At 48.0% G+C, this 143,687-nt stretch overlaps 1 protein-coding gene across 1 annotated transcript; it reads left to right on the top strand.

The window, feature by feature from the left end:
* The first annotated feature begins 36,251 nt into the window (after positions 1 to 36,251).
* On the top strand, positions 36,252 to 81,699 carry TBX5 (T-box transcription factor 5). The gene is made up of 9 exons (XM_060120951.1): positions 36,252 to 36,400; positions 38,125 to 38,309; positions 39,935 to 40,029; positions 42,157 to 42,276; positions 43,109 to 43,256; positions 46,806 to 46,958; positions 54,656 to 54,747; positions 71,299 to 71,525; positions 81,075 to 81,699. Exons 2-9 carry the CDS (start codon positions 38,163 to 38,165, stop codon positions 81,650 to 81,652), a joined length of 1,560 nt encoding a protein of 519 aa, XP_059976934.1. The 5' UTR covers positions 36,252 to 36,400; positions 38,125 to 38,162; the 3' UTR covers positions 81,653 to 81,699.
* Positions 81,700 to 143,687: the final 61,988 nt, after the last annotated feature.

The raw sequence follows: 143,687 nt of genomic DNA, 5'->3' as shown, positions 1-143,687 counted from the left end.
GAGGCCGACTTGGGGGGATCCCCTCTGCGCACCCTCTCTCTGAAGAGGCTTGTCCCCGGGAATGTACTGGATACTCTACACACGTGTACACATAGACACAATCCATCAGCACACCCGCATGGGCACACGGCGCAACTATTGGCGTGGTCCCGCAGACCCCTGGCTACGCACCCACAGCCAAGCTGCGGGGCGCCAGGAAAAAAGTTCAAGTCGCCAGCCCACTGCCAGCTTAAGTGGTCTTTAGCACCCAGGCCCCTTTAGCCTCATTGTTTATCCATCTGAACGACTCCCCTTCCCGGCCCACTCCCACTCCCCCCCCCAACCTTTTCCGAGGTCGACTATAAAAATAAACTATTTTTCCTTGTTAATAAATCTCCGCCCGGCGCCCTCTTTTAAAGAACTCAAAAAAAAAAAAAAATCACTGAGCCCAGCGCGAGCGAGCAGAGAGATTAATCTCGAAGCAGGATTTATGTGGCGCGGGCATCCTCAAACAATTGGAATCATAAAGTGAAATGAGATTCGGAGGCGGGTGGGGGAGGGGGAGGGCCTCGGGAACCACAAACACGTTTGTGTAGCTAAACAATGTGGAAACTCTTAAAGACCCTTTTCTGCAGACATCTTGCAGCAACGGCGCTTCCCTGTCAGCCCGCGGGAAAGGGAGAAAGATATATTAACTGAAGACACAATCTAAAATTACTTATGGGTTTTAAACATGCGGGCAATGGGGGCGGGGGTGCTGATAAACTGTTGTCCATATTTCCTTCTCTCAGTGTATTATTTCCAAGATATTTCACCCCCCTTCACAATGTCCCCTCTCTCCCCGCCCCTTCTTTTCTCTCTCCATTCATTACGTTGACTAGTGTGCAGCGGCCGAAGCCTGGCGGGACTGGAGACCAGCCGGCAGGATCCTGGTTTGCGCCTATGTGCGGAGCGCAATTGCGCTTGTGCGTAAAGACGCGGGTGGGGAGCACGGCGCAAAAGCACAGGGGCTTAAATCGGTCACATCCGCCTCTGCGCTGACCTTTTTCAAGACCCTTTCTGCCGTTACCTCCGGACATTCTAGATTTGTAGGGGCTCTCGGAATTTCGAGCAGCATATTTAAGAGCGGCCTTGGGCAGGTTGGCAGGGGAGCCTTTCCCTTCTCTCCTGAAGAGTAATGGCGCAGGAACACACGAATGCCCAAGCAGTTATGGGTCCCAGGCCTGATCTGTAAATTTAGAGCTGGCTACAGCTCTTCCAAGTTTCCAGTCTTAGTCTGACTGGACTGCTTAGCTTAAGGTGTTCAGCTAGGGGAGAGGCGTGTGGTTGAAAGGACTTGTGTAGAATTATAGTAAGTCTGAAGAAATGGGTGGCCACGGGCTCAGCACCCTGGAGTGATGCCCCAGAGCAAAGGACTCACACAGTCATCAGAGACCTGCAGGAACCAGGCAGCCTGAGTTAATTAGCCTGTTTGAGCTCCAGTTTGCTCGTCTGTAAAATGGGGACATAACAGTACCTACCCCTAATAAATGAATATAAAGCTCGATGAAAAGAGTAGGTGGTCAATGAATGACAGATGTTTTTTGTTATGACTGAGTTTTTAACAATGACAGATGTCACTTGTTATGACTGAGTTGTGAGACCCTGGCGGGGACCACTAGGACTGCCCTGTTAGAGAGAGAGAGACATTCAGTTTCTGGGAGGGAATTATGATACACTTAAGATTGAAACCCTGATTTCTGGATTCATTCATTGATTCAATAAACATTCCATTAGTTTCAGCCTCCATTCTGGGCCCTGGGGGCCCAGCTGTGACCAGGATGGCCCTCTGTCCCATCCCACAACCCACCGATCACTAGAAGAGACCGTTGAAACCAACAGTGTCTAATTTGGTGCCGAACTCTCGCCTGCGTATTTCCTTAACGCCTTTCTGGTCACAGCTGGGGCGCTGCAGACGGAGTCCTGCTCTCATGGGGCACACAAACGTGGAAGTCACTCACACACACAAAAAGATAAAAAGAAAAACCCGCAAAAGGCGGAGATGTTCTCCTCCACCGAGGACGCCACGGTGGCCGCCGCTCAGCGCCAGCCTGGGACCCCCGGAGCGCAGCTTCACCCAGGCCGCCAGCTGCTGCTGTCGCCCTCGCGGGGCAGGCGTCCAGCAAAACATTTCTAAAAGTGTCTGGGCCCGATTCCGGAGTGTGAGGCAATCCCTCCGGCCCACGCTGCCGGAGGACCCTTTATTTAGGCGCGTTTCAGCCGGGCAGCTCTCGTCAGCGCCACTTATGTCATCTTTTCTGGGTGCGCGCGGGCAACTTTTCTCCGCTTACGCCCAGCGACCTTCTCTGAGTGGCCCCCACTTCGGCCCTGCGGAGCCAGGGATTTGCTCCCGGGGAGCGGGGGGAGGGGTTGGCCGCGGAGAAAAAGTGGCCGCCGCGACGGTGTTCTCAGTGCCTCGCGAGTGTGGCCGAGGAGGAAATTCCAGCTCAAACCGAGCATTTTAAATTAAAACAGAACGAAAAACAACTACACTTTTTTTTTTTTTTTTACTGTGGCTCGAAATCGCCGCCTAGTTACAAATTCTCCCATCTTGTGTCTCTTGAATTATCCGGGCGAAATTGCCAAGTATCCAGATGTTATCCTGAATTTTCCAAAAGTTCCTGGATTTATCAGGCGGTCAAAATCTACTCTTATGCGGAGTAGACTGTATTAACAAGAGTAAAATGTTCCATCCACCAGCTATGACTCTGAAGGATACACAGTCTCCTGAATTTCCCAGATACTTCGGGAGTGTCTTCCTTTGCCAGATTTCCCAGTGGCCCCGAGGTTGGGATGGAAGGAGAGAAAAATGGATGCGGTGTCGAGGGTGGTGAGGAGAGCTCAACTGGACCTCTCCTCAGAGCTTGTGGGTTTCAGGGTGCTTTCGTGGCCTAGGGAAGAACCTCAGCCTCACCAGGTTTCCCAAATGAATGTTCGGCCCCCTCCCCATATGCACACGCAACTCCCCCACGCTCACACAGACATAGGAAATTAAAGCGCTCCTTCTGGTCGTGCAGACATGAATCCTCTAAAATTTCCCCAAATATCCAGAAAATTAAGTGTATACGGGAGAAGGCAAACTGAGGCCAAAATTTCGAGATCATTTTCTGATTTTCTTTCATCTCCATTCTCTCAAGGAAGGTGTAGAGACACGTTTTATCGTGAAAGGCAAAAGGCAAACTCCAAACCCCTGTGTGTGTCTGCTTTACACAACTCCCTCCCAGCACTTAGCAGCCTCGAGTTCCTCAAACCCAGCCGAGGTGACTGACTGGCTAGTGGGAGAGGCATGTCAGGTTTGGGGATGATTTTGTCGACTTTTTCAGCTTCGCAAAAGACTGTCAGATCTCACCCGGAGCGGATATGGCTTTGCAGCCGAGGCGCCAATTTCTGATTCTTCCGTTTCCTGGAGGGCCCCTGCAGGGGAGAAGAGGGTTTCTTTGGCAACTCTGTCTGACACAGCCTAAGGATAGAGGCCGATTCTACACTAGCAAAGCACGAGGTTTCACCAACAATTTGGATATTTGGAACGGAAAACCCGCGGCCGGCTGGGGGGCGGGGGTGGAATAATCCGGGCGAGCTGGGTCTTGACTCCCCTCCCTGCCGTTCATCTCGAGGATGTAGATGTCTACTCGGAAGCCAGAATGTCTGAAAGCCAAGACTTTTTAGAAGTCCCCTCCTCTGGGGCTCCTTGAGGATTGGGGTTCGTTATGGTCCTCCAGTTACGGGGGGACATTTTTGAGGGCACAGGGGTGCCTTGAATTTTGCAGCTGGAAAGAGGGGATTAAACAGTGTTCGTGGTTGTCCCCCTGGTTGTATGCTGCCGCCAGCAGCATACAAAGAGGAGGGAAGGTTAGGATATGTGAAGGGGCCATCCTCTGCTCTACTCTCCCCAGGGAGACTGTGATGGTTCACCCAAGTCACAGGTGAGGCCCTAGATCACAATCGTGGTTCCAGAGACTTTACTCTCTGGGTTCATGGATCTCTGCCCCCTTAGAGAGAAGATGCTGTGTTTTTATTGCATCCCAAGGATATTCCTAGCCCCCAAATGTTAAGGATGCTCTCACTAGAATCTGTTTCCCACCAGCGGTCCCCCACCTACCTATGGACTCCAATTAAAGTGAAACTCCTTGCTATGGGGTTGGGAATGCAGTTATCAAAATTCAGGGTTTTAGAGTCCCAATACCTGAACCGTATTACTCTCTTACTTGCTGAGTGACTGTGGGCAAGCTATTTAACCTCTCTGAACTCCTTCTCATCTGTGAACCACGATAACAACGCTTCCTTCACATGGCTGTTAGGAGGAACCAGCCGAGGAAGGGGGTAGGAGGAGGGGACAGCCACACCAAGGTCAGGTCTGATGACTGAGTTCTCAGCCAGAGGGCTGCAGAGCGCAGGCTAGCAGCGCTCATCTTGGCCGGATGGTGTCAACATAGTAAGATAATGATGGGCTATTCCAGTAAAATAAATATATATTGATGGGCTATTCCAGAAACAGCAGTGTGTGGTGTGGGATGTCTTCCTACCTCAGCTGAGTGGATGGATGTCTGCTTCTCACTGCCAAGCCCTAAGCTGTGGGTTCCAATCCAAGCCCTGTCCCTTTCTAGCTGACTAACTTTGAGCAAATTCCTTCCCCTCTCTGTGCCTCGCCTGCACAGCAGAGGTGAGTCCTCCCTCTGGGGTGGTTGTGTGGATCAAATAAGTAGGTGCCTGGCACATGGCAGATTGAGAGATACGATATCACAGCACGTCGTAACAAACATGTAAGCAAGCCTAACACAATATACACATACTAATGGAAGGTAAACGCGGTATAATATCCGATATTACGATGTGTTATATTGTATTATAATCCTGGGCACACGTGTGCGCGCTGGGAGGGACGGACCGCCTTAGCCAGGACATGCTTCGCCATTGCAGTGCCTGGGGGGGGACCCTTGGGCTTGCTCTCCCACCTTTTCTCCAGCGGTTGCCAGCTGGGGTTTCACAGCGCGCGCCAGCGCTTGGCAAAACGCAAGAACTTTCGCTTTCTCCGCGTGGCGCTGCTCTGAGCCGGCTTCACCCCACCCGCGAAGGTTTTAGGAGGCTCCCGGACGTGGCGAACCCTTGGCTGGGTCCGGCCGTTCTGGGAGGTCTCCAGCAGTCCACGGGCACCAAGGAGACGGTGCGTCGGAGGAAATTCGTGCCCGAGCTCGGCGCAGTGCTATGCAAACACCCGTCGCTGCTTGGTTTGCGCCGACCTCTGGGAACAGGAAGCTTGGTGGAAGCCAAGAAAGGACCCGAAAACACCCACCGGTTCTTTCCACTCTCTGCTTTCCCGTCCACGCCGGGAGCGGGCAGAGCCCACTTGGAGATGGCACGGTCGGAAGCAAGGCTATTTTTCTTTTACGCGCTGCTTCTCGGGACGTAGCCAGTCCCGCAGATGTGCACTCTGACCAACCATCGAGAAAAGATTTGGAGGAGCCCTTTCTTTGGCCCTGTAAAGGCAACACACACCCACACAACCGTTTGCAGCGCTAGAAGCATTGGCGAGAACACCAAATCGCTTGCATGCTGAACAATTTGCCCAAAGAATTAACACCCACATGGAGGTGCTTGCGCACCCCAGATCCCAGATCGTCGGCACATGGGCACGGGATTGTTTGCACATCGATGATCGTTTGCGTATGTTGTTTGCACTTTCTGGCACGGATATTTATATTCTATCTGTAGACAGAATCACCTTTTCGCACACACAATTATTTGCACGGGCGTTAGCGCGCATACACGTCATTATATTCACGCAAATCAGGGCACACCCGCGGCCATCGCGCTTCTGCGCCGCCCTTGGCGCGCGCACACGCGCAGACCTCAGGGTGTTAAGAGGGAGGTGAGGTCGAGGTCTCTTATCTTCTCGGGAAAGGCCCAGGGTTTGGAGGAAAAAACTCTCTCGGGTCTGCGTTGGCTCTTTGTTGTCCCTGTTCTTTTTTTTTTTTTTTTTCCGGACAGAGGTCGGAAGCCAGACAGTTTCCCCGCTAGGAAAGACGGGGGTGGGGGCGGGGTGGGGGACGGGACAAAGGCCAGGCAGCGGGTCACCAGTTTTGAATAGAGGTCCAGGAACTGTTCTAGGGTTACGGGCAGGGCTGTGAGCCCCGAGTCTTCAGAGCAGCCTCCCTGGCCTCCCCGGGGCCCGAGAGCCAGGTGGAGCCGGGAGGGACCCAAGGCCTGAGCTCGGAGGGCCGGGGAGCTGTGTTTATTTTCTAGTTATTCTTGGCCGCCTTCCACGCGATTATTTGTAGCAGCGCAGGGAACTTCAGGGAGAGCTGGGGCCTGGGCGGGGGGTGGGGGGGCTGATAGAGGTGGAGGTCACTTTGCCAGGCCTCACGAGTTTTAAGGCACCGAAGCTCACGCTCGGAGGGCGAAATTACAGGCGGCATCAAAATGTGTAAATTATAGGTTTGTGTTGTAAAGAGGCCTAAGCGCGGTCGCTGGAGAAAGGCGGGTTGTGGGTTCCAAGCCCACTCCCAGTCCGGCGCCGCGCGCGCCAATGCGCCGTGGGCGTTTGCGCACTCCGTTCCCAGGCGCGGCAGCCTGGGCGCCGGGCCGCTGGAAAAGACTGTGTCCCAAACCGGGTGGCCGCAGCAGCCGGAGAGAAATAGACCAGGCCGATCTCCGGCGGCGCCCGAGGCCCTAAGGTGTCGCAGCCAGAACCGGGGGAATTGGGGCCCTGCCTCCCCCACGCACCCCGCACCCCCATCGTCACCGGAGACGCATTTTAGTCCGGCTTGCTAACTCCGTTTAATCAAAAATGGTTTTATACGCTTAGCCCTGGGCAAACGCTCATTTAAGAAGTTAGGTGTCTGTGCGGCTACAAAAGTGGAGTGCGTTGGAGACGATTTCGGCAACATTTCAGTTACGGGCTGTCTTAACTTCATTTCTCATCGCTTAGCTCTTCCTGGATCTCTTCTGTTTTCTTTTCTCCTTCATGTCTTAACTTTTTCCCCTTCTTCATCGCTTTTTCTTACGTTGCTTCCTTTCCCTTTCTCTCCCCTTCTTCCCATCCCTCCTTGTCTCTCTGTCACCATCAGGTTTTCTTTTCCTTCTATTTGTCCTCACCTTGGAGATATTTCAAGCCCCTCTTCTTTGTAATATCTTTTTCCTTATTTACACTATTTTGCATTTCCCTTTTATTCTCACCCCTTCCTCTTTTTATAGAATTACTTTTTTCCCTTCTTTCCTTTTTCCTTTCTACTTGGGTTCTCCACTTCTTGGCACTGAATGTGCAGCAATTGAACTTAAACTTTCTTGATTATAGAAAATCCGACTAAAGCGGGTCCCATTGGCCTGGAGAAAAGCAGAAAGGGGGAGACAAATAACAACCTGCAGAAGCCCTGCATTTGGTTAGCACCAGCCTCGTCAGGATTGGGTGTGTTGGAGAGGAGAAGTGGGCCGGAGGATCAGTAAGAGCTCGAAAGTTCCACAGGCAACGGGACTGTCCACTTGGGTGGGGTAGAATACCCAGTTATCAGCGGTCCACCCTGTGTGTTATCAACCACGTGTACATACCAAGGTCTGTGCATGTCTGCCGCCCATTCGATTCCCATCTTTGTCTGATCTGAGAACTCAAGAGAAAACCTTGCCAAGAGTTAGCAAGAATTTCAAGAAGAGAAACAAACCACCCACTGTTAAAATCCTTCTGAGACCACCTAGCTTCCTTCCTGGATGCCAGATTTCTGTTTCTTTTTCCCCCTGTGAGCCCAGGTCTCCCTCTTCTCAACAGCGATTCGTCCATTGTTATATTTATTAGGTAAATATAAAACCCATAAATATGCCTGAATGAAAACCTTCATGTTCCCTAACATGCTGTGCAGAGCCACCAACATTCATCTTCCAACCGTTTGACTTCTTTGGCCTGACAAAGAGGGTAGGAATTCTACACTCTCACTCCTTTTCCTAAGTGATGAGAATATTAACATCTGACCATTGTGCCCCCATAAGTAGCTTCCACCCCATCTACCTTATTAATAAGTCATTTCCTCCCAGGCCTTAAACTCAGCCTGCAATTCAGACCAGACAGGGAGAAAATGTTGACATCTCTGAGCCAGTGGCAACACCAGGGTGATCGTAGCCTCGTGCGAGGAGAGGCCCCCTGGGGACCCACGCTGGGAACTTGTGCTTCTAGGGATGGGGAGACACACACGGGTGCTCCTGTGTGGAGATCAAGGAGGTGACTTCCGGGAAAGAAATACTGGTAGCAGAATGACTATTCATTTTCCTAAGCACATACTCTTTAAGTCTGGCTTTCTGGAATGACTGGAGCAGCTGGCTGGTGAGCCCTATTTCTGAAGTCATTGATTGCCTAGCACTCACGAAGCTGGAAACCAGTAAGAAGATTGGTGAAGATGAAAATGTTTAATTAACTCGCAATGCTAATGACGATGTGGGAAACAGCCACTCTCAAACATGGATGGGGAGAGGATACATGGTTACAACCAGTATGGGGGCAATTGGGTATACCCATTAAAAATAGGAGAGCACGATCCTTTAACTCAGCCGTTTTCTTCTGAGGTCTTGGTCCTACGGATGCAGTCGTACATATGCATAATGACACACGTATAAGGACAGTCAACGCAGCACTGCTCTAATAGCAGAATTTGGTAAGCGATCTGATAGATATCAACAGGGATCTGGTTAAACTAACGATGGTAAAAGGAGCATTAAAATATTATGCAGCTAGAGAAAAGACGGAGGGCTTTCTATATGTCCCGATAAGAAAATATCTCTGAGGAGCTTCCCTGGTGGCGCAGAGGTTAAGAATCTGCCTGCCAATGCAGGGGACACGGGTTCAAGCCCTGGTCGGGGAAGATCCCACATGTCGTGGAGCAACTAAGCCCGTGTGCCACAACTACTGAGCCCGTGTGCCACAACTACTGAGCCCGCATGCACAGTGAAGCCTGTGCGCCTAGAGTTCGTGCTCCGCGACAAGAGAAGCCACCGCAATAGAAGCCCGCGCACCGCAATGAAGAGTAGCCCCCGCTCACAGCAACTAGAGAAAGCCCGCGTGCAGCAACGAAGACCCAACGCAGCCACAAAATAAATAAATAAATAAAATTTTTTAAAAAAGGTCTCTGAGATGTAAGTAAAAAATGATTAAAAGCGAAGGGCAGAATGGTTTGTAAAGGATGTTTGTCATTTGTCAGAGGAAGTACAGTTGCATGTGTGTGTACAATTGTGTGTGTTTAGGCTCTACAGAAGGGGATACAGGACCCTGTCACCCTGTCACCATAGTTACTCCCAGAGGCTAATTGCATGGCTGAGGGAGGAAAAGTTACTTCCACCGTATAGTCTTTTCTACGTTTCCGTTGTTTTGCATGTCTGTACCCACAGTGATTTTTAAATGAATTGGAAAAATAATAAAAAGTGGTTGTTGTTCACATGGTCGTTTTCCCAGTAGCCCCCATATTGCCATGTTCTGTCCTCCTTCCCCTTCCAGAATAACAGTCACCATCTGATGAACACTTGCCATGCGCAGAGGCTGGGCCAACCACTTTTAAAACATTTCATTTCATCCTCACATCCGTTCTCCCAAAGAGGCATCCTTAGCTCCATTTTACAGGTGGGTAAACTGAGGCTCTCAGAGGCAAATCTCCTGCCCAAGGTCACACACTTAGTAAGATGCTTTCTATCCCAGAGAGCCTGTTTCCTAAGCCAAATAACTGCCGTCTGATCTTCTCTTTGTCCACTTTTTTCTTTTTCCAACTCTTCCAGTTCCTGTCCCGTCCCGTGATCCGCACCCCATCTCGCACCACTCACAAGTGGATGAGTGCAAATAAAATACTAGAAAGAGAACAAATAAGTCCAGGCCAAGGCAGGTCAACTTGGTTCCAATGTAAAACCAAAGATAATTTGCTAGAATACATGGCAGCAGATGGCATTGAGAGGTGGACTTGAACATGGAGACAGAAGCAAGTCAGGCACATCCCTCAGCTCTTCACAGGAAACCTACTCGGTGATTCAGAAGGACTTGGTCCCAAGTCCTGTCCTTTTCTCCCGCTCCTACAGCCGTTCCCATAAATCCTAGCTGGTCTTCATTCCCGGAGCCAGCTCTAAGCCCTGAAAGGTAATGGGGTGTGAGAATATGGCTTCGTAAAATTGCTCGGTTAATATCTGGATGTGGGGCTAAGATTCCTGTGGGGAGTCCTTTAACTTAGGAGCTGGGGCCCTTACCAAATTTCCTCTTATCTGAGGATTGGGCTTCTGCATGTGATGCCTTTCAACTTCAAATGCATTCCTTTCCTACCAGAGCAATACCCCAGGAACATACCAGGAATCCTATTCTTTGGCAGCTGGGACTAACTCATGGCCAAGTCAGCCAATAGCTCTTGAGCACCTAGGATGTCCAAGGTGCTTACTGCACACCCAAGATATCAACACGTGTGTTAGTTTCATATATACTTGCATATTATAAAAATGCAATTTGAGCTCTTTAAAAAGTCACACAGTGAAAATATGTCTCCATCTCAGCTCCTTCCGCAGTCTTCCAGTTTCCTTCTTTCCAGGCAATCCCAGCTGTGGCTCCTATCTTGTATATTTTCTGGACATAATCTATGCATGATTAATTTCTTCTTAATTGAAGCTTTTAGAGTCAATGAATAGCCATGGCCTGCTGGGTAAGGGCCCAGGTGCCTGGGTGCACATACTGGGCTGTGACTTTTTTGTTCTGGACCTCTGGCAATTTCCTCGACTTCTCTGCCTTGGCTTTCTCATCTGTAAAATGGGGCTGATACCTGCCTTAAAGGTTTCCTATGAGGAGTAAATGTGACAAAACACGCCAAGCATCTAGGATTTTGCCTGCCACAAGGAAAACGTGCAATGAATATTAACTTTTAATATTAGAATCAATAATAAATAATCGTGCTCCATTTGCAGCGTTTCTGCCCTATTCTCCTTCACTGGGTTCCTTTCTCACGTAGGTCATAGTGTCTTAGACCATAGCTGGAAAAATAACTGAGGAATTAAGTTTCTACCATCAGAGGAACAATCTTACAATTTGCAACATTTGCAAAAGGGGAAAGGATGCTTAACTTCTCTAATCCTGGCTTCTTCTAAATAGAGAGGTGGGGTGGGGGGTATTTTACAAAGTAGAACTGGTATTTCCATTACTACGTGTGTGTGTGTGTGTGTGTGTGTGTGTGTGTGTGTGTGTGTGTGTGATACCAAAAGTTGAAGGTAATGCCTGAACCCAGAGTCTGGTCCCTTTGAATGTGGGTCAGATTCACTAAGGAGCGGAATCTGCATTAAACTTGAAAATGTTTGTGGTCATATTAAAAAGTAGAGTGGCATTTACAAATTTAAATAAATTTAAGGCTGAAACACACTATAAACTATCGACTTTTGAAATGAATTCTTCTGGATAAAAACTCATTCCCTTTCATAGGTGTGTTCCAGCGTTGTTTACTTAAATTGAATCTTATCTCTGCACCGTGTTTTTTTGTGTGGCCATTGGAAGATGGTATTTCCCCTGTATTCCTTTGGGACAACTGGCAGGTTGGCAATGGAGGGCTTTCTCAGGCCAGGGTCTGCGGTTTAGGGCGTGGCTGGAAGTCTCTGTACCTTATAGAGACAAACAGTGAATGCTGGGTTCCTCCCTGGAGATGTGTTTTGAAAATGATTTCATAGTTCTTTGCAAAGACATTGTACCGTCGGATGGTAAAAGAAGCTTTTTTTGTTTTTGGTCATCAGTCAGTAAAATTGATCCCTCCTCCCTTCCAGGAAAGAAGCCAAAAACATAAGAGGACAGCAAGATCACAAATGTGCTGAGTGTGAACTTCTTATAGCGACATAAGCAAAAACTCTGTGTGCTTTTTCTTTGCACTTGGAAAAAATTCTTTAATACATGGTGCATAGATTAATAGATCTAATTCCTGTGTACTTAACACCCAGAAAGAAAACTTCACATATTAACATGTGGTCATATTCATTTCAAATCTTTTTTTTAATAGCACAAGTAAAATATTATAAAGTTGATGTGCTTTTCCCTTTTCTGATCTCATCTCCATATTTCTTCCTCTCCTTAGAGGTAACCATGACTGTAATTTTGGTAAATACCAGCAGTCCACATTTTTATACTTCTATAAAATATGCACTTCTCCAAAAGCACTACAAAAATTTGGTTTGTACTTTTTTAATTTGCATGAATCTCATATTCTGTACATAGTTCTCCAGTTTGCTTCTGTCACTCAATGTTATATTTCTTTCTTTTTAAAAAATATTAATTTAATTGATTTATTTGGTTGTGCTGGGTCTTAGTTGTGGCCGGCAGGCTCCTTAGTTGCAGCACATGTGCTTCTTAGTTGCGGCTCGTGGGCTCCTTCGTTGTGGCATGCGAACTCTTAGTTGCGGCATGCGTGTGGGATCTAGTTCCCTGACCAGGGATCGAACCTGGGCCCCATGCATTGGGAGCGTGGAGTCTTAACGACTGCGCCACCAGGGAAGCCCCATCAATGTTATATTTCTGAGTTTTGTATTGGTAAATAGATATGACATGTAATTGCATATATTATATAAATAGATAATCTTTAGTTGCTACATAGCAATTTATTTTAGAATAATAATTGTGGCTGACACATGCATAGCACTCTTCATGTGCCAAGCACTGTTCTAGCATTTTCTATAATGAATTCACTTAATCCTCACACCTATGAGATAGCTGCTATTATTATTCTCATTATCCAGATAAGAAAACTGAGGCATACAGGGGTAAGTAACTAGCCCAAGGTCACTTCCTCTGCTGACGGATATGTAGATTTTGTCCCTTTTTTCACCACTGTAAACAGTGATACAGTGAACATCTTTGTGCCCTCTTCTTCTTGTATCCCAGTCATTTTTCTGTGCGCAAGAGTTTCTACCAACTAGGTACCCCAAAGAATTGCTGGGACTTGTACACTGCTGACTTCACGAAACATTTTCCGTGTCACATTTGCATAGGTGACCTTGGGCAGCCCTTGCTTTACTGAGCCTCAGTTTCTTCCTTTGTAAAAAGGGGACGTAAGAGCTACCTTGTAGGGACTTCCCTGGTGGTCCATTGATTAAGACTTGGCCTTCCGATGCAGGGATGGTGCAGGTTCAATCCCTGATCGGGGAGCTAAGATCCCACATGCCTCCTGGCCAAAAAACCAAAACATAAAACAGAAGCAATATTGTAACAAATTCAATAAAGGTTTTAAAAATGGTCCACATAAAAAAAAATCTTAAAAAAAAAAAGAGCTAGCTTGTAAAAGTTGAGGTGGGGATTAAAAGAGCTATACAGGTGGTAAACACTCAGTAACTAGTAGCCATGATAGTAGTAAGACTATTACTGCTGCTTTAGACTATGGCATTGTTGGCCAGACTCTAATCAAGGATACACTTTCAAAAAAAAAAAAAAAACATTTTCCAAAGTTAAATGATCTCTAGGCCCAAACTGGACAATTCTTCTTAGTTGTTATCATTTTATAAGCTTGAAAATAAGCAATAGGAATTTCTGTTAAATTTATATATCAAATAACCCAGAGTGGACAAAATGGAGCAGAGCCTTGAAATCCAGAACTGGGCCAGACGATGACTGCTGTGTGACCCTAGGCAGATCGCTTGACCTTTCTGGGTGTCTAGTTCTCCAGATCGCAAGGAAAAAATAATTTTACTTTCTAGCCTTGCAACCTAAGGCTGCTGTGAAGAAACATAGACGGATGCGTGGAGGTGATTCCTTTTGAATTATTGAAAATAAAAGATCTGATGTATAAAGATATTATTTTCTGTACCTTATATTTGGCTGGACGTCCAGAAACCATTTTTCTGTTGCATACATATCCAAAACATTTCAGAAAAAAAAAATCTTAACTTTTGAAATTGGTTTTCCTTAGGAGATAAAAGGAGCGCATTATAATGGTGTGTTAGGGAATTTTTCTCATTACTGTGCCAATTTCTGGTATGCGAAAATGTTAAGACTTTGGTTTTCTACTTAAACTAATTTAGGTAGTAAAGAGATGAGAGGCAGAGGAAAATACACAGATGCAACTCAATCTAACGGTTGTTTTGCAAACAATTGGTTACTTGATGGAATTTAATTAGTTGTTTTCACAACGTCTTGCCTGACCAAATTCATTCTTTCCTTTGCCTCTCTGCCCCACGGCCAAGATGTTATAACTCCAACTAGTTGTGTTTGAAATTTCTTCAATCAGCTGTCAGCTAAATTCGGCTTCTTTTTATATCAAGATAGCTCACTGGTAGCTTAAGTCAAACCAACTGGCTTCTCTTCAAAGTGGTTTGTCTGAGGCTTGAGGCCACCGGAAATGCTCTGGCCTTGCTCCTAGCTGAGACCCCACTGATGTCAGTTGGAGTTGGGCCATTTTCATTTGCTAATAAAGCCCCAGAATCCATGGTGAAGAACTGATGAAAGATGCTGGCTGTTGTTTGTTGCAGGGAAACAATGCAACATCTCCTCGGGGGAAGGGAAAAAATCAGAAGTAAACGTAACCAAGGGTCCAAACCTACTGTTTCAGCTAAGTCCTAATGGTACACTGGTTGGCTTAGTTTTCCAGAGATGATGTGGGGATAATAGGGTTGGAGAGAGAGCGAGAGAGAGAGAGAGAGAGAGCAAGAGAGAGAGAGAGAGAGAGAGAGAGAGAGAGAGAGAGAGAGAGAGAAAGGGAGAGAGAGAGAGAGCGCGAGAGCAAGGGAGAGGGAGAAGGAGAGAGAGAAAGAGCGAAGGAAAAAGAGAGAGATTGAAAGCAAGGTCAGTGATGAAGTAGATGTTTTTTATTTGTGTAAATAAGCTAGGAGAAGAAAGGAGACTGGGCATTACTCAAAGACAGAAAAGGGAGTTTGTATCCCCTGGTGGGGTAAGAGTTAGCATGTTGTCAGCGGTATGTGGGGTAGTTGTATCATGTCAGGCAGAACTACTTGGTTGATGTCATTATTTGGGGATTAAATACAGTTTAATGAGATGTATGGGTGTCAAGCTGACAAGGAGTGGTGTGGGGACTTGGTACTGCGTTTGTGTGTGTTTATATATTACAAAGGTCATTCCTTCCTCAAATCTGGTCCTTATTCGAACTCACCTCATGATTTTTGCCTTATCCAAGCACTCTCTATTCTATTTACTTTTTATTCACTTTTCTAGACCTGAATATCTACTTTGGGCTCATTCTGAGCCCATGAGTTCGGTGGGTTAGTCTTTTTCAAAAATAATATGCATGAAAATGAATATATAAATATTAACCTTTTTTTTTCCCTAAAGTTTATCTGGTTACACTTCAAAGCACCTTGAGAATGGCCAAAGTATGGGCCACTTGAGGGTGATGGTTAAAAACATAGGATTTAGAGGGCTTCCCTGGTGGCGCAGTGGTTGAGAGTCTGCCTGCCGATGCAGGGGACATGGGTTCATGCTCCGGTCCGGGAAGATCCCACATGCCGCGGAGCGGCTGGGCCCGTGAGCCATGGCCGCTGAGCCTGCGCGTCTGGAGCCTGTGCTCCGCAACGGGAGAGGCCACAACAGTGAGAGGCCCGCGTACCGCAAAAAACAAAAAAAACCCCCAAAAAACACATAGGATTTAGTGTCAGACCTGATTGAAATCCCAGCTCGAACATTTAGCAGCTGTAACTTCGTTCAAGTTACTTAAGCATTTTGAACCTCAGTTTTCTCATCAGTAAAATGGGGATGATCGTGTCATCTTTATGGAGTTATTGTGAGAATTAAGTAAGATGAGGCATGTAGAGTGTCTGCACGGTGCCTGGCACCTCCTTCCGTCCTCAACAGGTAAGTAAGAGTGTGTCGTGGGCTGAATTGTGTCCTTTAAAAATTCTTACGTTGAATTTCTAACCTCTGGTCCCTCAGAATGTGACTGTATTTGGAGGCAAGTCTTTTAAAGAGGTAACTAAGGTAAAATGAGGTCATACAGCTGGGTCCTAGTCCATTATGACTGGTGTCCCCACAGAAGGAGAGACTAGGACACACAAAAACACAGACAGAGGAAAAATCATGCGAAGACACAGGGAGAAGGTGGCCATCTATAAGCCAAGGAGAGGACTCAGAAGAAACCAGCCCCACCAACACCTTGATCTCAGACTTCCAGCCTCCAGAATGGTGAGGAAATCAATTTCTGCTGTTTAAGCGCCCCCCCACCCCTCAGTCTGTGGTACTTCGCTATGGCAGCCTGAGCAAACTAACATAAAGCATATAGAATATCTATTCACGGAAGTCTCTACTTTATAATCCTGGTGATTAGCCGTATACAGACATGGATTTAGGCTCTATTTAGAGCCAAGATGATGACACACAAACAACAAAAAGATAATAGTGGAAACTGGCTCGAAGTACTGCCTTCTTGTTGCTTTCTTGGCAAATTCACAGCCATGTTGTCATCCAGAAATGTTATCACACGAGAAGGGTGACTAATCCCCAGTGATTCTAACTCATCATAATTTTTAGGTAAAGATTTTTGGATTCGGTGAAATGCAGTCATTTTTAATCAGGCTGAAATGTTCTAAAGAGCTTCTGGCCCAGATTCATGGTTCAAGATGCAGTTCATGTTGTCAGATGTTTCTGATGGTTTCTCAGGCCTGAGAAATTCATGTTCATCTAAGAATCTTTTTTCAGCTACTCTCTCTTGGCAAATGTCATTAACCACACCCCCTCACTACCACATGCCCTTCCAGTCACCAACTAGACTATTTATATGATTTAATGAATTCCAAAACAGTTCCTAATTGTGATTACAGAGCAGTCTCTATACCCTTTATTCCCATGAGCGATGAACACATCTGGCAAGGTACGGCATGCAGTGTCATGCGTCATGGAAGTTTGATGGTTTGAGCTTTCTGTAAACAGTGGTCAGTGAAGGCTCATGAACGAGAGTGCTTGGGCTGACCCTTCCAGGCCAGAATGAGATGAGAATTTGGATAGGCAGAAAAAAAGAGGAGAGGCTATTTCAAGCAGAGAGGAGAGGTTGAGAAAAATCAGATGTCATCATAGTGTAATCGTTTGTTACACGCCCATCTCCTTATTAGACCATCGTGAGGCCATTGAGAGTAGGGACTGGGTCTTGTTTGTTTTCGTACACCTGTTGCCAAGCAGAGTGCCGGCAACCTAGTGGCCGTATAACATAGCAGTAATTGTCAGGACCCGTGCAGTTCTCAACTTAGACCACTCAATGGACAGAAACACAATTCAAAGTGGCTTAAGTGAGAAAAGAAATCAAAAGGAGAGGGTTTTATTGCCTCATTAAATTGGGAAGTCTAAGGGCACGTCGGCTTCAGGCATATTTGCATCAAGGACCTCAACAATGCCTCTTCATCTTTTGGCTCTGTTTCCTTCTCTGTTGGATTCATCATCAGATAAAGTCTTTCCACATAGTAGTTACTGGATGCTCTGGGTTTATAGCCAACGAGTGCTCACTTTCTCTCTCTCTCTCTCTCTCTCCATATATATATGGATACCTTTATATACACATGTAGATATGCACACATAATTTTTAATGAACCATCTAAGTTAGAGACATTGTTCCTTTTATTCTCAATGCAACAGCAACCGTTTACTAAACACGAGGAGGTTCTCTTATGCAATCACAGCACAGTTACCAAAATCAGAAAATACGATATTGATTAAACACTATTACCAAATCCACACTTCACTTCCATCAGTTGCCCCAATAATGGTCTTCTTAGTCATCCCGTCTCCTCTGCCCCAACCAGTTCAAAATCCAACCCAGGATCATGCATTGTATTTAGTTGATATGTGCTGCTCTCTTTCAATCTGGAAGAATTTCTTAGCTTTTCTTTGTCTTTCTTGACCATGATATTTTTGAAGAGTACAGACCAGTTGTTTTGGAAAATGTCCCTCCATTTGGGTTTGTCTGACGTTTCCATTTATATTTTTGTGAACGTAATGTTTCTTTTTTTTTTCTTTCTTCCTTCCCTGCCACCATCCCTGGGACTGCGATGGTGGGAGGGAAATTATCCTTTGGATAGCGATGGCTTTCGCTAGAGATCTAATATGGCATTACCCCAAACCTTTGGCTCCTGTGAACTCCATGGAAGTGGGCTGTGAAGGAAGCCCGTCAAAGATTCCTGTGTTACTGGCTCACGATTTCTTGAGGCTCGTTGGCCAAACGTTTATGGGTGCTGGGTTTTCAAAGACCATGTGACATTTTGGAGCTACCTTAAGCCCACAGGCCATTTTAGGTCATCTTCATCTAGGTGTGTCTGCTTACAGGTTTGGGTTACTCTTAAGATTCGTTCAGGAAGGCAGCCTTCCTGTGAAAACATAAAGGTCTTTGGTTTCCTTTATTGAATCACTTACACTCAGACCATTTCCATTGCTTCGTATTCCAACTTGTCTGAATTGACTTCGTACCCTCTAATCCATTCCCATAATTGAGGTTTTCCTCACAGGCTTCCCTTACACCAATTATGGTGGAGTTCTGAAGCGATTCTTTATTAAATCACATCACTTTTATTCTCTGAGCCTCAAGTGTTCTTATCCATAAACAGGAGACAATAACAGTTTCTATTTCCTAGGTTGCTGTGAGGATTAAATTTGAGTTAAAGAAAGTGTCACATTTAGTAAAATGCCTGATACAATGCCCACACTCAAATCCTTTTCTGTAGCTCGAGCTATGTATTTGTATGTGTATCTGTGTCTCTAGTTACCTCTCCATAGGGGTAGATTCCACCCTTGACTTTGCAAGTAAAACCCCACGTGATCCTTTCCAGAATTGCACTGGAGAGAAAACCGGGGAGGATGCAATTGATACAGAGTTGTCCAAGCCCCTTATTCATTGGTGGTTGAGCAGCATGACGTTAGAATATGAGCTTCCTGAATGCAGAGATGTTTACTGAGTTTGGTCACTGTTGCAACTTCAGCAAAAAGAATAGTTCTGGGCACACGGTAGACACTACCAATATTTATTGAAACTGCAAGCCCCTCCTTGGTAGCCTTGGAGGTTGGAATAAGATGGAGTTAGAGTATTAAATGAATTCCAGGTATAGCTCAGATCTCTTCCAGCTGGTCTGGAGAAAGGGGTGGAAAAGATGCTCTCAGCCTTAGACCTCTGAAGCATTAACTAAGTGCCAATATTTGAGCTGAAGCGGGGTGTAAAGGGAAGAGCAGGGGACTAAAGCTCAGTAACTGCAGTCTCATGGGTGTTTTCATCTGATTCACCACTTAGGATTGAAATTATACTCGAGCCATTGTGCTTCTGCACCGCGCCAGCCATGCCACAGGCCTTACTTACAATCCTCAAAATCTCCCTGCAAGGTGGGTGTTCACAGTCTCAAGGCTTCAGATAAATCGTAAGGCAGAGGAACAATCTACTCAGGATTGGCTTTTTTTCCTCCTGTTAAAAGGCCTGAATGCTTTGTTGTGGGTTAAAGGAAACAAGCGTTCTCAGTTCTATACATTCTACACATGGACCACAGAGAGGAAGAAGGATGATTTTATCACATCTGGTGGCCCTCTGGCAGTGGCGTGTTAAGTGATAAACATGAATATCTTACCTAATCCTCTTAGCAATCCTAGAAGAGAGGTACAAGTGTGTCCATTTTGTAGAAGAGGAAATGAGGCTCGGAGAAGTTTAGTAACTCACCCATAGTCACCCAGGTCCACTAATGCCCTTCACAGGGGATCCAGCTACTGAGCTGCACTGGAAATGTGTTTCATGGAATCCATGGGTGGTACGTGAATGAAGCCAACTGCCCAGGGCTACTGAGATGCAAAAGCTGGGCGGTGGCTCGACCCTCTGGCCATCCAGATCCGTGCTAGCTCGACCCTCTGGCCATCCAGATCCGTGCAGACGGCAATGACTTTCAGCAAAAACGTGGGCAGAGAGATGAAAGGCCTTAGTTCAGATTTCCCAACCCTTAAGCCAGCCACCTTGACTTTAGAACCATTCTTTGAACCGTCTTCAAAATCCAGCGTGAGAGGAGCTATAGAGCAAGACCACCCCTTATTATTGCTTAATAACTTCCTGGGGGTCTCCTGGTATATTGCTTCCCCCAATGGTTTGCTTTTCCTTTTAAGGGGTGTGAAAGGGGAAATAAGGCTTTGATCTAAATAAATGGATACTAATATTCTTGGGAAAAGAGGACGTAGTCCTTGTGACCCACGTGGGCTGTGCAAACATCTTCCTTCATTGAAATGTAAGTTGTTCCAGGTCAGTGACAGAGGTCTCCTGGAAGATGGGTCAACACACATTCATTCAATGTCTTTTTATGTAAATTGAGTCGTGACTACTTGATGAACTACAGGGGCGGGGGGTGGGTGTGTGGTGGGAAAACTGGACCGCAACAGCCTGTAGCTGTGTTGTCATAAAACGGTGCCCAGATGGCTCCAGGTGTTTGAACCAACACCCTTGCTTTGGGCTGTTGAGCTGCTGAAGACACTGTGCAATCTTAGCTTCATTCACTGCCACATTGCAGACACTTCCTTGGGAACGCAGCGTGAGCCAATGTCTCACCTGGAAGTCTCCTCTTTCCAAAGAAGCGTGCCCCACCTTGCCCTAGAGATTTGAGTCAAATGAGCTGAGGCAGAAATTTGGGGTGATGTACCTTGCTTGACAAGTCTCAGCTCCAAGACTGGCCTCCAAAACTGTGAGATAATATATTTCTGTTGTTTAAGCCCCTCAGTCCGTGGTACTTGGTTACAGCAGCCCTAGGAAATTAACACAGCCCCAGAGGAGAGGGAGACAGTGAGGACGGTCCTGAGAATAAATGTAACCCAAACTCAACTGACCCTTTGCCCACGGTACCTTCTGCGGTGGCCACATCTGTGCCTCTGGTGACCGGGGAGAGTTCAGGGTGGCTCATTTCAAACCTCCCCTCACAAGAGCAAGTCAAAGGACATGCCTGATTAAGATTAGGATTTTCTTTGCTTAGAAAGACCAGCTTGGAATTTTACTAGCTCATCTGGAAGTATATGCCATACAATATGTTTGCCGGCATCCATGTACACATGGAAAGCATCATTATAAGGATCTGTTTATTTTTAGTTACAAGTTAAATATCAGATACAGATCTAGGCCGATGGTTACACCGAATTCATCACAATAGCTAACATCTACGGATCAGTCGCCTGGTAGCTTTTCGTGTATTATCTCATTCAAACCCTCCTAATAATTCTAAGAGGGGACACAATTATTATCTCTTCTTGCATGTGGGAATACTAAGTCCTAGGGATGTCAGGCGCTTGTCCTTTTGGGCAGCTCTCCCTTGGTGGAGCAAGATGGTTATCAGCGGCACTAGGCTTTCCATCCTTAAAACTCTAAGTCCGGTAGACCGAGACCTTCTTTTTTTTTCATTGAAGTATAGTTGATTTACAATGTTTCAGGTGTACAGCAAATTGATTTAGGTATACATATATAATATATATAAATTCTTTTTCGGATTCTTTTCCATTACAGGTTATTATAAGACACTGAATATATCAGTGCTATACAGACGGACATCTTCTTTTTCCAATATTTCTGGCAAAAGTCCCACAATAGCCTCTGATTGGATAGGATTTGGACACATGCTCATTGTTGAACCAATCACTATAGCTGGGGGATGGAATATGCTAATTAGCCGCCTCTTGGGTAATTGAAGAATGGGTTGCTTCCCAGGGGGTATCAGAGTGCTGTATCCAGAGGAGGAAATGGACGTTGTCTACTCTGGCCTGATAATGCATTCTACAGAAAAACCTGCTGTAGTGTTTCTCGGAAAGTGCTCACTCATCCTGCCTCACTAAACCCAGATCTATGTGTTTCAGATTAACCAGGAAATTGTTTCAATGTAGACCTGACTTTATAGGAACTCTCCCCGACTCCTTGTCTCCTCCAGTTTCCATGGTCTGAAGCCAGAAGCGCCAATCTATTTCTCATGCTTTAAATAACCAACCCTTGAAATTAAAGCCTGAGAATTTGCAGCTGGAACCTTAAAGCGTCTTTCCTTAAAAACTGGAATGTGGGGATAGTCAGGGCTGGATTTGGCACAAGACCTTGTATCAGCTACCTACTGCCATGATAGTGCTGCATAACAAATAAGCACTACCACCAGTGGCTTACAACAATAACGTTTATTTTCCCTTATGAGTCTATGGGTTAGCTGCAAATGTCTGCCAATTGGTGCTTACTCAGATGCTTGTGGTCACCTTCAGTCAATAGGTGGTTTTCCTGATCTTGGCTGGTCTTTCTTATGTATCTATGGCCTTGGCTGGGACAACTGGGCTGGCTCAGCTCTGAGTCTCATGCTCCAGCAGGCTAGCCCTGGCTTCACAGGGAGAAGACAGAGGGACAGGATAGCAGAAATGTACAAGGTGTTTAGTCATCCCATTGGCCAAAGCACGTCACAGAGGCCAAGTTCAGTGTCAGTGTGGGAAGGGGTTGCCCAAGGGCATGGGTATCAGGTGGTGGGCAATGTTTGGTCCACTACCAGAAGTGACAGGGTCAGGATTTGAACCTGTGGCAATGCCTGGGAGCTGAGCCAGCCCACACAGCCAGCTTCCTCTCCAGGCGTTTTCTACCCCAGATATTTGCTCTCTCCTCAGTTCCTGGTCACACTTTGGGTCCAGATCTGCTCTAAATATAATAGAATACAAGAAATAGAATACAAGAGTGCCCTCCTCCGTGAACCCAAGAGAGAGAAGTGGAGAGATTAGTCTAGAAAAATCAGTTTGGGAAAAGCCCAGCAAATGTTCCTTTTAAGCTGACTCTTCACTCAGCTCCCTAAATCTCCCCTCTCACCAGAAGCCCAGTTGTCCTCCTCCCTGGCCCCTGGGAGCCTCCACCCAGGGAAAAACAGGAGGTCAGGGGGCGGGCGACAGGCCAGCAAGATCAGCGAGAAACAATTTTTTTTTTTTCTGCTGGCGACGGGTCCACACCCAGGGTGCATAAATCCTTTCTTTTATTTTTATTATTATTACAGCTCAGGGTCTAGCATGGGCCATAAATGGATTTAAGAGGCTGAAAGAGTATAGAATTTAATACAGTTGGCACCATTAAAAAGTGGCATAGCAAACCCACTTGGAGAAGTGTGAACCCTCCCTCACCACCGCCCGCCCCCTTCCCCATCGCCTCTCACCTCCCTTCTGATCCCCAAAATCCTTCTGGCAAAGGTTTCCCCCCACCACCCCGGCAGAGGGGGAAGGGCAGAGGGGAACGGGGCAGACGCAAGGGCAGAGGCAAGCGGGGAGAGTGTCTGCAGCCCCAGTGGAGAGGGCATTGGGCAAATGGCCAATTAGGGACATTGGGGAGATGGGACAGAGCTTTCTAGATAAGCATGTTTTTTTATCAGCCTATAAAAATACCACTTTCACTTATCTGCTGGCTGCTTGTCCAGGCTCCTGGGAACAGATGGAAGGGGGCACAAAAGAAAGGCCCAGAGGACAGGGGAGGGACAGTCCAGGGTAGGGGGCATTTGGGGCAGGGAGAGAGGGAGCGGCTCTGAAAACCAAAAATACGCTGCAGGGACGTTTTCTTCCCTCCAAACTTACCACCATTCAGACTTCTATTCTTATTTTATTGCATGGAGCAGGGAGAGTCCTACAGTCTTGTGCGTCCTGTGCATTTTATTGATTCCGTAGATATGCTTTGTCTATGTCTCCACGTCCTTGGGTCTGAGCCCATCTGTTACAATACCTTCATATATTCTAGTCAACTGACATTTATCTAGTGCCATGTAGAAGGGACAGATGCTGTGTTGAATAAGACAGTCGCAATCTCTGTCCTAGGCAGTTTAGAGCCTATGGTGGAGGCAGATAATAAACAAGCACATAACAAAGGTGATGGAAGGAGGCAGCCACGAGGAGAGCTGGGAGCAGAGGCAGTGGCGCATGCAAAGGTCCTGGGGTGGGAACAAGGGTTGGTGCAAATGAGAAACAGAGAAGGAAGCAGATGGAACGTGGGGGCACAAAGGGGGCGGGAGATGAGGTGGAAGGGGCCGGGAGGGGACAGCTCGTGCAAGGCCTTAAAGATACAGAAAGGAATTGGTTGGTGTTTTTTGTTTTTGGTTGTGCCGTGCAGCTTGTGGGATCTTATTAATAGTTCCCCGACCAGGGATCGAACCCGAGCCTTTGGCAGTGAGCGCATGGAGTCCTAACCAGTGGACCGCCAGGAATTCCTAAAGAACCATTGACTTTTTTTTTTTTTTTTTTTTTGGCCGTGGCACGGTTTGCATGATCTTTGTTCCCTGACCAGGGATTGAACCTACACCCCCTGCAGTGGAATTGCGGAGTTAACCACTGGACCGCCAGGGAAGTCCAGGAGTTGGGATTTTATCATAAGCTCTTTGAGCTGCCCTTTGGAGGGTTGTAAGCAGGAATGAGATATGGTCTGATGACTCACTTTTGCTTATGGGCGGGTCGCTCAGGCATCCTTGGGCCAGTAGGTGGAAGGGCGGTGGTGGCAGTGGTGGGTGGCGTGTCCAGTAATCTTGCAGTGTGGTCTGCATGAGGTGCAGAGGATGGGGGCCCCAGTCCTAGCTCTGCTCCAAAAGCCTTGGGAATTGTGTCTGTTTCCTTCCCGGTCTTTAGACCTGTGAACTGTGCCTCTAGACCTCAGTTTCCCGAGATGTAAAATCAAAGAGTTGGACTAGTTATTGCTGAAGGCTCCCTTGGGTCCCACTCCCTAGATGAGCCCCGGGACCTCTGTGGGCGGTTGACAGGCAGCTAGGGAAGAGGCAGGCTGCAGGGCTGAGGGCAGAGCTGGAGAGAGGCTTCTCCCTCGCCTGCTGCAAAACCCCATGTGTCCTTCCTCCTCCTGACCTGGAGAGTTCCTGCCTGGGTGGGGGAGTTGACTCAAGGGGTTCTCTCCAGAGGAGCCCCCCGTGCCTTGGTAACGATCCCTGATCGTGTCACCCAATAACTGCCCAGCAGGGCAGGGGCAGCCCGACTCTAATGGCACCGTGTGCAGGCTGCAGGAGGGGAGAAGTGAGCATCCAGGGTAGGGGTGGACACAGTGACTGAGTGCAAACCATGGATGAATGGATGTGAATATGACTGTGTGTGTGTGTGCGTGTGCGACTCAGGGTGAAGGACTGTGATTGTGTGTGTGGCTTTCTGTGCGTGACTGTGGGCCAGTGTGGCCGCTTGTGATTGTGACTGCGTTAACGTTCACATATGTGCAGGTGTGAGCCTGCGGTGTGTGTGACCATGATTGTGTGTCTGTGTGTGTCTGACTGTGAATGTGGGCCGGTCTTTGTGTGGCGACGAGCGTGAGAGTGTGTGTGTGACTAAACGGGTGTGTGTTTGCCTGTGGGAGCTTGCATGAGACTGAGTATGGGAGGGAGTCTGTGTATTCATGTGACAGAATCAGTGTGTGTGTGTGTGTGTGTGTGTGTGTGTGTGTGTGTAACAGAACTGCTGCCCCTGTACATGCAGTGGGTGGCCGTGCACGGCTGTGTGTGCTCCAAGTAACTCCCAAGTGGCTGGGTCTGGGGTACCTTGTTGCTTGATCCCTTGGGGACAGAAGGCTAGGACAGTGGCATCAGCGAGGGGCCGGGACACAGAGCTCAGTCAGGCCAGCTCCCTCCCAGCACCGTGGGACAGAAGTGGCTGGAAACCTCACTGCTTTCCGTGCAGGGGTGATGGAAGCATGGGCTCAGCAACCCAGATGAGCACTGTGCCCCAACCTGGACCCCAGAAGGACTGGCTGCAAGTGGCTGTGGCCCTGGATGGATAGGGCTCCAGGGGCAGATCCACCCTGGAGCGAGCCCATCAGGCCCACGGCCTTGGGGGACAAGGTAAAGGCCACTTGGGAGGGGCGGGTCAGGCACCTGTTACAGGGGCAGCCAGGATGCAGCACGTGATGCCTTGAAACCAACTTCCGAGAAGGAAACATGGTTGGGACGTAGAGCCGCCTCCCCTTCCTCTGGGACTGCGGAGGGCTCTGGAGGTGTGTGCAGGGCGCACGTGCACACCTGGGTGTGGGCGAATGCTCTGGGCCAGGGGGTGGGGCGTGCTTGTGTATCAGCTGCCCCCCTCCTGAACTCTGCCTGCAGAGGAATTAACTACCCTGCCTACTGTCCAGGTGTGTGGCCAGCATATTTATTGCACCTGACACTTTCAACCTGCCAGGAGTGTGGGCCCTAAGCCCCCGGGTGGCAGGGTTGAGAGGGGACTTCATGTACAACACTGACCCTTCTACTCGCAGGCATCTTCCAGCCAATTCCCAGGAAGTGACTGTGGAATTTGTTTCCAAATATAGACTCTGGTGGCCCGGGCCGCCTGTACACGGCCCCTTTGGCCTCCTAGCTGAACAGCTGGGCTGTGACTGCCTTTCAGGAGACGCAGGCGCGCAGACCTCCGCTTGGCGCTGTTGGTAAAAATAATAATCACACAAGTGGCCCATAAAAAAGGAGGGTAGCTGAACACTGGGTTATGAGCCCAGAACACCGGTTGCCCCGTGATGATCTTTGGGTGGTGGCTACCCTGCAGGCTATACGCAGACACAAGGCATTCCACAAGGACACACGGACCAACAACAACCTGCACCATACACACTCGGGGCCCCAACACCGGGACTCACAAGTGTTTTCCCATAAGGAGATGCACAGAGAAAATATGTATGTATTTTCAGTGTTCTCTCTCAAGGAAGGACACACGACAGCACACACACACACAAACACAACAGCAGAGAGACACACAAAGTCCCTCCTCAAAGGACACACAGTCATCCAGAGAGACTTAAGGATAATGTCATGTCCTTAAGGAGGAGACACACAGCCCATCTCTCCAGGTGGGCAGTAGACTCCCCAGCTTTGTTACAAGATGGAAACTGGGCAGGAGGCCGGGGAGTGAGCTAGAGCCAGCCCTGGCCTGTGCTCACATTCAGCTGTTGTGGAGTCAGGGACCCACTCCTGGGTCCTGGGCACTCCCTAAGATGTACCAGGAGCCAGTCCTCCTTGGGGCAGCTGTTGTTGGAGGACTGGCATGGGAGAGGTCGGGGATAAAACCCCAAGAACCCAGCTGGTGTCTGTCCCCCAGGGTCCTGGAAGTGGGAGGTACGCAGGTGGTGCTGGAGATCCGGGAGACGGGGCAGCCCAATGGAGCGCGCGCATTTTGCATGGAGGAGGGAAGCATTGGTCCCCGAAGGCCATGGGGTCCGGCAGGTCCCGGGAGGAAGCTGGAGTGAGGATCACTTGCGCCTCCCTTTGGGGCGCTGTCCTGGGGTTTGCATCTCAGAGTTCCTCACTTTCTAAAGGATTCCCTCCCTTCCTAACTTGGATTTGCGGCAGCCAGTGCTGCGCCAGGAGCCGGTGTGGCAGAGGTGCGCTCCCGGGCACACGGGTAGCAGGAAGAAGGGTCTAGAAGTGGGAAGGCAAGGCAGGCGCGGCTGGGGAGGCTGCAGGACTGGTGCCAGGCACAGATTCCTCCGAATCCCAGGTATGGAGCCCCTAAGAGGTCTGGGACTTCCCTGAGACCCACGCCACTGGCGCACTCTCTCCACCCCGAGCATGGAGTGTCTGGGAACTGCAGGCGGCTCCATGCCTTCAGCAGGCTGAGCCTACAGGCCCCGCACACTCCCAAGCGGCTAGGGTCCCCTTTCAGGTTCCCCCTGAAGGCGCAAAGCCTAGGGATGGGCACAGAGCTGGGTGAATTTCCAGCAGAGGCTGTGTGACTCTCCCCACCCTCTCTGAGCTTAATTATTTGTTTCAAGAAAAGGAGCCAGGCACATCTCCTCTCCTCCTCTACCCTACCCACCCTATTTCTCTCCCTCCAGGGGACAGCGTGTACTGGCTTGAAGCTGTGATAAATACGGGCCAGGGTTTGGGAACGGAACGCTGAGGTTTGGAGAGGAGGACTCAGCATCTCCCCATCTTCTGTCCCATCCTGCCAAGTGCTGTGGATCCGGGGCTGTGTGTCCACAGGCCCTCTTTTGGGTCCCCCTGCCTCCTCGGTGAGAGTGGGGAGAGGAGATGGTGACGCGAAAAGAGATCTAAGCGTTTATCCCACGACTGAAAGAGCAACTGCTTTCACCTTCAGACTGTGCTTTTAGGTGCTTACAAAGTGCCCCTCGCACCCCTCCCGCCCGCAATCCAGGAGACCTCTTCCCATTCCTTCCCCTTCCCTGGCCTTGTCTTGTGAAAGAGGAGCTCCTGGCTTCTGGAGTCAGAGTGCCTGGGTTCAGGTCCCACCAGCATGTGACTGGCCAGGAGCCACCTTCCCATGGAGCTATTTAGAACTAGCTGAGCTGAAACCACGTTACAGGAGCTCCTGGCCATAAATGTTAGCTCTGATGGCATCTCGAAAGCTAGTGGACCTTTGAGCCTCTCTCCTTGTGGCTGTGTGGACACAAGCAGGACTCTTCCGCAGATACGAATGCAAAATGCTGGGGAGGAAAGAAATGGGAGCCTGAGTGTGCTAAGGGAACCCCTGCAGGTTGTCTTCCAGACTCAGACGGAAAAAGTGGGTAGCAACACTGCAAGGCCAGCCCAGAGTTTTTGGAGACATTGGATGCCCCCATTGGAAGTAGAGGGAGAGAAGTTTTGTCTTTCCTGACCAGCTGGGAGATGAATGAGGTCCACAGCAGAGAGTGAAACGAGGCGGGGATGGACTCAGAACAGGAATTGCTCTTTCGGCTACCTCCATTCCACCAAATCCGGCCGTCCAAGCTGGTCAGCAGCCTGGTTCTTTCTGAGGGCTTACTGCCTCCAAAATGAGAACAGAAAAGTTGTCCTGTATTGTCCATTGGCCACCCCACAGAGGGGCATTTCCCCCTGCAGGTTCAAGGAGAAAGCAATGCAGCCCCCAAGTATTATTTAATGCTCTTTATAGTATGCCACAATCCAACATTTTTCTCTCTTAAAGGAAAAGGAGTATAATTTATTTTTTCTCTCAATGAGATCTGGCAGACATTAATGTCATGAGTTTTAGCTCCTGGCTTTTCTCCTCCCACTTTGGAGACTTTTTCCAGGCAGCAGAAACTGTTGCCTGGACGGACGCGCGGGGAGCCTCAGGTGCCATAGGGGTGGGCAGTATGCGTGAAGAGAACCCCCTGGGATTCCTCAAGACCCAGGTCCCTAGCTGAGATGTGCCGGATGCGGGCTCGGATGAAAGTAACCCACCCGCTGCGTGAGCGCACGTCTCCGAGGTCATCATTCGCCATTCAAAGTGGGGGCTTTTGCTGGAGACCCGAACCTACCCAGCAGAGGTTCTACTAAATCTCGATTTTTCTCCCCCCGTTTATAAAAAGAGGGGGGTTTTTTCAATCCCTGCCGTGTTGAGCCCACTGAAGAGGCTCTGGGAAGCCAAGGGCGAAGCACGGAAGCGCCCTGCAGGCCTCAGGGCGCGCGGCAAAAGCGCGCGGCGATTGTCCTCCGGGCGCCCGGTGGTTGAGAGAGGTCGAGGGGACTCCAGGGTTGCCATGGCGACCAGGAAACCCAGGGCCCTTGTGGAAACAATTGCCGGGAACTTTTCCACCGTGAACCTCTGTGAGTTGCACCCCACGGTCAGCCTCTGTCGGTTTCACCCCAGTGTTTTCCGGGTGTGATTACGGCTGTATCGGAGGAGCAAGGCGTTTGGGGTCCCCGCTTCCGGAACCTTCTGTCGCTGTCGAGGCTGCCCCCAAAGGCCAGAAACCCAGTACAAGGAGCCCAGAGGCGACCCGCTGGGGCTCTCTCGGCCCGAGCTGAAAGGGAAGAAAAATTAGAGGTCTCGACCAAGCAATCGTTTTGGTGATAGATCCTTCCAGTTTGGGGTTTGGCCGCCCTCGTCATCCATGCCCCCACCCATCTCCTTCACCTCCTCGAGGTCATTACTAGAGTTTTCCCTCGCAGCTCCAGGCAGGGTGGCCTCCTCCATCCTCCACCCCTGCACCGGTGCAGAACTCCTTTCCGGCAAGTTTCTCCCAGAAAGAAAAGAGGGAGGGATGAGAGGTTTAGCCCTGCAGATGAATCTGCCTCTTCCCGCGTCTACAAAACAGCCTCTAAGTTTCTCTTAAAACAGACAGGCCCAAAGCCTGATCAGACCTTAGGGTTTTCCAAAATCACTGGCCTGGCTCACCCTGGCCATAGGGTGAGTGTTACCTGAATCACCGGGCTGACGGGGAGAGAGCAAGCTGAACCTTCTTAAAGGAGGTCAATATTCTCACAACTGCCATCTTCTGTGTTTTCTTTGCTGTTACGTGTTCTGCCTCTCCGCAGGTAGACGGAGAGAAACCATGTCCCTTCCCCCTTAAATAAAACGCTTTGTGAAACATCGGATCGAATTGTCTCTGGTGGGGATACCATGCTCCGTGAGACCCGGGCTGTCTGGAAAGAGGCCCGCGGGCAGCCAGAACTGGAAGAGTCCGAGTTTCGTCTCCGTTTTGAATTCTGCCCTTTGAGCAAAGCTTAACACGTGTGGATTTAATTTCCCTTTCTTTCTTGCTTTCTTCCCCCCAGCCCGCCGCCCCACCTTGCGAGGAAACAAGAAAAATAGTCTGCCGTGTCGACAGCGCGACACCGTTCCCTTTGCCAAAGAAAATTTGTCTTTCCAGAGCCCCGGAGAGCAGCAGGCTCCCAAGTTTCCACCGCACCCTCCAGCTGAGGGAGGGAGTGTCCAGACAGCCACCTCCCGCCCCCCATCCCGCCTGCATCCCAGACCTGGAGGTATTAGCCTAAATCTCTATCTTTCCAGGGTCAGAGCCCTGGAATGTAGTCTCTTCCCCACCCCCCACTCCTTTCGGGGCTGTGGGGACATTGTGACCCTGCAGACATGGTGACTAAATGAGGAGGCCTTTCTACAGGTTCTAGGCTGCGGGTACGATTGGAGTTCTCAGGCTCAGAGCAGCCTACGGAATCGGGAGGGCGGGGGGTGTGATCCAGGTTTTCTCAGCTCAAGACCCTCGCCCTTCTCTTCCACTGGGGACTTGCCAAGGTGGACGGAGCAGCAACAGGGGCTCCTTTGCCTCCAAGTGTGGTACTGCCTTCTCTGTTCTTCTGCAGATCTCCAGCGCTGAGATGCTCCAGGCTGAGCCTCTCGAATGAAGTTCCCGCCCGTAGCCATTTCTTATGTCATTAACCCGACTGGGGTGGTGGTGGCCGTGGGGGAAATCTCGTCCACCAAACTTGGGGGAGCGGAGGGAGGGGAATATTTCCAAAGCACAGGGGGCAACCTCAACATGCCTGATCAGTAAAGTAAGTAACAAAACTAATTCTTGGTGGAAATATTGGAGAATAGTGGATATTGAAATAATCATAACCGCCAGTATTCCCGGATACTTCTGGTCAAAAGGGAGGAAACCAGGAACCGAGTAAAACATGGGGAAGGAAGATACTGCAGTCCTGGAAAAAAATACAACAGAGCCATATTTAACTAGGCAGCAAGGAAAGTGACCGCCTGAGAAACGAGGGAATTTCCCACCCTCAGTCTGACCCTCTCTTCTGCAAAACGAGTTGGTCGAAGTTTGCTTTCGCCATCATTTCTACTGTTGTTATAATTCTTATTAATTTTCCCAGTCCCATCTGCACTTCTACCTACTTTTTGCCTTCGATAGAGATCCGAGTTAGGCGGGGACACATCTCGGAGAGAAACGGAAATGGGGTGAATTCTTAAGTGAGTTCTCTTTTGGGAGGAAAGAAATACGGTGGTTTGGAATGCGACTTTCTTTTTCTTTTCTTTTCTTTTCTTTTCTATTCTTTTTTTGCGGTACGCGGGCCTCTCACTGCTGTGGTCTCTCCCTTTGCGGAGCACAGGCTCCGGACACGCAGGCCCAGCGGCCATGGCTCACGGGCCCAGCCGCTCCGCGGCATGTGGGATCCTCCCGGACCGGGGCACGAACCCGCGTCCCCTGCATCGGCAGGCGGACTCTCAACCACTGCGCCACCAGGGAAGCCCCAGAATGCGACTTTCTTAAAAGTAGAAGGCAAGAGTGAAGGAAAAAGATCAACAGCGGTCGCCCTTGTTTTTATTGTTTTCGATTTTTAACATAGGAACTTCTGCTTCCCTATCCACTGCAATATTAAAATGAAGGCAGGAATTTTGCAAAATGAGGAAAATACATTTCGGGAGAAAACCGAGCGCGGGTGGGGGTGGAGATGGGGGTAGGGATGGGGGTGGCAGTTCGGGGAAAGCATCGGTCCTCCGAAAGAAGGAAGGAAGGTTGCAGATCGAAGCCTCTCTTTCAAGTTAACTGTCCAATGACTGGGGAAATAATGGAGATTCTCAAACCTAGTTGAGGTCTTCAGTTTATTCTACCAGTGGTGCGGCCTCCGGACCCTCTGGGATAGCGGGTCCGGAAGCTGAGCATACGGAATCCTTTGTGAGTCGGTCCGGGTCGTTGCGGGGCCCGCGCCAGGGATGCGAGAGAAAGGAGCGAAACGGAAAAGAGCTCGCCCCGCTCGGAGTTTCGCTTTCCCCTTCCAGTCTCGGCGGGGCCCAGGCCTCCGTTTCCGGCCCACCTCGGCCCAGAGGTCAAATAGAAACCCATCTCCAGGTTCTGGGCGAAGGATTTGGGGTTGCGCTCTCGGGCATCTGGGAACAAACGCTGCACCCAAAGGGCCTCGGAGTGGGTAAAAGATAACTATTAATAATTTGGGAAATGAAAGCGAAGCTCGGGAAAGTCACTGCGGCCTGGCCGAGAGGAGAGACACGGGTTCTGCTTGCTGGAAGCAGCAGAGTCTGCCGCCCGACTGGCCCGGGCGCCCGCGTCCGGCGGTGGAAACCACTGCCAGGTCTCCCCGCGGGCCAGACCTTAGCTCCAGAGACTGCCCGGTCGACTGCGTTCCTGCACTTTTTGTTGCTGCTCCAGCCCCAGACAGACGCGGCCTGGGGCCAAGCCGTGCTTCGGAAAGCCCGGGGGGTGGGGTGGGGCTGGGGGCACGCGCGCAACCCAGGCTCGAACCCCGAAGCTGCGGGCAAGTCCAGAGTCCGATGTCCGGCTCCTTCGGGGCCCCTAGGAGGGGAACTTACCCTTTCCAGAAGGCCGGGCGCTCGCTCGCTCGCTCCGTGCTGGGTAGGCCTAGCTCTCCTTTCAGCGCCGCCAGGGGCGTCTATGCGGTACGTTTCGCAACTGAACCTAGTGTGTTTCCAGTTGCGCGCAAAAGCTTGTGCGCATCCGCCACGCGGCTGCTTAGAAGGTATGCCCCCTGACGAGACTAATATTAATAATAATAATCGTCATTACAAAACAAAATAGAGCGCCTCGTCCCTCTGCAGGACCCGGCACTACAATTTTTCTCTGCACAAATCACCCTCCCGCACCCCGCCCCCGCCGGGCCACGCCGGGACCAGTTGCATCCCCCGACCTAGCAAAAGGAGGATTCGCAGAATGGACTTCTTCTAAGTGAGAAACGCTGCGGACGACTCTCTCTTGCTCCAAACGTCTCTGTGTCTTTTCCCCTCCGCGATTAACCCAGTAATTACTTCTATGCACGCCGGCAAGCGGGCAGTGAATTATCGCGTCCCAAACTTAATCAGCTAGAGAGGCGCCTCAATAGTCATATGCTGAGAGCTCCTCCTGGGAAAAAATTGTTTTTAAATAATGAGAAGACTCTTACCTCCTGCGAGAGACCTCGATTCCAACGTCCCCCCCCAGCCCCCGCCAACTCGGTTTTTTTCCAATCCATGGGCTGATGTGGGCTCCCACCTCCCTTCGCCAAAAGACCCCCTCCCTCTCCCTAAGCAAATCGATCTTGTCTCTATTTGTGGCTGATGTCCGCCACCCCCATTTCCCCAGAGAGCGTTGGATTTGTTTATTTCTTTATTTATTCCCGTGGCCCAGGCGTCTGAGACTTGTGGCTGCGCAGACCCGGGCGGGAGTGATAGGCGAAGACGGAGAGGACTCAACGTCCCGCCGCTGCCCCCCAGTCGAGCGTGACAGCGCGCGGGCCGGTTGCGTGACTCGTGACGTCTCCAAGTCTTATAGGTGCAGCGGCTGGTGAGATAGTCGGTATCGCCTGGTTGCCTCTTTATTTTATTGGGGTATGCCTGGTAATAAACAGTAATATTTAATTTGTCGAAGACCACAAACCAACTTCGAGCTGGGAGGTACACACTACTCTTGAAAGACGCTGGAAGAAGGCTTGGCCTAAAAGGGGTCTCTTTTGGGGGGTCCTTTCCAAACTCTTCATCTGAACACACCCCTCCCAGCGAGGCGTTACTCTCGGCATCTGCGCTGGAAAGAAGAGGTAGGATTTTTGGAGGTGAGTGTCGCCCTGGAGAGCCCTGGGGTGGGGGGTAGAGGATTCTTTTAGCACTGGCCTGCCCACGGCCCCTTGGCTTCCCTCCCCAGCTCGGCCCTGATGAATCCACTCCACTCCCAGCCTTGCTTCTTTTTTTCACCGTGGAAATAAGAATGCACTCTCTTGCTCGCGAAGAGTGTCACCTGGCAAGAATAGATTCGCCCTTGAGATTTCAAAATCCCAATTTAACTTGGTGGCCCGCAGAATCTGCACTTCACAAACTAAGTGAATCTGGGCCAGGCAATTACTTGGGGGAGTACAGATTCTCCCTCTTGGGAGGGACCTGCAGATTATTTATGGGACTTTATTTTATCCGCAAATCTCTGAGAATGTAAAGGGATTGGAGAGCTCTTTCTGGATTTCCCCTTCCTTTTTCCCAGAGATGCGGAGATGCAGGCTTTTCCTGAAGCCATGTTTGTTTTCCGTCGTTGGCCGGGGGTCGCCCCCTGAGCGAGCCCAAAGTCCTCTGAGCTGACATTTTGGAAGGGTGAGGGTGTTTTCACAAATAAATAAACTGTCTCAGCAAAAGGCTGTTTGAAAACAAACCTGGAAGGTGGAGTGAGAACTCTAGAGAATGCTTGGGTTGGTTTTCTCCCCAGTTGCCCCACTTTTAGGGTTGGACAATCCACTTAGGAATTTTGCAGCGATGCATCAGGCCTGCACTGGGATTTTAGTTCCCGGGGCCATAGAGGATGGCACTGAGGCAGCCTCAGATCTCCCTAGCGGTTCTCCTCCCTCCATCCCTCTCCCCAGACCTTGGCCTGCAGGCTTGAATCTCTAGACAGAGGCTGAGAAAAGAACAGGGTGACAGAGACATGGGTGAGAAACAACAACGGGGACCCTGACGTTTGTTCCAAGCACTAATTCTTGACTTTCCAAGCTGGGTCTGCTCAGGCTAAGACCTACTGACTGTGTTTACGCTTCTATTGACCTCTTCAACTCGACCCTCAAAATAATACATTTCAGATAGGGGGAGGGCAGGGAGAGGAGGCGAGTGGAGATGAAAACCCCAGCCAGCCCCCAGTGACTGTTTGATTATTTTAATAAAACTGGGCACGGGAGGTCTGGTGGCCCTGAGGGGGTGGGAGCGCAGGGCGATTTCTGGGCATCTTTGATCTTGGCCCCCATCCCCACGCACCTTCACCCTGCCTTCACCCCAGAGTCTCTCAGAGTCGGGGTGATGAGTGGGGATGGGGGGAGATATCAGGGCGGCTAGCGGGGGCAGGCTGGGCCAGGCGGGGTCAGGCAGTTCTCCGTCTTGAGGTCAGCGGTGGAGAGAGAACGCGGGCGAGGCTGCAGAGGAGGCTCCCAGCGCGTGTGTGCACGCCTCGTGCGTTCCTACTCCGTTCTCTGCACAGCCGCGTCACCCAGATTACTTCCCGGGCAGAAGCCGAGCGGGTTTGCGATGATTTGTGCAGGATTTTTTGCAGCCTCCGAGCCGCGCTCAGAGAAGCAGAGATGGATGGAGGTTGGAGAGCGGGTGGAGAGGAGGGGGTGATCTCGAGGTCTGGGTTTGAGAGTCGTGTTGTGATTTGAGTGTTCGGGAAATCTAATGGAAAAGGTGGTTGGGGGAGGGAGTGGGAAGGGAGAGGGAGGAGGGAGGAGGGGAGGGAGAGAGAGAGAGACAGACAGAGGCAGGCGGCGTGCAGTGGGAGCTAGTCGGATAGGCAATTTCAGTACTTTGTAAGCATCAAGGCAGCCCAACGTCACCGAGCTCAGCTGAGTCGGCTTGTATTTCTGAGAGAGAGAGAGAGAGAGAGACAGAGACAGAGAGAGAGAGAGAGGCAGAGAGACCGACTCTTACCTCGGATTCCGGAACTTTAACCCTGGAAGCTGCGCTCAGAAAGGACGTCGACCATTCCCAGGCTCCCTCTTGTCTCCCAGTTTTCCCTCCCTGTGGGTACAAGGGAGAAGCAGGGCACTGAGATTATTTTATTGGAGGTGCTCCCGGAGGCTGCTTGTTTTGCTTCCTTCGGAGCCCTTCTGGCGCCTGACGACTTGGAAGTCTTTAGGGAGCGCGAGCGCAAGCGGAGGAGGTGTGTGTTGAATTGTGGGCAGTCACTGCCGAGGCTCCCGCGGTGGGTCCTCCTTTGTAGGCAGCGGTAGCCGCTGGTCTGGGGAAGCAGTCCCCCCCCATAGACCCCGGAGCCACCATGCCCGCGCCCCCGCCTCGCCGCCGGCTTCCCTGCTAGGAGCCAGAAGGGATGCAGTGAATGCACCGGCTTCACCGAGCGAGGTAACAGTTCCGCAGATGGCCCGGGAGGCTGGGGAGGCAGGCCGCCGGCCGAGCGGCTCAGGGAGGCGCGGAACGCGGCACTCGAAGCCTGGCCTCGGATTTTGGAGGGCCCGGCTCGCGGAGATTTTGCGCGGCCCGGAGCTGCCCGGCGTGTGGAGCCGAGGAGGCGGCCGGGGCTGGGGGAGAGGCGTTGAGGTTTGCAGGACGCGCGGCCCGGTTCTGTCAAGCCGCATCTCGTTCGGCCCCGCCAGCCCCGAGCTCCCCGGGACCCCGGCCAGGGCTCGCGGTGGGATTGTCCCTGCGGCCGGCGGTGAAATGGAAGCGCACGTGGGGCACGCCAGCCCCACTTTCTTTTGTTATGAGCAGGCTTCGGGGGCTCCTATCACCGCCTCCCCCAAACCCCAAGGGCGTGGTGCAAGAGGCGGCTTGGGTGGGAGTCGGGCCTCAGAAGCTGGTCTTCTCCTCGGCACCATTTCTGGGTCTCCGGCCACTGCAGACCCAGGGTGGGATCCAGCCTTTTGCCCAAGCGACTGCTAAGATTTGGGGGAGGGGGGATGCATTTCTTGCGCCTCCTTCCCAGTCTTCCCGGCTTTTGAGGGAGGAAATCCCTACTTGGGAACGTAGAGGATGTTGGAAGGAGATCAGAGCAGGAGGCAGGCTCCTCCAGGCTTGAACCGTTCTGCAGCTGTTATTTTGTGTGTTCCAACCTCACATGCCTGTAACCCCGGGCCATTCTGCAAGTTGTGTCGGACCTCAGTGGCCGGTTCAACGCCGGAAGCCCAGGATTTATCCGGGCACCACTCTGGCGTCGCCAACCCCGAGCTTGGGCCTGCAGTTCCAGCGAGCCAGGCCCGACGGAAGCTCGGAGAAGCTCCTCTCGGCCAGGCCGCTCGACAAAATGCCCGTCTCGGGCTGGAGAGCCGAGAAAACGAGGAGAACGCGCCCCCAGCGCTGGCCTCCGGCACCCAGCCGCGCGCCGCCCTCCGAACCGCTGCGCCGCCGCTTTCCTGCCCTTTCTGTTTGGCTCCTTTCTACTTTTCATGTTGCTTACGGTTGGGGAAAAGGGGAGGACTCAATGTTAAAGGACTTTTCATTTCAAGGCCTGTGACTGATAGAAGATGAACGTGAATTCTCAAGACCTGGTTTCTGGATCTCCAGCTCTTTCCTTTCCTATGTTTTTGGTTTTTGCGAGAGGCGGGTTCTTTCAGGCATTCTGCCTGCTGCAGAAGAATATTCCTCTTGTGAGTTTTCATAAACAGGGCTCTGCTGGCCTCTTGTAATTTGATGAAGAAAAAAAACTCAGAAGGGCACCGGGTTTGTGTTTTGTTTTGTTTTTGGTTCGTACCCAATGGCTTCCAAAAATACCCAGGCCTTATCTTTATTGGCTCTCCCAGAAGTCCAGACAAATTTGACGGGCAGCTCGCTTATCGCGGGGGAGCCTGCGAAGGGGAGATGCGGGCCTCGCCTCCTCCCGCTGTGACGCGGGTCTTTCGCAAGAGGCTGTGCGTGGTCTTAAAGTAATAGTAATGATAATCATAACGGGACCTTCTGCAGCCTCCTTCAGCTGGGGACGGAGGCGCTGGTAGCTGGAAACTGCGGGTGGCAGCCTAGTCACTGCCCCCTCCTGTCACCAGAACTGTGCTTCCAACCTTCTCTTTTTCTTCCTCTGCGCCCCCGCCCCCCGTCCCCCGCCATCTGTCTTTCTCTTTCCTTCTCGTCCTCAGAGCAGGACCCCGAGCGGTCACAGGGCCCCGGGCTCACCATGGCCGACGCAGACGAGGGCTTTGGCCTGGCTCACACACCCCTGGAACCAGACTCCAAGGATCTACCCTGTGACTCAAAACCCGAGAGCGCGCTAGGGGCCCCCAGCAAGTCCCCGTCGTCCCCGCAGGCCGCCTTCACCCAGCAGGTAAGAAGGGCCTCGGGGCCCTTTGCAGGAACCAAAGCCCCTCTTTAGAGTGTTTGGGCAAGGGGGGCGGGCAGTGCCCATGATCTGCCCCTTTTCTTTTCATCCTTGCTCAATTCCACCCTTCTCTGCCGTGCCTCCCTAAATGTCATTATAGTCCCATCCACTTTATTGTGACGATTATCTTTACGGCCAGAGGATTTTTGAAATACATTGAAGTTGTTAGGGGAGCCTCAAAGATCCGGCTGTTTGGGGCCAGCGAACAATGGCCCAGATCATTTCTTTCCTGCTGCACTAGGTGTAAACTCGGCTTGAACGCCTCATTAAGGGTCGGGTCAGCGGCCGCTTCAGGCCGGCATGAGCGATGGCTTGACCCCTCTTCAGATCTTTCGTAGCCTTCGCCTCCTCCCGCCTCCTCCGCGCCACCGCGCAACCTCGCGCGCTGCACCGTTTGTCTGGCGGCCGGGGCCTGGTGGGCTGGCTCCGCGGGGCCGGCGGCGGGGAGCACGCACGGCTGGGCCGGGAGGGCGCGGGGAGCCCGGGCTCGCCTGGCTGGAAGCTGGGCCCGAGCCGAGCGTGAAGCCTCGCCTCTCGCCCTGTGCCCTTCACCCCCGGCGCCCTGGGCGCTCAAGGCGTCGTCCGCAGACCTTGATGGTTTTGGAATGGGGTGTCAGAGGGCTGGAAGCGGGGTGTCTTGACCAGAAAAGATATTTGCACACAGCTAAAACCCTTCTTTGGAATTTAGATGTCCTTCCTGGCTTTTTCATTGTCTCTCTCCTTTGCCCTTCACATCTCAGGAAGATGCGCGTATATCTGTAGTGAGACAGTGGGCACGCGTTTTCAGAAACTTAAGAGGTTTTCTTTCAGGGGAAAACAAATGTACTTGTTAGACGTTTACAAATTATTGCAAAACGAAGACTTTGTATGTAATTTTTTTGGTATGGGTTTTGTAAAATAACTTGTAGTTGAAGGTAGAAATGTTAAATCGCTTTGCCCATAATCCAAACAACTTGAAATGAACGAAGCTGGAAGTGAGGAAGGCCTAGGACGTATGTTAATAGAGACATTTGAGAATTAATTTTTGTTTGGGATTGTGGAAACCTATTATATAAATATTTAAAATTTTATATTTCACCTGTGTCTACCTATGCACTGCCATGGTGAGAATAAACACGCATATATACAGTGCACGTCTGTCTATTTTCGTGTGGACATCTGGGTGTCTACATAAGAATATCCTGGGTGGGTTTTTCAGGATTGAGGTTGGGTTTCTTTTTTTCCTTTTAGCTGCCCCTTGGCTAAAGCGGATGGGGATTGGTCCCATTTTTTTCTCAGCCCCGTCCTCCCCATGCACATACTGGAACACCCTGATGGCTGGGTTTTTTTTCCGCTAGTCTTGTGTTGGTGGCATTAGAAGGAGACAGCTCTGCACTGTGGGGTTAAGACCCGCCCGGGAGAGAGCATACACAGGGCAGGGGCTGCTCGAGAGCCCAGACAGTGCTGCAGTGGGTTGGGGGCAGTTTTCAGCCTCTGAGCCCACTGGCTCGAGGGGGAAGGAAGAGAAAGCTCTGTGTTTTGGGGGAGTTTGGGGAGGGAAGGCTCATTGACTTTTCCTCTCCTTCTTATAGGGCATGGAAGGGATCAAGGTGTTTCTCCATGAAAGAGAACTGTGGCTGAAATTCCACGAAGTGGGCACGGAAATGATCATAACCAAGGCTGGCAGGTGAGATGGTCACCTCTGTGGAGAAGGTACAGGGAACTTGTGGGAGAGACTAAGAAAGGTGTGGGAGACCAGTAAAAGGGGAGACTAGAACCAGAGAGGAAGGGGGGGAGAGACAGAGCGAGAGCGAGCGAATATGAATATATTTCATTTGACCCTATTCTGGTTAAAGAGGAGAACGGTGAATTCCTCCAGTGATCTCCCATTGTGAGGGGAAAAGCCTGAAAGATTCAGCTCAGGGACCTGGGCGTTTCTTCCACCTCGTATATAAAAAGAAGCAAGAGCTTGGGAGGCTGTGCTATCTGGATGGATTAGTAATAAGAGAAGGAGGGATGAGGTGGGAGAGCCAACGGGAGAACAGAGAGTTGCAGAGACACACAGAGATGAGACGGGGTTTGGGTTTCATGGGATCTCAGACTTGATTCCTGGCCCAGACCCTCCTTCCCACCCTCCCTGACCTTGGAGCGGTTCCAGAGTCCCACCCGATCGCCAAACTCGGAATCGTTGAATGTATTCGCTACCTCTTTCATTGTTTATAGAAAGCAGGCGAAGCCTTTGAAAGGGAACCGGGCTACGCCGGGCTCTATATACAGACACCGATAAACACGGCCGTTTCATCAAGACACTCACCCCGGAGTTCCTCTTAAAAGCTCACAGTTTTAGCTAGAAATGCGAGACTTCTGGGGGAGGGGGTAGGAGGGTCGTGCAACTCGGTATCTCGGCGTCTGAGTGCGCCCGGGTGCGGGGACAACCCCGTCACGTCCCTACCGGTGCTGGACTGGCCCTCCGCGGCCCTGAGGGCAGAAAGCCCCAGTCTGCGCACAGCAGGCGTGTGAAGCCGAGCATCCGGTAGGCCGAAGCCACCGAGTGTGTGAAAGGGGCGGGTGGAGCCGCCTCGCCAGACGCCCACCGCTTCTGCAGCCCAAGCCTCTCGCAATAAACTGACAACAGTGACATTTATTATTATTTGAAATTAAACAATGTGTGCTCCCCCGCTCGGCCCGAGCGAACAGGAGGCGCGTTCTGTTTATACCAAAGAACTCAGGTCCTCTTCCCATTCCGCCGAGGAAGGAAAGGGCGGCCGGGGCCTCCTTTTTCCCTCCCAAGCCTGAGCCAACGGGATTTAACTATAAAAGGCCTGCGAAGCCTCCGGCGCCTCCGCCTCCAGGCGCGCTCGCTCGGGCAGATAAACACCGCGAGGCGAGGCTCCAAGGCCAGAGGGAGAGGTCTCCACTCACCCACCCCTTCCCGCCATCCCTGAGCGAGCCAGGTTCCAGCAACTGGTCCTTGCGCCCCGGGCGGCCTTGGGAAGGCTTGCTTTCCGGGGCGCCCTCCTCCCGAGGCCGGATGGAGACGGGGAGTGCGCCTGTGCGCGGAGAGGGAGCCGGGCGCGGCACACGCGGGGCGGCGGAACCTCCTTCCAAGCACCAGATCCTCGCGCACGGCCCGGTTCCTTCCGAAACTAAATTTCTTTGAGGAGGGCCAAAGCGTTTGGACTCTCTAAGGAGGAGTGCCAGGCGCCTCGGAGATGCGGTGGGGGCATTTAGGGAGAAATTCCTGCGCGACACTCGTGTCAGAGGTCACGCACCGAGCTGTATCCTGGGGGCGGAGTGAAGCCGGGACGTGCCGTGGGCACCCACGCGCGGGCAGCCCCAGGGAGCACCCACTTGGGTGGCCACGTGACGCGCAGCGCTGCTCAGAGCGGCCAAAGCACCTGGCTGGGCGGAGGAAGCCAACTTTTTTCTTTTCCTTTTTTTTTTTTTTTTTTAAACAAGGCCTTTTCCTGACCCCAAATTTAGGAAGTAGGTGTCTGGTTCTGAAAAGAGTCTTTAGCAAGAGTTGAAATGAGGGGTCCCTTTCAGGGCTTCCTCGAAACCAGTCTGTAGAAGTCCTCGCCTTCTGCTTTCTACTTCCTCTTGTAGATGGTATAGTCCCAGCCTGCTTTCTCATCTCTTGGCCTTTCTCCTCCCCATAACTTGGAGGGAAACCTGGGATGGATCTTGGCAAGAGCGGAGCAGGGGCCGCGTTTCTCGTCCACGATCGATTCTTCCATTAAAATTTGTGGACGCGCTCTTCAGAATGTTTGCATTAATTCCCTCTGCCTCTGTGTCTCCTCCTCGTCTGTCCTAGGCGGATGTTTCCCAGTTACAAAGTGAAGGTGACCGGCCTTAATCCCAAAACGAAGTACATTCTTCTTATGGACATCGTTCCCGCCGACGACCACAGATACAAGTTCGCAGATAATAAATGGTAGGCACCGTAGCGGCTGGCGGGGAAGGCAGGGAGGACCGTGCAGACCAAACTTCCCTCTCCCCACTGAACCAATAAACATTGTTTTGAGCTCCTACTGTGTGCTAGAGGTTTTTGCTGCCCCTTCCGCTGCATCCTCCTGACCTCACCCTGAGAAAAAAAAGAGCAGCCATTAGCCCCCATTTTATAAACGAGAAAACTGAGGATCAGAGGAAGTAAAGTGCCGATGTCTGTTGCTGCACCGGAGGGTTGTGGATTTTTAAAAAGGGTATTGTTACCAAGCGTTGGAGCTATTTCTGGGGGCATAAACCATTAACAGTTATTTTTTATGAGTTACCTGCTTTGAACATGCCTTTTTTATGAAATTGCAAAATCAGTCCGGGGTATTTGAGTTAAACAGGCAAGAGAGGAGAGGCGCATTCCTTGGGTACGTTGCTCCCGCGGCTGCCAAGAGTGCAGAGGCTTGAAGACGAAGCCCCTTTGGAAAGCCCTCAAGGAGTGTTCCCGAGACTTTTTTGCACATCCAGGCTTCCAGTACCCGCCAGTTGTTCATGGGCAGAGAGACGCTGCGAGGCTCCCCACGGCACCCTTGGTGCTGGGGGAGGAATTAGGTGGAAGGAGAAAGAGCCGGGCGGCGGTGGTGGTGGGAGCGCTCGCCTGGACACCAGCTCCAGGCTTTCTGCGCGTCTGGCATTGCAGATGCCCAAGCAAGACCTGAGGGTCAGGCCATTTCCAGATCATTCTCGTAGTCGGCAGCCGTTGCTTTGCTCAAGAACCAGCCGGCACCACGGTGCACTAAGTCTAGGGGGGGTGGCGCCTCTCCTTGGTCTAGGTCTGTGACGGGCAAAGCGGAGCCCGCCATGCCGGGCCGCCTCTACGTGCACCCGGACTCGCCGGCCACTGGGGCGCATTGGATGCGGCAGCTCGTCTCCTTCCAGAAACTGAAGCTCACCAACAACCACCTGGACCCATTTGGGCATGTGAGTACCTCGTGCAGCTCTTCCTTGTATCTTCAGGTTCACACCTTCTCCTCCTCACCTGACTCTCCTCTCCCTCTTCTCCAGGACTGTCTCTCTCTTCTTCGTTCCTCACGCCCACCCATGCTTCTTTCTTTGCTCCATTTCACCTGCCTTGGTCTTTTACTCTCTCTCCCTTCTTGACCTGGCCTTCCTTTCTCTTCCCCTTTCTCTCCTCTTTCTCATCTCTCTTTCCTTTTCTCTTATTTCTCACACCTTCTAATTCTTCCTGGCTGTCTCCACCTCTCTCCTACCCAGACATCTCCCCTTTGCAGTCCTCCCTGTGGTCCACTAGTCCACGCTCTGGGTTTGTCTTTCCTGGGTGGCTGGCGATCGAGCCCCCTAGGTCTCCTGGCCTGGGGCTCTCACCCTGCATCCCTGCTGCCAGTACCCAACCCACCTGCCTTTGCTGAGGGACAGGGGTCATGGGGTGACTAAGGCAGCTCATTCTGGGCCTGGAATTCCTGTTCGTTCAGCCCCATCTGTGATTAGGGGTGGGGAGTAGTGTTTCAGTCCTGCAGAAAACATGGGCCCTCTAGCTCGGCAGGTACTCAGCACAGACTGCAGAGGCTGGACCACGATGGGAGCTGTATACCTTACCTACCTCCTTGCAAATCCTGCCATATTATGGGGATGTTCCGGCTGAAAGGGAGACCTGAGGCCCCCTGCTTCCTCTTTTACAGATGGGGAAACCAACCCACCAGAGGCGAACCACGGTACTCCTGCCCCTTTTAGCTCGACGCTCTTGGGTTTATCTGTTTTTTCCCCAACTTCCAGCTTTCCCCCCTCCTCCCACCATGCCCAGAGTGGGCAAACCAAGATCAGGGTCCTACACCTGGAATCTGGACTGGCCCCGAGAGAGAGGGGCCTGATGAGCTCCCTGAAACTGCAGGATCTTGAGTGTGCAGTCCCCCCACTCCAAGAGAATGGGTAGCTTCTAGTAGATTCTCTATAGGGTATCATCCTCTCTTCCCCCAAAGAAAAACAAATGAACAGAACACTGATTTGAGGGAAAATGTCCCTAAATCTCTTCATTGGAAATAATCACCGGGACAGAACGCAGTCTCCTAATTCAGAGTTTACAACCCTTAGTTGATGATTCCACCAAACAAGGAGGCCGGTTCGTCTTAGGGCATTTGATCCTCATAGCAGCCTAGAGAGGAGGGTGGAAATACACAGCCTTTGTATGGAGTGCGGGGGAGGGGAGGTTACCTGCCTGAGGTCACACAGCTTGTATTTGGGAACGGGGATTTGAGGCCAGGTCTCTCTAATTGCAGAAGTGACCTGCATCCTGCCACTTTGGAGAAGCAACACACAGGGTTCCCAGTTTGGGGACGTGAGGGGACGGGGTACAAATGCATTTGATCCGGAGGGAGGACAGTTTGTGAAGGTCCAAATGAGAAATCCGTTCTTGTGGGGCCTTAGGGCTGAAGCACTGAGTCTGTGGTGGGAAGGAGACCAGGGCCCTCCACTGATGCTCTCAATGCCACTGTACACGTGGTTGGTGTGAGGTCGGACTGTTGACCACTGGAGAAGAGAGAAGGAAGGCCTATTCCCCTTCTACGCTGTAGGAAGGGAGAGGAAAGGGGCTGGGGGGGGGTGCGTTTCTAGGCAAAATGCCGGGCCTCCTTTGCGTTTCAACCAGGGTGTTTTGCCTGCAGCGGCCAGCTCGGGGTGCATCCCAGCGCAGACGTGACCTCCACCCTGCGTGGGTGTTGGCTGGCTGACGGTGTACCTGCTGTCCCTGCGGATGCTTTAGGTTAAGCGCTGGGGAGAGAAGGGACCATTTTGTAAAGGTCCTGCGTGCATCTCCCAGGACCGCGTCCTTCTGAAGGCTGGGCCTCCGTGGCACCTTGGTCTGGGCTCCTTAACTTTCCCTCTGCGGCCCGGGTGTGCCTTTGGGGTGGACCCCCGGGGAAGGCGCGCGCACGGTCCCGAGCCCTGGGCGCCCCTGTGAGTTTCAAGTCCTTCCAGTTCCGCGGAGGAAGGCGCGGTGCTCTGAGCCGCTCCGGACTGCCCAGTTGCCACGCATTCCCACCCCAAACTCCGGACTTTGAGTCCAGAGCCGCCCTAATGAAATTAAGGGCCATTTAGATCGCCCTCGCGCTGATGTCTCCACACTGTCCCCAGCCGTCAAAGCAATTTGGCTAAGCCGGGATGGTGGCCGCGCCGGCCCGCAGGGCCCCGCTGCGTCTCTCTGTCGCCACGCCGCCCCGGCCGGCGTCGCTATCGGTCAGGGAGGCGGCCGGGCCGCGGCGGCCGGAGATTAGAGCCGCGCGGCCCGGGGTCGGGGAGCCGCGGGGTCCCGAGCTTTTCGCCCCTCCCCCGGCCTAGTCGGGTCGCGCTCCCCTCCCCCTCCTCCAGGTCGGTTTCAAGGGTTGGCCCGAGAACCCTGCCCCAGGGTCATCCAATCAAAGACACTGAGACTACCTCCGCCGCTCAGTTTGCGGTCCTGGGGTAAAAGCAGGCCAGATTTTTCAGCTCGTGAAACGCGGCAGTTCGCCCATTCGGTGGGTATAGATCAGGACGTTTTGAGAGATATTAGCGTTACCAGCTTCCCGGGAGCATCAAAAGCACGGCGCCATCAGAACAACAAACTCAGTTGTTTTTTAGTAAAGATGCGCATCTTCTCCGGAAAGTTCCGCTCCAGCAAGAGTGTGGTGACTGCACACCCCCTCCTGATATTCACAATGGTGGCTGTAAGAAGAGCTGCAACCGTGAGACCCCCCACTAGCCCCTGGGACCCCCCAAAGACATGGAGAAGATAGAAAGGAAGGAGAGAAATATTCCCCCCAAAGCAGATGCCACAGTGCTGTCTGGGGCCGGGTCTGGGGATAATTCCGGTGGCGGATCCTGAAATACTGTGAAGTTGGAGACAGGGAATCTCAAGGGCAACCAGACCCCTGTTTGATGTTAGGGGTGGGGTGGGTGCTTCCCTCCCACCCAACTCACACCCTAGAGTCTCCCCCTTCCCACCATTTTCCTCTCTTTTTCCTCTGATATTTCTTCCAGTTCTGCAAATGCTTGGTCTCTTCCTTTGCATCTCTTTGAGCCTTTTTTTCTTGGGCAGGGCTAGTTATTTATATATATGTATATATATATGTTTGTTTATTTGTTTCTGCTGTCCTTTCATTCCAAAATTTTTGCCCAGGCTTCCTCGAGGCGGGTACCAATTCCTCGCCCCAAACTTGCATCACTCCCGCTGGGGGGGACATGCCCTACGCAGGGAGTTAATTTATTAAACTAACTTTATGAAGCATTCTGATTTACTGCTGTGTGTGCTCTGGGTAGATTCCTGGAATATTACCCTGGCTCTTTCATATGGAAATTGTCATTTTTGAAATGTTTCTTTTTAATGAAATCACTGGCTTCTTTTCAAAAACAGGAGAAAAAAATGGGACCTTTTCTCCGAGAGCCTATATAAGGAACGTAATTTTGGGGTGGAGAGTGGGGCTTTATGGAAACAAAGGAGTTTGATTTTTCTTACAATCTCATTTTCTTTATTATTTTTAGATTATTCTAAATTCCATGCACAAATACCAGCCAAGATTACACATCGTGAAAGCGGACGAAAATAATGGATTTGGCTCAAAAAATACTGCGTTCTGTACCCACGTCTTTCCTGAGACGGCGTTTATTGCGGTGACTTCCTACCAGAACCACAAGGTGAGCCCGGTACCCAGGAACCGGCGGGCCTGGGGCCGCCCGCTTGTTGGCATGAATCGCAGTGGCTTTATGGGCACCTTTATTCCTCCGCACGGTGGGCACCAACTTCTGCTTCAGTGGGCCGGGGCAGGGACAGAGCTGCAGACTAAGGATCACAGCTGTTTGTACTACATTCATGCGGTTGGCACGAAAGTCACACATACACACACACACACAGCCCAGATAGAAACGAAATTATCAAACCTTAGATGACCGCGTGGTATCAATGCTCGGGACTCAAATGTAACAAGGAGGCATCTTGCTGCAGTCGTGAAGTGATCAGTGAGAAGAAAGGTCCCCGTATTGGCCGGCTCCGTGCTCTTGGGTGGGGACGTGGTGCTACCCTTCCTGGGACCACTTTTTCTGTGGGGGGTCAGTCTCCTTCCCTCCTCCACTCTGCCCTTTGGATGCATTTCAGTTCCAATAGGGGCAAGTGGCAAAGTTGCCGGAAACCTTGAGCTTGGGTTTTCCCAGATGCTTCCTTAATTGTTTCAGCGATTACTGACCCTGGACCACATACTAAAGCAAGGTTGGCATTGCTTAAAACAAAAGCAAAAACTGAGTAACCTGTGTCACCAGCTGCCTGGATCAAAGCTCTGGGGACTTAAATATGATCCTGCAAAAATACAGCTTGGCGAGGGGAGGCATGCACGCGACCAATGCATCATTTGGTGGCTGTAGTGTGGTATAGAGGCGGGATGTCGCAGGTGGATTGTGTCACTGTCAGACCTCCACGCCGTTCGAAATCCAGGCCCCGATTTGGGCCATTCAAGGCTTGACCGTGATATTGGAACAGGGAGCCCCATCACTGCTGGTTGGGGGGGAGTATCTTCTATTCTTGCCCAGGAGAAAGGGCTTGTCTTGACTCGTCATGGTTCATGTCTGTTCTTTAGAAACCTGAGTGCACGTGGATTCATTTTATTGGGGGGGGAGGGCAGGACTGAATGATTCCTAAGCCTCATTACGGAAAGATCTGGAATCAGGAAAGGCAAGATATAGGGGCTGGGGAGAGGCCGCTGCCGCTGTGGGATTGTGGACGGTTGGGAGTATTATGAAGTGACTTGGGGTTAGAGGGCTGTGGGAGGGGAAAGTAGGGGGTCCACATGGGATCAGTGAGGGCGGGCCATGTGGATGACTTACCCAGATGGACGTGGGGATGGGGGCCCCTCCCCCTCCACAGCTCCTATCCCTCCCCAACCTGCAAGGGAAAAGTGGGGTGGAGGGAAGTTATAGGGACTGTGGAGCCAGGCAGGAGAGGCCAGGGTAGGGTGAGAGATGGGCTTAGCACCCTAAAGCCTCCAGTCACCTCTTGAAGGTCATTTCATGCAGTCTGTGTGTTGGTTAATCCCCGCCCCCCGCCCCCTGCCCCCATGAAGCAAGGGCAGTAACGAAATGCTGTGGGTAATCTCCAAATTCAGATTGTCAATGACCAAGGCAAGCTGTGATGGATGGTCACTTCCAGGCCACACGGCCTGTCTGGGATCCCAGGCCTTGAGAGAAGAGCTTCCTTTCAGCAGAAAACTCACTCCCCCCCTCCCCCCACGCCACGCAATTACTTTTTACAGGGAAAGAAGGATTCTTTTTTTTTTTCTAAGTTCTTCCCACTCGTTGAACCAATAAGAGCGGAAAAGTAAGGTCAAGTGTCCTGAAAGTTCCAGCACTGTTTCAGGCTAATTTGAGATTGGCTGCTAGAAACCTGTTTCCTCCATGGCTGTTGTAAACCTATGTTTAGCTTTGTGGTGATGGCCACAGGGCGGGAAAAAAAAAAAAAAAGGAAAACATAGCAACCAGGATGCTCAGTTCCTCATATATATGTTCGCTTAGAGCCTGCTAGTCCCGACAGGGGGTCCAAAAATCTGTGGGATTTTTTTTTTTTTCTGCCAAGGAAACCCATGTTCATCCACAGAGGACAGGAAGTGATAGACACATGAAAGTGATCTGTAAAAGAAACACGTGGGTGTTCAGGTCTTTTGGGGGAAATTCCTAAGTTCTATGTAGTAAAGATCTTAGGGGTCCATCAGGAGTGGGTAGATCTGGGGGACCACGCATGCTTTCTCTGTTTATAGCTTTATTGAGGCATAACTCTCATACAGTAAACGGCACTATTTGATGTATTCGATTCGCTAAGCTTGACATATGTGTATACCCATGAAACTATCACTGTAGCCACTTAGGAACATACTCCACATCCCCTAGATTTCTATAAAAAAAAAAGTCTTCTCCAGTGAATATATTTGGTGATCTGTGTGTGTGGAGTGCCTGTCCAATGGGGTGTGTATGTGTGAGTTTTGAACACAATCTAGGAGATTGTGTATCTAAACACTCATGGGTCTCAAAACGTGGGTCTCCAAGTATGTATTTGGATATATGTATTTTGTTTTTGTTTTTTTCCCAGTTTTATTGGGGTATAATTGACATACGTACTGTTTGAGTTTCAGGTATATAGCATCATGCTTTGACTTACCTATATCATGAAATGATGACCATGGTCAGTTGAGTGATGGATATAGCTGTATTTGAGGATCACACAGGAATTACTGATTTTCTTCATTGGTTGGGCCAGGGAGCCCGGTTGTGCTGTACATATAGGTCTTTTTAGCCAGCCTGACATCCAGAAGAGGGATTTCATAGGAGAGCACTTTCAATCACTCTCCCCAATATGAGGTTTTCCCCAGTATTTAGTTATTGAATACCAAAGACACCTATTTTCTTTGTCAGGAGGAAGTCTAAAGCAATGGATTTTTCCAGTAGAATCCAGGCCCATGCAGACATTCCTCGCATGGATATGTGATGTGTGACTTAAATAAGCGGGTCAGGTTGAGTGTGGTTTGTGGACTCTGTTTTGTTACTTTATTGTCCCACCTGGACGGGATGTTGAGACTCCTGGCTTCATGGGTAGAAGCCACCTGAGCTGTTCCTCACTCTCCTGTAGGGTTAGGATGAGAATCTGCAGGCAGACTGCCTGGGTTCAAACCCATTTGACTTGGGCAAATGATTTAACTCAGTTTTCCCCGTCTGTAAAATGGGGATAAGAAGAGAATTTATTTTTTGTTTTTTTGTTATTGTCTTTGTGGGGATTAAAATGAGATAATCCGTGGAATGTGTTTTGTGCAGAACCTGGTACAGAATCAGCACAGTGTTAGTGATGACTGCATTGATCGACTACTTAGCTGATCAGTTTATTAACGGGGCAACTCCATCCAAAACACACGTGTTGGAAAACTCTTTGCCTACCCTATTTTAGAATCTGAAAGACTGAGATTTTGAAATAACTTCTTATTACTGGGGTTGAAACACAACTACAAATGTTAGTCTTTGTGGTTTAGTTGCTTCATTCCGTGGTTGCATTTTCAATCCAAGGACTCTTTGCCCAGCGTACGCTTTGGATAATTGCGCAGGGAAAGAAAAGCAGTCTATGAGATTAAATTGCCAGGACAATTTGGAAAAATACGAGCCACCCATTTTGGGTCCAAAGGGCTTAGTGCCTCGAGGCTGATTTGGAGGCAGGTACCAGGTACCAGGTGGACGCAGGTGCGTGACCGGCTTCATTTCTTACGCTGCTATCACACACCTGTATACCGCGGGGTTCCAATGACACGACATATTTCCTGAGCCCAGCTGGGATCCCAAGCTGGATTTGGGAGTTATTCCCTCAGATGGTTGACAGCTTGAAAAAGATACTTAAACGCTCGACTCTTCCCCAGCGACTGTTCACTCTGTGAAACATGTTTTTGGAAGGTTTGCGCTAGTTGTCAGCAGCTCCCAGAGCAATCCCTAGAAATATTTAGGTGTTACAAAAAGATCACGTGGGCATTTCATTTCACTGCTTTTGCGACAATGGCTTTGTATGCAAGCACGTCTCTCCCCCGATAGTAACTTACTTTGCCATTAAAAGGCATTTTCGTCCTGCTTAAATCATTGTGTATGGAGCCTGTATTTATGAGGTACGAGCCTTCTGCTTGGGACCAGGAAATGAACCCCTAAGAGAGAGACATAATTAAGACTTTTGGCCCTCGAGAGGGTTTTTTTTTTTTTTTCAAAAGTGAGAATTCACAACAATTATTCTCATTAATTTTTACAACCTCTGTCTCACTGGTTGGAGCTGGCTTTTATATTTGTTTTCCCCCCCCACCACCCATGCCCTTCCCCCGGATATCTGGTTTTATGCTGATTTTGGAGGGAGTACATTTGTATGACGAATGGAAGTCAATTTCAGTGGAGACTTTGGGTAGAACTCAGACATCCAGGTGTATCGGTTTATGTGCCCGTGAGTGACTAGCTCTGTGTTAGGAAGGGAATATCATAGACAGGGTTATAGTAAGTGAGGGGACAAGTGTGAAATAAGTATGAAATCAGATGGACATTTTTACCTGCACCTAAGCTTGCATGTTAACTTTTCTCAGGGGTAATTCTTATGTCCAATAGGCATCTACACTAAGACATAGGTAAGACCCACACACCTAAGTGTATATCTAGCAAACTGTGCGTATCCTTTGCCATCGTATTTTTGGAAGCTATGGTGATAAGAGCAAGAATTAGGTAGTAGTTAATCTGTTTGAGGTGCAAGGAATGGGTTTGAGCAGAAAATTTTTGCTGATAAAATACCAAAGCCACCCTTTTCTTTTTTTCCTCAGGGTAATTTTTTTATCCTGAGCTCTTGGTGGAACAGTGACGTCATGGAATAGGCATTAATTCAGCCCTGATGCCACACCCTCATTGTCTTACTGTCCTCAGTATATTCAGGGGCTGCCTTCTGTCACCGGGTGGGTGGGAGGTACAGAAGGCGGGATAAGGATTCCCTCCACCCCTTTTCAAAATGATCTAATTTTTACTTAACTTTTGGAGAATACCCCTCTCCCCCTTTAAAAAATGATTTATGGTCAATTGGGTTGCATTTTATTGTCATAAAACCGGAGTGAGAAAGAAATCCCCACTAGGTGATGGGCTTTTGGACTCAGAACTGGCTTGAGGAGTACACATGTTCAAGACTGTTTTCCAAAGAGATTTTTTATTTTTTATTGCAGTATCATTGATCTACAGTATTGTGCCAATCTCTCCTGTTTTCCAAAGAGATTTTACAGACGTTTCTACTCATTCTGAAGAGTTAATTCAAAATCAGAAAGTTGCAGGAATGGGTACAGTTAAAAAAAATGAAGGAGGAGGGAATGTGTATACATAGAAATACCCAGACATATTTAAAAAGTTTTACAATTGATTTTATTTTTTGGAGCAGTTTAAGGTTCATAGTAAAGTTGAGTGGAAAGTACAGAGAGTTCCTGTATACCCTCTGTCCCCCTGCATGTACAGCTTCTCCTGCTCCCAGCATCGCCCCCCAGAGTGGGACATTTATTACCGTTGTTGAACTTACATTGACACATCATCACCCAGAGTTCGTAGTTTGCGTCAGGGTTCACTCTTGGAGTTGTAGACTCTGTGAGTTGTTTTTTTGACTGTGCCATGCAGCTTGTGGGATCTTATTTCCCTGACTAGGGATGGAACCCGTGCCCCCTGCAGTGGAAGCGTGGTGCAGTGGAAGCGTGGAGTCCTAAGCACTGGATCGCCAGGGCAGTCCCTAGACCCTGTGGGTGTAGATAAATGCATAATGACACGTCTTCACCATGATGTATCCTACATCATGAATCGTTCCACTGCCCTAAAAATCCTCTGCGCTTCTCTCGTTCATCCTTCCCTTCCTCCTAACCCCTGGCAACCACTGATCTTTATGCTGTTGCCATAGTTTTGCCTTTTCCAAGATGTCATATGGTTGGAATCACATAACATTTAAAAAATGTTAATTTTGCATATATATTTTACTGTGAACACACACACATATGTAGTAATTTTATGTTCCTGGTAGAGTCTTGGAGTTAGAAGGAAACTTTATAACACCACCTCTTCCAGAAAACTGAACAGACCAGAATGCTTGCCCCCAAATGGACAAATTATGGGTGCGTTCATCGATTAAGCCTAGTTTTGCAAAGCAACTACTTGGTTTCTCAAAGTCTGTAACGATACTACTGGGGATAGAGGAGATGCTTTTGTGGGTACTTGAAGATGATGGGATCACAAAAAAAAAATGTTCTTATTCCAATTATCTTTCTATTCATTTATCAGAGAAGAGTCTTATTTCAATACCAGTTTATGATAAATACTTCTCTAAAAGTGTAGAATTTCCCCTTGCAACAAAGAGAAGGCAGGCCTTAGACTTGGAACTTTCCGGGGGTACCAGTAGAGGGAATTTTTTAAAAAAATTAATTAATTAATTTTTGGCTGCATTGGGTCTTAGTTGTGGCATGTGGGACCTTTCGTTGCAGTGCGCGGGCCCTCTAGTTGTGGTGTGCGGGCTTAGTTGCCCCGTGGCACGTGGGATCTTAGTTCCTTGACCAGCGATCGAGCTAGTTCCCCGACCAGGGATCGAACCTGTGTCCCCTGCATTGGAAGGTGGATTCTTAACCACTGGACCACCAGGGAAGTCCCAGTAGAGGGAATTTGATATACTTATTTTCTTTTTATTGACTAGCAAGTGATTCCACTTTGACGTATAGAGAAGTGATATAATTATTTTTATAATATAAATTTAAATCAAAAGTGGTTTGATTTAAATAAAATATTAAGCAGACCAGTGAACGGGGACTGTATAGATACGATAATGATGGTGCCTTGGAGTGACTGGCCTCTGAAGAATGCTGCCCTGGTTTCCATGAAGTGATTATATATATAAAAATTCAGTTCACACACAGCTTTTAGGAAATACTTCTGGCAAACTCCATAGGGTTGCACTCTTTTACCTAGACCTGCTACCGTACGCTCACGCTAACAGAATATGTGTTGATGGTTTCCGTGAAAGTTCTGGACCTTGAACCAAAGACCCTGTTCTATCACTAAGTTTTGTATAGTGCAACAAAAATTTCCAAGAAGAGGGCTCTCTCTTCCTTACCTAAGCAATGTTTTTTTTTTTTTTTGGACTTACCATGCAACATGCAGAATCTTAGTTCCCCGACCAGGGATCAAACTCCACTGCCCCCTGCAGTGGAAGCGCGGAGACTTAACCACTGGACCGCTGGGGAAGTCCCCCACCTAGACAATTAAAGAGTTTTGAAGCTGTTTGGTAGCTATCATATACGTTATAATTTTATATGTTGGTCTTTATTTAATTACACACCATTTTCCACCTGAGCTAGCAAACTGTATCTGTGAAACTATGAAATGAACGTGAAATGAGGCATAGTAGGATTTTGAGAGCAATCATCAAGACCTTCCCAATGGAGATTGCCACGCTGCAGGAAGTTGACATGGTCAATTTTCCAGGGAGCAGGGGGTGTACCAAGTGTTGAGGCCAAGATTGTGTTTGAAACACAAAATGCTACGATTTAGAAAAAAAAAAAAAGCCACTCCAGCCGGAATGATGCAGAGTAGGACTCCAGTTAATGGGCAAACTGAAACCAGGTTTTCTTCCCCTTTTCAATACAATCTGATCTAGGACATTTTCCTCCTTTCGAATGAAGTGATGGGTCCCGTTGATGTGACGGGCTTCACTTGCTTCTTTGGGTTGCCAGAAGGTTGCGTTTCCATGACGCTTATTAGCCGGGTCCCGAGGTAGTCTTATAACAATCAAGTGAAAACGGAACTCTCTCTCTCTCTCTCTCCCCTTCCTTCAGATCACCCAGTTAAAGATTGAAAATAATCCCTTTGCCAAAGGATTCCGGGGCAGCGATGACATGGAGCTGCACAGAATGTCGAGAATGCAAAGGTAAGAAAATGGTGTCCTCCGCTCCCCGCCTCTGCACTCCCCACCCCCACTAATAACACAGGTGAGTCGGCAACACCAGAAGTGCAGGCACAGAGAAATGGGGTCCTCCTTGCCATCCAGAAAACGGAGAAAGAGCCTCTTCAATCCCACTTCCTGGTAACCCTCCAGAAAGGTGGTTTCCTCTATCAGGCAACGTGGAGTGCGTAGCTTTAGGGGAGAGCATGTCCCCTAAAGGGAATGTGATGGTCTCCATCTGCCTCGGGAACAAAAGCTACAATCTTGTCCTCTTTCTCTGTTGTCTCTCTCCCTCAAGTGAAGTCCGCTCTCTCTTTCTTCCCGTAAGTCACAGCCGATGAATGATGTTCTTTTAGGCAAGAGCTCTTGATAAATGAAAGGGAAGTTAATGGCTTGAGTTCCTGGGGGTGATATACAGACAAAGTTGACACCACGTGGTGTCCCAGGCATGGGGGATTGGAAGCTGGTGATAAAAATTGCTCGGTGTTTTTACATATCCTGTGGTCATGGTCGCTGATATGATGAATAGAAGGGGCTGTGGAGAATGGGAATTTGGTCTGATTTGAAAGGATTGTACAAGCGTTGCCAATTTTGTTAAATATTCTCTCTACCTCTTGGTAGAGTTCCAAAATAACTTACCATATGGCAAGAGAATTAGAAATACATCTTGATCCCTTTGACCAAGAAAGTTTTCTTCCTCTCTTTTTGGTGGGTTTAGTATTTCAAAATAAAATGAGGTCATTTAGGAAGCTTTTCGTCATCCTTTCTGGAAGACACAAAAAGGGAGAGTTGGGCAAATGGACAGATGTAGCCATTCAAAGGAGGACAAGAGACCTAAGAAAGAGAAAGAGAGAAAGGCCGCAGCTTTGTGGTTTGAACATTGGGTTTAGAAATGCATGCCGTGGAAATTGTTTTCAGATAGCGGGCTTACCAGACCTAATTTTGCATGCTTTTAAAAAATAAATATGCCATTATCCTCAGATGGGACATGTACACCAAACTCATATGAATTCCTGCATTCATAACTGGTTTCCTTCACAGTTGTGGATTTGTAAGACGCTTTTTGTGGCGAAAATAACCAAGTTCTTAAATGATTATTTAGAAACATTTTTGGCTTTACATGTCTACATTTGGGAACTGGAGTTGGGTTTAATCTATGGCCGTTGGAAGAGTTGACAACAAATACCACGTAAAGGTGAAAGAGGCCAAACTATTTTCAGGCGTAGGCTTGGGATGCCAAGTTTTTATTTCTATGGCGTCTAAACCCCCATCCTATCCTCATGGTCGTCTGTCATCACAGCAGCTTTGCCGTTGATGGACAGTCTCATCTTGGTCCTCCTGCAGGTAGGGGTCCAGGCTGTGCAGGTAGGGACTGGTTCCAGCCTGCAACTGAATACCTTCTTCCCTCCCCCACTTCTTCCTTCCTTCCCACAAGGTCAAGAGCAGGTGGGATCATGGGTTTAAGGTGTTCAAATCGCCTCCTCAATCTTACCCAGTCACCAGGCCCTGTTGATGCTACCTTCTTATCATATCTCTCAAGTCGCCTCCTTTCTCCATCCAGGCTGCCTATTCCAGCCACCACCGACCTCGTCTGCTGCAGCCTCCTAACCTCTTTAGACCTGACGTCAGCTCTGTTCCCCTCCCGGGGGACGTGCTCCAGGCAGCTGCCAGAGACATCTTTGTACCACGCAAATCAGACACGCTTACTGCACAGCCTAGAACACTCCCAGGCCTCCTGTTGCTCTCAGTGTCAGGTCCAGACTCCTTGGTGTGGTTGACCACGCCCTTCCCATCCAGCCTTGCCACGCCCCCTAGCTTTGTTCCTCACCAGCGTCCCCTCTCCCTTTCAATCATGCTGAAGGAGCTGCTCCAAGTCTGTCTTCTTTCCATTATTTTTGGCCCTTTGAACACCACAGTTGGGCTGGCTCTGTCTTTCTCTCCTCCTTTTCCATCTCCTGCCCATCACTAAAACCTCCCTGTAGCTATTTCTTCCTCCAAGAAGCTTCCCCTGGCCACAGACTGCGTAGTCAGGGTGTGTCTATTCCCAAGAGCCCTCACTGCTTTCCTTTGTCAGGCCGGGGCCCCTGTGCTCTGGAAGCTGGTTGGGCAGATGATGGACATCAGAGGAAAGGCAGGTGGGGAGGGACAGGTGTTTGAGAGCTCACATGTCAGCGATCCTGGGGACTGTCTGTTACAGCTCTGAACAACACGGCTGGTTAGATATTTAGGCAGATGACTGTACTTTGGTCTGAACGGGCTGCCCTAACCGTCCCCTAGTTACTGCAGATTGGCTGAGGGGTCCTTTCCGGGTAGGCCCTTGGAGATGGAAGGAAGGCAAGGCGGTTGGTCCTCAGAAGTCAGTGATTGACGTGTCGGATCGAAACTCTCAGCCTCCGAGCCACGTGTGTCTTTGTGGCCGCGTTAGGAGTCGTGCTGGGGAACAGGGAGTGGACAGGGTCATGCGCCCAGTTCTCTAGAGATGGGCCCTGGGGAGGAGAGGGAGCAGAGAGGCTCTAATAGGCTTTGGAGTCAGACAAACCTGGGTTCAATCCTTGCTCTGCGTTTATCGGCATGTGACCTCAGGCAAGCAGTTTCACCCCACGGAGCCTCAGTATCCTCATCTGTAAAATGGGCATAAATAAATATAGCTTCCCCTTTCTGGGGTTCTTGCAAGAATTATGTGAGAAAATGCCTGAAGAGTGCTTGGTTCCTAGACCACGCTCCAAAAAATGATCCAAGCTGGGGAAAACTCCTCATGACTCCCAGTTTTACCCTTGTTCAGAATTTATTCTGGGCTGTGGTCCCAACTCCCAGCTCGCAGTAGGTAGTGACAAGTGGGGAAGATGGCTCTCCGGAGACGGCTGTGATAACAGCCTGGCTGGAACGGCAGGCTCACTGTTGATCTTGTAATCCTGTTTCCTGTCCCCCACACACCCGGTGACAGCTGGCTCAGGGAGCAAAGCGGGAGGAATGAAATTTCCTCTAATTCCAACAATCGGACGAAGGGAGAAGGGTGGGGTTAAGGAGGGTTGAGCCTTCACTCGCAGTGATCCCACATAAATAACGTTTGGATTAGCTTGGCCAATGTCTGGGCACTCACCGCCCTCTCCTCTCTCTTCACCCAGCAGCCTGCGTTTGGAACACGCAGAGGGTGTCTTAGTTTTCCAACATTGAGGTGCGGTTTCTAGTTACAGAAGTAGTAACTGCTTATTCTGAAAATGGGGGCGCGAAGGGAAAGCACAAAGAAGAGAATAAAATCATTCCACAAATCCTGCCTCTAGCCGGCTGATTAAAATACATGCCAAGGTTATTTTGAAAGGTTAGTCTGTGGCTTAAAAACTTCTTATCCCTAAAAACCAATATTTCCCAAATTGCAGTGCCCCCTCCCCTGGTGAGAGATGAGATGATTTTAGAGGGTGCCCACAGACACACAGTTGCATCAGGCTGATTTCATAGACAGTACTGTTTAGAATGCGACTAAGTTCGTTTTTTTTTGGCTACGCCGTGAGGCATGTAGATCTTAGTTGCCCGATCAGGGATTGAACCTGCGCCCACTAAGCGCAGAGTCTTAACCACTGGACCGCCAGCGAAGTCCCCGAGACTAAGTTCTAAGGAAGGAAGGGAAGAAGGAAAGGAAAGAGGAAGGGAGGGAGGGAGGAAGGAAGGAGGGTTAAGGCTGATTATTTAAGGAAAATGTTAACTAAATGGCAGGACAGCTGGTGGACATGGTCAAGGTGATATGCACATCGCAGACATCTGGGAGTTGCACCTAAATAAATGCTCACCTTAATGAGAAAGTGTGGGAGCTTCACTGTCAAAGGTGAACAGGAACTTCCTTGGCCTATGGGGCCGAGGCCAGGGCCCTGGGGTTGGGGAGGGCACCTTTATGGAGAGGATGGGGTCCAGGCATTGCCCCAGCAATGGGATTTGAAACTGTTGGGAGGAAGGGTTTTCTGCGTTGGATCAGGGAAGGAATGCACAGGGATCTACCTGTCTTGGGCTCTGGAGGAGGCGTCAGACTCTGAAGATCTCTGGAAGCCGGCTGGCGTGGCACTATGACAGGGAACACTGTTCCTTAGAAGCGTGGGGTTCTAGAGGTAGAAGGGATCCCGGGAGGTGGCATCTGGTCCAACCTTCTTCCTTTTGCGGAGGGGGAAACTGTGGCCCAGATACTCTTTTATTCAGTTTTTGATCTGTTGCTTGCTTCTTCAGCTAACACACATTCGTTCAGGGCTTATCTATGCCAGGTCCTGGGGATGCAAAGGTGAATCCGTGCATCGAGGGGCAGGGTCCACTGATGGAAAAGCAGGCTCTGGAGCTGGGGTCCAGGCTACCACGCTGATTAGCCCCGGGGCTCCCCTACTCCATGGGGCTTCTATCTCCTCATCTGTAAAATGGGAGATAGTTATAGAACCTACCTCCACAGCTGTTGCAAGGATGAGACGAGGTAATGTGGGTGTCCTAATTACTATTGCTACGAAACGAATTACTGCTAAATTTCACACGGACCGGCTGCGAAGCCCTGCGCTCTGAGCTGTGCTATCAGCTGTGTGTGTGTGAGACTAAATCCGGGACAGCCAGAGCTGTAGCACTTAGCTTCCGACGCCTCCGCAGCCCACTCAAGGGGAGGAGGTACAGGCAGCCTCGGTCCTTCCATGGGGAGCTCAGAGGCCATCACAGTGCTCCAAATTTCATCCGCTTGCAACCTGCTAGCCCTCAGGAATGCTCCCTCAGTGCTACTTATGGTGGAAAGACCAGGCATCGCTCGCTGTCACTGTGCATGAGGTGAAGCAGGAAGTCCCAGGGAAACACTTGGGTTTAGTTCAGGATTTGTGGGTCGGGAATTTGGGAAGGATGCCTCTGGGCGGTTGTTGCTTGCTGTCCGGTGTTGGTGGGGATGGCAGGTATCTGAAGGCCAGACAAGGCTGGACGTCCCAGATGACACACCCCACGACCAGCAATTGACTCTGCCTTTCGGCTGGGAGCCCATTTGGGTTGTCCACTGGAGTGTGTGCATGTGACCTGTCCGGCATGGTGCTCTCAGGGGAGTTAGGCTCCCTCCGTGGTGTCAGGCTGCCCCTGGAGAACCACAGGGTCTTTGCTCACTAGACCTTGGGAAGCTGTAGTGTCTTTTCTGCTGCGTTCTGTTGGTTGAACGGGACTCACTGAGATGGGCCCAGATTCCAGGAGGAAGGGTTGGGATCCTTCCTCTCGATAGAAGGAGGGTCAAGGAGTGTGCGTACATGATTTAACACTGCCCCAGTGTGCCCAGGAGTGCCTGGCACGGTCCCTGGCCTGGAGTGACCCTGGGTCATGTTAGGTGCTGAGATGGGGTCCTTCCCCTCGTGAAGCCAGAGGCCAGGTTGACTGCCAGTTAAGGTGCAGAGGCCTGGCCGTGAGCTTTGTTTCTTTCGGATGGAGAGAATGCCCCCTCCGCCCTGCCAGGCCGCCACTGGTCTTTTTGGAATGACAAGCCCCAGAATCTGAACAAGCAGCAGCAAAGTCCTTCCTTGGCCACTTCCTGCTTTAATGCCCACAGAGTGGCCGTGAGCAGCGCCTGGTCTCTGCAGCATACACAGCATTTACTGAGTATTATTGGGGGGCTAGCAGAGTGCAGCAGTGGTGGCTTCAGAGCTCTTCGTGGGAGAATTGCGGTTGCCTCTACTTCCTCAGGTTTTTACTGGACTGCCGATACCTTGGCAGGAAGTCATCTCCAGAGCTGGTGGGGTACTTGGAGTCTCTGTTCGGCTGGCCTGGATTTTGAGCCCCTCAACCAGAGAGCGGATAGAAAAGCTTAGAGCCCAGGATGTCCCAGGTAGAGCCAATAGGTTGGTTTTGTCAGCCCCAGGCCGTCGACGTCTCTCCACCGTCGTGGGAAATCCACCACTGTCCCCCACCTCTGCACTGCATGTCACCTCCTCCTCTCCTACCTTTAGGGCGGGGCTTCTTAATCAGAATCTAAGATCCCGTTGGAAAATCCGATTAGCAAGGAATGCTGAAAAACTCAAAATATATAAATAGAAAAAAATGTCAAAGAATTTCCAGGGATTCATGGGGTCCGGGACCCTTCAAAGGTTAAAATCCTTCTACTGGAGCCGTCCCTCCTTTTCCAGCCCTTCCTTCCTGATTTCAAATGAATGTTCAGCTCCCTAACCTCAGATGGCCTTTTTCAAATGAAAGGCTCAGCGCTCTTGTATCCTCATGCTTGTGGTTAAAGGTGATGGGGAAGTCCAATTAACGAGGCGTGATTTCCAAGACAGCGTCCTGGAGATGGCGTTAAATCCCCACTTCTTGCTGTACTTTTGGCTAGGCACGTGGCTTCTCTCAGGAAATTGTGAAGTTATGTAAAACAAGAGGGGGGTTATGTTTGGGAGGCCAAGCCAGCCTAACCTGTGAATGGAGGTTTGTCCCAAGGGGTCCCATCCTGAGTCCTGGTTGTCCATCATGTCCACCATCGTTTAAGGTTTCCCATTCGTCTGCAACACTGTACCCACCCCTGTCCTCCCCAGCCCCTGCCCCAGCGAACCTGCTCTTCAGGGATAGTGTCTAAGGGCAAACCACACTGAAGCCGTGTTTCTCAAACTTTTGGCAGACGTCGCATTAGCTGGGGGTGGGGAGGCTCGTGAAACATGCAGATTTCTGGGTCTCACCTCAGAGGTTCCGAATCAGTGGCTCTAGGGAAGGGGTCCGAAACTGCCCTTTAACAAGTTATCTGTGGAAGGGTCCCCTGGTCACACCTGGATAATTTGTTTTGGCCCTACAGAATGAGCAAAGACATGCAGGTAATGTGTGATCTTATTTTCTGGAAATAGAGCTCTTGTGCTGGGCTGTTTTATAAAAAAGAAGCCTTTTCTCTACTTGGTGGTCAACTTTGGCTGACTATTAGGAGTTCCTGGAGTGCGTCCCAGTGTTTCATTATGAAACATGTAAGACATATAGAAAACATGGAAGAATTGTACGGTGACCACCCATACGCCCACTGATTAGGGTCTGCAATTAGCATTTTGCTATACGTTTGCTGTATCACACATCCATCCACCAATCTGTCCACTTGTCTATCCATCCATACACCTACCAATCTATCCATTTGTCTATCCATCTATCAATTCGTACGTACATTTATTCTTCCACCAATCTATCCATTCACCAATCCATCCATCCATCCATCCATCCATATTATTTGTTTTTTGGATGCATTTCAAACTCAGTTGCAGACATGAGTACCTTCCATCCTTGTGTACTTCAGCGTGCATACCATTAACTAGGATTCAGTTTTTGTTCGTGGTTGTCTATTGCAGGTAAAATTTACATACTGCGAAATGCACAACTAAGTGCGCCGTTCACATCCTGACAAATACCCGTACCTGTGAAACCCAAGCCCGTATCCTGATATAGAACATTCCTTCACCCCAGAAAGTTCCCTCAGGCCCTTCCCCTGTTAATTCCTCCTCCGCTTTCCCACCAGAAACAGTCGATATTCTGATTTTTTTAAACTGTAGGTTAGGTTTGTCTGTGATAGAATTTTATATAAAAGGAATCATACAGTGTTTACCCTTTTGCTTAAGGCTTTTTCCTCCTGGGTAGCTTTTTAAAACTCCCAATGTCCAGGCTGCACCGCAGAGCAATGACATCAGTATTTAAAACAACATTCCCCAGGTGACTGCAGGGTGCAGCCACGTTTGAAACTCACTTCTCTGGAGAGATTTCCCTATCTCTACCCATCCCCACCTTAAGCCCTGTCTCTCACCTGTCCCATCATAGTGGTTAACGTTCTCACATTAGGAATTTGTTTTCCTAGAGACCCATTCCCTCATAGGTGTTTTTTGGTTGGTTGGTCTTTTTTTAAGGGGGAGAGGCAGACTTTTTTTTTTTTTAACATTTTTATTGGAGTATAATTGCTTTACAATGGTGTGTTAGTTTCTACTTTATAACAAAGTGAATCCGTTATACATATACATATGTTCCCATATCTCTTCCCTCTTGCGTCTCCCTCCCTCCCACCCTCCCTATCCCACCCCTCTAGGTGGTCACAAAGCACCGAGCTGATCTCCCTGTGCTATGCGGCTGCTTCCCACTAGCTATTTATTTTACGTTGGGTAGCGTATATATGTCCATGCCACTCTCTCACTTTGTCACAGCTTCCCCTTCCCCTTCCCCATATCCTCAAGTCCATGCTCTGGTAGGTCTGTGTCTTTATTCCCATCTTACCCCTAGGTTCTTCATGACCTTTTTTTTTTTTTCTCTTAGATTCCATATATATGTATTAGCAAGAGGCAGACTTTTATATTAGTCCACAGAACATTTAGTATTCCTGCAGAAGTGGCTGCTTTGGGGTGACTTTAAGGTCATCATTTCACTGACGGTCATTCTGCATATGACCAAGGGGCCCCCGTGCTTCCTTTCGGAACACAGGAGGCCTTAACACAACCCCTTGAGTACAGGGAGCAGTTTCAGAAAGGTCCCTGTCCCAGGTTAGTCCCAGTCCCTCTGCACTCTGGCTTCCAGAAGCACCGAGGCCCAGCCTCAGAAGGCATCCCTCTACCTTCTCATCCTCCCTCCAAAATCATTAAAAACAAAACAAAACTAAACTAAAACTAAAATCGGTAAAGTATTAAGCTCTTCAATTTAGTACTAGATACCTGGGAATACTATCTCATGTACTATTACTAAGAGCCTGCCACAGGTTCAGTTTGCTTTGATCTTTCATGACTGTAGCTTCACATCCAGCTTTTACCTTGGGACTCGCAACTCAACTGTGACGGGGCCTTGTCATCCCCATCTGCAAAGGGAGAAACTGAGGCAGAGGGAGATATCCTGAATCATCCACGTAACTGGTCCAGGGCTTTTCTCTCGATTCCGGAGCTGCTTCTGTAGTGTTACTCAAAACTTTTTTGTGAATCTCAGACCCCTTCAGAGTAACCGATGCAAGTATGGACCTCTCCCTAGAAAAACTGACAAGCTCTACTCATCTGATATTAGGGGTTGGGGGGGCGATTCATAGATCAGTTGAAGCCCTTGCAAGGTAAGAACTTCTGCTTCAAAACATAATTGTGTGGTTTATAAGCTCGTGTTTACTGAGCAGTGTGTCTGAAATATATGCTAAGCCTTTCCAAACGTTGTATCATTTGACCATCCTGAGAGGCGGTGAATCTGATATTCCCATTTTACAGACAAGAGACTGAGGCTCAGAGAAAGGAAGAATTTAGCCAGCCCCACAGTGGCCAAGTTGGTGGCTGGGTACCAAAGGAAGGTACACCCACACAACCTAACTTCAGAGCTGCAACTTGAAATGACCACCCTGGCATGAACTTATATATATGAGATTTAAGAGGTTGCCAACCAAAGTTGTCATAAATGGTGGGCGCTCATGGCTAGAGAGGGCAGTGTCTTTGAGTCTCTCTCCTTTTTTTTTTTTTTTGGCGCGGCATGTGGCATGCAGGATCTTAGTGCCCCCTGCAGTGGAAGCTCAGAGTCTTAACCACTGGACCGCCAGGGAAGTCCCAGTCTTTGATTTTCTTGCTGTTGCTTACATCAGACAGCCCTGGTTGAATCAATGGTAGGAAATTCCCTTTACTTCTTTGTGTCCCCATGGCCTCGCCAGCGAGTTGGAGCAGCGTCCACCGTGCTTTTCTCCAGCTCAGTGGTGTGGTGAGATCCGAGTCATAAAAGCGGTCGTGAAGCACTTTGTAGACGAGGAGGGAGCGATTCGTTATTTGCAGAGCAAAAACCCACTTGGGGTGAGCTGCCTCCTGTCCCTTGAGTGTCCACACACGTTAGATCAGAATCGCTTCCCCAAGCGTATCAGAAAGTTAATAAACCGGGAAGGCTCTCATGGGACTTTGGGGCCCCCCTTTTCATTTTAATAGCAGATTGAAGTGCTAGCGAGAGGAGGAATTTGCTCTTCGAGAACAGAGATTTCACAGTCCCCAGCCTCGCCCCAGTGCGCTGCTTTAGTCGTTTGAGAAAGGCTGCCAGAAACTGGGTAAGCATCGCCAGGGGAAAACAACAGAAACCTCCCAGCACCCCAGAACCTCTGCCACCTGCTCCCGTGAAAAGGCCAATTCAGTCGGCTGCAGGGGAAAACATTCTCGGGGCCGTTCGTTAGCAGGCTGCGATGCCGTTTGGCCTTGGATTTCAATATTCCCTTGTAACGTTTTACAACCCAGACCCGGCGACAATGGTGTCATTCATGGCATCCGCTCACGTGGAACAGAATGTGGGAGGGAGGCGGAGCTGGGGAGAAGCTGGTCTGCAGCCCTGACACCCAGAGTGAGCTGAGGGACTCAGGACCCTGGTTGGTGTCCAGACTGGGCAGAGCGCGTCTGTGTCTGCAGGAGACGGCGGAGAGCAGAGGGATTTGACATTTGGTAAAGCAGGATTGATTGACAGTTTGACCGGTAAAGGTTGATGGTGCCTGGTGTAGCCAATATCTAACTCTGGCATCACAGAGGAGGATACTCTATGTAACAGAATGGTTGTGTCATCCCAGCAGTGATGGGAAGGCAGCAATTCCCTATTATCAAGTATAAGTTGGCAAGAGCCTTGGAATAGCCATGACCTGGAGCGCAGCTCGGCTTTACCTCTTCTTAGCTGGGTGATCCGGAGCAAGTTGCTTAGCCTTTCTGAGCCTCATTTTCTCTATCTCTAAAGTAAAGCTAATCGTAGTGATGAAATGGGATTCTTGCCAGGATCAAATGAAGGAAAGCATGTAAGTCAACCAGTCCAGTAGCTGGGACATTAGGACGCACAGAGAGAACAACGTGGACGTTGAAGAGGAAGATGAGGATGAGGGTGGTGGAAAAACAGTCCCCAGTTGCTGCCCTCTTCCCAGATGCACGAGGGCTTTTCAACTTTCACTTTAATTCTCTGGTATCCTTGGTTCTTCAATGATGCTCTCAAACTGTGGAGGAAAATAGTTTATCTTCTCGTCATAGGGACGTTAGAGGCTTCTGCTGTGTTGCTACTCACTGAGTTCCTTTGATTGGTCCATTGATGAGTCCAGGAAAAACAATCCCGGGAATTCCCTGGCGGTCCAGTGGTTAGCACTCGGCGCTTTCAATGCCGAGGGCATGGGTTCGATTCCTGGTCAGGGAACTGAGATCCCGAAAGCATTGTGGCCAAAAAAAAAAAAAAAAGATGCCAGTGTTGTTTGTTGGTACCATTTTCTCCTCTTTGCCTCTGTAGCCCCATCCTGATTGAGAAGTCACTCTACTCTTCCATGCCTCAATCTTGACACCTGTCAGATGGATTTGGGGATGTTGCATTTCAGGCATCAAGAAAGATGTGCGTGATTGATGGTGGGAATGATGTTTCAAGTTCTTCAGAGAGGAACAAACTGAGAGGGACAAGTGGTTATTGGGATAATATGCCTTTCCCACTTCTGTGAGTGTTAGTAATCAAAAGCAGAATTTGGCCCTTCCAGGGAGTAATTTTGCAATTTGGCAGTGCTGGAAGGGAGAATTCCACGGAGTCCATTGATACATTCTCTTGTAAATTCCCTCAGCCAACATTTTTTAAGAGTTATTTTCTTTAATTAAAAAAATAACGGTCTCCATTAAGAATATCAAATGAAAAGAGATTCCCCCCTTCCTGTTGGCTCTCTGACAGTCCAGTACTTGAACTAAGCAAGACCTAAATAGAATTGCCAGTGAGATTTGACAACTTTTATGTTTTATTATTATTATAATTTTTCTTTCTTTTCTTCTTCTTTTTTTTTCTTTCCATTACGCAGCTTCAGCAGCCAAGGGAGAACTGTAAAGCTAATTTCATTCCTTTCAGCCTCCTGGCCCCAGGAGGAGAGCCTGAGCAGTGACGCTGCTCAGGATGGCGCCATCTTTAGTTCTGAGATGACACAGGCCACGGGAAAGCTGGGCTAGGAGACCCCTGGGTGTCGTGAGGGTGTCTGTCTCCTCATGGAAACTTGGCACATACTCCATTGTCCCCTGCCTGGTTACTCTGACGTACTTTCAGATGACAAAGGCAGGGGCCCAGGATGGAGATGGTCATCCCCCTGAGGGATGGGAGAAGTGAGAGAGGAATCTTGGGCCCCAAACACCCACACCCCCAAAAGCATATTATGTTTTAAAATGGAAAGAAGTCAGTAGGAGATTGGCCAGAAGTAATTTGGGGACAGCTGGGTTAGAAATCTGGTGGTGTCTCTTTGTAGCTCTGTGATCCTGGGCAAGTTATTTAATCTGCCTGGGCCTCAGTTTTCTAATCTGTAAAATGGGGACTAAAGCAGTACCCACTTCACAGGGTCATGGAGAGGACGAAGTGGGCAGATGCAGCATTCTTCAAAATGTGCTAGGTGTAGTGCTCTTCGTACGCAAGATGATTTCAGGTGTACCTTTTTTTTTTTTATTTTGCGGTACGCAGCCTCTCACTGTTGTGGCCTCTCCCGTTGCGGAGCACAGGCTCCAGACGCGCAGGCTCAGCGGCCATGGCTCACGGGCCTAGCTGCTCCGCGGCATGTGGCATGTGGGATCTTCCCGGACCGGGGCACGAACCCGCGTCCCCTGCATCGGCAGGCGGACTCTCAACCACTGCGCCACCAGGGAAGCCCCAGGTGTACCTTTTGATTTTAATAGGTATTTACTTTAAATTGCATGAGAGAAACTGTAACTAGTACCAAAACCCCCTCATTGCATGTATATTCCTACTCAGAGCGAGGCAAAACATATTTAGATGAAGAATTCATTTTAAAAATGGAATAAGTTAAAGTATAGTCGGTTCGTGGCAAAAATCACAGCTAAGCTCGCGATTTCCTGATACATATTTCTTCTAGAGCGGCATCCTTACTCTGTTTCAGGCCGTGGGCCTCTCTGGCAGTCTGGTGAAGCTTAGGGAGCACTTCTTAGATTAATCTGATTAAATGTGTAAAATAAGTTGCATTGATTGCCAAGGAAGCCAGTTATATTAAAATACAGTTGTCAGAATCTTTTCTAAATGGTGATATAGTCACATGCGCGCTTTACGAACGTCTTAAGTAACAGGATCTAGTGGCAGGTCAAAAACGACTGTATTTTTGTAGGTCATCGTGAGCACAAATGGTGTCTGGAGGCACATACAGCTGCAACGGGATGTGAAGCTATTTTGTTTCTGTTGATGACAGTCGCTAGGGCTGCTAACTGAACTGTGGCTTGTTGCTGACACCCAAACAGAAAGAAATACTAAATTCCAATTCAAGATTAGTGAAAACAAAGACATCATTTTGAAAATCTTAAGTTTACACCCCTAAGTTTTTCCCCAAAGTTAAGATCTCCAAGTTCAGGAGACAGACAGGCTTATGGCACTGCTCCCTCCCGAGAAATTTTATGGGCTGAAAGCACGAGTCATTTTGTAACGGCAGTCACGATAGTTTCTGCTATGTGCCAGACATTTTCTAGGGTGTATTGTTGGGTAATTTCAACAATCTTGAGAGGTAACTGACGCTCAGAGAGATTGTGTCTTGTCCAAGATCACATAGCTGTTAGATGGTACGTCTGGTATAGAACATATATTTTCCTGAATCGAACACCTTTATTCTTCCCACTATACCCTGATTCTTAGATACTCAAGTAAAAATCACAGTCCAGTGGGTTATCAGGGAAGGGAAGGTGTCCGGAGGACTCAGGGCTGACTGCTGTGGTTTCTCCAAAGTATCTACGTATTTCTCCCATTTTGCAGATGAGGAAACTGAGGCTTAGCTAGGTCACCTGCGAACTCTATGACCTTTAGCTGAGCTCTGTGCTACAGACTTGGTGGATTGGAGAACTCATTTCTGTGGGTTGCGTGAAGAAGGGACATTTCCTGAGGGGTATTGCTAGCAGCTTTGCTGGATCCGCAGATGACCGGAGATCGGATTCAAATCCTGTTCTGCCCCTCTCACTTCTAGGAACCTGTCTTGGGGGAAATGCGGGGGAAGCTTTGAGTATCTTCAACTTCATTTTCATTTTGCTTTCCAGCCAAGCAGGTCCTCCCCTGGGAATTTCAGCTCTGTTTCCATTGCGTTTTGCCAGGCGCGGTGGTGCGGTGGGTGGGGCTGGGGGGAGGATGGATGGAGAGCCTGGAGGGTCACACGTTGCTCCGGACGGCTGTATGCGCTTCCTTTATTGGTGTATTCCTCCTAAACTAGTCCCCCTGCTACACTATAATAATAATTATTATATTAATAATTCATATATTAATTCTGTTAATAATTGGTAATAGTAATGATTGTTTTCAACATGGAAGTATTCATCTAAACTTCGTAAGCGCTCACTGTAAAAAGAGCCAAGCCGTGCAGACGTACAGAAAGTAATAAGTTGATCTAAAAAGTCTCCCGGGGCTTCCCTGGTGGCGCAGTGATTGAGAGTCTGCCTGCCGATGCAGGGGACACGGGTTCGCGCCCCGGTCCTGGAAGATCCCACATGCTGTGGAGCAGCTGGGACTGTGAGCCATGGCCACTGAGCCTGTGCGTCTGGAGCCTGTGCTCCGCAACGGGAGAGGCCACAACAGTGAGAGGCCCGCGTACTGCAAAAAAATTAAAAATAAAAAAATAAAAAGTCTCCCGTAACCCCAACTTCTGGAGGGAACCTCTGGGATTCATTTCATAATCTAGACCATGTTGTTTCCCCCTTCTTTAACTTAATTCAGCTCACACAGATTTCTGAATTTGTGCGTATCCAGCCTTCCCATCCTTTTCAAGGCTGCATAATATTCCATCGTTTAGCTCTATCAAAGCTGACGCTACCATTAATGAGGACATTTAGGTTATTTCTGTTTTTTCCCTTGTTACAGACAGTGCTGCAGAGAAAATCCTCATACTTACGTCTTTGGGTACTGACCTGATGGCTTCTCGGGAAAATTCTTCGTAATGGGATTGCTCACTCCATGTTATTGTATATTATTATTATTATTATTATTGTTGTTGTTGTTGTTTTGGCCACGCCTTATGGCAAACGGGATCTCAGTTTCTTGACCAGGGATGGGACCCGTGCCCCCTGCATTGGGAGCATGGAGTTTTAACCACTGGACCACCAGGGAAGTCCCTGTATATTTTTAAAAATGGATGCTCTCAGGAATTCCCTGGTGGTCCAGTGGTTAGGACTCGGGGATTTCACCACCATGGTCCCAGGTTCAATCCCTGGTCGGGGAACTAAGATCCCACAAGCCATGTGGCGTGGCCAAAAAAAAAAAAAAAAGGGTGATATCATATTGCCTTCCAGAATAGATGGGCAAATCACCCTTCCATCAGCCTACACACTGTACTAGTTACTCTCCTGAACAAGATTTCCTTCCCCCATCCCAAACGTTGGCAGCCCCCTCCTCTTCGTGCATGTGGGAATATTATGGGTTGGGCCGTTCTCTTCTTATACACCCCGGCTGTTTCTCTCAATTCTACCTGTATCTTTGAGCTGTCCCTCCTCTCAGCTCCTTTGCAAACTCTCACTCTGATCCCTCCCCCACCCACCTGGCTTCCTTTGGGACTCTTGTGATGCTCAGCGCCTCTTTCTTCCTTTCCAGGAGAGGTTTCTGTTGAATTTCCCAAACTCTTATGTGGAAAAAAATGGTCTGAAAGCTGAAGGGAAGGGAATGTGGAGGACGGATCATATGAGTGTGAGGGAGCAGATTTTGAGCACTTTGGAGGAGGCTGTACCTATGGCGTCATAAACTGAGGCTCAGAAGGGTTGTGGCCCAGAAGCCTGTGAGTGGTGGAGGTGGGACCTGAATTTGGATCTGCCTGGTCTTAGTCTCCATGCTCTTTTCTCTATCTCCTTTGTCCTCCTTTTTCTTCTCCTTTTCCTTCCCCCTCTCCCTCTCCCTCTACTCTGCCTCCAAAACTGTGACAGTCCTGCTGATGGCTACCATCTGTTGTGCCAAACACTGTTTTAAGCCTCTCACGTGTATTAACTAATTTCCTCTCTCAATAACCCTTTGAACCTGGGGTTTTTCATTATCCCTTTTTTACAGATGGGAAAACCAAGGCACGGAGAAGTTAAGTGTTATGTCATTGGCGACAAGTACGGCAACTCAAAAGGAAAGTCTAAGGCACGAGGAGCAAACTATTCAGATTCGGGTCACCTAGGTTCTTACGTGGCCACCCCAGGTGGTCAGCTACCATTCTTTACTAATGTTGGGCAAAGGCCACAGCCCCATTTTAAAGATGGAGACCCAGAAGTTAAGTCTGAGTGAGCTCTCAGCTCTTTAGCTTTTGAATTAGGGAATTCAAAGACGTCTAGAATAGGTTGAAATATTTCAACTGCCATGTGTGTTTATTGATTGTTGAGAGGGGTCTCAACTGGGGGTGCTCATTTATCTTTCTGCATATGTATAGAACTATTCATAAATCTACTCGCCTGATGTATAAGACATGAAAAGGTGGTGACTAAATATATATGTATAGGATAGGATGCATTGGATGCACTTGAGTATAACTGGATCTATTCATTCATCAAAGATCCCTTTGCTTCTTATTCTGTGAGTTTTCTGGTAGAGTCTTTGACCCTGTGGTTCAGCCAGTGGGAGGATCTCTATCAGGCCACTGATCAGTGATACTTCACATCTTCTCTCTTTCAGTAAAGAATATCCCGTGGTTCCCAGGAGCACAGTGAGACAGAAAGTGGCCTCCAACCACAGTCCTTTCAGCAGTGAGCCTCGAGCTCTCTCCGCCTCGTCCAACTTGGGGTCCCAGTACCAGTGTGAGAATGGTGTGTCTGGCCCCTCCCAGGACCTCCTACCCCCACCCAACCCGTACCCGCTGCCCCAGGAGCATGGCCAGATTTACCACTGCACCAAGAGGAAAGGTGAGTGTGACAGCCCTGCCGTCCTGGCCACTGTCTGTACTTCTTCCTTCTTTTCCTTGAAAAAATAAGTACACATGACTACGTGTATTTATTTTTAAAATGTAAGCAATACAAAACTACAAAGAGATTGCAAGAAATTCAAACCATTCAAGTAAAGCTAAAGATTCCTTTGACGCGTCCCCCCCCTTCCTTGGGGAAAACTTATTTGAAATGTTCAGACCCATTTATTTATTTACACTTGCACACACCCACAAATACAAAGAGTTTTGCTTTTAGTTTTAACAGTTGATATCATACTGCATCTGTTTTGCAATTTGCATTGTTTTAAACTTTAGAATGCATCGTAGATACCTTTTCGTGAACTTAGAGTGGCCTCATTCTTTTTAGCTGCTGAAGAGGAAGTATTGCCCCAAAAGGATAAAGCTGAGTTTATGTTGCCACTAGTCGTCAGGGAGTGTGCTTCCAGGGAACCTCCTTGGAATTGGATGTGCCCTTTAGTTCACGTGCAGGGTTTCTCCCAAGTGGATTCTGAGCTCTTCTTTCCTTTCCAGATCAAATCAATACCGAAAAAGGCAGGGAGGGAGAGAACAAAATCACAATAGATTTTTCTCTCCTGTGCAACCCCTCTTTAAATCTACTAGGCTGCGGTCTGAGACACAACCTCGTTTCCTTTGCTAAATGAGAAATGGATGATTTTTTTTCCTAAGTTATCTGAGTCCAGAGTGGAGGTTAAGGAAGGAAATTTCTGACAGTTTTTCGAGGCAGAATCGAAATTTCTGACAGTTTTTCGAGGCAGAATTGAAGGCGTTGATGCGGGCAGTGGGACCAGAGAAACAGATTTGAGTCTCAACTCTGCCCCCAGCTTCCTGTGTGACCTCAGGCAGGCGTCCTAGCCCTGCTGTGTGTCACTTTCTCCCTTTGTAAGTGATGCTAAGTTCCCTAGAGCAGTTGGTACTTGGTAAGCTGGGTGACAGCTATGAAGGAATAAGTGGCAGGTATCCCTCCAGAAAGTGAGTCCTGGGAGGAAGTGAAGAGAAGGCTGCTTATCTAGGTGAAGGTCTGGGATAACAGACATAAGGGGAGGGGGCCATGTAGCCTCGTGCTTATGCCTGTGGTCTTCAGAGTCAGAAAAGCAAGATGAATCCTACCTTTGCCATTTTCAAATGTTTATGATTAGGTGTGAGTTACTTAGCAAACATCACTAAAAGTTACTCTAAACATCACTAAAAGTCATCTATAGGTTCGGGCCCGTGATTGGACCTGTCTCATAGACTCGGTGTGAAGATGACATGAAATCATGCTTGTCCTGTGTTCAGCACAGGGTTGACTTAATAAACCGGCCCTGTTTCGCTCCAGCAGGCCCACGGCTCCATCTTTAGAGTGGCCCTGTTGGGCCTCACAGCCCTAGCAGCCAACACGACGCCTGTCAAACCCCAGTGCCTGGTGCCTGGACCCTTTTTTTTTTTTCTCTTTTTTTTTGGGCTGTGCTCATGGCATGTGGGACCTTACTTCCCCAGCCAGGGATCGAACCCGCACCCCCTGCAGTGGAAGCACGGAGTCTTAACCACCGGACCGCCAGGGCAATCCCCCATGGGTTTTCTTTAAAAAAACAAACAAACAAAACCCAACAACTCACTAACCAGAACGAATGGAAAAGGATGCTTTTGCAGCTTTCTCTGGAACGGGGGTGCCATCAGGAAAGGATCACGGTTTGGTGATTTGACGTTTACCAAAATCACGTTTTGAAAGAGGGAAGAGCTATCATGGCTCCAAGCCTGGGGCTGGGGAGCTGACCTGGGTGAGACTGAGCTTCCCAGACTCACCTGAAGCCCACCCAAGCTCCTTGGATCTGGAAGTCCTGCGCAATATCACCCCATCAGGCCCCCTGGCCCAACTCCCAGCACGACCGCTGCCAGATGGGCTGGAGACCAGATGCCTGCAAACCTGCCTCTTCAGGCACAAGCAGGGGTTAAGAATGTCCCATGAAACGCAGGTCCCTGCACAGAGATTCTGTTTTATATTATATTTAAGGGTGCCCTGCCTAGGTTCCAGACCACAGCCTTTTCAAGAACGTTATTAAGTAGGTACTCTTATTAACCCACTTTACAAACGGGGAAACTGAGGCCCACAGAGGGAAAATTGTGAGCTCATGGTTCTTGAAGGCAGCATTTGAACCCAAGCCTGGTCTGCAGACTCTGCCTGGGCCCTGAACCACCGCCCTATCTGCCTCCGTTACCTTTGCTTATGGGCTGCGGTCTCCAAATTTCATCGTCCACCAGAGATCTGCTCTTGAGGCTGGGTCGAACACGCTGATTAAGAGCTCACCAGGTTTGAATTAAAGAGTTCTTTCGATTAAATTAATGCCAGACCAGCAGAAGAGAAGGAAGTTACAAAGAATCAGGGCGCTGTTCTGAGTTCAGTATTTCCAGCAGCATCCTTGTAAACGCACTCCTGGAGGATGCAGGGTGGAGGCTTTGAACGCAAGCCTGATGGACCCTCTTTGGGTGATGTGAGGACTTGGTTTGCGTGGGGGTGTTGTGCGGGATCCTCGAGTGAACTTGGGATCCACTTGAGGCGGCCCCTGGGGAAGCTAGAGTCAGTGACTGGTCCGTTGCAGTGTGTTCCAGCGGCTGACACTTTGCAGCAGTGTGACCGTGGGTCAGTTGCCTCAGCTTTCTCAACTAGCTTTTCTGCAGAATGGGGATGACAGTAGCCCCTACCCTGCAGGATCGTTAGCAGATGAAATGAGATGATCCAGGTAGAGCACCTAAAAGAGTGCCTGGTACCTGTAAGTCCTCTATTGAACGTGAGCTAGCCCTGCCCTTGGGAAACTCACACGGTTGCAGGCAGCTCACACATTCAATGACTCATTATAGATTTGTTTGATGACAGTGGCGGTCGAATGCTCGAATGCTATAACGGAGGTACGGACAGTGTTAACGAAAAGCCGAGTGGGGTATCGATTGGACTAGGCTAGGGCATCAGGGGAGAATTTCAGCTGAGGTCTGCGGAGAGCGGGAGTTGGATAGGAGATTGGGGTGCCGAGGGGGTGTCCAGGCGTTGAGAAGAGCACGCGTGCAGTCCCTCGGAAGATGGGGAGCCCGCTCCCACTGGGGCGGTGGATGGGAGGCCAGAGCAGGGGAAAGTGACGGGAGGGGAGGTTGCCAAGGAAGGCAGGGGCTAGCACGACGCCAGCCCTTGTGAGCCATTTTGGGGGGTTCGGATTTTAGCCTAACACCGATGGGCGGCCGTTGGAGGGGTCTGAACCCCTGAGTGGCAGGATTCAGGTTGTGCTTTGAGGCGGTCACTTTGCTGTGATAAAACTGATGCCAGGGCCCCGTTCAGAGGCTGTTGCAGGCTCTGAGGTGTGAGATGACGGTGGCTCAGGCCGGGGTGTGTGGAGAAGAGCTGGCGATGTCGGGAGAGTCAGGACCTCGTGACTGGTTGAAGATAACAAGGTGAAGAATTGCCTCTCGTTCACGGATGCGTACACTGGGGCTCAGAGAGATTGAGAAACTTGCCCAGAGTCACCCAGCTAGTGAGCCGCTCCGCCCCAAATTCATACATACTGAGGTCTGTGCACTCGGGGTGCCAGGCTCTTTTCACCTCTGCAGAAACCTCTGCCCTTCTCACCTCCCTCCACCCCTCAAAAGGGAGCTCCCAGAGACAGAGAACATTCCAGCCAAGCTCGGTCTGTCCTGCCTGCCTGCCTCGGAGACGACAAAAAGCAATTCATCATCAACCTCCATTGTAAAGTGATAAGGAATCAGCCGAGGTTTCCTTCCAGTTTGGGACTCCCGTTAAGTGATAACTCCATGGGTGGCTTCCCCCGACCCGGCCCCTGACTGCCCCACTATCTGACTTCCCCTCATTGTCTGTCTCCTTTCCAACCAGCCCAGGAGGCAGCCCCAATGAAATGTCAAAGGGCCAGGCCGGCCAGAGGGCCCCTTGTGTTTGGACCCGGCTGTCTCCAAACTATCTCTCTCGATGGTTGGAGCCAAAAAAGCTGGGAAGGTCTTTTATCAATGCCACTCAATCAAATCCAGGACCCCAGGGCCTGGGAGAGCACTTGTCTGTCTTTCTTTCCCCCTCCCACCCTGACTACCCTCCCCACAGTTAGAAACCAAAGGCAACCCAAATAAAGATTTCAGCAAAGCCATTTTCTGCGCTGGTACGGAGAGGGAATCGGAGAGAGTAAAGGGCTTTGCATCTTCTCAGTCTCCGTAGTTTGTAGAGCGATTCTACCTCCTTTTCTTTACTGGATCTTCACTGCAGTCTTTGAGCCGTGGGAGATGCCCTCCCATCCCCATTTTGCAGGGGGGAAAATAGAGGACTAAGAGCTTGGATTCCCAAGGTTATGTGGCTGGTGAGTGGCCGATCCGGGATGCGTTCATCAAGTAGATATTAACGGTACACTTACGTTGTACTGGGCACTGTGCTGTGTGCTGAAGACAAGGGGAGAGAACGATGGAAAAGGTCCCTGGTCCCAGGAAACGTGTATTCTCGCTGTGGGAGACAGAGAGTAAGCAAGTCAGTATACTTCATGGCTTCAGATAGTGGCTGAGATCTGAACTGGAGTCTTGATTCCCAATCTAGGATCTGCCCACAATACCATCCTAGTTCTTTGCACTTTAAAGTTAAGAGCTAACAGCGTGGGGACAAACACACACACAAATCCATCCATCCATCCTTAAGTGTCAAGGTTACCACCTTGTCATACTCTCTGAACACAGTGGGTTGCATGAAGTCTGAAAGGTTGGGGCCATCTAGCCGAAGGAGCACCGTTTGAGGAGTCCAAAGGCCTGAATTAGAGTCCTACTTCTGACTTGCTGAAGGTCACTCAGCTGAGGAGTGGCTACTCACTGCTCTACCTCCAGGGTCTGGCTGTGAAGACTCCACCACGGTCTTTCATCTGAATGAACTCCAGCAGCAAGGGAAATGACCCATTTGGGAATGGTGACAATATTTACTCAATGGCATCAGTGATTTGCAAGCAGCTCTGTGGGTTTTCTAGCCTGGAATCCATCCGAACACCTTCAAGTATTGGATGACCTTCACAGAGCCACCTGTCCAATCTTCCAAGGGGGAAAACAGAGTCGACCCACATTACTTGGGCAGATAAGATTTGAATACTTACTTTAGGTACGAGGAAGATAGAAACTAGACTGCACTGTTATTATCTCAATTCCTACATGAAATGTAGGTATTATCCCCACGTACAAACAAGAACTGAGACTGGAATGGTCCAATGGTTCGCCCAAGGTCACGTAGCCAGTGAGTCAGAGACGTAACTGTGCCCTGAGATCTGTGTTCTGGATTCATCATTAAAGTCACTTTATCCAGAATCGACAACATCCAGAAACACGCAAGGCACCAGGGTTTTTCACACTGCTGTGTGGTGATCCGTGGTCAGAATCACGAAGAGGTTTACTATTGTCCAAGAGACTCCTCTGGGCTCGGGACATTATATCAGTATAATTGACCACCCTTACGCAACTTTCTGAAACCAAGCCGTGGACTCATCTGATTGAGGACTTGACCCTTGACTACAGCCCATTCCCCAACCGTGGAAGAGAAATAGGACTCGTCTGGGACAGAGGTCTTTGCTGTTGATCAGTTATCAGGCTCCCAATAAAAAGATAGAAACCAAACCATCACGAAAATAAACACAGAGATTACATCCCAAGCATTTATCACGATCGATGTGAAATTTGGATCCTGGCTTTGGAATTTCTTTACAGTGAGATGAGAACCAAGAGGCACTGGAGAATGCTCACGTCCTGTTTCCATCAATAAGCCAGCATTGAGTTTTTCTTAGGACTCTGCATCAGATCTTTGGGGTATTAAGGATTGGAATGTGTAATTTTACGATTTTCCAAAATGTGCTCTGGCCTTTTTCATATTATTCTTCCTTCTTTACTTGTAACCAGTCTGGAAGGGGATCAGAAACTCGGGAATGGTTAGTTTGCCTTGTTTTTTTTTTTTTTTTTTCCTCTTGCCAGGGTACCCTGCAGCTGTACTTTCTATTATTGAAGAGGGGAACGCCCTGGTTAAATGGAAAACCCAAAGGTTATGATTCCAGCAACAATGGAAACATTCAGATTTATGGACCTTAGGGGGTGGGTGGAAGGAAGAATAGAGGGAAGGGATCAAGGGAGGAGGTGGCCAGGACAAACAAAGAAATAAGTCAAGAGAAGCAGTGTCTTTAAGACGCCCTCAAAACGCCCGGTTGAAAAGTGAAAAAATGTGGACACTTGCTCATCTGAATGTCTTCAAACATCGGGATGGTTGGCACCATGTAGCTAGAACACCTGGAAGAGTGATGACTGCATTTTTCACTTTTTTTTTAGACCGATGTTTGGGCATCCTATGGGTCCCAGATGTGTCGCAGAAAGAGTCTAGTTAAAAATAAGTTTGCTTGCTGTTAGGTGGGTACAACCTTTGTGTAGATATGTGTTATTTGGGGAGATTTTTGACTTACCTGGGGGTATCACTCAGAGAATGATGCGAGTAGAGGGGTTTGGTGGAACCCACACCTGTTGGTTTATAGTCCAGTGTGAAGCCGTAGGACTTCCTGTGGGGAGAATGACTGACTTGGAGCTTTACATCCAAGGAGCACCTGCTCTTCACACAGTGTCAGCCTCCTGCCCTTACAGGTCCTGCCCTTGTGCAGGGGAGGATGGAGAGGGGCCAAGGATGTGTGCGGAGCAGGACCACAGCTACCAGTTGACCAGCACCTGGCACTCGGTAACGGCTCAGTCAGTATCTGTTGGATGACTTGAGTGAGTGGCGTTGCGTAGTAGAAATCGAGAGAGCTTGGAGGCAAGGTGTGGTCGGCAAGGTGAAGCAGACCCAGCTTTGATTCCAGCCTCTGCTCCTTCCCAGCTTCGTGGCCTTGAGCAAGTCACTTCTCTGAGCTTCAGTTTTTGCCTCTAAGAGATGAGAACGAGAGCAGCTGCCTTGAGGAATGACTCTAGGAGATTAGAGTCAGGTCACTTAGTAGGTGCTTAATAAATCATGGCTCTTCTTTCTTTCCTTACTTAGTCCTGCGTTCTGCACACATGCCATCAACCATCACAGTGGTGACAGTTGTGGTAGTGTCCCAGTGTTTCATTTTTCTTTATACTTGCCAAACTCAGGCATATTTCTTTTCTTTTCTTTTTTTTTTTAAAATAAATTTATTTATTTTAGGCTGCGTTGGGTCTTCGTTGCTGCACACGAGCTTTCTCTAGTTGCGGCGAGCGGGGGCTACTCTTCGTTGCGGTGTGCGGGCTGCTCATTGCGGTGGCTTCTCTTGTGTGGAGCACGGGCTCTAGGCACGTGGGCTTCAGTAGTTGTGGCTCGCGGGCTCTAGAGCGCAGGCTCAGTAGTTGTGGCGCACGGGCTGAGTTGCTCTGTGGCATGTGGGATTTTCCCGGACTAGGGCTCGAACCCGTGTCCTGTGCATTGGCAGGTGGATTCTTAACCACTGCGCCACCAGGGAAGACCAGGCATGTTTCTTTCTTTCTTTTTTTTAAAAAATTTATTTATTTATTTATTTTTGGCTGCATTGGGTCTCTATTGCTGCGCGCAGGCTTTCTCTGGTTGTGGCGAGCGGGGGCTACTCTTCGTTGCAGTGCGTGGGCTTCTCGTTGCGGTGGCTTCTCTTGTTGCAGAGCACGGGCTCTAGGCACACGGGCTTCAGTAGCTGCAGCATGTGGGCTCAGTAGTTGTGGCTCATGGGCTCTAGAGCGCAGGCTCAGTAGTTGTGGCGCACAGGCTTAGTTGCTCTGCGGCATGTGGGATCTTCCCGGACCAGGGCTCGAACCCGTGTCCCCTGCATTGGCAGGTGGATTCTTAACCACTGCACCACCAGGGAAGCCCAACCAGGCATATTTCTTAACGTTATTCATTAGAAAGAGATTGGAAGTGAGGAAAGAAAAATCTCCAGTTTGGGGAGTAAAATTCCAGCCAGGGAATGAATCCATATGAGGTTTACATCTTGGTAGAAACTCCCAAGTATTGCTTCCCTTGAAGGAAACACCTGGAGGTGTGTTATTACAGACGAGGTCTGCCATGACACAGGTGGTGTTACCCTGGTAACAAGAGCTGTCCTTGGTGATGGGTATCAGGAGATTTACATGCTCGATTTTATTCCTTAGCTGCCCAGTGAGGTAAGTATTGCTAACTCTGATTCAAAGGTGATAAAAATGAGTCCCAGAGATGGCAGATGCCTTGCTAGTGTCACACCGACATTAAGTACAAGAGCCGGATTCAGACTCACGCATGTCTAAGTTTCTTAACCTGAGGTCTGCATTTTAAGGAGTCCTTGAGCGCCCTGAAGTTGTGTGTGTCACTTTGGTCTATACATACAGTTCTCAAAACTTCGTGTTTCAGTTTATTTTTCTGGGACAGAAAAGAGCCCAGCTCTTTTGTTAGTCCCCAGAGGGGTCAGTGACCCCAAAGTGGTTAAGGAAGACCCTCTTTCAGAGACAGAACTCTCTCTACTGCTCTCCACTAGGGATTAATTAGTGCTTACAGAAGGGAAGTGACTTGTTCAGCGATGAAACAGTGACACATGAATTGGTACCAACTCAACAGATCATGACTGGGTCCTTGTTCACATAAGGCATCAGGAAAGGATTTGGGGATTCATTCGGGCTCCCGTCCATTTATCCACTTTTCCATCCACTGTTCCATCCATTGCACAAGTATTTGCTGCGTGTCTTTCTGTCTAGCATGGCATGGAAGAACAGGAATTTTGTCACGAGATTCCTAGGATTCTAATCTTAGCTCCACTGTTTATCAGCCATATAAGACCTTGGGCACGTTTCCTGACCTCTGTGTGTCTCCTTTCATCTGTAAAATGAGGAGACTGAGAGAACCCACCTCATGGGGTTGTTGAGAAGATTAAACGGGTGACCTCGTGGAGAGTACTCAGAACAGTGCCAGGCAGAGTAAATGCTGTATGTGTTGTTACTGTTGATGCTGTTGTTATTATTTTTGTCACTAGGTACGTCCCAGGTTCTGGGAATACAGTGATGGGTAATCCAGACCATGTCTTGCCTTCATGAAGTTCACATGCTGGGGAGGATGGAAGATAATAATAATAATTGTTATTTATTGAGTGTTCCCTTGTACCAAGCTCTGGACTAAGTACTTAATCTATATGTTCCCATTTCATTGTCAACACTTCCCTTTCTAGAAGGTGCTGTCATGACCCTTTCCATTTTACAGATGAAGAAACTGAGCTCAATTTCCCCAGTTTACTAGAAACTATACAAAGCATCTTTTCTAATGATTGCATTAATGTTCTATTGAGGGAATATACTGAAAATTATTAAAAAAAAAAAAAGGAAACTGAGCTTGGAAAGGTCAAACTGTTTGCTTAGAACTCCGTAGCCCAAAGTCTTAGCCGTGACAGTCCATCCTCTTTTTATCAGAATGGAGGTTGGAGCCAACCATCTTCCGGACTTAATTCTTCTGTCCTTGGGCCAAATGGCTGTCTCTGCCTTGAGCTATGGGGTAGCTGATCTGGCCTCACAGGTGTCTGTCCTCCTGTCTCAGCAGATGAAGAATGTTCCACCACAGACCATCCCTATAAGAAGCCTTACATGGAGACGTCGCCCAGTGAAGAGGACCCTTTCTACCGCTCCGGCTACCCCCAGCAGCAGGGCCTGGGTGCCTCCTATAGGACAGAGTCAGCCCAGCGGCAGGCCTGCATGTATGCCAGCTCCGTGCCGCCCAGCGAGCCCGTGCCCAGCCTGGAGGACATTAGCTGCAACGCCTGGCCCAGCATGTCCTCGTACAGCAGCTGCACGGTCACCACCGTGCAGCCCATGGACAGGCTACCCTATCAGCACTTCTCTGCTCACTTCACCTCGGGGCCCCTGGTTCCCCGGCTGGCTGGCATGGCGAACCACGGCTCCCCGCAGCTCGGAGAGGGAATGTTCCAGCACCAGACCTCCATGGCCCACCAACCTGTGGTCAGGCAGTGTGGGCCTCAGACTGGCCTCCAGTCCCCCGGCAGCCTTCAAGCGTCAGAATTCCTGTACCCTCACGGCGTGCCAAGGACCCTGTCCCCGCATCAGTACCACTCGGCCGTGCACGGAGTCGGCATGGTCCCAGAGTGGAATGACAGCAGCTAAGGCGAGGCCTACTCCTTCACTGCCATTTCCAGAGGGAGGGGAGAGAGGGAGAGGGACAGTCGCAGGGAGAACCCCAAGGACGAGATGTCTCATTTCACCCCATGTTCACGTCTGCACTTGAGAACCCCCCACCCTGCCCCAACACTGATGTAATCAGTCGCTTGAAACCACAATTCAAAAAATGTGACTTTGTTTTGTCTCAAGACTTAAAAAACCGCCAAGAGGAGATGAGTCTTTGCCTCCCCCCGCCCCTCCCCCCCACCGCACTCATCAACCGGCCACATTCACACCACCTCCAGATGCCCTCCTTGATTTCTTTTCTTTCGGTCTCCAGAAAGTCCTGCCTCCTGGAGTGTTTGATCCTCATGCGTAGTTAGAGTCCTTCCCTGTCTTGGTGTTAATGTTGACGTTGTTATATAATAAATAATAATATATTTTTTTTCTTTCCATTTTCTTAACGGGACCCAGTCCCTTATTTTGGGGGAGGTCTGAGGCAAGTATGTTTCAAAATATGTATTTGTGCAGTTGCCCTCAAATACTCCTCCACCCCCAAACCTAAATCCGCAACCCTCCGCCTTGACTAAGAAATTACCTACCTCTGCCATGTGGTGTCTCCGGTTTTGTCCTCCCTTCCCCATCCTCACGAAGTCCAGTTTCGCCTGCTACCAACCAGTGGAGTCAGGGTAACACCAGACTCCATCTGGCATCCTATCTTACTCGACCCTCCCTGTGTTCCCGGCTCCGTGTTTTTCCTGCCCGCTAAAACGTGGCCTATAGCTTCCCGACTGGAAAGCTTGCTTTGAAAAACTTAAAAAGCCCCGGTTTACATGCGGGCAGAACTGTGATAAGCAAGGCGCAAGCTCTGTGCTGACAAGAGTTGTGAAAAAGCCAAAATAAATATTCGTCCTGATAAAAAAAACAAAGCCAGCCCCCAGCTTCCAAACCTCCATCACTGACGACCCAATCTGGATACAAAGGCAAAAGCCACCCTCCTAAAGAAGCAGCCAGACGTGCTCACTGAGGAACGTTCTCCAAAGACATCACACCAGCACCAAATGCAGGCCCGAACTGTGGTTACTGAAGGCAGAAAACAGAATGAAAAAAAGTGTGTAAGTAAAATGTTATTGCAGGGTTCTTCAGATGTAATAGTTTACTGGTACTATTTATTTATAAATGGGAGTTCTAATTAAGTAATAACCTGAAATGAAATCCAGCATGGGATCTGGCCCAAAGCTTTTAATTTTATGGATACTCAAAACCAAGTTTGCGTTGTTTTTGTTTTTTTTTTTTTCCTTTCAAATGTGCTTTGCTTTCTTGATTAAAAAAGTGTTGTTTTGTGTTTTTTTTTAACTGACCCTAATAAAGAGAACAGGGTAATACGTGAGACTGCGTATGTTCAAGTACGTGAGAGTGTGTGTCTGTTTGTCGCGTGAGTGTCTTTATGCGATGATGTCTTTTTACGTTGCTAAGGCGGGGGGCGGGTGAGAATTAAGTACTCGTTTCGTATATTTCTGTACCAGTTAACACCTAATAAACACCATGTGCTTAAAAAGTACAGGGACTTGAACACCCATTTTTTCTCCCCTGTTCTTTCGATGGACTGATTTGAGAGGAAATGTGGTGGAGGAAACTGCGCTCTCCGGTTGTTCTCGGGGGTATTTGGAATCCTGTACTTGAGTGTAATGGAGCTGAGTGTGTTCACCACAGGTTTAGGTCTCTGGAATGGAGATATTTGTTTTAACTGAGTTGGGGTTGGCATCGGAAAGGAAAAATCATCGGGAATCCCAGCTGATCAAAAAATGATATCGGCCATGCTAGACATGACACCTAATCCTTGGTGTTCTGAAGGATCGCCTTCTTTGAGTTAATTTACTGCGAGCAAGGGTTTCGGAGGTCCCGATATAGGCAACTTTACAGACCTTCAGTGGATATTTACTTAAAACCCACGAATTTAGGCTGTGTGAGTTTGTCCTATCTAACACGTGGAGGGCAGAACAGAGCAGCAAATTGATAAGTAAATCGGTGCTGCAGTTTCTTTCCTATTTTTATAATTTCAGCTCCCGCACCTTTCAAATGATCTAGAACCATTGAATATGTCACATCCCCTTAAAACAGGAACAACTGGCTTGTGAATTCCAAATTGTTCACTTCATCAGGTCCCTCTGGACTTTTCCTAGGCAAAGAACTCCCAGGAAGTGTGAATTAATTATACAGAAATGACAATTCAGCTTCTTTCAAGTACAATGGAGAAACTAGGTCAATGGCCTTCCTGTCCCCACAGAGAATGAATGAGGAAAGTTTCACTGGATAAGTTCTGACTGTCTAAACAGATACATACTTTGATGGGTTAAAAAAAATCTTTGAAAAAATTACCTTCTAAACTAATTTACCAACTATACAAGATAGGCAGTCTTACTTTTTCTCTTTCTGTCGTAAGAATAAGGAATTCATGTCCCCATCCCCAGCACTCAAACAATTGCCCCATAGGAAAAATCATTAAAAGCAAGTCCAGGGCTTCCCTGGTGGCGCAGTGGTTGAGAGTCCGCCTGCCGATGCAGGGGATGCGGGTTCGTGCCCCGGTCCGGGAAGATCCCACATGCCATGGAGCAGCTGGGCCCGTGAGCCATGGCCGCTGAGTCTGCACATCCGGAGCCTGTGCTCTGCAACGGGAGAGGCCACAACAGTGAGAGGCCCGCGTACCGCAAAAAAAAAAACAAAGCATGTCCACAGCAAGTTTCATAAATCAAAAAAGGGACACTGTCCTCCCATGACAGATGCAGGTTGACCTCTTTGTGCTCCACACAGTGGTAATAAAGGAGATTTTCAGGGAACTGGTAGGTTTAAGGATGTCATATCCAAAGATTCATGTGGTTTTTTCGTCGTTTAGATGTCAAAAGACACAACACAAATTACTGTATTTCTATAATATGTTTAGTGGATGTTTGCTCTGGACTGGACATGTGATAATTACTGAGGACACAGGGATAGAGGTTGTGTCCTCCTGGACCTTATGGTTTACTGAGAAAAACAGCCCTTAGGTAATCATCTGCGTAAGTAAAGGATTGCAGAGGCGGGGAGAACTATGAAAGCAGCGTTCATGATGTCAGAAAGAGATAAGACATGGAGTCCTAACCTGGGTTAGGGGAGCTGAGTCCTGAGTGATGAATAGGAATTAGCCAGGTGAAAAGTTGGGAGGGAAACATCTCAGGCAGAGGGAACAGTTTGTGCAAAGGGGCTGAGGCAGAAATGGTGATGGAGAAATGAGAAAACAGATTCATGAATGGGTAGTAATCACTGAGTCTGCATTCATTCAATTGTTCAACAAGCATGTGTTGGAGTCCCAGCCTGTGTGACAGATAGACACCCTTACTTGCTGAGGACCTACTAATGGTGTTGAGGTCTTTCCCAGTTTGTTCCCACTGCTGCATATGGCGGACTGCATTTGTGAGCCAGTAGGCTTCTTTGTATAATACCTGGGAGAGGAGTGTTACAGCATTCTTCTGGCTGCCTTGCCCAACACTGAGTACTCAAGTGCGGGACTCAAAATTATGGGGCAGAGGATCACCAGAGCCATCAGAGACTCTGATCATTAGTATTCTTGAGCTCAGAGAGGTTGGGAACACCCATAACATCACACAGCTGGTGTGTGGCAAAGCTCAGCATGGAACCTAAGTTTGTCCAAGCCTTAGCTTCCTTGGTTACTGAAAGGAGCTATTTTACCTGCTTCAAAGGGCTGTCATGAGGTTTAAATGAGAGAATATCTCTGGAAATGTCCAGTTAAGTACCTAACACAGTACGTGCTCAATAAACACTTAAAAAGAAAGACTTTGATCCATGAAATGCAAGTTACATAAAACTTTTTATTCATTGATTTAGCAAATCCGTATTTAAAAAATAATAATACAGGGAATTCCCTGGCGGTCCAGTGGTTAGGACATGGAGCGTTCCCTGCCGAGGGCCCAGGTTCAATCCCTGGTCGGGGAACTAGTATCCCACAAGCTGCCTGCCATGGCCAAAAAAAAAGAATAATACATGTTGCTAATGCGGAAATAGGAAATTTCATAAACTCCTGGCTGGAATGAAGATAGATAAACTCTTTGGGAGGAGACTTTAGCAAAACAGATGGAAAGCCTTAAAAAGGTGCCAGTCATTTAATTGGCTTTATTCTGCTTTAAGGAATTGGTCCTAAGGTCATAATCTGAGGTGTGCATAAATATTTATTTTCTGGGATGTTCATCATGATTTTTTTATCATGCTTTTTTAATCATACAAAACTGGAGACAGCCTTATTATACAATATGGAGTTGGGGTAAATAATTTAATGTCTGCCCAGACAGTGTAATATCACTTTGCCATTAAAAACCACATTTGTGGGCTTCCCTGGTGGCGCAGTGGTTGAGAGTCCGCCTGCCGATGCAGGGGACACGGGTTCGTGCCCCGGTCCGGAAAGATCCCACATGCCGTGGACCGGCTGGGCCCGTGAGCCATGGCTGCTGAGCCTGCGCGTCCGGAGCCTGTGCTCTGCAATGGGAGAGGCCACAACAGTGAGAGGCCCGCGTACCGCAAAAAAAACAAAACAAAACAAAAAACCACATTTGTGAAGACGATTTGAAAATGTCAAGATCCATTGCGAGTGAAAGAACAGGTTACAAGAAGCATGCCCACCAGCATCTCAGTTTTATTAAATACAACAGCATTCATTCATGCTCAGAGGAAAAAAAAACCCAGGATGTGTAACACAATAACAACAATGGTGGGAATTGTGAGCGTTTAAAATTTCTTTGTGTGTTTGAATATTTTCCATCTTTCTGTGATGAAGATGAATTCTCTTTATAATTAGGAATAGAATTAGTAAAATAAAATCTAGTTTATTTTTTGTTTGTTGACCAAATCGAGTTTGTGAGGAAGGTGAGGCACCGGTGTCTGCTTTGAGGATGAAAGTTTGGAGACTCCATCGGGGGTGATATTGGCCTTGGCAGTGACAGAGCTGGGTACCAGTCGGCCGCCTGCTCAGCGTGGTATGTTCTCCTTCAGAAACAAGGAGGCATCTGGATGTATCTCTGGCTCTGTTTTCTGGGATTGATTTTTGCAGGCTTGGTCCTCTTATTGGGTTAAACTATTGTCCTGGGAAAACTGTCCTTCTCTTGTTAACAAATACACACCCACACATACACCCACCCACACAAACACACAAGCATACACACACATACATACACACACACACACACACATGTATGTTGAATCAGGCAGTTGTAAGAATCTCACCTTTGTTCTCTACCTGACCCGGCTTATAAAATTCACCGTATCACTTAGTGCTTCTGTGACCTTGGGCAAGTCACTTAACCTCTTAGACCCTCCATTTAATCATCTATGAATCAACGACGATAAGAGTACTTACCCAAAAGAGTTGTTCTTGTAAGGATTCAATGAGACATGAGTGTAAAGTGCTGAGCACAGTACCTGGGGTAGAGGAAATACTCAATAACTTTTAGCTAATAAGAGTATTAATTATTATTATCATCATTGTTAGGAGTCCTTCTCCTCCGCCCCTTCTTCCTCCTCTTGCTGGGAAATCTACCCCTATGTTCTTCTATTTTTATAGTAGACTTAAGCTCACTAGGGGTCAGGAAGGCATCACCACCACCATCACCATCATCACCATCATCGCCTTCAACAATAATTAAAACAGCTTTCCCGCGCAGGCTCCACATTGAAGACTATCTAAATAGCTGGCTTTGTAAGTGGTTATCAACCCTGAATCTTCTATGGCAACAAAGAAGGAACAGAAGTTTCTACATCTTAGAAGGCTGACAAGCCAGCACCTTTTCTGACCTCAGAATGCATTCTTACACCTCTTCAAAAAGCAGTCAGGCACGGTAATCCTACCGAAGGTCCGAATTTAAGAATGCTTGGTCCCTGTTCCTGGAACTGTAAGGGCTGAGGGTGAGAGAGAGCCTGGAGAGTAGATTGAGGGTTATTCCTGACAGAATTTTAATATCAGACTGACACCCCTGCTACTGTTGATACTAGTACCAGCGATAGGAAGAGTGGCTTTCATTTATTGACCATATAGTATGTGTCAGTCCCTGTACCAAGCAGCATACCTATATGGTCCCATAACTGGGATTGTAGGGGCCAATCTGATTCCTGTTTTACAGATGAGAAAGCACCTTAGCAGAGACTTCAGGTGACACGTCCAAGGTCACTCCGCTTATGAGTGACCGTTGCGTGCTGCCAGACTCCCTTATGTGATGGTTGGATCCAAGCCACCTCTGCAGGACCTGCAGGAACAGGAGAAGATGGGCAGCTGGAGCGTACCAGGGCGTGTGTGCCTTCAGATGGCGCGTCCTTGGAGGCTTCAACCTCAGGGAAAGTAAAGGAGGTTTTGTGACTTTGTGGCTTCCTGGTCTCGGATGCCCAGCTAACCCTCTGGTTTGTGAGCAAGTTGTACTCACTTCCCCAAGCCTCAGTCTACAGCTCTGTAAAATGGGGGCAATCAGATCTGCCTCCAGGCTTGGGGTAGGGGTTAAATGAGAGAGTTTAATGTGTTTGTAGGAGAGACACACTAGGAGAGACTTCTTTCTTTAACTTTCATCACAGTTTACCCTTCTTCCTTCGTTCACTGCAGGCTTTCTCTCCTGGGATCAGGAGAGCTTTGTGAGGGCAGGAATATTCCAGTCTCGTCTGACTGTATTTTCGTTGAGAAGGGGTTCGTCGTCTATGTCCTGAGTGAATTAATGAATGACTCAACAGATGCGCATCTCGGAGGACAGCACGTCAAGGACTTCGTGGTGGTGATTCTCGTGCCTGCTTTTGCATCCTCCCTGCCCACCTCAAGTTGCCGATGCAGTGAAGGGGGACAGCTGAGTACACGCTGACAGTGTGCCACCTCAGACATCCCCTGAGATCTATAGCCGCAATCAAGGAAGCAGGACAATCGGCCACAAAGCCTCAGAGGCATGTGTGGAAAACATTTATTTTCGCTCATGAACTAAGTGAGCAACTGAGCTGTTCTGTTGAATCAGCTGAGCGGTTCTGTGGATCGTGGCCAAGTTCCGTTAGTCTTGCCTGGGCTTGTGTGCCGTGATCAGCCGATGGTCCGGCGGAGGGCAGGTTGGTCTAGGGTGTCCTTGGATGGGTGACTCGGTTCTGCTCCAAAGCCAGGAGTGTGTATGCTGTGCCTATAAGTCAGTTACGGGTCTCCCCTTAATAGTTCTATAGCCGGGCTTCAACCAGAGAGGCAGAACCAGTAAGAGATGTACAGATATGTATTAAGAACCTTATTGAAAGGAATTGGCTCGCGTTTGTGGAAGCTGGTAGGTAAGTCTGAAATCCATAGGGCAGGCCATTAGGAAGGGCAGTGTATTAGTCTGCTCAGGCTGCTGTAACTGAGTGGCTTAAATGACAGAAATTTATTTTCTCGTGCTTCTGGTGGCTGGGAAGACCAAGAACATGGTGTGCTTTGTATTATAACCCCAGCTCACTACCCAGAGAACCCCATTTAAAAAATCTTATTTATTTATTTTTAATTGAAGTAGAGTTGGTTTACAATGTTGTGTTAGTTTCAGGTGTACAGCAAAGTGATTCCATATATATAGACTATATATTCTCTCTATATAATCATATATATATATGTATATTTTTTTCATATTCTTTTCCAGAGGAACCCCATTTTTTTTAACATCTTTTCTGGAGTATAATTGCTTTACAATGGTGTGTTAGTTTCTGCTTTATAACAAAGTGAATCAGTTATACGTATACATATGTTCCCATATCTCTTCCCTCTTACATCTCCCTCCCTCCCTCCCACCCTCCCTATCCCACCCCTCTAGGTGGTCACAAAGCACTGAGCTGATCTCCCTGTGCTATGCGGCTGCTTCCTATTAGCTATCTATTTTACGTTTGGTAGTGTATATATGTCCATGCCACTCTTTCACTTCGTCCCAGCTTACCCTTCCCCCTCCCTGTGTCCTCAAGTCCATTCTCTATGTCTGTGTCTTTACTCCTGTCCTGCCCCTGGGTTCTTCAGAACCATTTTTTTTAAAACATCTTTATTGGTGTATAATTGCTTTACAATGGTGTGTTAGTTTCTGCTGTATGACAAAGTGAATCAGCTATACATATACATATATCCCCATATCTCCTCCCTCTTGTGTCTCCCTCCCACACCCCCCATCCCACCCCCTCTAGGTGGTCACAAAGCACCGAGGAGCCCCATTTTTACCCTGAGTTTTAGGGTCCTGGAAATGTGAGATATTAATACTCTACAGACCTTTAGAGAAGAGGAAAGTGAGGCGTTGGTAACTCCAAAGTGGAGGCGGTGACTTGCTGGAGGCCGGGAGGCTCCTTAATGGCGAAGACGGGGCAGCAGCCGGACGAAGCCGCATGTGTCCTGGATTCCTTGTGTGATGAGTATTTGGTGTTCTGTGACCTTCCTGCATCGGTCTTCCTTCTTTGGGAGATAGCACCCTGGTTCTTTGGGATGGTTTACATCATTCTCGTTGTGTGTGGGCCCAGCAGATGCTGTCAGGGCCCAGCCCTGTCTCCTGGGCCCATCCTCCGGGTCACCTGCAGCTTGGGTGAATGGTTCTCAGACACCAGTGACTGTCTGCTTCCTGCCTCGGGGTCTCTTTGCTTGATATCTTTCTCTGACTTTAGGTATGTGCTTGGCCAGGGAATTGAGTAATGAGGGACTGGAGTACCAACTTGTAAATATCCCAGTTTTCTGTCCCCTTGGCGGGACTCTTTTGAGTATGTTCTGCAGTCTCTTACGGGGTCCCTAGCAGGACTGAGTCCCAGTGGCTCACAGAGGTGACCTGCTCGTTACCACGCCCTTCATTGGTTTCCTTTCCTGCCTTATCTCGCTTCTCACTCCCTCACTCAAATAGACCACTGCACTCAAATCCTGTTTTTAGGGTCTGCTTGGAGAAAACTTACCCTAGGAGAGGAACACTTTAATCCAGAGCTCTCCCTGGCCTTAGACAAGAGGGTGGGAGCCCTTGACCCAAGCAAGGCTTATTGCCTCTCTCTCTCTCTCCTTCTCCCAGAAAGAGAATCTCGAGTGGAGAAATAAACAGACTGAAACTACTAGCGTACACTCAGTTTAGTCCCTAACAAAACTCTTTTTTAGTTCTTTCCACCTTGATCCCCCAGATTGTCCCTTTATTACAATTATGATTTTCCAATATTCCCTTCACCTCTGTTAGTTCCCTTTCAAAGCTGCCACCCACTCTTGTAAAGATTGATCAGGGAACACCCCTCAGAGCACGTCATTCACGTTGATAGTCTAGCCAAATGGGGCCACCTGAAGTTGTGCAGTGCACACCTGCCCAACTGTTCATGGCGGCCCTGTACCACTGATACTTTCAATACATGCTTTTCTTTAATATTGTACCATAGCGGATAAAACCTTGATATGGAAGTAGCCTCCTGTCTTCAGGTAAATGAATGTCTAAACTATGGGCATGAGATAGTTGAAACAGCATTCAGGTATTCTTCAGGCTAAAGTTTGTCTCTAAAACAAGAGTCCAGAGGAGAAAGAACCAGGTATCACAAGGGAAACTGGGGATAGAAGATTTGACTTTGCTTTCCCAATACCAACTGTATTCAGGGAGTGAGCCTTATTTCTGTTACTTTCGTGAAGTTGAAATAACCAGCCCGAAGCCCAGCTGTTGCCAGCAGCCTTTCCCAGCTCTGCCTGGTATCTACTTCCTTTCTCTGGAAAAAACATTTGTAGGAAAAGAAGGGGAGACAGAGAGAATGACAGAGAGACAGAGAGACAGACAGAGACAGAGAGAGATAAAGGAACCTGAGAAAAGTTTTTACATTACTCTAATTTCTGAAACATAAAAACTATTCTTTTAGAGTAAATCCTTTTTTTTCCCTGTGGCATTGAGGATAGAGAAATTCCTGGGAAAATAATTTGTCAAGTCGCGACTGATCAAAGATACATATGAAAGGAGCTCACCTTCTTTCCTTCCCAAGGAAAAAACCAGCCCCATCTAAGCTCAGAATGAATTGGCAATTCATTTACTGACTGTCAGATAAGTAGCACAATCTCCATCACATCTTTAACTGGGACAGGACCAGAAGGAAGCAATTCTGTGCCCACCGAATGAACAAGCTGGGGGTATGTTAGTGATTAAGGACTCCTGGCCTAGGGGGAGGCAGAGAGATATGACTCAGATTCGAAAATGCACCATAAATCTCTCTCTTTTATTCAAAATGTGTGTTTTATAGTCGTTTCCTGGCCAATTGCTGCCTTGAATAAATATATAACATATCTGGATTTAGCTTTTAGGCCCAGAGCTGGGTTTGTCTTGAGGGCCAAGTATTCTCGATATTTCCAAGAACTTAGCAAAGAGCAAATAATGAAGCTCTCCTTTCTTTCTGACTCACCAGCCACATCCTACATGGAAAATAAAAATGAGAGGTCGGTGCTAATTGGGCAGAGAGAGAGAAAGCAACACCTGGTCAGCTGGGCTAATTTCCTGTATTCTCCAAACAGGCTGCCACCTTACCCTCTCCCCCGACGCTTCTCAGCCAGGTACACCCCCAGTGAAGTTACCAGCTCCGAGCCATTGACAGCATTTCGTTAGATCGACACATACTAACTCAGACGTTTGGTCGAAAACTTTGGTTTGGAGGATTAAGGTTTATAAAAAGGTTTTTAGGAGATTTCCATTTGATTTCGTCCATTCTCTTCTTCCCTCTTGTTATCAACTTCAGTTGAGTTTGGCGTTCAAGCCCCAGCGTGCTTTACCGTCCCGATTATTGAGGGTTCATTATGTGCTAAGCATTTTATATGATTATCATGCATAGGGTCCAAACTTGCTATGGAGTGTTTTAGAAGTCAAGGCCAAAAGGGAGACCTACTCAGTTACAAGATTCCCGATATAGCCCTGGGAGGTGTGCAGGGACCATTCTTAGTCCCATTTTACAGGTGAACAAATAGAGGCTCAGAGGGGCTGTCACTCGCCCAAGTTTTCATAGCTGGACTAGACAAACGCTTCTACTTCCTCCAGCCCCGATGCCAGGCTCTTGCAGTGTACCTACTGCAAAGCCCAAATGGCACAGTCCCTGCCCTTCAAGAGATCTCAGTCGAGTGTGACATGAAATGTCTCGTGCCTAGATTCCTGAGAGTTAGCTCAGAGCCTGGCAAGAAGTGGGTGCTTAGACTTCCTGCCAAATTCCCCAATTCCCGACAGCCTGGCTGATCTAACTTGGAGAGAATGTTAATCTTGATATATATGCAGAAGTCGTTGAATACTCTCTTATTTCTCAGAGAAAGCTGCACTCGAGAATGCTCGGTGGTCAGAGGAGACATTTGAGGGAGGACAGAGCTGAATCTTGTCGAGCCTTCATGCTACAATACCACGTCAGGATCTCGGTGTGCGATGAGGTTCAAAAGGCTGAGAATGGAGGCACGTGGGGGGACTCTACCTGCGACAGCTGAGTCAGACTGCCCGGAATGGAGCCCCACCTCTGCCCCTTCTCCACCATGCCAGATCTGGTAAACCTCTTTAATTTCCTGCGCTCTGGCTTCTCTACTTGTAAAATATTGATAAGAGGATTGTTTGTGAATTAAAGCAGTGCAGGCATAAGGAAGGATCTATTGACACGGCTCTCGGCATAGAACAAACACTCAGAAAACGGCATTGATGACAGGCATTGTCTATCTCCTGCCTATTTCCATCAAGAATCTTTGACTGCAAAAATGCGTGCGATCCACAGGTGGCAAATAATAAAATAACAAGGCCAAGAGTGATGAGTATATGTCAGTGAATTCCATTTGGTCGCGTGTGATAGACTGTATTTTCCAAAAGTGGCCACCACAATAGTTTTGTCCCATGCTGTCTTCCAGGGCCTTGATGCTTCTCCCGTCAAGAGATGGAGTCTGGGCTGATGCATTTTGTTGTGCAGTGGAGGCTAACACACATTGTAAGGCAACCATACTCCAATAAAAATTAATTTAAAAAAAAAAGAGATGGAGTCTGATTCTCCCCTTGACTTTGGGCTGGACTTACTTCTGGCAATAGAATGTGATGGTGGTGGGGTAATGTTCCCCAGCACTAAGGACTGAGCTAAACACAGGCCAGGCCCAGGGTAGGCGACAGGTGATGACCCTTTCAGTTGGAAGACCTCCCAAGGCTAGGTCATAAAAGGTGATACAATTTCTGCCTAACTTGCCCCTGCACTGGGACACTCACTCTTGAAACCCAGCTGCCATGCTGTGAGGAAGCCCAAATGAGCTTATCGGGAGAGCCCACGAGGAGGAGCCCACGAGGAGAAGCCCACGTGGAGAAGAGCTGACGCCCCAAGCCTACGGCCAGCACCCAGTCCCAGACGTGCGAGCGAAGAGCCTTCAGATCATTCTGCCCTCAGCTCCCAGCATCGCGGTACCGAGACTGCCCTGTGCCATGCCCTGTCTGAATCACTGACCCACGGGATCCAGGAATGTAAGCAAAGGTTGTTTTACATCACTACGTTTTAGGATATGTCGCTTCTCAGCCTTCGGAACTGGAACATCCTGTGTAGTTAATAGAAATATATTTGGCACTGAGTTTTCGAGCTGCCAAAACGAGGAGAGAATTATAGTTAGTTACGAGAGCCCTAAGAGTTCATAAAAGACAGATACATCGAGATGTTTGCTAAACACAAGGAGGGAGATGTTCCTTGGGTTCTCAGAAAGATGATGTAGCGCTGTGTAGTTTTGTGATTTTCTTGAGGGTACCATCGTGTTAATGAAGCCCAGTAGCAGATATTACAGGACTGTCTCTCTTGGGTTCCCCGGATGTGCTACCACCCTAAATCACAGTTTGACGAAATCAAGTGGTACAGAGGCCAAAATGACAAAAATCTGGTTATTAAGGTCTCTGCAGGTCTGGCTTAATGTAGAGGGATATGTTGTAGAGATCAGTAAGCACTTGGGGTCAAGTCTTTATTGTCAGTACCCAGAGCAGAATCTGGTACCTAGGCGATAAAAGTGTTTGTTGAATGAATAGAGAACAAATCCTTCATCCAGAGGCGTTGCAGGAAATACCCTGGTTCAAGAGGTAAGACGTCAGCTTTGGAGCCGAGAGAAATCCACATTCAAATTCCCCCGACACCTCTGATTAGCGGTGTGGCCCTCGGTGAGTTACTTAATGTCTCTGAGCCTGGCTTCCTTATCTCTGAGACAGGGAGAATCATAGCCCCCATTTCACAGGGCAGTAAGAGCCGCAGCTGGTTGTTAAAGGATCATGGGGCCGGATGGCTGAGGTCCCTTTGAACAGCAGCAAAAAGCCTTTCTCTTCTGCTCACTCTCTCTTTCCTGGATTTCACACTCTCCCCCAGCCACTTGAGAAAGACAAGTTTCAGTTTCAAGTGGTTCCCCTGGGAACGGGGCCCAGGTAGGGAGCCAGTGCTGAGCTAAAAACAGGCCTGGCCTGGGGTGGGGTGACCTTCCCCCTCTGCAAGCTGTGTGTTGCTCTTCGGGGAAGCTGGCCGCCAGGGTGCCCGGTCCTAAATGCCTCACTCACGTCCTCCCCTCCCCCAGCATCGCCTGGTTAGCACTCCTCTCCAGGAGGGGCTGTAAGTACTTTAGACAACGGGCTGATAGTGTCCAGGAGATAGATGGGGCTGCCGCTTATCTTGCTTAAAGAGACACAGCTGGCTGCGTCTGTTGCTTCTCCCCTTCCTCTTCCTCCCCAGCCTGTGAATTTAATTTTCTTACACGCACACGCACACACACATGCACACACAGGCAAGCACATGCAAGCGCACATGCACACAGCCTCTGGGAATCTTCTTTCTGTTTCTTAGGACCACTTACCTTGTCTTCCTCCCTCTCGTCCATCCTTTTCATGACCTATAAAACTCAGAGAGCCACCCGGACACAGACCGTGCTCTTCAAAAGCCTGAAAAGTGTAGGCTGGAAATTTGAGGTGGGCACAGGGATGAGAGAAGTATCCTCCCCTCCCCTCAGCAGAACTTCCTTAAAAGAGAAAAGGAGGGGCTTCCCTGGTGGCGCAGTGGTTGGGAGTCCGCCTGCCGATGCAGGGGACGCGGGTTCGTGCCCTGGTCTGGGAAGATCCCACATGCCGCAGAGCGGCTGGGCCCGTGAGCCATGGCCGCTGAGCCTGCGCGTCCGGAGCCTGTGCTCCGCAACGGGAGAGGCCACAACACTGAGAGGCCCGCGTACCGCAAAAAAACCCAAAAAACAATAAAAGAGAAAAGGAGAAGGAAGGAGGGAAGGAGGGAGGAAGGAAGGAGGGAAGGAAGGAGGGAAGGAAGGAGGAAGGAAAGATACACAGAAAATAAAGAAATCGGTTCCTTCTCACCCTTATCTGATAGTCCCTTCTACTCCAGACCTCTAGGCTCATATTCTAGATTCTAGAATTGTGTTCCAAACATGATAGGATTTCGGGGCTGCAGGAGGTATTTGAAGGGAGACATGCTCAGGGTTCAAGCCCAAATTCTAAGTCCAGACTCACAGAGACAAAGGGGCAGGCTGTTGGCTGGCAGGATATTCCTGGAAAATTAGACATTGTGAATTAGTGCCGGAAATTTAGAGCCATGTGGACTCCAAGAAAAGGTATATATCCTCTGTAACCCTTCCCTTCTGGGTCTCAGCCAGGGGCGATCTGGCTCCCCGAGGGATATTTAGCAATATCTGGAGACGTTTTTGATTGGCGTGATGTCCTGGTGTCTAGGGGGTGGGGGCCAGGGATGTCACTCAATATCCTACAGTGCACAGGACAGCATCCCACCCCAACCAAGAATTACCCAGCCCAAATGTCAACCGTGCAGAGGCTGAGAAACCCTGTCCTGGAAAAATACCAGCACAGATGCGTAAGACAGGATGTACAAAGAAGCGCCCAGAAGGCTTTTTTTTTTTTTTTAAATCAGCAAAGGGCTTGGAAATAGCTTAAATATGCATGAATAGGGGACTAGCTAAATGAATCAATCTTGACTCTGGTTGCAAGTTAAAATCGCTGGAATTGTAACATTCTGATACCTAGTTCCTGCCTTTACATCTCATTCAGTTTGTCTGGGGTGGGGCCCGGGCGTTCATAATATAAAAGACTCCCCCCAACACACACACCTTGGTATTTTAACATGCAGCTAGTGTTGAATAAACTAGGTTCTCTCCACCTTCAGGAGTGCTATGCAGCAGTGAAAAAGAGTGAGGTTGATGTGTTTGCAGCTCTATGGCAACATTCCCAGACACGTCACTAAATGAAAAAAAAAAACCAGTTAGAGAATCGTAGGTTCAACGTGCTGTCCTTCAGAAAAAAACAAAACACAGCAAATCAACACACCCCACTGGAAAAGTCTACATACCAGTAATATATACACATGCAAACTAAGGCTACCTACTGTATGACGTACAGGGTATAACAAGCATCAAATGAGTTTTAGAAAGATACATACATCCTGAAATGCAGTCCGAGGTTACTTCCTGGGAGATGCTGAATGGACCAGGATGGGGGTGAGGTCCACGTGACCTGATCTGCAAGGTGAATTTTTTTCAACAAGGAGAACGTATTCATGATTGTGTAAGTAAAACTTCATTAATAATAGGAAATCAGAGGAGAGAATTGGGTTTATAGTCACTTAAGACCATCGAAATCCAGAGAGGTCCCATATTGCCAAGGGCATCGGGCCTCTCTCAGTTGTGGCCTGGGCTTATTTATGTATTTGATATCTGGAGGCAGCGGCTTCTCCCCAGCTCCCCTTCCTCTATCCCCAGCTTTGCGGCTGCCCTGAGCCTCCGCATCTGCCCCAAGCAACGGACAGCTGATTGGAGCAGAGGCTGAGAGCTGCTCATTTTATTAATAAGTGTCATGTCCAGGGAGCTTAAATTGCTGGATTTCTCTCTCTCTCTCTCTCTCTCTCTCTCTCTCTCTCTCTCTCTCTTCCTAGAAGGCACCTGTCAGCGATCAAAGCTGTTCTGCCTCTCTGGGCAAAGTGGGAAAGACCAGAGGCGGCTGGGGAGGCTGCCCTACCGCAAGGAGTGGAAGAGCTCCACCTGGATTCGAGAAGGAAGAAGGGAAGGGCTTGAAACGGCAGTGGCAGGCAGTGGGGATGACTAGGAATTTCTTGCACACCTACTAAGCGCCAGGTCCCGTGCAGAGTGATGAAGATTAAAAAAATGAAAAGGCATATAATCATCTCTGCCTTTTGGGAGATGAATAAACATTCATTTCTCTCCTTAACAAGTATTTGCTGTGCACCTACTATGTGCCAGCCTTTGCTAGGTACTGGGGATCCACATTCCCATTACTCTAATAGCAATACTTACATTACACAATACTTAATACACAATATGCCAGGCACTGGGCTCAGCTTTTAATATATGTTATCATTTAATCTTTAAGACAACCTTATGAAGCAGATTTTATTCTTATCCTTATATACGTGAAGAAAAGGAGGCACAGAGAGGTTAAGGAACTTGCTCAAGTTCACACAGCTGATATGTGGAAGAGCTGTGATCTAAATCCATGTAGCTTGGCTCTTCACTCCATTATGATTTTGGTAAGGAATGTGGACACCATCCCTGGCCCTCTTGGAGCTAAAAGACAAGTGTATGTGTGCTGGGAAGTGGGAAAGTTAGACTCAGATTAACCACCTGGAAAAAAGGTTAATTTATGTCATGGTGTGGGGACCGGAGCAAAGGCTGCTCTTAGGAAGTTTGTTCAGCTGCAATCTGAAAGGTAAGTAGGAGTTAACTAGCAAAATAGGGGGACAATTGTTCTCTAGGCAGAGGGAACAACAGCATGTGCAAAGGTCCTGAGGTGGGACCGAGCTTAATCAATTCTTGGAACAGGAAGAAAAAGTCAGTGCAGCTGGAATACAGGGGGCCTGGAGGCAGGGTAAGGAATTTGGTCTTTACTCTTCAGAACATGGAGAAACATGGCAGGATTTCCAGCAGGGGAGCTTTATGAAAAGCTCACTCTGGGTCTAGTGAGGAGGGCATGGGGCATTTCAGTACAGTAAATGAGAAGGCGGCTACAGAAGGAGGGGACCCTTCACCCATCGGGGTCTCCTGCTCCTTCCTTTCCAGCTGCCACCTCTGACTCCCCCCACCCCATTCCCCAAATACTGCTGGAATATCTACACCCACTCAGCACTCAGGTGTTCTGTTTTTGCCCTGTTTACTGATATGTGCCCACATGTGGCCTCAAATTGTTTCATGCATGGCAGCCTTGTCTCACTGGATACCCACCTTTTTTTTTTTTTTTTTTTTTTTTTTTTTGCGGTGCGCGGGCCTCTCACTGTTGTGGTCTCTCCCGTTGCAGAGCACAGGCTCCGGACGCGCAGGCTCAGCGGCCATGGCTCACGGGCCCAGCCACTCCGCGGCATGTGGGATCTTCCCGGATCGGGGCACGAACCCGTGTCCCCTGCATCGGCAGGCAGACTCCCAACCACTGCGCCACCAGGGAAGCCCTGGATACCCACCTTTGAGGCCTCTCAGGCAAACACTGTCATTCCTTGCCTTTTTTTTTTTTTGTTTTTACCCTGATCAAGGCAGCAATATGCCCATGGCAATCCCATTCTTTTTTTGCTCAAGTACTAGCTTTCCCAGCTTCCCTTGCAGCAAGAAGTGGCCATGTGATTCAGTCCTGGCCAAAAAATCATGGAGGAATCCTGTTGGGGGCGCTGCTAGGGAAAAATTTCCTTCTTTTTAAAAGGAAACACTTTGCTGTTGGCCCGTTCCTCTCTGAGTCAGACACTGGAGTGAAGTGTGATATTTGGTGCTCTGGCAGCTATCACATGACTGCGAGACAACAAGGATGAGATTGAAAGCCAACATGTTAAATATGGTGAAGAGAAAGGATTAAAAAAGTCTGTAGCTTTGATAAAATTATTGAGCAGCTACAACAGCTCTGGAAATTTTTACCTTCAGATTTCTTGTTAAGTGACATTGTAATATACAATATATTTTAATGCCGTTATGGTTTATTTGTCTGTTACTTGCAGCTGAACATATCCCGAATGACAGAGCATGATAGGAAGGATAGGAGCCTCAGAGACCGTCTCATTCAATTCTCATCTTGGACACAGGAGAAAACTAAGGTTCAGAGAGGGGGAGGGGCTGGTATAGGTCACATAGCAAATCACTGGCAGAGCTGAAGGCCAGAACTTCTGCCTCACGGGTCCAAAAGGAAACCTAAGATATCCCAGCCTGGCACTCTTGTTTGTGATTCCATGGGAAGGTCTCAGTGGATGACAGGAACACTCAGGAAATGTACGTTCTCACTCCATTTCCCATTTACAGAGACGTCAGGTACATTAGGGAAGAAGCCAGAGGTGTCTCAGGTTTCTTGCTGTCATTGACATAGGGGAAATAAAAAGTCTTTAAAACAACCATGTATATTAGCTTAAGTCTATGGGCCAGGGTTTGAGAAACATCAGATCTGGGTGTAAAGGCATCAGGCAGGCAGGAAGGAAGTGTTGTCAATCATCTATCTAACTAGACACACATTCGTCCATGCCTCCAATGAAGTTCTAAGAAAGGTTCAGCAAAGTCAGTGGGGAGTCTGTGAATGAAAGCCATTCATCAGAGGAATCCCACATCTCCCAGGAACACATCTGCCTTAGTATCTCTGCTGTGCTCAGTCCTTGGAGAAGCAGCTCAAGGGAATTGTCGCTTTGGTGCAAATCTGGTGATGGATTTCAAAGTGCAGCAGATGGAACCCTTGGTCAATTACTCTCCCTGTAGTTTGGGGGTATGTGAGGTATATTCTCATGGCTACCACAGCATCATTTCATTCAATTCTCCAATGCCCCCTCTGCAGTGGCAACCTAAACTGATTTAGTTAGAATGCATTAGGCTGTCCTAAAGAAAACCTGTCCCATAGCAGTCTCAAGGCAGGGCAGCACCGGGGTTGATTAACTCAGTGACGTCAATCCAATCAAGGATCCATTGTGGGTGCCGGCTGACTTCGGCAGTTACGGTTTCTACAATGAGTTAACAATGTCCAGGGTAAGCAGAGCAGGAGCTGCCCCTCCTGTGTCTCTTTCCTAGAAGCCCTGACACACACCTCAAATCTCACTGGTCAGAATTGGCTCAGGAGTCTCTTCCTAAAAGGATCACTGGCAAGAAGAGGATTTTCACAATAGGCTTAGTCTAAGCAGGATGCAGCCCAGGGGCTGAGATCCGCCTCCCTGGAAGCACAGGGTCCCTTGGAGGAGGATCAAATCAACAAAATCAGGGTTTCATCAACAAAGTGGAAAAGGGAACGCATGGGTATTGGATAGATGTCACAGGTTGGATTCCCAGAAGCAGGGCCTGAGGTGGGGTTTAGTGTGCAAGAAGTTTATTAGGGGGACTTCCCTGGTGGCGTAGTGATTAAGAATCCGCCTGCCAATGCAGGGGACCAGGGTTCGAGCCCTGGTCCAGGAAGATCCCACATGCCACGGAGCAACTAAGCCTGTGTGCCACAACTACTGAGCCTGTGCTCTAGAACCTGTGAGCCACAACTACTGAGCCCACGTGCCACAACTCCTGAAGCCCGTGTACCTAGAGCCTGTGATCTGCAACAAGAGAAGCCACCGCAAGGAGAAGCCTGCGCACTGCAACAAAGTGTAGCCCCCGCTCGCCGCAACTAGAGAAAGCCTGTGTGCAGCAGCAAAGACCCAATGAAGCCAAAAATAAAAATGACCCTACAGAGAACCTCGTATTAGTTATAAACTTAGCAGCTTAGAGTAGCCCACATTTCGTATCTCACCATTTCCTTGGGTCAGGAGTCCAAGCACAGCTTCACTTGTCCTCTGATTCGCGGTCTCTTGCATGGTCAAAATCAAGATGCTGGACAGGGTTGTGGTTTCATCTCAAGGCTCAACTGGGGAAGGATCCACTTCTAAGGTCACGTGGCTGTTGGCAGAATTCGGTTTCTTGCAGGTTGTAGGACTGAGGGCCTCAGTTTCTCGTTGGCTGCTGGCAGGAGGGCACCTTTGGTGCTTTGCCGTGTGGGCCTCCCCAACCACGGCCATTTGCTTCATCAAAGCCAACAAGGGAGAGCGTCTGCTAGCAAAACAGATGTTGCAATCTTATGTGATGTAATTGAGCAAGTGACATTATGTCACCTTTGCTACGTTCTATTGTTAGAAGCAAGTTACGGGTTCTACCCATGCTCACGGAGAGGGGATTATACTAGAACATGAGGACCCAGAGGCAGGAATGATGGGAAAACCATCTCAGAGTCTGTCCACCACAAACTCTGAAGCTGGGATGGCCCTTCAGAGTTGTCCTGAGTTGGGTCAAGGGGGTCAGGTCTTTCTGTTTCCCCACGGACCTGTCATTGGATGTGGGCTGTCCCAGGAGAGGGTCGTGACCTTGGATGAGATGGTTTTCTGCTGGTGAGGCAGCTTCTGACAGCTGAGGGCTATCAGCTGGCAATCTTTCCAGTGGGGAGTCCTGAAGGGGGCACGGAGAAGCCACAGCAACCACGACAGCACACAGCCAACAGGATGTGCTGCAAACATTACCACTATTTACAGGTGAGGAAGTGAACATTAAGACTTGACCAGGTGCACACGTTAGCATGTAATTAAACCACATTCTCACTCAAGTCTGCCTGCCTTGAGAGCCCATATGCTCTCAAGGCAGTTTTATGGTTTATTCCCTGACGGAACTTAAAATCTAGTTGTGGAGCAAACTGATAGCCTGATTTGCAATTAGCTAGGTATAATCCCGACAGTTGATGTTCCTTGCCACCAGGTATAGTGTACCGCTAATCACAGCATCTGTGGCATTTACAAGTAAAAGTGAGCTAGGGAAGGTGATACCTAAGTGGGTTGCAGTTATATTTCGAAAGCTAATAGACTTTTCTGAATCTAATTGCATTAGTCAGGGTAGGCTAAGTAATGCTGCAGTAACAAACTCTCCAAACTCAGTGGCTTAATACTCTCACTTGCATCAGAGTCTAGTGTGGGTTGAGCATTTTTGGGCTGTTCTCCTCCAAGTGGTCATTCAGGGATGCAGGTTCCTTCCATCTTAAATACATAGTCTCCTAGGTGACCAAAGAAAGAGCAGAAGGTTATAGATGTGCAGGAAGTGTCGTGGCTGAACCTGGAAGCAGTAGATATACATCTACCTCCCTCCCATTGGTCTGGACCTAGTCACATGTCTTTAACCTAACAAGGGATCCTGGGAAATAAACGATTGACATGGCATTTTCTGAATACATAGCATTATCTCTGCCACACCCATCTATGTGTCCAAAAAGGAGGCAGACAGTGTGAAATGTGCACTCTCTAAAGCTAACTAATATTTACACTTGTGTTTGGAAGGCCCATCCCTTTAAGTCCGGCTTTGGACTTTAGATTCCCCATATGGAATATTTGCTGGTGGAAAAAAATCAAATGGCCTATATTTACCAAGCCTTTGGGCATTGATAAAGACCATCGTCTCATGCCTTCTGAGTCGGTTTGACCCTCTCCCGGGTTTCCTGACGCTCTCTGTGGTCTGTGGATCCTGAGGGCCTCAGGTCGGAACCAAGAGACCCTGGGAAGGAAGAAAAGCTACTTGGCTTTAAACTATTTCCAGACGAAGGGGCTCTCAGCACCTAAGCCTCAAGGGGAGAGACACTCGCCTTGAGAGACTGTCTGAGCCAACACCTGGAAGAGATTGATTGAGAGACAGTTACCACGGCTGCATGATGTATGAGGAGGAGACATTGTAGCCAAGGTGCGCGGGCAGGGGGCTGGGCAGGGTGAGTACAAGCGATGCTGGGTACTTACTGCTGGGTCAGGAAACGCTCGATAGTGTTCCACAGTGGGAGTGGGGCTCGTGGCTGAGGGAGGGGGAAGGGCCAGACAGCTGGCTCCAAAGCCAAGCGCGGAGGGGGCTGTGGGATGTGGAGCGCTTCTCCCAGGGATGCTGGTTTCGGTGGGACCCAGGGCTCAGCCTTGCTGCCTCAACATTCATCGTGTGGATGAATGGTCCCGCGTGAAATATCACATCTGTCAGGAGCCCTCCGCACTTGCTGGCATCCATCGCTCCAGCTCCAGCTCACGTCCATCCAATGTCTACTTAGTGCCAGTGCTCATTCACACAGTGTCTGAAACCACACATCTCTGCGAGAAGGGGTGTTCCTCCGGCTTGCTGCCCTCTGTACCTCGCTCTCTTTTTCTGAATTAGTAAGAGTGTTCTCTTCCAGGAGCTTAGCTGATCCTGTGGCCTTTGGACGAATTGGTGACTTCTTGTGAATTTCCTAGTAAGTGTCCACCTTGAGTTCCCATCTGGAAAGTGGGGAGGAGCGGGTCTTCTTTGCTTGCCTCACTTGCAAGGATATAAGCAGAATACTAGTTTAATGCTTAAGGCCAAGTGTTTTAGACATGAGTCGGAGCGCTGGCTCCACTACCTGCTTGCTGTGTAGCCTTGAGAAAGTTACTTGACCCCTCTGAGAGAGTCTCGGCTTACTCATCTATGAAATCAGTGACAGCTACCTCTTAATGTCCTACAGAATTGATATGATGATATAGATAAGTTGCTTACCTCAGGAGCTGGTACACAGCATGAAGTCAACAAATGAGACATCAAATAATGACTACTGATAATATTAATATTAAGGTTGGCTAAAGGGCGTGCACAAGAAAGTGTTTACAAACACGTTGTTACCGTTGATTACATACCCAGGGATCGTGCCCAGCTCTGTCAAAGAGGTAAGTTCTAGGGTCTCTGCAAACGTTTGTGTGGCTTCCTTTAGCAGGTTTCACACATTTTGGCCAAACTCCTATCAGCCAGTTGGAGAAGTGAGCCTGAACAAACCCATATTGAATTTCTATTGTCTAGAGGATAGTCTTCGGGAAAGTTCCATCGTATATGTCTTTATAGGTCAGTGGAGGAGAGGTTTAAATAAACAAATGAACAAAAATATAGTCTGATAAGGGCTCCTCATGGACTCAGTACAATGAGGAATGGAGGTAATCCTGAAAAGAGTGATCAGTGAGTCATTTTCTGGAACGATCCAGGAAAAAATTCCAGAAGGTTGTGACATTAGAGCTGGGTTTGCAAGGATAATAGGAGCTTGCCAGGCACTTTTTTTTATTTTTTAGGTTTCTGCTTATTGAATCTTTTCTGTCAGTGGATGAATAGGTTGCCTCTAAACTCTCTTGGCTGATAGCATCATTTATACCTTCAGGGAAGACGAAAGGGTCCCCAGAGAAGCCCAAGTGCTGGCAAGCATGGGTGATGGAAAGAAGGTAACTAAATAAAGTTGTGAGCTGGACATTTTTTGTACAATCTCTTTGTAGTACCTCTCTTATGGTTTTTGCTGTCCCACGTTCTTTCTGTTTTTTTCTGGCAGAATCACCATCTCCTTTTCCCTTTGTCGAACCACTTATCCTCCGATCCCATTGTGACTGAGCTGGAGTTGATCATGTTCTCTGCTTCCCAAGGTGTAGACATGTCCCAACCCTGAGCAGTCAGAGAACTCCATTCCTAACAGTGATTGGTTTAGGGATGGTCGTGTGACTTTTAGCCAGGCCAATAAGCGTCAGCTTTGGCACCTTTGTTGATACTGTTGGGAAATCGAGGCTCTCTGTTTCTGCAGGTCTGGAACTTGGGTGGATGTCAGCCTGGAGTTCTAGGAGGCCACTCTGGGAAGAAGGTTGGACTGGGAAGAAAGCTAATAAGGAAGAGAACAGAGCTGAGCAAAGGAATGAGAGACCAAGTTCTGATGGCATCAACATGATTTGGCTTTTTGGATACTTGAGTTATATGTCTCTCAGGTTGCTTTGGCCGGTTTGAATGGGGTTTCTGTTGCTTGCGATCACAGCAATCCTAATACATCATTTATTCTGCAACTACTGATTGACCTTGACTACATGCTAGGCACTGCGTGATTACTATGATTATTAAAAGAGCTAAATAATAACACATCTAAAACATTTATATAACACTTATACCTACTAAAACACTTCGTGATGATACATTTAAGACATGAAAACATTTAGTGGTAATTATTATTATTATAATTACTGAGCGTGGCCTAGACTATACATAGCTGCCTCATTCACTCCTCACGTTGATTCCACAAGGAAAGTTCTACTCTGATCCTCGTTTACTGGTGAGGGCGCTGAGCTTTAGAGTCAATGGTCAAATACCTTACTTGCTTATCCTAGGCTAGAAAGTCAGGGCATCCAAGGCATGAGGAAGTGGGATTTACATCCAGAAAGTCAGTTGCTCCAGCTCTGCTCTTACCCCACGAGGTGCGTGGCCCAGTTCTGGTACTGGGGATAAAAGCCAAAAGGATTAACATATACACATCACTGATATGTATATACGTATAACTGATTCACTCTGCTGTACACCTGAAACTAACACAACACTGTAAATCAACTATACTCCAATAAAAACTTGTTTTAAAAAGCTATATTTGGAAAAAGTTCAAAGAGAAAAAAAAACATATACACACTACTATATATAAAATAGATAACCAACAAGGACCTACAGTATAGCACAGGGAACTACACTCAATATTTTGTGATAATTTATAAGGGAGAAGAATCTGAAAAAGTATATATATATATATGTATGTTTAATTGAATCACTTTGCTGTACACCTGAAACTAACACAACATTGTAAATCAACTATACTTCAATAAAAAAATATATATATATATTCCTTTTAAAAAAAAGCCAGAGGAAACAATGGCCCTTGTTTACAGAAGCTCTGCGTCTGCAGGACTGACTGCCCCATAGAGACAGAGAAAAGGACCAGATGGTATGTAAAGAAGCAAGGAAGGTTCTGGAAGCTCACTAGACTGCTGGCCTGTCGATTTTGCTTGGCCTTCACCAGCCCAATGGCAGCAGGTACTCATCTCCCATCTCTCATTTAGGCAGTTTTTCATTTGTTGAATTCATTCATTCAACAAATCTTGTTTATAAGCCAAGTGTTGTTCTAGATCCTGGAAACACAGAAGTCAATGAGACTGAAAAGGAATGTGCCCTCTTGTGGCTTTTATTATAGTGGGGGGACACTGGCAATAAGCCAGCAAACAACTAAACAAAGAAGGTAATTTCTCACGGTGAAAAGGAAATAAACTGGTTGATGTAATAGAGCATACCTGGGGAGAGCCTCCTTTAGATTGGATGGTCAGGGATGGCTTCTCAGAGGAGGTGACAACTGGGTTGAGATTTGATGGTTGAGAAGGAGGCACCTGTGTGAAGATCTGGTGGAGCCTTCTGGCTGCAAGACCACCCATTTGCCATGTCTTCCTTGTGGGAGGGAAAGATGAAAGAATCGTGCTCCTAGCTTCCAGCTGAGCACACTAAGGGGAGAGAATTTATTGACTAGCCCAAGAGCACAGGAAATTGGATCTGCCGAGTCGGGACCCCAGGGAGCTCTTTCCAGCTGGGCATTTGAACCTCTGTCCACTGGTTCTTCCAGAAGTCAGTCTATACATGCTCAGAGGACCTTGGGGGACATGCCAGCCCTGGAGCCAAGGCTGGAGGCGGCCTATGCCCACCCTCCACTGGGCTTAAGAGAATTCACTTGTCAGTCACCCATCCCGGGGTCTTTCACAGAGGAACAGCTAAACCAGGCTGGATCCCAAGGTGGTTACCGTAAGATTTTCCTTGCCTCCATATAATAAGACAGCTGCTTTAAAACCAATTTGGCTTCTCTGTTTTTATAGAGGAATGAGCTTGCTCGTAGCTGCAAGGGACTGGAATGTCATGGAAAGGCACAGATGCTGTATTATTAGTTCTCGGGTGAGGCCGATGATAACACACGCTGAGCCCTGGTTACCGCCTGTTTGGGCTGCGGGGGCTGGTAGTTACTAGGGTAATCTAATCTTATAATAAAAATAATAGAAGGAAAGGAAAAACCCCAACCAGCCCAATGGTACTGTTCATACTTTATGGGTGTTTTTATTGGATCCTTGGTCACTATGGCAACAGCTCTGAGTGGTGGCTTGTTGCAGTGATTAAGGTTTGAGTCCCATCGACTTAGGTTCAAGTCCTGGCTCCAGCTCTTACTACTATATAACCTTGATTAGGTTTATGCAACCTGTCTGAACCTCAGTTTCTTCATCTGAGAAATGGGGATGCTAATGTTGCCCTGCATCTCAGAGGGTTGTTGGAGGTGGATGAAGCAAAGTGCTTGGAACATAATAACTGAGAGTTGTTACTCTTACTATAATTATTAATGGTTATAATTGCCTTATCATTAGTACTCAGAATTAGTAACAGTAGGCTATGTCATATTTCCCCATGAGGAAACTGAGGCACTGACTGATGTGGTAACTTGTTTTAGTCAAACCTTCCCATCTTTCATATCAATAATGGACTTTACAGACCCGAAGAGTAGGATTTTAAAAGTCTTCCCCATAAATAAATGGGAAGAAAGCAATCACTTGGCCCTGGAGACAACTTTCTAGCCTAGGATCAGCAAGTAAGATATTTACAACACAGCCACAATAGAGGGGGTATTGTTCTGGGTGGATCAGAGGGCACATCTAAAACTCTTCCACTTTTTTTTTTTTTTTTTTTGCTGGGGTGGTCTTTTTCCTAAAGAAAGATCTTATTGCCTCGCATAGGGGCCACTGGGATAATTCCAGGTGGTAGCTCTGGGGAAATCCCAGGAGAATATTCAAGCGAGGAAGGATTTGGGAGGGGAACAAGATGAATTACCTACTCTGGTTTGCAAGGAAAGGAGAGGAAAACATAAAAATGGAATTAAGCTTAGTAAGGGAGATGAGCCAAGGGCCTTTTGGGGAGCTATTAATAACAGGCACAGCAATAAAGTTTGGCAATTATGAAGCACCTACTGTGTGCTATGCTGTCATTGGCCCTTGATTTTCGTTTTCTCATTTGGTCCTTCAAAAAATCAGGCAAGAAAGATAGTAATTTCCTATTTTACGGATGATCAAAGTGAGTCCTAGAGAAGTTATTTTCTACTGAGCCCTAGATTCCAGTTTAATCCCGGTTAGCTGCTTTCAAAGCCCACTTCCGCTCCCCACCCCTGCAGCAGCTATCAAATTGCCAAGCCAGGATGAAGAATGCAGACCGTCAAGATCTATCCTAAGGAAGGGGAGGCCCAGCCTCGTGGGGGGGCAGGTGGTGCGTTCTTGACTTATCCTGATGTCTTGGGCCCCTTGCTGGATGGAGAAATTCTGGCCTCTGCAATAGCCCTCCTCTCTTGCCAAGAGGCCAGAGGCTGCAGCCTTGCTACCTCTCCCTCCTCCTGCCACCCACATACCCGCGAGTCACGTCCAAGGGTGGAGAAGCCTTGTAAGTTGGTGGTGGCGCTGTGGAAGGTGAGAGCGTAGGGGAACCGTGGAAGAGGTGAACACGGGGCCAGCAGATAAGCTACCTAAACAACCGCGAGCGCCCTCCCAGTCACAGAATGAGGAATTTCCGAGGTCCTCACCTGGGTTTTGCTTAGTCTAGTTTTTAGAGCCATGAAGGATGATGCTCCCAAACCCAGCTGAGCCAGAAACGGAAGGCAGCATGGACTCAGCAGTTGTCGAGGAGCTTTCCTCAGGGCTAGAGCTCTGGTTTGCTTCTCCCCGTGGCTGACTCGCCATAGCTTCCTCTCTCTCTGTCTCCACGTTGAGTAAATCAACCCGGGGCCCACAGAGTCCCGGAAGGTGCAATTTATGTGAACATACATTTTTCTCTTGAGAGTATCCAGAGCTTGCATCAGAGCCTCAGTGATCCCTTTCTGGAATTTTTTGGAATAGATGAATGAAAAAATGTAAGCTGTTAGCAAGTTGATGGAGAATGCAAACTATATTTTTGTTAATAACATTCTTCTATTGTCTTAGCGGAGATGCCCCAGAAGTAGACACTGAGATAAGGATCTGAGTGCCAGTAATTTTTGTTTTGCTTTTGGAGGTGATCCCAGTAAGCACCAGTAAGGGTGTAGAGAAGTTTGAAGGAAAGCGGTCAATACAGAATGTATTCATGAGCAGGTTACTGCTGTGGGAAACTGAGGTTCAGTCCTGCTGGGGACCTCTGAGAAATAATGCAGAACTTGCCTCATCGGGGGGAAAAGAAGCTGGCATGTATCACTTCCAACTCCAGCCTGTCATTGTCTGAGGGCTACTCCTAGACTTCTGGTCTACCCTGTGAGCTAAGGCCAGTGGATGCTGTCAGGTGGAGAGTTGCAAATTCTTGCTCTAAGAAGCCATCAGCTTGCGTAGGAAGGGTGTGGGCTGAGAGCATATGGGTGAACTCCCCACGGCATCTACTACATCCATAAATTCACATTTACTTGTTTCATTGCTCAGTGCAATTTTCTACTCGTGGGAGACACAGCTCTGAAGATGACAAGCTTGGATTTTGTAATAAATTAGGAACGGGGCTCATGTAATATTAATGATATAAGTATTTACATAAATGCTGTGGGCTTATAGGTGAGCTTCTGGGATGAAGCATCATAAAACATTTCTTTGTGTGGAAAATAAATACGTACAAATGTGGCAGAAGACCTAAAGGAAATGTGAAATTAAGGAACAATAAAGTCTTATGAGGTTTCTATAGCTACCCTAAAAGTTAAGATTCTGGGTTCAGGATTCAGATGGTTCAAGTTCTAGGTCTGACACCTAGGACTGTGTGACCTCCAATAAGTTACTTAACCTCTGAGATTCAGTTTTTGTCTTTTTTTTTTTAACCTGTCAAATGAATACTGGTTTAATCTTTTTTTTAATTTAACCTGTCAAATGATATGAATATTGATCACATACAGCTGTCATGAAAATTAAGTGAGGTAGTGCTTATAGACAATAGTTATAGGTTATATTATGTGTTTAGTATTCTTTCTTTTTCCCCCACCCTTGCCATGGTTTACTGTGTCAGGGGTATACTTCCTGTCCCATTGACTTAAGGCTTGGCCATATGGCTTACTTTGGCAAACGGATGTGAGCAGAGGTAACACATGCTCCATCTGAGTGGAGACTTTAAATGTGCTTATATAGTTTTGATTTACTCTTTTGTATTCCTGCCTGGAACCATGAGAAGATCATGCCTCAGGTCGTTAATGAAGCTTTAACTTGGATTCTAGAACTATAGACACATAGAGCAGAATTGAACTCAAATCTACAGACTGAGGCACACCAGCTAATCACAGACCAATGAGTGAAAAAGAATATTATTCATGTGAGCCATTGAGCTTTTTGTGGTTGTTTGTTATGCAGCATTATCACAATAATAGCTGACTGTTACACAATGTAAAGCATTTGGGAAGAGGCCTTGTCATGTACTAAGAATTTTACACGTAGCATCTCATTTCATTCTCCCTTCAATGCCACAAGGCAAGTGCTTTGTTAGCCCCACTTTCTAGAGGGGGAAAGAGAGATTTGGAGAAACTGAATGGACTTGCCAAAGGCTACCCAGTTAATAAGGATGGCACCATTGCGCAAACACAAATCTGTCTGATGCTAGTTGGCTGTAAGCATTAAGCTCTACTGCCTGTTGACGTAGAGAAGAGACTGGAAGGTGAACAATTCATTTTCCGTTTTTTTATCCCTGCCACACCAAGGGAAGCTGGTGATAGTGGAACTAAACCATCCAGGCATATGCTAGGATGGAGAAGTAGTCAGGCAAGAGGTAGATCAGCATAAGAAAGGAAGCTGTCTTGGGAACCAGAGAATCAACAGATTATCTGCCACGATCAGTGTCTTGCCCAAAGTCACCAAGTAGAGTCAAAGTGGAGATGAGAACCTGGGCCTTCGAACTCCCAGTTTAGTACTTATTTGAAGCAGAGCCAATAGCCATGCTTCCTTTTTCTCTTTAATAAAAGTCCCTTATGTTGTTGGGAGCAGCATTATGCCAAGATGAAACGAAATTATAGCTTGAAGAACCCCTTGCAGATAAGGGTGGTAAATGAGATAGATTTTAGCAGAAGTTATTGACTGGAGTTTCCAGAGAATTCTCGGACTTTCTTCTTTCCTTCCTCTTCCCAGTATGATGGCTTGGAGCTCCAGGAGCACCTGTGATTACGAGGCAACTTTATTGACGAAGGCCAGTGCTAAGCATGGTAGGGCAGAGAGACACAAGTAACCTGAGATACTGATGACATCATGGAGTCACTAACAGCCCTGGTTGCTTGACCCCAGTGTGTGCCATTCGCTGTTGATGCTGTGAGTGATGGTCCCTGGAGTTATGGACCATGGTGACCTTAGCTTCCTATGGCTTTTTTCTTTTTTTACATGAGAGAAGATAAATCTCTGTCTTGCTTATTCCATATCTCTTTGACTAGCAGCTGAATGCAATTCAGATGGATATGTCGTTCTACCAGGTTCATATGCCAGGTATCTTCCTGTATAGACCCCGTCAATGGATTCCTTGTCTCTGGCTTCCAACTGGATTCAGATAATGGGAGGTACCAGTAGGAGATGCAAGGGATGGAGGACAGTGAAGCTGCGGTCTTGATTCCCCTGTCTCCTTCCCTGCCATGTCATCTAGGGCTGGCAGTGTCTTGGCCAAAATCTCAGCTTTCATCAGAAGCCCTCTCTTTGCTCTTTGTCTCTGGGTTCTGATGACGTTCCCTCCTTTTGCTCCTTCAGGACTGGTGACAGTAACAGCTCCCCGATGTCACTAGACCCTGGGTGCTTCCCATCCATTGCTGGTTTCCTTAATCCTGCCCACATCTTAATAAATATCACCTTTATAGAACTCTCCCAGTTACCCCATTTGAGTGGGCCATCTGTTTCCTGCCAGGGAATGTCACTGGAACCCTGACTGGTACAGTTTCCTAGCCCATCTTGGCTGGGACGTCCCTTTCAATTCTCCGTTGCAGCTTGTCTCTCCAGCTAGACATTCCTGAGTCTCTACTCTTCCCTCTCTTACTATCCTAGCACTTTTTCTTCTCTTACATGTGCCCAGGTTTATTATTATTATCGTAAAAGTCATCATTCAAGGAGCACTCACTACATGCTAGCCACCCCCACAGGGCACTTTATGTATACCATCTTGTTTAATCCCCACAACAACGCAGTGAAGTAGGTCTTATGCCCATTCTATGCCCAGGTGAAGTGACCTACCCAAGGCCACACAGCTCAGGGAGTGGTAGACCTGGGACTTGAACTCAGGGTCACCCAATTCTAAAGCTAGTGTTCATGCCAAGGACGATGCTGTCTTGTCTCTGGCTTGAAAATAGAGATAACCATGACTGTGGTTGTCATGACTAGCTCAGCGTCTATTAGGATATTCTCAGATGTTCTAGTGCCCACAGGAGACCAGTGGCATCTCCTAAGTGTTCCCAAGAGATCTGGCATCTCTTTTACCCCAAATTGTGAATACTAACCTTTCAACACACTCACATTTAAACACAAACGTGCACACACACTCAATATGTTCACACATGCACACTGTCTCACAAACAACTCAGACATGTTCACACGCTGTCACATACACACTCACACACACTTATATTCACACACACTTACACCTCTACACGTCTTCAGTGACACCAGGAGACTTCTGGGCATCGTTGGCAAAGGAAGGCAACTAAACTCGATTCTACAGCAGGTGAGAACATCTCTGCTCAAGGCTCTTTTTGACTTATGACTTAAAAATAACCCCACCATCTTTAGACACCTTGGCTTTGCTGGTCTCCCCAAACTTCACACCCTGATGGGTTCCAAAGAAAACTTCACCAGGGCCCAGGGAAGCCAGAACATCTGCTTTGTCACCTGCGGGGAAGATGGAGACATGCCCTGTGTGTTTCACCAGAACCGCTGTGTCTGAGGCCTTGGCTGGCACCTGCCTGACCCAGGTAAGCAGAGTTGAGGTGTTACGGGTTCTTTCTCTTTCCTCAAACCTGGAAGGGTACCAGAGTAACGAACCCATTAATATCAACACTTTCGTGTGGGGCTGGCAAAGGGCTGAAAATCCAGTGGGCGAGACAGACCCCCAGTTGCTTCAAAACCTGGCCTTTGGAATCAGATCCGTCTAGAATCAACATTGGCACTAAAGTTGGGTAGCCTTGGCATGTCACCCACCCTGTTAAAGCTTCAATCTCCTGATCAAGTTATAAGAATAGTCATAGAAGTTTCTTAGAGTTTCTTTGAGCCTAATTGAGGTAACGAACATAAAAACTTGAGCCCGGTGTCTGTCCCAGAGTTAGTTCTGAAGGAAAAGGGGGAGTTTATTTCTAAAAGAAATTAGGCAAGAAGAAGAAGGACTCAAAGTTCTGAGTACAGAATGCATACGACTCTAATCTCTCTCAGGCCTTGAAAAATGAGAAAGTGTGCAAATCCCAGCGTACGGCTGCTTTTTGCATTCTGGGAAGTTGCCTCTGAGAAGCTGCCATAGGGGTGTAAAAGACAGGTCATACCACCTGTTTAATCAGAATGATACAGGAAGGCAGGCAAAAGCTTGGACACCACAATTCCGGATGTCCTAGCACCCCTTCTTAGCAACGATGGATTGGGGACCACGGCACATTTCCTTAGCTTATATTTTCTCTGTTTGAATCCAACGTAAGTCAGATGAGGGAACTTAGGTAAGGTCCTTTCCCTATCTGGGCCTCAGTGTCTTCATCTGTGAAATGGGTGTCACACCATTTACCTCACAGAGTAAAGGAGCAAAATACCCAGCACATAATAGGTGCTCAATGATTAGTTCCCATTCATATAAAGATGGCTCGGGACTAGAGGAAAAACTAATGGTCAGCCTGGAGAAGGGCTTTCTACATTATAAAGATCCCCTCCAAATGTTCAAAGAAGTACACTCTTTGTGGACTTGGCCAGAAGTCTCCAAACTTTTAAAATTAAAAAAAAAAAAAAGAGGATGGATTATATCCATACTTATCCATATACCATATATCCATGTAATATTAGCATATTATAAATATTATAACTATATGCAAAAATTAGAAATGAGAGAAGGATGAGCTAAAAAATGAATATGAATAGATGTTCTGATATTTCCCCCCAAATCCCAAAGTATCACTCTATGCACCCTACTTTGTATACCACAGTCTAGGTCCTTGCTATTGAAAGTGGAGCTCCTGGACCGGCAGTGACAGCATCACCTGGGAGCTGCTTAGAGATGCAGAACGTCAGACCTCACCACAGACCGGCTGTATCCGAATCTGCATTTTAACCGGATTCCCAGGGGATTGAGTGCACACTGAAGTTGGGGAACCACTGCTTCCCTCAATTTCAGTTTCCTTATCGGTCTTGGACCTTCTCCTTATTACCTGAGGTTGGATGAGTTCTTCTCATTGCCTTCAGTTCAACTGGCGTCTAGGGAATTCGCTGGCCCCCTGTGGCGTGGTCCCAAGCTCTGTAAACCTTAGAATAGGTTGTCCCAAGCCAAGCCTGCTGAATGTGTCTCATTTAGCCTATAGTTAGTAATGCCAGCCAATCTGGAGACATCCTCAAAGAAAGGGCTGCTGGTCTCCCTAGTATGAAACATGACTGCCGAGCGATTCCATAAATCTGCTTAGGAAAGGCCTGGCAGTATTTTTGGAGGTAAAAAAAAGCTAACAAAACTAATCCCTCGCTGTTCTTGAAGTGGACTCAGATGGAAATAAAATCTTTCCACAAAGTGAGCTTTGGCCGCACTTCCTCATTTCGGGTCCAAGAATGACTTTCAGAGAGCATGTTAGCAAGAGCTCTGGCTGGAACACAGAAAGGCAGGCCTGCGGCAGAGAGGCGGAGGGGCCCCGTCACCAGAGAAGCACGCTAATGGGCCGGGCTGCAGAAACATTATTTTTTTTCATTCTGAGGGTAGAAGCAACTGTTGGAGAATTCGTCAAACTCTAGACAGGGAAAGGGCTTGGTTCCGGCTACCCTGGCACCTCCCCGAGCTCAGAGTGGAGTTGAGTCACCTCTAGTCGTTGGGGACATAGCCAAAGCCAGGTCTTTGGTTACCAGCTGGCCTAGTGGACTTTACGGGAGTGGAAGGGGGCGTGGTGACCAGGCCAATGGCTCAGAATCAAGACTGTGAAAGGGACTACAGCGTGACTGTCTGGTGGAGGGCAGGATGGGACGGCCCAGTGGCAGAATGTGCTTGTTTCTTTCTCCATCTGAGTGTACCTCTTTGGCTGCCGTGTTGGAAGCCAACAGGGTGTTAAGATGGCCAGCAGATGGCTGGTGAAAACTACAATTCCCAGTGCCCTTTGCTTCTGGTTAGGTTCAGCCAATGGGAACGTCCACTGGAGGGATGGCGGGTTGGTGGATGGGATGATGGGAGATGCTAAGGTCATTCTCCCACACTCCATGCTCTCTCTGATTTGAGGGACCTCTCTGGGCTTAGTGGTGACTCTAGCAGTGTGTGTGTTTCTCTATGTCCCTCCATGGTCCCAACTCCCTGCATGGTAGCAACAGCTCCCAGGTTCTGGCGACGCCCCCTCCCCCCTTGGTCCCTCCTGTCCCAGATGTTAGTGACTTACTGCTTCTTGCTAATCTGAGTTGTCTCCCATGCCCTGTTTGCCCTTTTAGCTCTTCCGACACCTTTGCCACTAGTGACCTATATTAAATCCTTTCTCTTGAACTGCCTGATGGGGTGGCTTCGTCTTCCAGACCAGAGACTACCAAGAAACGTTGAGACTCGGAGCACCAACTTGAATGCTGTCAACTGAGTAAGTATTCAGAGACTACTCCCAGACTCGATGACTCAGGCTAACCTAAACAATGTGTGACAAGGACACAGGTTCTTCCTGTGATTTGAAAGCAAAACAGAACAAGAGACCCACAACGAATAGAAAGCATGAAGTTTCCAATCTCTAGGGAGCAGGAACTAATAGGACAGTCTCCTTAGGATACAACCTTTGAGATAAATCAGCTCCAACTGCTTTCCTGGCACTCATGACTCATTTCTTGGAAGAGAGAGGCCCTCATGGCCTTAGCTCGGGTCCCATGGCCACTGGTTGACCAGAAAGCCGAGGGCACTGTGACTGACAGTCCCAGCAAAACTGCGAACAACTGGGAGAGGAACTTGTATTCACTGGGGAACCATGTGATCTTGTGGGGGACACAAACGTTCAGTCTGAAGCAGTTACCTTCCTTCCTTCATTGAATAGTAAGGGTGTCCTCCATGAAACTGCAAACCCAGAGTACCTTGAACATAGTAGGTGCTTTTAGTGGACTGTGTTGATCTATATGCTCACCATGTCCTTCAGATAGCAGCACCTCGGTTTTTCTTTGAATAACATCTGTGGTTAGACTGCTGGCTCCCCCCCCAGTATCTGTTCTCTCCCTCTTCCACAGCAAGGAAACAAATATGTCTGGAAGAAATCTGTAGTTATAGAGAATAGAGAGAAGAACAGGGTAAGGAAATAAAGAGAGACAAGGTGCAGTCAAGGGCAGTCTGTCTAGAAAGGTGGATTTCAGCAAAGACGGGAAGGATTTAAGTGAATGAGCCATGCAGATAGCCTGGGCAGAGCATATTAGGCTGAGCAAACAGCAGGTGCAAAGGCCCTGGGGTAGGAACATGATTTACATGCTGGAGGAAGAGCAGAGGCCAGTGTTCCTGGAGTGGAGTGAATGGTGGGAGCCAAGGTGGGAGCAGGTGTTGTAGGGGCTGAGGATCATGGCTGGGACTCTGGATTTTACTCTGAGTGAGCTGAGAGCCATTGAAGGTTTTGAGTAGAAGAGAGATGGGATAGGATATGTTTTATCCCCCCCATCAGCCAGAGGATGAGCGAATGGGAGAAAATAAAAGAAAGAACGGATATCGAAAGTTAAACAGAAAGAGATTTAAGTAAGAGTTCCAGACAAGACTGGAAGGGTCGCTGCAGGCCCGTGCATGAGTCATTGCCACATGCAGGGAGTAGACAGGATTTACTCTGGGAAATCTGAGGTGGGAGCAAACACTTCAACCTGTGGAGAGAAGAAAAGGTGTTATGAAGGAGGTGGGGTTTGAGCACGGCTTGAAAGATGAGGTGGACAAACTCTAGACCTTGCCACCACAGGAGTTCACGAGCAGAGGAAAAGCTTGGGCCACGTGGGTCCACCAGTTATTTTCTGGCCAACCAGGATTATTAATCCATCCAACTGTCATAGGCGGGAGAGTGATGGATGGCTCTTGACTCTATTAGCACTTCCTGGGTCTCTGTCTCTTCCTCTAAAGGCTCTGAATTCAGCCTCTCTGGCTGACAGAGTCTGGGCTTCTAAATGGAAGATGAGTGGGTGAGGTAGGGGGGTCTACAAGGATGAATAAAACACACAAGCCCCCTCCTCAGGGAGCTTATAGACAAGTAGAGGATTGCAATGTTAAGTAAGTAAAAAGGAGAACTATTTCATTACAAATATTGGTGAATGTGATGAGGGAACACATCAGAGTTGGGGAGAGGAGGAGCAGAGGGAAGACTTCTCCGGGGAAAGGGACATTTGGGTTGAACCTGAAGGAGTCTCAGCTTTCGCGCAAAACTGGAAGGAATAGCATCAGTGGCAGAGGGAACAGTGGGTGCTAAGAGTTCAGGGCAAGAGGGAGCTTCCTGGAATCAGGGAAATGTACGCAAGTGAGTATGGTGGGGACAGAGTGTACGAAAGGAGTCATACAAGATGAAGATTCTCCAGCTGTTCTTTACTTTCCATTTATTTGGAGGAAAGGCAGAGAAGGATGTACAGGCAAGAGCATGGGGTTCCTGGCGATATTTTCTTGCAAAGAATGATTTCTTGTATCTGGAATAATGCCAGATGGGGGTGTGAGCTGCTGATCATTGATGACAGTCGTCACTGTACTGATTTCCAGTATTCTCATCAAGAAGTAATCTCTTCCCAGACTGACTAAGGCATGAAAACCCACTTTAAAACTTTATTTGGCCAAGTACAGAGTTTTGTCTTCCTGGCTCGACGATCTGACTTGCTCTATTGGAGAGTGTTTTATCCCCAAGGCTTCAGTGGTCTAGACTGTTTTGTTGCCACTGAGTGTCAGTTAAAGAGGAGTCTTTTTCAAATGCAGTGGGGCTGCCCTATGGCTTATTCCAGGTTGCCAAAAACAAAGACAAAAGCAAAAGCGATACAAACAAAACCAATCCCAGCTACTCACTGAAAAGTGCCCGCGGTCAGCTCTGGAACAGACCTTAAAGTTTAAAAAACCATTTGTTGTCAGGACCCAGCCAATATCGCAGCTGAGTCCTTTTTCATTCCAAAGCCATTTCGTGTTCCAGGGGATTTTAATTTGTGTGATTCCGATTCATTTGCACGCAACGCATCAAAACAGATTCGTTTGGTTTCAAAAGCCGCACAGCATCCTTAGATACCCAAGAAACGTCACCATCTTTGCAGCCTCACCAGCCAGCGGTGTCCTGCCAGTTCTCAACGGGCTCCAGAATGAAGCTGGAGCCCTGTGGTCGGAGCCTTGTCGATTGTTGGCAGCTGTCTTCTTTGTTTTTTATTTTGTTTCCAAGTTGGGAAGAGGATGGGTCCCTGGACAGTATCTTAAAGAGGTTCTCCCAACCTCTCCATTCTCTGTGACGAGGATGATCACTCATTCATTCACCAAGCACTTAGCAAGTGCTTACTGTGTTCCAGGCACTGAGCTAGAACTGGGGAAACAGTACACAGCACGGCTATGACTCATGCCCTGCCCTGAAAGGAATTCCTAAATGGAATTTGCAGCAAACATTAATGACTCATAAAGTAGTTTTTTTTTTTTTTAAATCTATTTAGTTATTTTTGGCTGCATTGGGTCTTCGTTGCTGCGTGTGGACTTTGTCTAGTTTCGGTGAGCAGTGACTACTCTTTGTCGCAGTGTGCGGGCTTCTCGTTGCAGTGGCTTCTCTTGTTGCGGAGCATGGGCTCTAGGCATGCGGGCTTCAGTAGTTGTGGCACGCGGGCTCAGTAGTTGTGGCTCGCGGGCTCTAGAGCGCAGGCTCAGTAGTTGTGGCACACGAGCTTAGTTGCTCCGCGGCATGTGGGATCTTCCCGGACCAGGGCTCGAAACCGTGTCCCCCGTATTGGCAGGTGGATTCTTAACCACTGCGCCACCAGGGAAGTCCCTCATAAAGTAGTTTAATTGCAAATGCAATTTTTCAACCATCACCAAATGTCTGTAGAGTATCTCTGCGTGCTAGACACCATTCGGCACTGGAGATACAGCAGTGAACAAAACAGACACGGCCAAAATGGGGATATTAGCAGTACTGAGGTTGAAATGACATCAGGCACTGTTACTATGAGTTTACCTACCTGGTTTTAAATCTTCAATGACTCCCCAGGGCTTAGAGGGTAATAATGTTTCATCTCTTTGGGCTACGAACAGCTGGGCTTTTTTTCTTTACCAAATCAGTCCAACCCTGGTTTCACCACTTAGTAGCTGTGCAACTGTGCGGAAGTCACATGACTTCTCAGAGCCTCAGTTTCCTCTTCTGTAGAATGGGGGTAATGGAATCTATCTCAAAGGATGGTTGTGAGGATTCAAAGACAAGAGTAAACACTCAATGAATGTTAGCTATTGTTATTGAAATTATTGTTTTTAAAACTATTGCTACTTGTGGCAGAGTCTTAATTATTTGATTTCTCCATTTCATGATAGTAATAGAATCTTTAGCTGGACACACGGCTACTCAGCATAAAAATACATTTCCCAGACTCCTTTGCAGTTAAATGTGGCCATGTGACTTAAGTCCTGGCCAATGGGGTGTGAGCAGAAGTAATTTGTGTAATTTTCTCTTTGTGTCCTTAAAGGGGATGGATACACCCTAATTTGTCACCTACTGGGTACTAGGTGCTGTTTTGGGTTCTTTGGATCCAAAAGAGAAGAGTAGATGGTGTCTGTTTTCAAGGAGCTCTCAATCTTCCATCCATTGTTTCATTCAACAAATACTTTATGGCCCCTATGTGTCAGGGACAGGACTAGGCTCTGGGATTCAATGGTGAACAGAACAGAGAGGTCCCTGCCCTCACGGAACTTAAGTTCCAGAACATCCACTTGTGTTCTGGTTGAGGGGCGGGGCAGAGCACAAGCACATAAATAAAAGGGCAAGGCAACTCCACGATAGAATAATATGATACAAAGTGAAGATGGGAATGCAAGTCTAGAAATGATCGTCAGAGGAGGCTTCTCTGAAGAGCTGACACTGGAGCTAAGACATAAGTGATGGGAGGAACCATTCATGGGAAGGTCTGGGGAGATGCGTGTCCCAGGCAGACAAAGAGCAAGTGCAAAGGCCCTGGGGTAGGAATGAACTTGGTGTGTTTTGAGTCATGGCAAGAAAGGCAGCAGATTGGAGCAAGGCTGAGAGGGCAGGAGATGATGTTGGACAGGTGGGCAGAGACCCGACCTCAGGGGGCATCCTTGTGGCCAGAGTAAGGAGTTTAGATATTCTTAATGCAAAGGGAAACCACTGGGATTTAAGTAGAGGAGTGATATAATGAGATTCGTACATTTAACCTGATTGTGGATCACAGGGGGAAAGAGGAGGGTCTGGGAAACCACTTAGGAGCATATTGGAGTCATCCAGGCAAGAGAGGAGAGAGTGGCTCAGGTCATAGAAATGCAGAGAAGTAGAGGGATAAGGGATATATTATAGAGAGAGAACTGACAGCATATTACAAAGATACCTAGGGCTCACCTGCTGGTCTCAAGAAGCTCACAGTCCTGTGAGGGAGACAGATACCTAAACAGATAAATATAATACAATATATTGCCCGTGATGAGAAAGCTTCACTTTCAGACCTATTTCATAACTGAAATTGCCCTTGACCTTGTCACAAACTGAGCTCTCATTTCCCATATAAAGTTAAGTTCCCTGATTCCTCTTCGCGTCACTGACAGCTCTTGGTCCACGGCACTGCACGTGGGGATTGCACCACAGGTATTTGTTGGATGCCTTGAGGGTTAAATCAACCTCCACCATGTATCATTCATATCAATGGAAAGCTAGTTAATATTTACTGAGGATGAAGATCACAGACCAGGCTCTGCGCTCGGTGCTCCACATTTATCATCTCACATCATCCCTACGATGACCCTTTAGGGTCGATTTTATTGTTTCCCCCATTTTGCAGCAGAGGCAACAGAGGTTCAGAGAGGGAAGGCAATGTGTTCCTGATCACAGCTTGTCCATAAATGGTGGCATCGGGATTCACACCCAGTTCTGCGTGACTCCAGAGCCCAGGCTTTAACCGCAAAATTGCATTTGTTCCTCCTTTATGGATAACCGGGCCTCAACTCCATCTTTTGTAGGAGTAGATGGGTGTGCCCTGGCCTGTTTCTACATGGGCTCTGTCACGTACTCCCACTTGAGTTAGAGACTCTGTAAAGTTTGGTGGGTTGGGGTGAAGAGATGGTCCCACATCACAGGGGCCTGATGTTCCTCTGCAGGCCTGGAGTATGACGGGTGGAGACTCTAGCTGTGGTCAGATGGGTCAGCTCTGCCGTGCATTGGCTGTGTGGGCTTAGGCAAGTTACTTTACCTCTCTGAGCTTCATCCGTAAAATGGGAACGATAGTGACAGATCTCCTTCAGTGGGTTTCTAGAAGGATTCAATGTGCCCATAGCAAGCACCCAAAGCATGCTGGTTGTTATCATTGCCATCCTAGAGGTGCAGGTTCAAGGTTAACAAGACAGAGGAGGAGTTACTTCAAGGACCTCTTTCTAAAGTTACAGAAGGAGGGACTTCCCTGGCGGTCCAGTGGTTAGGACTCGGCGCTCTCATTGGCAGCGCCAGGGTTCGATCCCCGGTCAGGGGACCAAGATCCCCGCAAGCCGCGCGGCAGGCCCCCCAAAATAAAAAAAAAATTAAAAACATAAAGTTACAGAAGGATGTAACTGAATTCCTTGCAGCATGAATTATTTGCAAGTCCAGTGTCCTCTTGACCTGCCCCTCCCTTCCAGGACTCCCCTCCCTTCCTCTCCTGTGTTTTGAGGATTCTGAACCCAGGGATTTTGGCCTGGAAGCCAGAAGCCCAGAAGCACTTTGGAACTATAAGAGTTAAGCGTATCCGTCCAGCTCACAAACGCAGAAAAACTCCACCAATACGCGGGGGAAATATTTCCATCTCTGATAAGGAGTAAACACCGAGCAACTCATTCCATATGGGCCGGTAAGAGGGGCGGGCAGGGGCGGGTGGGGTCCGTAGTGTGCAGGGCTGCGCGGGTCTGATGAATGGCCCACCAGCCGGGACAGGCAGACTGGCCTCCACTTTGGAGGGACCAGGAGAGAGCGGGGACAGAGGGAGAGGATATGAGTCCTGGACGACAAGGGGGTGGGCGTCACGGGAGTCATCCCCATTTTTCTTGTGGGTGGCAGCAAGAATGTGTGTCAACATCAGTCATTTTGAAAGAAATGGCGGCTTTAACTAGAGAGGGCTTTGGGGAGGGCAGCATTCGGTGTTATTCAGCTTTGAGTCCATCTGGGTTAAGATCTGGATGGATTTAGAGAAAAATCACCCAGTATGTCTTGGGGGGCTGTTTGGCAAAACCAAAGAATGTCATTTTCCTTCCAGTGGGTGCCTAAAAGATAAATACTGCTTGAGGTGAGTTTTGGTTAACGGGCTGTTTGGCTGGAGGCAGCCGCTGATGTGGGTTACAGTCTGTGCGGTTCTGTGTTTGTCTTCTGGGCCATTACCCAGGCTGTGTCTTCTGCCTAGCGTGCTGTTTCCCCTCACTTTTTTTACCTGGAAATTTACTAACAATGACCTAATACTGTTTCCAGGCCAGACGTTTTCTAAGTGCTTTCTAAAATATTAATGTCCTTCTAAAACATCAACTTCTTTAATTCTTCCAATAAAGCTATCCGGTCGGTACTATGATTATTCCAGTTATGCTAAAGGGGAAGCTGAAATGACCAACCCACTCCACTCAGCTCATAGGTGGCAGATTCAGGATTTGAACCAGGCAAGCTCCAAATGCTACGTGCTTAACTGCTAAGCTAGAGAATTCTTATACTTTTGTTGTACCTTCAGATCTCTACTTAGGTTTTCCTGACCAGAGATGCTCTCAGCCTCAAATGCCAGATGACTTGATTCTCTTCTGATCTCTTTAGTACCACTTAATTGCCCTCATTAGGGTGTGAGAGAGTCACAGGGCGCCGGGTTCAGATTTCCTTTGCCAAAGAGCTCCCTGTTCCAAGGCACGAAGCATACTAGCCCACAGCCTCCAACTGTGGCATCTTCAGGATCCACCTTGGCTCAGCTGAGGCCACATCTGCAGCCCCAGCATATGACTGTGACAGAGGTCCTGGGGCCTGGCCGTTTTTGTCCAGCGGTATCTGCTCTGGAGCGCCCCCTGTGTTGACCGGGACTGTCGGATTTGAGTCGCATTTGTAACGCCCACCCTGCCCCCACCACTCTGCTTCCTTCTGTAGTCTTTTTTTTTTTTTTTTGCGGTACGCGGGCCTCCCACCGTTGCGGCTTTCCCCGTCGCGGAGCACAGGCTCCGGACGCGCAGGCTCAGCGGCCATGGCTCACGGGCCCAGCCGCTCAGCGGCATGTGGGATCTTCCCGGACCGGGGCACGAACCCGTGTCCCCTGCATCGGCAGGCGGACTCTCAACCACGGCGCCACCAGGGAAGCCCCCTTCTGTATTCTTTTACCCTGGCCTCATGAGGGTGAGGCCTGGTCCACATGCCTGCTGTGTTTCTAGTCCCAAGTTCTCTGTGCCTGGTAAGATGATCTATACTTGTGGTGGGGGAATATTTTTAAAACGCGAAGTGAAATTTTTTTTTGGTATTTTGCTGTTTAATGTTATGCTTCAGGCTGTGCCTGCTCCCCCGTTTGGCCACTCCCTACCCCCAGTTTGAGCAAGGTTCTGGGTACGCATTGCCTCGGGGAAAAGTTGAAACAGCAGAAAACAAAATTGAGTCTCATCCTGGGTTTTGAAATTCAAAATCCTACACCCTATGACCCAGGTCATAGGCTGTGTATTTGGTATTTATTATGAATAATAGTACGCTTTCATTCCCCCTGAGTTAGAAAAGGATGCCCAGGCTGGGAGGGAGAGGAAAAGCTGGAGACGATTTGAGGAGGGAAAGAGAGAAGGGGGCTGAGGGGAGAATACCCAGCTTGAAGAGGTTGAACAGATACAAGGGGCTGTATCAGCCTCCTCCTGAAGGTGCTTCCACAAGCCAGGTAGGATCTGAGCAGTATGAAATTGTCCAGTCTCTGCTCCAGTGAATGCTGGGGACCGCATGGGCGTTCTTCCTGGTGATGTCTGGCTAGGACCTCCTCTCAACCACAGCCAGCAGGCCCCGTGTTGAACATCTGTCCACAAGGCCCTGAGGCTGTGCCGGATCACGGTGTGACCTTCTCCTCTGAACAACCTCTCCTTCCATTGTCCCAGACAATGCAGGGTGATGGAGGTGGAGGTTGGGGCCCTGAACATCACCGAGATGGGTGGCCATCCAGAGGACCAGAAAGCCACCTACAAGCCGTGCCTGGGTGGGGCTGAACAGGACCAGCTCAAGCTGGTCACTGAGCTGCGGCAGGTGTGAAAGATTCTCCTGGCCTCTGAGCTTCTCGCTTTATTTAGATCTTGGTTCAAATGTCACTCTTCAGAAAGGTCTTGCCTGACTTTGGGTCAAAGGCTCAGTGATTCTCCTCCTTGCGAATCTATTTCCTCCCTTTTATCACCATCAGAAATTGTCTTCCTTGTTTATATACTAGTTTAGCATCTCTGTCCTTCCTGGAAGGTGAACCCCACAACTGTAGAGCCAGGTGGGCTTGTTCATGGTCCCACACCCAGTGCTTAGTCCGGGGCTAGGCCCACCTCCATTCTGTACAAGGTACTCGACGCTCTGGAAAGAACAAGCAAACTCTTCCTCATCTTCAGAATAAAGTCTGGGATGTGCTGTGCTACTGCAGACCTCTTATTGGCAAATGGATGAATGGAACCGTTTAGAGGAATATGAAATGCAGGAGTGGGAATAACCCCTGAAATTATTGGCTGGGGTCATACCAGTCACGGGAACTGGGAGAAGACCATCTCAGCCGGAGCCAGGGGCTGTGCGGGTGAACTCGAGAGATGGCAGCGGTCCACGTGGATATCTCTTGCTTGAGGTACAGGAGGATGCCAATCTACGGCGAGGTGGACCTAGGCCAAGTTTGAAGGTAGAGCTTACTTCCCCCTGATGTTCATTTCGATCGGTTGAAATTCCTGATCGCTTGGTTTGTGGTCTTTGAAAAGCCCCTGGGCCAGAGCCACAAATCTTTCAAGGGCCAGCCCAAATGGGGAACGCCACTGGCCTGCCTTCTGCGTGGGCCCTTGGTGGGCAGTAAATCATTCCCCTCGGTTCCCTCCGCCCTTGGAGCCAAAGATAGGAGCTGCTTGCCAGAGTTAGTCAACAGGCCAGAGGTGCTCTGGAGAGGTGGATCTCCTCCGCAGAAAGTGGAGGGGGCGCTTAGGGTCCGCTGAGGGAGATCTGTGTTCTCTATTTGGTTTAAGGACACGGGGCTCTCTCCAATCCCCAGGACTTGGTCAAGGGAAGGAGGAGAGGCCGGTCAGAACCTGGGGGCTGGTCTGCCCTGGCAAATTAGAGAAACACAAAGAGCCTAAGAACGGTAAAGGCGAGCATTGTTAATGAGAATTCAGGGGGCCTTAATGAAAGTATATTTGGAACCCTATATATTCTTGAAGTAATCCGTGTTTTTTTTGTTTGTTTGTTTGTTTTGTGTTTTTTTTTTTTTGCGATACGCGGGCCTCTCACTGCTGTGGCCTCTCCCGCTGCGGAGCACAGGCTCCGGACGTGAGGGCTCAGCGGCCATGGCTCACGGGCCCAGCCGCTCTGCGGCATGTGGGATCCTCCCGGACCGGGACACGAACCCGTGTCCCCTGCATCGGCAGGCGGACCCTCAACCACTGCGCCACCAGGGAAGCCCTGCATATTTCTTTAGAATAAATTAATTTAACTGGAGTTGCTAGGTCAAGGACATGCACATTTTAAATGATTTTTTGGTATATGCTGCCAGGAAGACTTTCTAAAAATGTATATCAATTAAATTCTCATGAGAAGTATTTATGAGAAGATGCCTTGATAGAAATAACTTCTAAAGCAATATATGCTTGTAAAAAAATACAGAAATGTAAACTGAAAGCTGCTTCTTTAATTCTCCTTCCTAGAAAAGATCATATTTTTACTGCACTGATATCAGGTCCCAATTTCCATTCGATCTTGATCCTGCCAGACTAATTCCACCCTCTTCGTAAGATTTGCTTCTGGACTCTTAAGTTCTGGGAGGGTCGAGGCTATATTTGTTTTGTCATTTTTGCATGCTAGTGCCTATTTCAGGGGCCTGGCACACGGTGGATGTTTATTGTATTAGTTATCAATTGCTGTGTAACAAATTATCCCCAAACTTAGCAGTTTAATGCAATACACATTTATTATGTCACACAGTCTCTATGGGTCAGAAATCTGGGAGGTGCTTAACTGGGTGAGTCTGGCTCAGGGTCTCTCCTGAGAACGTGGTTAGGATGTTGCCTGGGGCTGTGGACTCATCTGAAGACTTGCCTGGACCTGGAGGATCCACTTCCGAGGTGTTTCACTCACATGGCTGGCAAGGCATGTTTGCTGTTAGCAGGAGGCCTCAGTTCCTTGCCATGTGGATTTTCCGCAAGGCGGCTTGAGTGTCCTCACAACATGGCGGCTGGCTTCCCCCAGAGAAGCGATCCAAAAGAGGGGGCGAGGTGGAAGTTGTAGTATCTTTTATGACCTAGCCTAAGAAGTCACACGTTGTTATTTCTCATCCAATTTTATTTCTGTTATTAATTCAGCAATACAGACAGACCTCAGAGATATTGTGGGTGGGGTTCCAGACCACCACAATAAAGCGAATATTGCAATAGACAAGTCACAGGAACTTTTTTGTTTCCCAGGGCATATAAAAGTTACGCTTACACGATACCGTAGTCTATTAAGTGAGCAATAGCATGATATCTAAAAAAAATACACACACCTTAATTAAAAAGCACTCCAGGGACTTCCCTGGAGGTCCAGTGGTTAAGACACCACACTTCCAATGCAGGGGGCGTGGGTTTGATCCCTGGTCAGGGAACCAAGATCCCACATGCTGCGTGGCACAACCAAATATTTAAATTAAAAAAAAAAAAAAGGTACTCCATTGCTAAAAAATTGCTAATCGTCATCTGAACCTTCAGTGAGTCTTAGTAGTAACATCAAAGATAGTGATCACAGGTAACTATAACAAATATGAGAATAATGAAAAATTTGAAATAATGCAAGAATTACCCAACTGTGACACAGAGACACGAAGTGAACAGATGCTGTTGGCAGAATGGCACCGATAGACTTGCTTGACTCAGGGTTGCCACAAGCCTTCAATTTGTAAAAAAAAGAAATATCTACAAAGTGCAATGAAACAAGGTATGCCTGCATTTTGCTGGTTACCAAGGTCAGCTCTGTTTCGTGTGGGAGGGTCCTGCAGAAGGGCATTGGTTCCAGGCAGCAGGGATCACTGGGGACCGTGTTGGATGCAGGCCATCACATTTATTAAAATAAGCTGAAAACATGATTAAGAAAATGAATGATTGCCTTGGATTAGAAGAGGCTAATGGCCTTTTCCTTGCTTTCCAGACTGTACTGTGTCAGCGATGGGATAATTATCAAAGAACTGAGTTCAGACTAAGCTGCGTATTTGCTGTAGAAGCTGCTGGTCTGAACTATCTTTGTCTTGAGTCAGGATAGGCAAGTGAGGGCGTACAACTCCCAAAGACAGCTGGGAAATTCCCAGAGGAATCGGGGTCCTGAGGTTCAGACCACAGGCCCAGAGGAAGGCTCGTTCTTGCAGCTCTAAGGAATGCCAGGCCTGTTTGTCAATCAAGGCAGGGTGGGTCATGTGGCCAAAGGGAGGTCACGCTCATCATTGAAATACTCAGTAGTTTATGACCTCCATAAAGCTATTAGCCCCGGGAGATGAGGGGAACGTGGTTACCAGCACCCTTTGCCTCTCTTGGGTCCATTAACATTAGGGTTGTAAACTCCGTCTTAGGCCATGGGTGACTGGTTTTATTATCAATCAATTACTGTGCTTGTCAGCAAGTCCCAAGCATCCTGCCAGCACAAATGCTGGCCCAGATAACTGTGGGCAATGCTGGGCGATTCACCGCCACGCTCTGTGCCTCAGTTTCCCCATCTGTAAATAGTTGGACTAGATCAGAGGTTCCCACACTTCTCACTACCAAAGTCTACTTCCTTTATTTTACTTCGATTGTGTTTATCTCATGTTTCAAAACGATTTCCCCAGCAACTGGCATTCCTTAAACACCTATTTCTCTTCCCCACTAGTATTATTAAAGACAGTTATCTTTATATAAAAAGGAATACACAGGGAAGTCCCTGGCTGTCCAGTGGTCTAGTTCAATCCCTGGTTGGGGAACTAAGATCCCACAAGCCGCGAGGCACGAGCACAACTAAATAAATAAAAAGGAATACACAGCTGGGGATGAAAAATTCTGAACACCCCAGGTAGGGCTGCACCCAGAGTATATGGGGCCCTGGGCAAATAGTTTTTTGCAGGGCCCTGTCTGTATAAACAATTTGAGTTACCTGAAATCAACATGTCAGGACCATTCTCGTGGCATGATTCCATGAAAGAAATACCACACAGGCCCATGGGAGTGATCTGTACTCCAGGCTGCCCTCCTAGAACAGGGACCAGCCATGGGGCCCTGTGACAACCCCAGAGGAGCAAGTTCTGGGGTTCCTCAAGGTATCTGCTTGACCTCACGCATGGGTTTAAGGATCAGAGAGAGCCACAGAGGGGAGTGTCAGGGACCAGTACCCGTGTGGGTCCCATCCAGACTCAGAGTGTTCTGCTCAGACAGCAGAGCCAGCCCTGGCTGGTCCCACGCACCAGAGGGGACTTAGAATATTTCAAGGAAGGTGGTCCAAAGTGGGGGGCCTGGGTTAGGGTTCCCTGTTGATTAGAACTAAGAACCATACTGATCATGGGATCATCAATGTTTCTGTGATGACTTGTAAATATTCTGTCCCAAAGGGAAATAAACACATTTTTGTTAATCTTTGAAGCCAGATCACTGCTAAATGAACAATTCTGTTCTTCTACTGGAAACATGGAACAAAAGTTGAGGCTCAATCTTCGTACCTTCTTAGACTTACAGAGGACAAAGGCTCTAGTCTTCATACTCACTTATTATACTCATTTATTGAGCAGCTAGTATGCCCAAGACCCTTTACACATACTATTTCCTTAATCTTTATAAGAATCCTGTAAGGAGTCCCTCTATACAGATGCATAAACTGAGATTCACAACACTTCCTTCTGGCTAAGAACTGTACGAGTAAGCCATCTCCAAGAAATATTCTCTAATAATTTCATCCAGCACTTATTAAAGGTTTTCTCTGTACCAGGCATTGCTTGAGCATTTCAGTCCTCAGAGCTTATACTTTGAGGTAAGAACTGCCACCACCCCCCATTTTACAGGTGAGTAGATGGGGCTCAGAGAGGTTACATCACAGGCCAGTGTCGCAGAGTTTATACATGATGACCGTGGTATTGAAACTCAGGCTGTCTAGCACCAGGGCTGAGTTCTTAGCCACACTGCCTTTCTCTGACCTCACTTTCCCAAGATTCTACCTGAAGGAGCATCTGTTGAGCAGGTCTTCTGGAAGAAATGTGCTCGGGCAGCCAAGTTTGGAAGTAGAAAACTAACTTTGAATCCTTGAGGATAACTCATTCCACCTCTCTTAGCCTCAGTTTCTTCCTCGGTAGGATATGGGGATAATCTCATCTTGCTGGAGGCTGCCGTGGAGATAAAATAAGATCAGCTGTGCAAGGTGCTGGGTTAATAAGGACTTGCTAGTGTTTCTATTCTCAGCCCAAACCACCCAAGGAAGTAATGCCTGACATGACAATGGTGATCTTTCTGGCACGTGCAAGATGGAATTACGCTCCCGGGTAAATGGGTGGAGGATGCGTACTCATGTCAAAGGAAATAGGGGCACCTCGTCTGGCAGGAGTGGGGTAGGTTGGAGATTGGAAGAACTTAAGCATCTGTGTCTCAGGTTGGGTATTCTGGAAGCAGGCACTGAGTGGCCTGTATCAGGCCACACTGGCCAGGCATTTATAATTTTCATCTTCCTCAGTCGCCACTGTAAGCTGCCCCTAGAAGGGCGTGGCTTTGGGCGAGGCGGCAGCTGAGAGAGACCTGAGGGGGCTGGCCGCTGGGGGTCATCTGTTGACCACATTCCCTACAGCTGGACAGCAAGTCCTTCCTTGAAGAAGGATCTGGAAGGCGCATCTCCTTGTCTACCAAGCCTGGTGGCACCAAGGGCATTGGGAGGGGGGTGATGAGGTCATTGGGCTGAGCAGAGAAACAACATGTTTAGACTACTTCTGCTCCCCTCTGACTCCCCCTACATTGGGTCTCATTGTCCAAGTCCTACCTGACCATCAAGAATGCTCCACGATGCCTCCCCAGGTGGCTGCCAATGTGCTCTCATCTCCATGAAAACCCTGGTGCTGGTGAAATCGTCATCATGGGGCCAAACTGGAAATTCTGGGAGTCCTCGACTAGCCTCCACGTGGCCCAGAGGCTTGAAATGGAAGCTTCTGAGGCTATTCGTCCTTCAGTCCTCAACATCTGAGCGCATAAGAGGTCAACCCACGGCTGAATAAGGCTTGCAAAGCACGCTGTTTCCGGGGAGCCACAGAGTAGGAAGGGCTGAACCCAGGGACTTCAGGGCCACCTACAGGAACTCAGGCTGCTGGCTGATGGAGAAGTCAGCTGAGGTCCTGCTAAGTTCTGCCTGTCCGTTTCCTCAGGCTGTTGAAGGACATCAGAATACTTGGCAGACTCAATGGATTTCTGGAACATCTTAAGAAAAACAACTCAGCCTTGGAACCCAGAAGATAAACTGGTGATGGAGGCAGATTCAAAACTGAGAATGGCAGAAACTGTGGGGAGAGCCATCACGTGAGCTGGAATTGTATGATTCAAGAGTGTGACTGATAATTATGCTGTACCCATACGTAAATCAATGAACAATTTATTATTGCAATCAAGTATTTCTGTAATTAAACAGTCGCATAAGTATATATATAGCAATTCATTATTATTATGGTTGACATTCGTTGAACTGCGTATTCAACGCACTGCTGAGTGCACTGTTTGCATTATCTCATTTCATCTCCCGATAACCCCATAAGGAAGATGCTATTATCATTCCCATTGTACAGATGGGGAAATTTAGTCTCAGAAAAATTAACTCACTTGCCAAGTTCATGTCAATAATTAACGGTGGAGCCAGTTGGAGCAAGTAGTAGGCTTACCTAGAACAGCATGGCATGGCTTGGCTTTTAAGGATACAAACTCTAGAGCCAGATCGTTGGGGTTTGATTCCTAGCTGTACCACCTATTAGCTGTGTGACCCTGGACAAATTACTTAGCCTCTCTGTTCCTTGGTTTCTCATTTGTAAAAAAGGGTTGATAATAAATACCATGGAGAGGTGTGGAGAGGACTAAATGAGTCAGCACAGGTGACATTCTTAGAACAGTACTGGCATGCAGTAGGTATTTCGTAACTGACAGCCTTGATTGTTGTATTGTACAAATGTCTTCATACAATGGATCCCAAAGTTCCCACCCATTTGAATCTCACCGTGATGAGGACAATCGTGGTATCCTTTGGCCACTGAACACAGAACAGTCTGTACAAGTGTCATAAATAGTGACTTAGCATTAACTTAGAGGTTTACAACAGCCATTTACTGAGCTTGTGATTCTGCAAGTCGGAAGGGTTCAGCCAGCCAGAGGTTTTCTGGCCTCTCTCATGCATCCGCTGTGAGCTGCAGGTTGATTGGGGGCTGATGGGTCTAGGATGACTCCCACTGGCTTCTTTACACTTCATGTAGTCTCTCCTCCAGCCAGCTAGCCTGGGATTGGCCTCAGAGCAGCTGGGCAGGTTCTCAGGGGAGGAGAAGAGGCTGCAAGGCATCTTAAGCTCTGGCTCGGAACAAACATAGCATTGCCTCTGCCACATGCTATTGGTTAAAGCAAGTCACATGACCAGCTCCTATTCAAGGGGTGGAGACTAGGTTCTGCCTTTTCACTGGGGGAGCTGAAAAGTCACATTGCAAAGGAGGGGATGAAAGCATCCGTGTTTGCAAAGAAACTACCAGTTACTATAAAACCTACATTTGGGGTTGGTCCCAGTTTCAAATATTCTGCTTCACTGTCAGCATAGACCGCTGACATGGTCTAGAAATGCCAACCCTTTGGCATTCACCTTTATCCATCTGTCTCTTGTCTTCTGCAGTGAAACAAAACTCTTTTTCATTTTATGGGCCCAAATTACAGCTAGGAATGTATATCTGTCAGTGGAGTATTTAACTTGCAACTTGGGGGGTCTAAGACCTGGATTCAAATCCAGGCTCTGCCAGGTATTTGCTGTGTGACCATGGGCGAGCCACTTCCCCTCTCTGAACCTCTGTTTCCTCCTCTGTAAAGCAGGGCTTATAATAGTTTCTATGTCACAGGGCTATTGTAAGAATGAAGGGAGACAGCAGGTGTGAAGCAGTTGTCACCTGACCTGGTACCTGGCTCCATGAGTGCTGGTTTCCTTAACTAATATTATCCTTATTCTTATCCCCCCGCTATAACAATAGAAACGATATTTTTCCTTCCCTGCTCTGCAACTTATAGAGGCAAGGAGTGAGAGTGATGCATTGCAACCTGTAATCTATTTCCAATCCCATTTCCTCCTGCTGGGAGGATAAACTAAGACACTTACCTCCTCAAAGCCAAAAAAACAAGACAAAATAAATAATAACCAAGTGCAGTATTTAACCTCGCGATGCCCCTGAGAGGGGAGGCCGGCAAGAAGGATTAGACAGCAGTTCAGAAATCTGGAGTATACTGTCTACAGCCAACTTCTTTGGCCGGCTTTTTTCTTTTTCTTCCCCCATGCAGACCTCAACAGCGAGATAGCCAGACCAGAGGGTCTTAAAGTACCACAGCCACATTTGAGGTTTTGCTCAGGATTAAAGAAAGGCTGATCCGGCTGGAGAAGCTTGTGCCTGAAGGCCGTCCAGCCCAGCTCTGTGGCTCTGACATGTGAGGATATGACTCTGATCAACGCTCCGGCTTGGAGTCATGTAGCACGGCTCTGGATCGGGATGTGCTGATCATGGGGCCTGACGGGTGCTTGGATTGCGGGGAGATGGTGGTGGGGGGAGACTGGGATGCAGATTTCTACTGGCCAAGACTCTTTGGCTGAGTTTGGAAAACGTGCCAATTCTCAAGATCCTTCCCGAAATTCCCGATCTTTCCCAATTTGTTCTCTGCAGTCTGAAGCCTGGGGTGTAGCACCAACTTCCCTTCTTGGACAGGACCAAGGCCAGTACCTTCGGGGCAGGGAAGTGGATGGAAAGAATTTGGCCTTCTGAGTTGGCAGCACAGGCTCTGTGGCTGGCTGGTTGTGTGCTCTGAAGCCCTCTGAACCGCATCTGATCCTTTCCACTCAGACGGGTGGAACCCGCTTTATTCTTTCCTTTTGCCAAATGGAAGCATTAAGCTCAGGATGACGGCGCTGATAACTAATGTTTGCTGAGCATTTTCTACGTGCGGGGTGACATGCTAAGGGCTTCAGATGCTTCGTCTCCTTCAAGCCCATTCATTCTTTCACATTTTACTAATGAGCTCGCCGAAGCCCAGCAAAGTAAGTCCACATGTTCAAGGCCACACAGCTGGTAAACAGCACAACGAATGTGCTGCGCTATTAGTCACAATCGCGAGCATTCTTTTTAAACCTTCGGCACTAGAGGTTCTGATTACTCAGTGAGAACGCTATCCCTCCCTCCAATTGCACACCCACGTAGCTTAGACTAGCAAGGACTCCAAATGTCTTTTTTTTTCTTTTAAATAAACTGTGCCAGTGATCTGCTGTTGTCTAAAAAGCTACGCCCGGTCTTCCCCAAGTAAAACAACCATGTTCTTATTCTCATGATTTTGTGGGTCAGAAATTCAGTCGTGGCAGAGTAAGGAGGGCTCACTCACGTTCCAGAACAACTGAGGTCTTAGCTGAGGTGACTCAGATCCCAAATGGCTGGGATCGCTTGCCTGGAGCTGTATGTCTGGGGCTTTGGTTGCGGCTGTCATCTTGGTTCCTTGTTTCTTCTCTCCATATGGCTTCTATTGGGGCTGGAAAATCTGAGATGGTTTCTTCATGTCACGTTGTCTAGGCTCGTGTGTCTGGAACAGCTGAGGCTGTTGCCCACACATCTCTCTCTCCCTCCGTGTGCCCCTGCACGTGGCTAGCTTGGGCTTCCCCACAGCATGGTGATCTCAGGGTAGCCAGACTTCTTACACGGAAGCTCATGTCTCCAAGAGCCCTTGTTCCAAGAGGCCCAGGCAGAAACTACAAGGATCCTTATGACCTGGCCTTGGAAATCCCAGAAGGTCAGCCAAGGTCCTCAGCGTAGCAGCCACAGAGATGTGCCACTTGGAACTCCCTTCAAGGAAGAATTTGTCCTTCTGCTGGAAGCAGTATCTCCTACGGCAGCCTCCAGCCGCAGCGCATAAAGGACCTACCGCAGCATTCCAGCCAAGGGGGTGTCCTGCCAGTGACTGAGCAGGGCTGGGGTTCTAGGGCCTGACCATTTTCAGGCAAAACCGGACTCTTCTAACAGGCGATCTTTGCTCTGGAACTCCACGTTGAGTCGCTCAAGACATTATCAGATCCGGTGCAAGGGATGAGGCATTAGAGCCCACGGCTCTGTGGCAGGAGTAGCAAAGCCTGTGCAGCACTCTTTCATCTACTACATCAACTCCCTTTATCGGCGCTCAACGATACATATATATAAAGAAACGTTCACATGGCACAAATGTATACCTCAATGAGCTATCACAAAGCAGACTCACACAAGTATTTACCATCCAGATGAAGAAATAAAACTTTACTAGCACCTCGGGTGCTCTGCCAGCTTCCCTCTCGCCAGTTTCCACCCACCTTCCTGCCCAAAGCTAACCGTTATCCCAACTTCTAACACTAGAATTTCATTTGGCCTGTTTTCGTACGTTATATAAGTGGAATCGTAGAGCATACACTATTTTGTGTCTGGCCTTTTTTTACCTTATATTATGTTTGAGATTCATCCTCGTTGTGGAGTGTGACAGTATTTATTAATTTTCATAGTATTCTGTTGTATGAATATATTGCAATTCATCCATTCTATTATTGATGATATTTCCACTTTTTGATCACGCACCTTATCGTTAAGAAATCTTTGAACATGTCCTATATAGAATATATATTACATATATAACCGTATATGCACTGCTGTAGTAGTAAACTTTGTATACATTGAAAAACATATAGAAATAGGTAGTAATTTTGAAAGATGAGCTAATCTAGAAGTTTTCATATTTTCTTTCTGCATCCTAGTGGATCACGCACGCCCCGCCCCCTACCTTGTTGGCTCCTGGCTTGAGGGGCAGAATTCTCAAAACATACATATATACTTAAATAAGAGGTCATGTGACATAGGGGGATGACCATAGGCTTGAAATCAGATCTGGATTTGTCTGTGTTTACTAGCTGAGTGATTCTGAATAAACGATGCCATGTCCTTGTTTATGGAGGGTGGTGTCTCTGCCTTGCTTTCATCCAGGAAATATTTCATGTGCACGTATTATGTGCCAGGCACAGTTCTAGGCACTGGGAAGACGGCGGAGACCTGCAAAACCACACAGCAAAGGGCATCGCTATGTAATTCTGATTCTGGGAGAGAGTGGAGAATTGGACGTGATCATCCTCTTGCCTGGACAGGCCAAAGGGACCAGGGTGTTTTGGTAATTCTTGGAAAAGCCCTGTGTGGGAAGCAGACAGCATAGCCTGCCCTTCTCTGATTTTCCCTGCACTGGTCCCTCCAGTGCGGTATTCTCTCCACTCCAGGCCTCTCCCCTTGGCCCCGCCCCCCGGCCTCCCCTCCATTGTGTGGTAGGACGGGGCTGTCCCTGGTGGCAGTGGGAGGGAGTCAGAGGGGATAGGGGAGGCAGGGATGGAAGGGCAAAGGGCAGAGCGGTGGAGATTTCAGAGACCCCGTGGTTCCATCAAACACCCCCTCCACACGCCCACCTAATACTGCCCTGCCTCTCCCTCCCTCTCCCCGGCTTATCTGGACGGGGTGTCTAATTGAAATTGAAGACCTGTTTAGCTGTGTGCCTACACAGTCTGCTCTCAAATGTGGGCTACCACAAAGTATGCACTGGTGTTTCATGTTCTCAGGAATCTGACAAAGTGATGGATGCCCAGCGAAGCTATTTCTTCAGAGGTCTGGAGGCCGTCTCTTGTTTAAGCTGGGCAATTGAAGATTCATCCAACACACCAGTCTTGTGCTAACGAACCCAATATGACTGAAGAGAAACGGGTGACCGGACAGCCCTGAGAAACACCTAAAGGCTTGGTTCTGGGCTGTAAGGCTGCTTTGCAAAGAAGCCCTGAGATTTTTACCAGCCCAGAAAAACTGCAAGGGAACTGAAACTCGCTTGGGAACGATTAAATGCAAACACCTCCTCACGCGCGTGATCAGGGTGGGTCCAAATTGGGGGACCACTGTCTCAAGAGAGAAGGGATCTTTTTTTTTCCATCACAAATCCCTTGGAAAATCTGATAAAAGGTATGGATCTCTAACCAGGAAAAAATGCACCCACATGGACGCATAAAATTGCACATATCATTTTAACAATGAAAATAAATAAAACATAAAGCAGCAGAGGTACTGTTCTATGCTCTTAAGTTTACTCATTCAATCCTTATTAAACCTCATAGGTAAATACTCTTTATTACTGTGCCCGTTTACCCAAGGTCACCCAGGTGCTCCGTGGGGCAGCTAGGACAGGAACCTGCAAGTCTGAGGTCAGTGGTCATGTTTCTTGTCATTACCTCACACTGCCATGCAGGGACTCTGGAGGGAGTGACCTGATGATAATTCATTGTGAGAGTAATGATAACATCTCACACTCGATAGAAAAAAATTCCCATTGTACACATTCAGGTGGATGGACACCTGTTGGTTTTGCCTGTCTGATGTCTTTTCTTCTGTGGAGCACCTCCCTAACTTTCCCCCACCCCCATTTCAGTCCTGGTTGCTCACATAGGGTCAGCTGCAACCACTGTCTCCCAGGATGGGAAGGTGTGTGTCCTGGACCTGGCTAATGAGAGCCAACATTCCCCTGGCCGTGGAGATTGGTTTCAGACGTTAGTTCGTGAAGTTTTGATGGAGCTACCAGGAAAGAGAAAGTCTCTTTTCTGCTGATGTTTCTAACAGGGAAGCGTTAACATTTTAGAGTAATCAAAGGAATGAGTCTGCTTGAGAAGGAAACTAAAACAAAGGAAAACAGAGGCTAGAGATAGAGTTCTCCATAATGAATGGATAAGGGAGCTGTGGTATATTTATATAATGGAATACTACTCAACTGTAAAGAAGAATGGAATAATGCCATTTGCAGCAACATGGATAGACCCAGAGATTATCATAGTAAGTGAATAAGTCAGACAGAGAAAGACAAATATCATATGATATTGCTTATATGTGGAATCTAAAAACAGTGTTACATAGGAACTTATATACAAAACAGGAATAGACCCACAGACACAGAAAACAAACTTATAGTTACCAAAGGGGAAAGCGGGGAGGGTTAAATTGGGGAGTTTGGAATTAACATATACACACTACTATATATATAAAATAGATAACCAACAAGGGCCTACTGTATAGCACAGGGAACTATACTCAATATTTTATAATAACCTATAAGGGAAAAGAATCTGAAAAAAAATATATGTATGTATAACTGAATCACTTTGCTGTACATCTGAAACGAACACAAAATTGTAGATCAACTATACTTCAACTAAAAAAAAAAAGAGTTAGAATCTAGATGATCACAGTTCAGTGATCAGATGATCACCTTGATCCATCCATGCCTGATTTCCTCTTGTATGGAAATAATATTGTATAAGACAATGTTGTTTTTGAGGGGAGGGGTGGTGGATTTCTGTTATGTGCAACTGAAAGGGTTGTGATAAATATACAGACATTTATCATCTTCCCCCTCCTTCCATCTCCAAAGACAGTTTGTCTCCATGATACAGATGACAACAGAGTACAGCACTGTAGTTCGGTGATGACCACATAGCTTCATATCCTGCTCACTGGCTATGAAGACTGGAGACGCCTTGCCCCCTCAGTTATATTTCAGACCCTTGGAGTAGGTGTTAAGTCTCAAATACCTCTTCCCTACGTGCTCAGCATGCACAGATTCTTAAATAATAGGTGCTCCATAATTGCTTACCAGTGTAATGGGATTATAAATAAGGATTTCTCTATCTTGGAATTTGAGCTGAACTTCAGAGCTGAATACGGTAATGGCTGTTGAGTGCTCACACATTCTAAAGAAAGGGGTTGGACCCTACTGACAGGATGTGCAACAGGAGGCCTAAAACTGGTTCTTGTCACCCACAACAGAAGGTGATGAACACGGAGGGAAAACAAGAGTGTGAGAATTTCCTTAAAGAAGGTTGTTAGCAATTGTATCTTTCTTCTCATGCTGTTCCCTCTTCTGGGATTACACTCAACCCTTTACACGAGAGATGAATTCCAGCTATCCTTAAAAATTCAGCTTAAGTGTCGCCTCCTCTAGGAAGCCCTCCATAGTTTCTATAGCTAGAGCTGTTGCTCCTGTCCTCTGACCTTCATCCCAGAGCCCGTAATAGATACTTAGGTTCTAGTACTTGAAAATACACACTAATAGTGTAATAGTGTGACATGGGTCATCTCTCTGTTAGACCAAGAGTGCCAGCCTGGCACAGATCTGTACTATTATTCATCTCTTTACCCTTGAAAGAGGGGAACAGGGTTGACTGTATGTGACTCTAGCGGCCATCCTGCTAAACTAAAGGCTTTTTGCCTTGCTTAGAACTTTCCCAACTTTGGATATGCAGAAATGGAGCTGGATCTGAATATGGGAGTAAAGCTAGAGAGAATGGGATCCTCTGTGAAATGGAGTATGCAGAATTTGGAGCTCCAGGAGGTGGAGCCTAGAGGTGGGGTTGGGTAGGGATGAGAAGAAGAGATGGAAGGGGAAACAGAGGGAGGACCTGGGGGAAGGCTGTGAGGACAGGCTGTCACATAGAGTGGAGGGCCAGTGAAGCAATCTCCCAGCGCGGGGGTGGTCAGAGACTTTGGACAACAGGGATGTCTAGTATTAATTTGAAATGTTTTACATGTTTGCAATGTAAATCCCCTTGGTATCTTTTAGTCTTAGATAAAAGCTTGAATATAACCAGAAATCTTATGAGATTATGTTTGTTTTTATTTTGCTTGATCTGAAATAAGGAAAAGGGCAAAATTCATAAATGGGTGGACAGTATGAAAAAAAAAAACCAACATAGTGATTAACAAACAAAACAAGTTAAACAGTCCCTGACATTCAAGGTGAAAGGTTGCAATGAGATCGTAAGTCCCCTGGAAGTGGCCGACATCCTGGGTAGGGCTTTGAGTTTCTATAAGGCACGGAATGGGGACTTTGAGCCAGTCCTGTATAGAACTTATGGGGCAAGCAGATTCCAGGTGACACTGTTTTCCAGGCTCCTGGCACAGTTGTTCTCAAAGTATGGTTTGCAGCCGCACCTGGGAATTTGTTAGAAATGCAAATTCTTGGGCTCCACCCCAAACCCAGTGAGTCAGAAACTCTTGACAGCAGGGCCCAGCAACTTGCAATTGACAAACCCTCCCCGTGATTCTGATGCGTGCTAAATTTGCAAATGGCATGTTAAGCCCTCAGTAGCTTTGCGTGAAATTAACGAATAAAAAACTTATGGAAACACAGTGCCCTCATGGTAAACCTCTGTTTTTATGTCTTTGGAAAAAATTTTAACTCTGTGCTGAATCACAATTCGACTGGCTTTCTCTCTAACAACCTCACATCAGACCAACTCGCATCCCAGGGTACAGGTTGAGTGTGGCTGCCTTTGGGTCATGCAATGAAAGTGGATATTCTGAGGCTCCCTGGGCCCACAGCCCCATGGCAGACTGCCCACTGGACCCCCAAACTCTTTTTCTGTTCTTTGATGGGTAAGGAGAGGATAAACATGTCCAGGGACTTTAAAAAAAATCATCCACCCTGGCAGATTCTCCCAAAGAGGTACAGTTCCTTGCTTGTCAAGCTAGGATATTAAATTAAGCAATTTTCATCAGATAACACATCTTCTGGTTCATGTAAATGTCCCACAAATCGCTGAGCTCGTAACTCAGCCTGATTGAAAGGGAGCCACTAATCCATTTCCCTTTGTAGATGGGTTGTGAGCTAGCTGGGGGCTTGTCCCTTGACCAAGAGCCTTGTGACGACCATGCTAAGTCACCCTCCCCCTTCCCCCTTTCTCTGTCCGACTAGGCATCCAGTCTCCCTGGCCTTCAGACCACATGACCACAGGAGACCTGCTCCCTGACCTCGTAGAGGATAAAGTGCCCAGTGCCTACTTCAGGACATGCTCGAAGTTATGTTGTGATGTGGATGACGTTTGCCATGATGTCCTCCACCTCCCTTCTTACAGTCTTCCTAAGGTCAAGTCCAGTGGTCTGATTCTTACTTACTACTACTCCAGCCCCTGAAATGTAGGCATGATGGTGGAAGTGAAAATGGTGTGTGTGTGTGTGTGAGGGGAAATGCACTCCCTGGTATTGTCTCTCTCTCCTTCTTTCTGAATGTACAGGGAAGAATGGGACAGTGGGAGCCCCCCGATATTATGGGGGCACAAGCATGTCCTGAAAGGTTGACTAGAGTCCGAAGTGGTCAAGGTCACCTAAACACACCAACTGCCCTATTTGTCACATCCATGCTCCCACCTCAGCATCCATCACTGTGCCCAGTACAGAGTAGGTGGTCCACAAGGTTTGTTGACTGAATGAATGGACAAGAGGTTAAGAGCCCTAACTGCAAAAGAAATCCAACTTTCCCAGGTGGAGCTGCATACCCAAGTGATTAAACCCAGCCTCCACCCACCTTTGTGATGTAAAAAAAAATGGGAAGGAATCAAAATCAATCTGAGCGCCCACCTGGGAGTCATCTTCCCAGACCAGATGGCATGTGCCCACCCTCATAGTGTCACCAGGTAAGAAATAGGATGTACAGTCAAATTTGAATTTGAAATAACCAACATTTTTCTTAGTATAAGCAGATCCCAAATACTGCATGGGACATACTCATCTAAAAATATTCTTTGAAAATCATATACATCTCATATATATTTTGGCTACTAAATAAACCTTTACAATGATCTAAAAGCATGACACAAGTGTATTTCTTCTGTTAGGATCACTCCATTATATTGTCACTAAGATATCTGTAATCACATAGCCAACTTCTATGGATTTTATTAGTCTCCTTTTGCTCCAACAGAATATTAATACATTTTTTACAAATGGGAAAAAAATTCATTGATCTTAAATCCAATTAACTGGGGGTCTTATATTTTTATTTGCTAAATCTGGTAACCGTATCCTCTATTAATCTGGAAAGACTATGATTTGACCTTTAAAGAATCCCTAGCTCCCTCATTTCCCTCTTCTCAGGCCAATCATAATGAATGCTTGGTGACACTATAATGCTATAGCACAATTAATTTAATCTGGCATGCAAATATATTTCCCCCTCCCCATTAGATGAAACTATAAATTGTAAAATCATAGTTTTTTTCCCCAAACTTACGCTTACTGCAGAAAATCTAAAAACATGAAGACAAATGGTAAGTAAATCACAGTTCAACTATCTGAGGGATAATCTCAATTAATCCATATTGCCTTATTGTTTTCTCTGTGGACAGTTTTTTTTTTTTTTTGAGAAAAAAACCATACTTTTGTACCACGATTTTTCACTTAGCATTATACCATAGGTATTTTCTATGTCATTAAAAACTCCGACATTGCCTTTTAAAATGATTGAATAATATTCCATTGCATGGATGTACATGGGGTTTAAAATTTTTTGGTTATATAACTGGCTCAGAGATGAACATTTTTATGCACGAAGTTGCTTTCAGACTTCGGATTATTTTCTTAGAATGGATTCAGAGGTGTTAACCTTGAACAATAAAATAGGTAGTTATTTTTACCAGCAAAATGGGCTTATTTGGGAGCAGGAAACAATTGCAGTTTGGGACATACAGCTATGGAGAACCACATGCAAGCTCGATTCTCAAAGGAGGGGAAACTCTTTTACAGAGGAGAAGGGGAAATTGGGAGGGGCTGTTATAAACAAAGAATCCATTGGAGGAAACTGGGAGTTTGAAGTATAGTGGCTTTTCATTGGCTGAGCTGTTACCAGGCAAGGGGAAAATCTTACTTCTTCCTGCTGGCAGGAGGAAAGTAGTGTCACTTCCTGTTGGATTCTGCCAGAGATGCAAGGCCAGTCTATTCCTGTTGGGATCTGCATTGACCTGAGTGGTATGTGAGAGCTCCCCCTTCTGGCTTCCTAACTTCATTTTAGCAAGATTTCTCTTTATTGATTTTCACAGAGGTGAATAGCGACTATCTATTTATCTATCTACACATTTACTCTTTTATTCCCTCCTGATTGTGAAAGAAATTCATGTTCTATGGGTAAATCTTGGTGTATACAGAGAAAGTGTAAAGGCGATGATAAAACTTCATTTGTAACCCTACCATCAGTAGGTCATTTGGCCATGCAAAGAGCATTGCTCTAAAATGAGATTTCCTAAAATGCGTTCCGCTGAACTAGTTTGGTGGGACGCTAATATTTGCCATGTGCACATTTCATAGAAAATGCTGGGTGAAAAAAGGGCCACCAGTATCTTTTTGTTCTACAGGACTTCTCAGAGCCTTTATTACGCTAATGTACTTTGTGAGTTTCCAGAAGGGTAAAGACAATGCGGCATTTCTCAAACTCATTTGACCACAACGCATTCTTTTTCCTGTTTTTTATCATTATTATTATTATTTTTTGCAAAACGTTACATCAAGTTGGAAACATCCTTTGGTTCTCAGTGTTTTCTCATTCCTCTTAACCCATAGATATTAACACACAATGAAATTAAAGTTGTTCACCAATCTATAAACCTAAAGAGTGAGAGAGAAAAAAAAAAAACACAACCCAGGTTTGCCTAAAGATTTATGCCTGACTCTTAAGAGCCCACCTAAGTGA

The sequence above is a fragment of the Lagenorhynchus albirostris genome, chromosome 14 (assembly GCF_949774975.1).
Source record: "Lagenorhynchus albirostris chromosome 14, mLagAlb1.1, whole genome shotgun sequence".
NCBI lineage: Eukaryota > Metazoa > Chordata > Mammalia > Artiodactyla > Delphinidae > Lagenorhynchus > Lagenorhynchus albirostris.
Note: the sequence above shows the minus strand (reverse complement) of the source record. Positions and strands in the feature narration are given on the sequence as shown.

Bases quoted from the DNA above. Each gene is read 5' to 3' on its own strand.
- TBX5 (XM_060120951.1), top strand. From the start codon at position 38,163: ATGGCCGACGCAGACGAGGGCTTTGGCCTGGCTCACACACCCCTGGAA. The intron at 43,257-46,805 runs GTGAGTACCTCG...TATTATTTTTAG, and splicing joins ACCTGGACCCATTTGGGCAT to ATTATTCTAAATTCCATGCA. The intron at 46,959-54,655 runs GTGAGCCCGGTA...CCCTTCCTTCAG, and splicing joins CTTCCTACCAGAACCACAAG to ATCACCCAGTTAAAGATTGA.